Here is a 144,179-nt window from a genome sequence, read left to right as displayed (position 1 = left end):
AACGAAGAAGAAACCCCAAGAAATCACCCTCACTTCTCTTTGTGATTATGTTCTCAGTTGTGATCCAAGAAAATAAACAGTAGAATCCACATTTCATGTGTTATCAACCTGGCAAATTATTCTCTATTTACAAGAGTAAATAAAATAAAACGCCAGATGGGTGGGACAGGATGAGTGATAACATCAAACCTACCCCAATCTCCCCAACACCTCCATTTTTCTACTTCATTCTAGTCAGACTACCAGGAGGAATTAATGTATTTAATGCCTACAGCTCTGAAAGTGATTAGAAACATTCGAATGGTAATTACATTGCTGTCAGCTCCATCTATCCTTTCTGTAGGGTGAATACAAGTTGCCACTTTCCTGAAAGTCCTTGATTGAGAGCAAGGTCTTCAGGGCAACTGTGGGTTGTCCATTTTCAGCCGCGGTAACATTATGAAGTACTACCGGAAATTAGAGAAATCCTGGAATTATTTGCTCTCCCACTTGAGAAGCAGCTGGACGTGAAAGAAGCAGCTCAGCCAAGACAACTGTAAAGTATGAGATGAAAACTAAGCAGTCAACCAAATAATGTCCTTTATTGATCCCCAAGACTAGAAGAAAGTATTCATATAAGCAAGTGGTTGCTGCTCGCAGCCATGCCAAAGGGGAAGAGGATCTGAAGTGATGAGCTCTCAGAAGGGCAAAAATGATACTGATACACAACAGTTATCAGGAAAAAGAAATTCATTTACCTACCTCAATGCAAATGTGAGGAAATGCCGCCTATGGTCAGCAACTCGGGTAACCTACCCTCTGAAGTTTTTCACCAGGGCTCACAACCTACAAATTCATCAGTACTCTAGAAGAGGGCACCCGTGCCTGTTAGGAGAACCAAGGGCGACCGGGCGGAGGTTTGTTGGCCTCATCCTAAAAATGTGGCCAAAAGAGTAGTCGACTAACAAGAACTCCGCCTCTATCCTATTTTGAGACAGCACCGCGAAAGGAATTACCACTCAATATCTCCGTCCCCGAAAAAAGCCTTTAATTCTAAAAACCGTAACCCAGGTCAGTGTGATAAGAAAAAATCAAAATAGGGAGGGGGAGCCCTGACACCCAGACTACTGCAGCATCGCCACCAACTGGGGGCGTGGGGACACTCACCTTGGAATCCGGCAGGCTGAAGACGCTGGGGTCATCGGTGCTCCCCACCATGATCTTATGTTCCTTGCCCGGGGCATGGCCGCTGGCGCCCTCGGCGCGCGCAGCCTTGGCGCCGTGGCGCTCCCCGGCCACCCGGTCGCTGGTGGTGTTTCCCATGGCGGTGCAGCTCGCGTCGGGGGCCACCTGCCGTGGGGAACAACACGGGGCTAGGGACACCCCGGCGGTCACGTCTGGGGAGCCCCTGGCCCCGCCCCTGCGTCTGGGGACCCGGGCAAGGGAATCCCCGCCCCAGGAAAGCCGCGCGCGGGGGGAGCCCTCCCTCCCTGGCCTCCAGGAACGCCCGGAACCTCCAATCCCAGTTGTCTGCTGCTCAAGAAACCCGCTTTCGGAAACTCCCCCGCACGCCCCGCGCTCACTGCCCAGGGGCGCTCCCACCCCAATCACCTCCCGCGATGCTCTGCCTCCTCCCGGGACCAATGGTGCGATGGCTGTTCTGCAGATAAGGCCACCAATAAAGTTATTGAAATTGAAGCCACGCCCCGGGCTAGCGACCCGGGTTTCCTCCTAAAATGGCTACAAGGCCAGAGGCGCGGGGTCGCCCCGCGCGCGTTCCCTGCGGCCGCGCCGCGGCAGCGCCCGGGGCCCGCCGGCCTCTCTAGCCACCGTCGCCTCGATGGTGGGCAGCCGCGCGCAGCCTCCAGCGCCAGGCGGGGGCGCCGGTTCCGCAATCCGCGGCGTGCGGGGCTAGGATTGCTTCGCTGGCAAGACTGCGCCGAGATCGTTGGTTGCTTGAGCCTCAGGGATTGCCATCTGGTGGGGACGGTAACCGAAGGACACGGGGTCCCCTCACGGGCTCTGGTGCTCCGCACCCGGTGGAGCGGCATTGCTTTTTTCCCCGCCCCCTCACCTGGCCTCAGGTTCGCCAAACGTTTTCATTTTGTAGCGTCTTTTCGACAGGCATCCCGGAGAGGTGAGTTCCTATAGGGAATAAGAAAACGGACTTGCAACTGATAGCTAAGGAAGTAGTAGTGGTAATTGCTCGAGGTTAAAACTAAGTGCTGTGGGGAGCAGTCAGCCTGACTGGGTCCCCAGGGAAGAGGGAATAATTAGGAGATAAAAAATTTTTTTAATTTATTTTCATTTATTTATTTTTGGCTGCATTGGGTCTTCGTTGCTGCGCACGGGCTTTCTCTAGTTTCGGTGAGTGGGGGCTACTCTTTGTTGTGGTGCGCGGGCTTATTGCGGTGGCTTCTCTTGCTGCGGAGCATGGGCTCTAGGCGCACAGCCTTCAGTAGTTGTGGCTCTCCGGCTCTAGAGCGCAGGCTTAGTAGTTGTGGTGCACGGGCTTAGTTGCTCCGCGGCATGTGGGATCTTCCCGGACCATGGATCGAACCCATGTCCCCTGCATTGGCAGGCAGATTCTTAACCACTGCGCCACCAGGGAAGTCCCAGGAGATAAATCTTGACAAATTGTTAAAATTAGTATAAGGAGAAGGAGAAAGCTATTCTAGGCTAAGAAACAGCACTTGCAGTGAGCAACCCCAGAAGAAATGAAATTCAAGAAAGAGGGCAACAGAAGCATCAGAAGGAATACTTAGGTAGAAAAGGGCAACGACAGTCTTGTTGGAGCAGATTCAGGTTTCTACTGATAATTAATGGGACTTCTGTGGTATTTACTAATTCTTACTTTGTATTATGATTATATGCATGTGTCATTACCTACTAGAAACCCTTGTCACTCAGCATGTGTTATAGTGACCCGCAGCATTGGCATCACCTGGGAGCTTGTTAGAAATGCTGAGTCTGAGGCCCCATCCTACAGAATCAGATTCTGCATTTTAACAAGATCCCCAAGGGAATGTGTATACACATTAAAGTGTAAGAACCACTGCATTGACAACTGGCAGAGAGCAAATCTAGGTTTGATTCTTCTTCATGTTCTTGCATGCAGCTTGTACAGAGTAAACTTTAAATAAACATTTGCAGAATGAAAGGTACATGAATACTGTTTACTACATTTATAACAGGATAATTGCACTTAGTCTTAAACACAGCCAGTAATGGGGAACCCCAAGTCACACAAGGCCACCCTTTCTGAATGAGCAGCTCTATTTGTTAAAAAGTTCGTTTTATATTAAGTTGAAAACCCATCCGCTTAAGTCCAACAAATACGCTGCTCCCCCTTTTGTTTTTGCTCTGTCCCTAATAAACTCAGTTATTCTGTAGCTCTTAACCAAAGACAGTTTGCAGAAAAAAAGGTACATTTTTTTTACTGCAACCTTTTGCTCACCCCTCCAACATCATTACTGTCTAGTTACCTCCTTCTTGGATAATCTTACCCCCCCTTATTCCCCGAGTTCCTTTCAATCTTTCCACAGGACTCTGAAGCAAGGCCCTTGAAGGACTAATACAATAAACATTAACTTGTGTACTGTTCAGCTTTCTAGCCCCAGGGTGGTTTCTCCATGCCAAGTAATATGTCCCTAGTATGTATTTCCTTACAAGCGTCAAATCAGCATAGGAGAAGCAAATCTGCTTTGGGGATTATTCATGACACTGTTCTGCTCTAATAACATTTATAAATCGGTCAATAGTTAATAATAAAAGTCAACTTTGCATATTGTGTATTTTAGACATAAGACAAAAGTAATTTGACACTGTAGGAAGGATTAATTGCTTCTCCCTAGTCCCATGTTTGTTTGTTTTTTCCTTATACACAGGAAAGACTAGGTAAAGAAACATGATCTCTTAACCAACACCAGTATAATTTCTCTCTTCAGACTTAATGCTGTTGCCCCAGTGTCCTATCCTTCCTTCTAGAGGGAAGGAAAAGAAGAAGGTAATAGGCAAAATAATTGGTGGGGGTTCTCTTGATGTTACTGTATCTCAGATGTCATTGCCACTTGTCTCCTCAGATAAGCCATTCTGCCTGATAAACTGAGGCGAATAATGGAGAGCACGGGAGGCTTCACAACACAGTATACTTTTATGCATGCTGCTAAAGGTGTCCTACTTCCTCTGAGAGGTGAGGATGGGGGAATGGGGGAAGAATATATTGATTTTACAGAACTGGATGACAGGTTAGATTAGGCATCTGGAGCTTTACTTTCCTGTCTGCTCCCCAGTTTGCATCCCCACTTGTGATCAGGAATGAGGGTGACATCTCATCTTGGTGATTTCCATTTCAAAAACAATCTGATCTTTTTTATAAAGTTAAACATACACCTAACATGCAGTTTAGTATCCCACTCTTAGGTATTTATTCAAGTGAAATAAAGACAGGTTCACACAAAAACCTGTACATAAATATTTATTTGTACAAACCATATGTGGCTTCACTCATTTTCACCCCAAAAGGTAAACAACACAAGTGTCTTTTGCCTGGTAAATCTATAAACAAAATGTGGTATAGCCATAAATGGAATACTGCTCAGCAATGAAAAGGATTAAACTCTTGATACACACAACATGGATGAATATCAAATGCATTATGGGAAGTGAAAGAAGCCAGAGTCTATTTACATGACATTCTGGAAAAAGCAAGACTTAGGGTCAGAAAACAGATCAGTGCTTTCCAGGAGTTGAAGGTGGGAAGAGGGGTTGACTAAAAAGGGGCCTGAGGAAATTTGGGGGAGTTATAGAATACTTCTGTATCTTGATTGTAATGGTGTTACGCATCTGTCAAAATTTACAGAACTGTACACTAAAAAGGGTGATTTTATTGTATGAACATTATACCTCAATAAAAAATAAAAACAATTTAATACCATTTAAAATATCAGCTTTAGGAAGAGGAATGATACGAGTTTATACACAAAAGAGACTACTCAACCATTGTGGAAAGTATTTATTTTTAAAAACAAATACCATTGATATTAATTTTTTCCAGCTTTATTGAGGTATAATGATAAAATTATATATGTTTAAAGTATGCAGCATGATGACTTGATGTATGTGAACACTGTGAAATGATTCCCACAATCAAGGTAATTCACATCTATCACTTCACACCTCTGTGTGTTTGTGTGGGAAAATGCTTAAGATTTACTCTCTTAGCAAATTTCAGGTATATAGCACAGTATTATTAACTATAGTCACCATGCTGTGCTTATTCATCTTATAACTTAAAGTTTATACCCTTTGACCAACATCTTCCCATTTCCCCTAACTCCTGACCCCTGGCAACTATCATTCTACCCTCTGTTTCTCTGAGTTCAACTTTTTTTTTAGATTCTAGGTATAAGTGATACAATACAGTATTTGTCTTTCTCTGACTTACTGCACTTAACATAATGCCCTCAAGGCCCATCCATGATGTTGCACATGGCAGGATTTTCTTCTCATGGCTAAATAGTATTCCATTGTGTATGTATATGCTACATTTTCTTTATCCATTCATCTTTAGACAGATACTTAGGTTGTTTCCATATCTTGGCTACTGTGAATAATACTGCAGTGAACATGGGAGTGCAGATATATCTTCATTTCCTTTGGATATATACCCATAAGTGGGATTTCATTTCCTTTGGATGTATACCCAGAAGTGGGATTACTGGATCATATGGTAGTTCTATTTTTTAATTTTTGAGGAATCCCCATACTGTTTTCCACAGTGGCTATACCAGTTTACTTTCCCACAAAAGCATGCAAGGTTTCCCTTTTCTCCAAGTCCTTGCCGACTCTTATCTCTTATCTTTTTGGAAATAACCATTCGAACAGATGAGGTGATGATATCTCATTGTAGTTCTGATTTACATTTCCCTGATGATTAGCAATGTTGAGTGCCTTTTCCTGTACCTGTTGGCCATTTGTATACCTTCTTTGGAGAAATACCTATTCAGGTCTGTGATATCATGGTTTATAATAGGAAACATATATTTGGTCTTTGTCCCTCTTTCTGAAATCCCAAAACCCTTGGCATTTCCTAAGTGATGAGAGCATTAAAGGTGTTTCTTGTTAGGTTAATGAAATGCCTTTTGGACTGAACCTAAGGATGGGGGTTGTTGTCAGGAAAACCAAACACATGATGAGAGGGTTGGAACTTTCAGTCCCACACCCCGACCTCTGGGGAAGGGAGAGGAGCTGGAGGTTGAAACAATTGCCAATGGACAATGATTTAATCAATTATGCCTGTGTACTGAAGCCTCCACAAACCCCCAAAAAGGACAGGAATTTGGAGAGCTTCCCGGTGGGTGAACACATGGAGATTCACGGAGAGTGGCTCGCTTGGAGAGGGCATGGAAACTCTGAGCCCTTTCCCCATACTCTGCCCTCAAGGAGATGGATCATAACTGTCTACCCCTTAAGTATGGGCAGAGCATATTAACTTCCTTCCAAAGAATACAATATAGAAAAGGGGAAAAAAGGATAACTTTACAGTGGAGAAACTTAATAAACACCACCTCAGCCAGCTTAACATCATTAGTGGGAAGTCAGGAGCAGTACCTTTGATATAAGGTGATGAGAATAGCACTTTACCTCTGTAGTTTTCCTCCTGACAGCCCAAACCCCTAGTCTAATCATGAGGAAAAAATATCAGACAATCACAAATTAAGGGATAGTCTACAAAATACTTAACCAGTACTCCTCAAAACTGTCAAGATCATCAAAAACAAGAAAAGTGTAAGAAACTGTCACAGTCTAAAGCAGCCTAATGATAAGGAGTAATGTGATACCCTAAGTGGGAGCCTGTGATAGAAAAAACATTAGGTATAAAGTAAATAAATCAGAATAAAGTATGGAACTTAGTTCTTTTCAAATTGTCACGGTCCTGAAAGAAACAAAACACTGAAGAACTGATGAAGATTAGAGGAGATTAATGATACATGACAACTAAATGCAATATAAGATCCTGGAACAAAAAAGGGAAATTAGTGGGAAAAGTGGTGAAACTTGAATAAGTGATTTAGTTAACAGTTTTATATCAATGTTAATTTTCTTGTTTTGATAATTGTTGTAATGTTATGTGAAGTCTTATCTTTAGGGAACCTGGGTAAAGCTTATACAAGAAGTCTTTGTATTATTTTTGCAACTTTTCTGAAAGAATGAAATCAGTTCAAAATAAAAAGTTTAAAAAATTACTAAAGTAATCCAAATAGCAAAACACATGAGGAAGCCCAGTGACATGATCTTGAGTCAGAAGACTTTTTTTTTTACTTTTTGGCTGCGCTGCGCAGCATGTGGGATCTTAGTTCCCCGACCAGGGATCAAACCCGCATCCCCTGCATTGGAAGCGCAGAGCCTTAACCTCTGGACTGCCAGGGAAGTCCCAGAAGACTCTTCAAATGAGAGCATTTGCACCCAAAGAAAGAGAGAAAAAGAATACTCTGAAGAGAGCTTTAAAATAAGTTTATTTAAAATCCTCAAGGAAGCGAAGATGCTAGTTTGAATACACCCCAGCTCCACACCACTCTCATCCCAGCCCAATTTTCATAACTCAGCATCTGTTGGTTCTGGTAGATAGTAGAGACCTCAGAATCTGTTCAGGTCCTGACAGAAAGAGCAATTACAGGTCTTCCTCACCTTTTGGCTAAATCAGTGGTTCTCAAACTTTACCATGCATCAGGAGGGCTTACTAAAACACAGATGACTGGTGACTGGAACTTCTGATTCAGTAAGTCTGGGATGGGGTTTGAGAATTTCTATCAAGTTCCAGATGATGCTGATGTTTCTGGCTCAAGAACCAAATTTTGAGAAACACTGGGGCAGGCAACAGTCTGCAGAGCAGTATGGGAGATCCCTAATAAAAGGCAGTGTGAGGAAAGAGTTAGCTGACTCTTGGAACCATAATAGTGCTTCCCATATCTCCAAAAATAAAGAATTAAAACCAACCAGAATATGGGGAACAAATCTCCTATACAGAAAAATTCCACATGTATGTATATATTGCCTTCTCAAGGAGGTGGAGCATAACCCCAGGCCTGAGGTTGCTTGTCCTTCGGAAGGCCACCTTGCATCTTTGGCCGATGGCTGGTGTCTGGGAATTTGGATTTTGGGAGGGTTCTTACCACCCTAACTGATAAGAGTGGCTTGCTGTGCCTACACTGTGTAACCGTGTGGTTTATACTGAACACCTGCTCTCCTTCTGGGAGTCTGGAATTTTGATATGTGCTGGCAGAGGGTGCCTCTGTGACTAGCCCTCATTACAGACCTTGGGCACAGAGCGGAAAGATGTGAAAGTCTTCTGATTGCTTCTATTTTCTTAGAGAAAAAAGAAGCAAGGTTTAGTGGTCATGAATTTAAGACGTCAAATGAGCACAGTGATATTTTTGTCTTGCCATATTTAAGTGTTCTAGTGCAGGCACATAACTAAAGGTAATGCTTAGCCAAGCAAGTATGGAGGAAAGGGCTAAGGAATTGAGAGTGCATGGTAGGATATGATTATGATGTTGGACCATGGCTTATAGACCATGTAGGCTAGGAAGTGAAGATGGAGCAGGTTGATGGAGGGCATGAAGTGGAGTCAAAAAAGTGGAGTTAGAGTACTGGAGTGAATGTGCTGAAAAGATAAGAAAAGGTTTTGGACGGTGGTATGCTTGAAATCGAGATCTTGGTGGTAATGACATAGGTAGATTATAAAATCATTGGAATGAGAAGGTCATTGAAGTGAGAGGCCAGGTGGTAAAGGTCTGCCTCAACACTCATACTCATTCTCCCCTCCTCCTTAATAACAGAACCTTGATTTTACCTGGACACATTGCCTCTCTGTATAAAGACATGTTTCCTAGCCTCCCTGGATATATGCTAGATATATGTGACTAAATACTTCCAATGAGATCCAAGTGGAAATGTTATATGGAACTTATAGTAATTTTCCTTAAAAGGGGCGTGGCCTTCTATATTTCTCTTTCCTTCTGTGTAGAATGTCCATATAATGGCTGGAGCTCCAACAGCCGTCTTGGACCATAAGGTAGAAGCCATATGCTGATAATGGAGCAGAAAGAGATGCTGTGGAGCTATTATACCATTTCAGGACTATCTTCCTCCAGACTTTTTCATATGAGAGGGAAATAAACTTTAACCTTGTTTAATCCATTGTTACTTTGGGTTTTTCTATTATATGCAGTTGATTCTAATCCTAACTAATACATTGGATTGGTGAAAGTATTACCTACATAGATGTGAACTACAGAATAATGCTGCACATCCATGTTCATGGTAGCATTATTCACAACAGCCAAAACATGGAAACAACCTAAGTGTCCATCAGTGGAGAAATAGATAAAGAAAATTGTGGTGTATATACACAATGGTATATTATTCAGCAAAGAAATGAAGGAAATCCTGCCTTTGCAACAACATGGATGGACCTTGAAGGCATTATGCTAAGTGAAATAAGTAAGACAGAGAAAGAGAAGTATTGTATGATCTCACTTCTATGTGGAACCTAAAAAACAGAACAAAGCACCTGAACTCATAGATGCCAGAACAGATTGGTGGTTGGCAGAGGTGGGGGGTGGGCAAAATGGGTGAAGGGGGTCAAAAGGTAAATACTTCCAGTTATAAGATAAACAAGTCCTGGGGATATAATGTACAGCATGGTGACTACAGTTAACAATACTGTACTGTATATTTGAAAGTTGCTAAGAGAGTAGATCTTTAAAGTTCTCATCACGAGAAAAAAATTTGTTAACTATTTGTGGCCATAGACATAAACTAGATTTACTTTGGTGATCACTTCATAATATATATAGAAATTATTGTATGGTACACCTGAAATTAATATAATGTTATATGTCAATTATATATCAATAAAAAGTTGAGGTTAAAAAGCTGCTGAAAAAATTAACTACAGGAGTAGTTATATAGAGAGAGAGGTGGAAAGCTTGGTGCTAAAATCTTCACTGAATGAAGAGGAGTAAATGGGAGGTCCGTAAATAATTTCAAACAGGAGAGGTAGTGGGTGCTTTAAAGAAGCTGGGGAACTTGAGAAAGCAGGGAGAAACAGCAGTGAGGACCAAGGCAGCAAGGAGGATCAAGGAAGACACGCACCCCACCTTCGTTCCTGCGCTAAGATATTTCCTTTTTAAATCCTGTGTTTGATTGAAGAAATAAGTTATGGATAGGACATGTCACTTGTGTTTCAAACCAAACAGAATATTAGAGATGACATACTGACTCAGATCAATGATCTATCCCAGAATATTTTCTGGAAGAACATGCTGGCCCCACAGACATTTCAAAATGTTAAGCACCCCATAATCTCCTCAATAACTTTTTAATAAAATAGTGAAGTATTATTCACTATTTTATTTATTCCTTTAAAAACTCATCCATATTTTTATCTCCCATGTTGAACTTAATTAATTAATCATTTAATTAATCATTGATTTACTGAGGTCTTACTGTGTTTCAGGTACTATATTAGGCACTAGGAACATACAGATTAATTACAAAGTATCTTCCTCAAAGGAATTTACTAGTTCAAGGAGGAACTAGGTGACAGAAACAATTGACATTATATAGTGTGACAAATGATAGTCACCACATATAATTGAGCAATATACCAGGTGCAGTGTGAAGCATAAAGATAGGTCACCTATTTCATCCTGGAGATTTCTAGAACAGATAACAGATTACATGAATCTTGAAGGTGAAATAGGTTGGGCAAGTGGAAACATAAGAATGTATGTAGAAACATGGGAAAAAACAGCACTTTGGGAAATTCCAAGTAGGCAGCTTGGAGGATGTTTGTATAGTATTATACATTATATTACTACTGACAAAAGTAACCATGCACAGATCCAGTATTGAGTAAAATTATCTCATTCATGAATGTACTTGTTATTAATATACCATACATTTTGCTAGTGGAGACTATTGGCTTAATGTCCTCAGCTATAAGAACTTATTTAAGTATTTTAAGAAAATGTGTCTTTTGACCTCATATTACCATTTTCTCCTCTCTAGAACTGTAGTCTATACTTATTCAACAAACGAACAAAATTGCTATAGTAAGTAATAGTATGCTTTATTAGAAGAACTTAATTTTTAGAGTAATCAAGGGAAAAGATAGTAATTTAAATGAATGGTACTATCCAATATTCTTCCTCTTCTGAGAAAATTCCACTAGACTATGCCTCTGGGTCAAATCCTGAACCAAAAGAATACATTTCTTTTTTTAAAAAATAATTTTAAAATTTTAGAATAGTTTTAGATTTAAGAAAAACTTGGGAAGGTAGTACAGAGTTCCTGTATATCCCACACACAATTTATTTTATTGTTCACATCTTACGTTACAGTGCTACATTTGTCACAACCAATAAACCAATCAGTACATTGTTATTAACCAGAATCCATACTTTATTAATATTTCTTCAATTTTTACTTAATGTCTTTTTATGTTCCAAGATCCCATCCAAGATACATTGCATTTAACATCAGGTCTTAGGCTCCTCTATACTGTGACAATTTCTCAGACATTCCTTTTTCTTTGATGAGCTTCACAGTTTTGAGATGGTCAGGTATTTTGTAAGATATTCCTGAACGTGGGTTTGTCTGATGTTTTCCTCATGGTTAGACTGGGTCATGGTTTTAGGGAGGAAGACCACAGAGGCAAAGTACCCTTCTCATCACATCATATCAAGAGTACATACTATCCACATGACTTTACTGTTGATGTTAATCTTGATCACCCAGCTGAGGTAGTGTTTGTCAGATTTCTCCACTCTAAAGTTATTTTTCTCCCTTTACTGCTCTTTGGAAGGAAGTCACTCTATACAGCCTACACTTAAGGAATGGGGAGTTATGCTCCAACTCCTGGAGGGCAGAGTATTTATATAAATTGTTTGAAATTCTTCCGTATGGGAGTTTTCTCTATTCTACCCCACTTATTATTCAATCACTTATTTATACCATTATGGACTGATGGGTATTTTTTATACTTTATATTATAAACCAATACTAAGTTATTTATATTGTTCAAATTGTTCCAGCTTTGGCCATTGGGACCACTTTCGGTTGGTTCCTGTGTCCCTGTGACATTCCCCCATCGATTTGCTTTTTGAGCACTTCCTTACTTTCTGGCACTACAAGAAAGCATTTTTCTGTATAATATAATTGGGAAAATGATACAACCTTTTAATATAATTACAATAGTAAGATGTGGTAAATTGATGATTAATACACATTCATCAGTAACTAGGGCTTTGTATCTTGAGTTGTTTTGAGTTCACTTTCCTATTCACATCTTACTTTTACCTTGGTTTAGAATTTAACCAATGATTTTTTTTTTTTTTGGTAACTTTTCATATTATAAGGAAACTGAGAGAGTCAATGAGCATAGAATTACATGCTTTTTATTTAAAGAGGAGACTGGGGTACTTATTGCTGATAACTAGGAATTACATTATCAAAGGACTTTAATTCAACAGACTTACATGCTGAAAGAGGCAAATTTATATGTTGAAAGAAGGAAATGGAAAAGAAGCGGCTTTCAATTTAATTTTGAACTAGAATAGTCTGCAGATTAAAAGATACTAGGTCCATTTTAATAGAGGGTAAATCCCCAGTATCATAAAGATTATGGAAGAAAAAAGACCTTCCAATTCCCAAAAAGCATGTCCACAGGCAAAATTAGGCGAAATAGCAGGGAATTGTACAAATAGTTATATGATTAGGAGGAAGTTGTAGTCTCACGTTTCTGGTTCTCTTACTTACTGTACATTGGGAAAGATAATGATTTCTAATGTTCTTTCAGTTGTTCGAATTTATTCTTGGGTAAGCAATAGGTAGCAGTCCCAAATGTATTACACCACAGCTTATTTTTTAACACACTTGACTGGTACATCCAGTTCCTTTCTTCATGAAATTAGGTGTGCCGGACATCTAACACTTAGTTAACTACTCTGACAGACAAGAACAGAGCAAAACTTCTAGGGATGAGAAAACAGAATCAACAGCAGCACTTGGACATAAACTGGAGTCCTTGGTTTCATTTCATTTGCTTTGTCTTTCATAACTACAGTGTGCGACACAAGAAGAACTATTATAAGCAGAATACCCCTATATTTAGTTGTTATCAATCCTAATTTATTACATAACTGACCTCTTTGAATACTTATTACTTAGACTCTCTGTGTGGGAGGGTGAGGAGGGGAGAAAGTAGGAGTTGGGGGGAGAAAATCCAATCACATTTGTAGGCTACACCACAGCAGTTCATGACTACTTATCATAGTTCCTAAGATAAAGTCTTGTATACTATTACAGGAACTGAGAGATCAAAAAAGACTGGACATCTCATTTAAAATCCCAATTTTTCCAGCCAAGTTGAACCTGCTGGTAGCTGCTAGATTGTTAAAATGATCCATGAGCCTAGGAAGTTGGAGGTCGTTTCTTCATTGAGAAAATAGAGATGTGTTGCTTAGAGGAAAAGAGTGAAAATGACCAGGTATCAGACACACTAGTGAACAGCTAGTGAAACAAAGTGTTTAAGTATCTATATATCTTATCTTAGATATATACAACTGTTATAAGACCATTATTTCTCTTATCTCTGAGGAAAAATACATTTAGTTACAATATTAAAAACAAATTAAAGATTAAAAGTCTAGTAGAAAACCAAATCCTGTCAGAAGCACAGTTACATGGAATCTCCCATTTGTTATGTAGATATTGGCTTATGCTCCCCACCATAATATTTGATAAATGACAGCAAACATTTATTAAGCACCTACCACAAGGGTGGAGTCAAGATGGCGGACTAGGAGGACGTGGAATTCGCATCTCCGCATAACTAGGGCACCCACCAGACACTGGTGGGGGACCACAGACAACTATGGGGAATGGGAGGAACCCCCAGTGATGGGGTAGGATGTGGGGCTTGGGGGGGGGAGTGAGGGAGGAGGAGAAGTGGAGGTGGGACAGGACTGGTGCCCCTGAGGGGCGGCTGGGGGAAGGGAAGGGATCCCATGCCCGAAGGGGGAAATTGGGGGACCATTGGAAGGGCAGAGGATCAAAAGGGAGCATGCCCAAGTTTCCCCTGCCCTCTTGGGCCTCTGGGAGCCTGCTGAGATCCTGGGCCTGATCCTCTGCCCACCGAGGCCCCCTCCAGCCATGCGGGTCCTGAGGGAGTGGGAGGGAGGTAAGGGGGAGCAAAAGTAAAGGCTGGACCTACAGGACCGGCACCTCTGAGGGGTGGCTGGGGGAGGGGAGGAGTTCCTACTCCCAGTGGGACCGACCCACGGTTAGGGGGACGGCAGTTGGGGGGACACCCTAGAGGGTGGCATGGAGGAATGGAAGGGAACGTGGCCAGCGCTTTCCCTGTCCACTTAGGCACCAGGGAGCCTGCTGGGCTCCCAGGCCTAATCCTCTTACTTTGGAGCCTCCTTCCTGCTGTGCAGAGCCCAAGCCCGGCCCCTACACCCCACCCGGGGACCTACCTCTACACTCGGAGACCCCCTCTGAGAGCCCTTCCAACTGCACTGGGCCTAAACCCCACCCACACACCCTCACCCAGGGCCTTACCTCCAAACTCCAGAACTCCACACTCCAGATGCCCCCCTTTGGATGTGCTGCCTCTCCCCTTCTGCGCAGACCCTAAGCAGAGCCCCTGCCCCACGTTTGAATGGAGCCCGCCTAGGCCCCGCCCCCAAGGCCTTTTCCAGCTGCATGGGTCCTGAGCCTAGGCCCTGACCCATGCCCAAAAGTCACCCATCTCTCGCCTAGTTTCCCCCCCCCACCCTAAAGCCCACCACTGCCTAATTTCCACTCGCGCCTAAACTCTGTGCCCCATAGCCAAGGCTTTTTCTTTTTCTTTTCTCTTTTTCCTCTTTTAGATTGAGGTTCTGTTTTACCTTGATTCATTCTTGTTGATTCATGTATACTTTTATTTTTTCTAATAAATCTTTTATTTAGTTTAATTTTATTCTTTATACTTTGTTATTGTTCTGCTCCTTTCGGCTTGTTCCCCCCTTTTTCTTTCCCTTTCTTTTTTCTGTTGTGGTTTTGTTTTATCTTGTTGCAGTTGTTTCAATTATATTTTTATTTTTCCTAATATATTTTTTATCTTTCTAATTTTATTTTGTTTTTTATTCTTTGTTCTTGTACTGCTCCTTTTTTTTTTTGCTGCGCCATGTGGCTTGCGGGATCTTGGTTCCCAGGCCGGAAGTCAGGCCTGACCTCCTGTGGTGGGAGTTCTGTGTCCAAACCACTGGACTAAGAGAGAACCTCAGACCCTAGAGAATATTAATTAGAGTGAGGCCTCCCAGAAGTCCTCACCTCGGAACCAAGACCCGGCTCTATCCACCTGTCCGCAAACTCCAGTGCTGGATGCCTCAGACCAAACAACCAGTAACACAGGAATACAGCTTCACCCATCAAAAAAAAAAAAAAAAAAAAATGTGTTACAGACGAAGGAGCAAGGTGAAAACTTACAAGACCAAATAAATGATGAAATAGGCAACCTCCCTGAAAAAGAATTCAGAGAAATGATAGTAAAGATGATCCAGAATCTCGGAAACAGAATGGAGAAAATACAAGAAACATTTAACAAGTATCTAGAAGAACTAAACAGCAAACAGTGATGAACAACACAGTAACTGAAATTAAAAATCCTCTAGAAGGAATCAGAAGCAGACTAAGTGAGGCAGAAGAATGGATAAGTGAGCTGGAGATAAAATAGTGGAAATAACTGTCAGGGAGCAGAATAAAGAAAAAAGAATGAAAAGAATTGAGCACAGTCCCAGAGACCTCTGGGACAACATTAAACGCACCAATATTCAAATTATAGGGGTCGCAGAAGAAGAGAAAAAGAAAGGGTCTGAGAAAATATTTGAAGAGATCATAGTCGAAAACGTCCCTAATATGGGAAAGGAAATAGTAAATCAAGTCCAGGAAGCACAGAGAGTCCCATACAGGATAAACCCAAAGAGAAACATGCTGAAACACACATTAATCAAACTATCAAAAATTAAATACAAGTAAAAAATTTAAAAGCAGTAAGGGAAAAGCAACAAATGACATACAAGGGAATCCCCACAAGGTTAACAGTTGATCTTTCAGCAGAAACTCTGCAAGCCACAAGGGAGTGGCAGGACATATTTAGAGTGATGAAAGGGGAACACCAACAACCAAGATTACCTGGCAAGGATCTCATTCAGATTTGATGGAGAAATCGAAAGCTTTACAGACAAGCAAAAGCTAAGGGAATTCAGCACCACCAAACCAGCTTTACAACAAAATGCTAAAGGAACTTCTCTAAGTGGGAAACACTAGAGAAGAAAAAGACCCACAAAAACAAACCCAAATCAATTAAGAAAATGGTAATAGGAACATACATATTGATAATAACCTTGAATGTAAATGGATTAAATGCTCCAACCAAAAGACACAGACTGGCTGAATGGATACACAAACAAGACCCTTATATATGCTGTCTACAAGAAACCCACTTCAGACCTAGAGACACATATAGAGTCAAAGTGAGGGGATGGAAAAAGATATTCCACGCCAATGGAAATCACAAGAAAGCTGGATTATAGAGAAATGGAAATAAAAACAAAAACAAATGGGACCTAATGAAACTTAAAAGCTTTTGCACAGCAAAGGAAACCATAAACAAGACCAAAAGACAACCCTCAGAATGGGAGAAAATATTTGCAAATGAAGCAACTGACAAAGGATTAATCTCCAAAATTTACAAGCAGCTCATGCAGCTCAACACAAAAACAAACAACCCAATCCAAAAATGGGCAGAAGACCTAAATAGACATTTCTCCAAAGAAGATATACAGATTGCCAACAAACACATGAAAGAATGCTCAACATCATTAATCATTAGAGAAATGCAAATCAAAACTACAATGAGATATCATCTCACACCAGTCAGAATGGCCATCATCAAAAAATCTAGAAACAATAAATGCTGGAGAGGGTGTGGAGAAAAGGAAACCCTCTTGCACTGTTGGTGGGAATGTAAATTGATACAGCCACTATGGAGAACAGTATGGCGGTTCCTTTAAAAAACTAAAAAGAACTATCATACGACCCAGCAATCCCACTACTGGGCATATACCCTGGGAAAACCATAATTCAAAAAGAGTCATGTACCAAAATGTTCATTGCAGCTCTATTTACAATAGCCAGGACATGGAAGCAGCCTAAGTGTCCATCATCAAATGGATGGATAAAGAAAATGTGGCACATATATACAATGGAATATTACTCAGCCATAAAAAGAAACGAAATTGAGTTATTTGTAGTGAGGTGGATGGAGTTAGAGTCTGTCATACAGGTGAAGTAAGTCAGAAAGAGAAAAACAAATACAGTATGCTAACACATATATATGGAAACTAAGGGGAAAAAAAAAAGGTCATGAAGAACCTAGTGGTAAGACGGGAATAAAGACACAGACCTACTAGAGAATGGACTTGTGGATATGGGGAGGGGGAAGGGTAAGCTGTGACAAAGTGAGAGAATGGCATGGACATATATACACTACCAAATGTAAAATAGCTAGTGGGAAGCAACCGCATAGCACAGGGAGATCAGCTCGGTGCTTTGTGACCACCTAGAGGGGTGGGATAGGGAGGGTGGGAGGGAGGGAGATGCAAGAGGGAAGAGATATGGGAACATATGTATATGTATAACTGATTCACTTTGTTATAAAGCAGAAACTAACACACCATTGTAAAGCAATTATACTCCAATAAAGATGTTAAAAAAAAAAGCTGGATTAGCAATACTCATATCAGATAAAATAGTCTTTAAAATAAAGACTGTTACAAGAGATAAGAAAGGACACTACATAATGATCAAGGGATCAATCCAAGAAGAAAACGTAACAACTATAAATATTTATGCACCCAACATAGGAACACCTCAATACATAAGGGAAATGCTAACAGCCATAAAAGGAGAAATCAACAGTAACACAATAGTAGTGGGGGACTTTAACACCCCACTTACACCAATAGACAGATCATCCAGAGAGTAAATAAATAAGGAAACACAAGCTTTAAAAGACACAATAGACCAGATAGACCTAATTGATATTTTTAGGACATTCCACCTGAAAGCAGAAAAACACACTTTCTTCTGAAGTGCACATGGAACACTCTCCAGAATAGATCACATCCTGGGTCACAAATCAAGCCTTGGAAAATTTATGAAAGCTGAAATTGTATCAAGCATCTTTTCCAACCACAACGCTATGAGATTAGAAATCAATTACAGGAAAAAAACAGTAAAAGACACAAACACATGGAGGCTAAACAGTGTGTTGCTAAATAACCAAGAGATCACTGAAGAAATCAAAGAAGAAATCAAAAAATACCTAGGAACAAATGACAACAAAAACACAATGATCCAAAACCTATGGGACGCAGCTAAAGCAGTTGTAAGAGGGAAGTTTATAGCAATTCAAGCTCACCTCAAGAAACAAGAAAAATGTCAAATAAACAATATAACCTTACACCTAAAGCAACTAGAAAAAGAACAAAGAAAACCCAAAGGTAGTAGAAGGAAAGAAATCATAATCAGAGCAGAAATAAATGAAATAAAAATAAAGAAAATAGCAAAGATCAATAGAACTAAAAGCTGGCTCCTTGAGAAGATAAACAGAATTGATAAACCTTTAGCCAGACTCACCAAGCAAAAAAGGGAGAGGACTCAAATCAATAAAATTAGAAATGAAAAGAAGAGATTACAAATGACATTGCAGAAATACAAAAGATTATAAGAGACTACTACAGCAACCCTATACCAATAAAATGGACAACCTGGAAGAAATGGACAAATTCCTGGAAAAGTACAACTTTCCATGATTGAACCAGGAAGAATTAGAAAATACAAACAGACCAATCACAGGTAATGAAATTGAAACTGTAATTAAAAATCTTCCAACAAACAAAAGTCTAGGACCAGATGGCTTCACAGGCGAATTCTATCAAACATTTAGAGAAGAGTTAACACCTATCCTTCTCAAACTCTTCCAAAAAATTGTGGAGGGAGGAACACTCCCAAACTTGTTTTACGAGGGCCACCATCACCCTGTTACCAAAACCAAACAAAGATATTACAGAAAAAGAAAATTATAGACCAGTATCACTGATGAACATAGATGCAAAAATCCTCAAGAAAATACTAGCAAACAGAATCCAACAACACATTAAAAGAATCATACACCATTATCAAGTGGGAGTTATCCCAGCGATGCAAGGATTCTTCAATATATGCAAAACAATCAATGTGATACACCATATTAACAAATTAAAGAATAAAAATCATATGATCATCTCAATAGATGCAGAAAAAGCTTTGGGCAGAATTCAACACCCATTTATGGTAAAAACTCCAGAAAGTGGGCATAGAGGGAACCTACCTCAACATAATAAAAGCCATATATGACAAACCCACTGCAAACATCATTCTCAATGGTGAAAAACTGAAAGCATTTCCTCTAAGATCAGGAACAAGAGAAGGCTGTCCACTCTTGCCACTATTATTCAACATAGTATTGGAAGTCCTAGCTGCAGCAATCAGAGAAGAAAAAGAAATAAAAGGGATACAAATTGGAAAAGACCTAAAACTGACTTTGCCAATGATATGGTACTATACATAGAAAATGCTAAAGATCCCACCAGAAAACTACCAGAACTAGTCAGTGAATTTGGTAAGGTTGCAGGATACAAAATTAATGCACAGAAATCTCTTGCATTCCTATACAGTAACAACGAAAGATCAGAAAGAGAAATTAAGGAAACAATCCCATTTACCATCACAACAACAACAACAAAAAATACCTAGGAGTAAACCTACCTAAAGAGGCAAAAGACCTGTACTCAGAAAACTATAAAACACTGATGAAAGAAATCAAAGATAACATCAACAGTTGGGCAGGTATACCTTGGTCCTGGATTGGAAGAATCAATACTGTGAAAATGACTATACTACCCAAAGCAATCTACAGATTCAATGCAATCCCGATCAAATTACCAGTGGCATTTTTCACAGAACTAGAACAAGAAATTTTACAATTTGTATGGAAACACAAAAGACCCCAAATAGCCAAAGCAATCTTGAGAAAGAAAAATGGAGCTGGAGGAATTGGGTTCCTTGACTTCAGACTATACTCCAAGGCTACAGTAATCAAGACAGTATGGTACTGGCACAAAAACAGAAATATAGATCAATGGAACAGGATAGAAAGCTCAGAGATAAACCCACGCACATAGGGTCACCTTATCTTTGACAAAGGAGGCAGGAATATACAGTGGAGAAAAGACAGCCTCTTCAATAAGTGGTGCTGGGGAAACTGGACAGCTACATGTGAAAGAATGAAATTAGAACACACCCTAACTACAGACACAAAAATAACCTCAAAATGGATTAAAGACCTAAATGTAAGGCCCAGACACTATCAAACTCTTAGAGGAAAACATAGGCAGAACACTCTATGACATAAATCACAGCAAGATCCTTTTTGACCCACCTCCTAGAATAAGGTAATTAAAAACAGGAATAAACAACTGAGACGTAATGAAACGTAAAAGCTTTTGCACAGCGAAGGAAACCATAAGACGAAAAGACAACCCTCAGAATGGGAGAAAATATTTGCAAATGAAGCAACTGACGAAGGATTAATCTCCAAAATATATAGTCAGCTCATTGCAGCTCAATAACACAAAAACAAACAACCCAATCCAAAAATGGGCAGAAGACCTAAATAGATATTTCTCCAAAGAAGACATACAGATGGCCAAGAGGCACATGAAGAGATGCTCAACTAATTGAGGCACATGAAGTGATGCTCAATAATCACTAATTATTAGAGACATGCAACTCAAAACTACAATGAGGTATTACCTCACACCCATTAGAATGGGCATCATCAGAAAATCTACAAACAATAAATGCTGGAGAGGGTGTGGAGGAAAGGGAGCCCTCTTGCACTGTTGGTGGGAATGTAAATTGATACAGCCACTATGGAGAACAGTATGGAGGTTCCTTAAAAAACTAAAAATAGAACTACCATATGACCCAGCAGTCCCACTACTGGGCATATACCCTGAGAAAACCGTAATTCAAATAGAGTCACGTACCACAATGTTCATTGCAGCACTATTTACAATAGCCAGGACATGGAAGCAACCTAAGTGTCCATCAACAGATGAATGGATAAAGAAGATGTGGCACATATATACAATGGAATATTACTCAGCCATAAAAAGGAACGAAATTGAGTTATTTGTGCTGAGGTGCATGGACCTAGAATCTGTCATACAGAATGAAGTAAGTTAGAAAGAGAAAAACAAATACCGTATGTTAACGCATATATATGGGATTTAAAGAATTGGTACTGATGAACCTAGTGGCAGAGCAGGAATAAAGATGCAGACAGAGAGAACTGACTTGAGGACACCATGGGGAAGGGGAAGCTGGGATGAAGTGAGAGAGTAACATTGACATATATACACTACCAAATGTAAAATGGATGGCTAGTGGGAAGCTGCTGCATAGCATAGGGAGATCAGCTCGGAGCTTTGTGAAGAGGTAGAGGGATGGGATAGGGAAGGTGGGAGCGAGGCTCAAGAGGGAGGGAGTATGGGGATATATGTATACATATAGCTGAATCACTTTGTTGTATAGCAGAAACTAGCACAATATTGTAAAGCATTTATACTCTAATAAAGATGTGAAAAAAAGAAAAGAAAGCACCTACCACATGTCAGGAACTCTGCTAAGGACAAAACAAAGATGACTAAAAGAGTATCTGAGCTCACAGTCCAGGAATGACTGAAAGGAAAAAGTGATGGGTCATAAGAGTAAGGGCGGTAAGTCAGTACAAATGAAAAGGTGGGATTTCACTGTAGGGAAAACAGGAAAAAGGATTAATGCTTTGGAAAGAGAAATAAAAGTAGATTTCTGGGCAATGTGAAGCTGAGAGTTGTTCAATCTTGTCAGGTTCTGAAGGCATCTCCAGATCCAGCTTTCAAAGAAAACTGGGACAATGACAATGGAACAGCTAAAAATAGGTCATAATTATAGCAAAGAAAGCCACAGCCAGCATAAACCTGGCCATTGTTATTGTTGAAGTTGTGGAATTGTTGCTTTCAATTACTCTTGTCATTAGCGGCTTCCTGACACGATCTTCTGTGGTGAGGATAGCTTTTCGAGCTCCATCCCACTTTCCAGGGCCCTGTAGCCGATACTGGATTGGAGTACAGGGTCCCCAAAATATCTGTAATGCCAATTTGGGGTCAGTGAAGGCCAGGGACAGTAGATTGGGCCTGACGCCCACCAGATCAGCAAGCTCATCCATGGTATCTATATAGTCTCCCTGAATGGTATGGCGTTGGCTGTCCACGTACCTGAAGCAGAGAAGACAGAAGGCATGCCTATTAACAATTCAGTCACTCCATCAATTAATCAATGCTTTCTATCTGCTCTTGGCTCAATTTTGGGCTAGGAGCTGTAGAAAGTAGAGAAGAAAGAAAAGACATGTCTCTATTCTTAAGGGCCTCATAATCTACTGAACTAGATAAGATAGATACACATAAAACAGAGAAGAATGTAAGACTTATGGTAAATCACGTGGTTTTAGACTGCTAAATAGAAATGTAGAAGTGGGTAGTTAAAATAGAGCTATGATAAGTCCTTGAAGGATGTGGAAGAAATAGATAAGCTGAGAACAAAGAGGAAAGTATTACAAGTCAATATATATAATGTAGAATATAGTAGAAGTTTGGCAGTGAAAGGAAGGAGGAAAATAGGAGAGCACCTAGAAAGGGTATCAGGGTTAAGTAAAAACTCTTTCTCCTCCTTGCAGAAGGGAGAGTTATGCTGGTATAATCAGTTGAAGAAAACCACATCTTTGGGCATGGGATGATTGTGCCTCTGACTTCTCCACAAAAATCTAGGAACTTCATCAACATCAACTTTGTTCAAATAAAAATCACCAGTGAATAAGCTCAAGTTCTGAAATTCAGATTGCTAAATGTGTCCACCCAAGCACTAAAATACTGGCTGATGGTACCACCTTCCCAGATCCTATAGATTACTCATACTAAGAGCCACTGTGACCTAAGTATGCTGTCACATGACAGCCAGTAAAGTGGCCTCTGCAGATTTGTAAATCTACCTACAGATTTGTTATTTAACCATATGTACCTCTCATTAATTCATCATTGCCCTTCCTCTGGCAGCTCTAATAGCCCTTCATGTAATCCTTGCCAAAATAATATACCAGGTTTTCTCTCCATGTGCTTTTTCCTACTTGAGTTTTCTTTTAGGCCCTAAACGTAGAATTTTCTTAAGCTTTTCTCTCCTTTCCCATCCATATTCAAACCACTTGGTGGTAATTCTCTATTCTATTGTCACAAACTATTATTTCCTTTTCCTTCAAAATATAATCTAAATCCTTAAACGAACACGAGGACAATAAATACAGTACAACATTGCTCTTATTAAGAAGTAAGTTGGGGGACTTCCCTGGTGGTGCAGTGGTTAAGAATCCGCCTGCCAATGCAGGGGTCACGGGTTCGATCCCTGGTCCAGAAAGATCCCACATGCTTTGGAGCAACTAAGCCTGTGTGCCACAACTACTGAGGCCGTGTGCCACAACTCCTAAACCCCACGCACCCTAGAGCCCATGCACCACAGCTACTGAAGCCCACACGCTCTAGGGCCCACATGCTGCAACTACTGAAGCCCACGTGCCTAGAGCCCATGCTCCGCAACAAGAGAAGCCACCACAATGAGAAGCCCATGCACCGCAAAGAAGAGTAGCCCCTTGCTCTCCGCAACTAGAGAAAGCCCACGCACAGGAACGAAGACCCAATGCAGCCAAAAAAAAGAACTAAGTGGGAAAAATTAACCACCTGTCTTCCTGGGAGAACTCTTACCTTTTGCCCATATCCTCTTGAACCTTAGCTATTTCTTTTACCATTTCATTTTGTGAGGGCAATGTCTTTATCCCTAAAGAGAAAAATCAAAATTTTAAGTGTAAAATTACCTCAGTATGAACACTAATCCTATTAACAATTACCATGCTATGGAAAATTCAAAGGAATACAGGCTAGTTGTCTGTAGCAAGGGGGTTACACCTTCACTTGATCACCTTAGCCTACCACCACCAAAATATAATCATATTAACTTCAGTAACTTACTCTTTTCTACTTTGTCTTTGAAAGATATTTCTCCTAATCTGCTTTCCAACCAATACCTGCCTCCTCCCTAACATAGTCTTTCAATTGGGAAATGAAATCTGGACATGAGGAAATGATAAATGGCCTTAAAAATATATGGAAAATGAGGTACAAAGTAAAAGGAGGGGGGAGGATTGGAAACACCTGTACTTGTACTCTTAATAACAAAGAGGCTTTATACCCCAGGGAGAAAGAAGTAAAAGTAAACTCTCAGTCCTATTATATGCCTAAAGTTCCATGGAAGATAAGCCTTACTTTCTAAATTTTTTATTTGGTGAGAGTGAGGGGGAAGGTCAAAGGCAACTCATAATACCCAATCTTAACAAATAAATTTAAGCACTAATGCACAAACAGTTCCAGTAGCAGGAATTTAACACCAAGGACATGGCTAGACAAAGGTAGAATAGTATTTAAGTCGACATAGACAACTCTCAATTTAAATGATTAGCTTTATGCCCAGATTTACAATCACTATGCCATGTAGAAAACTTTAGCCACACCCAACTCTAAAGTGTTACTCCACAAAATTCTGGAACGTGTAATTTTAGAATGGGAATATATCTTACCTAGTAAAATCCTTCTCTGTACAAATACTCTCAAGTGGTTATCTCATTTCTCCTTAAATATCTCTGGTGATGGGGATCTCATCACCTGAGGAGATGATTTAATTGTTTGGCTGCTCTACTTGCTGGAACATTATTCTTTTCATTGACCCCAGAACCTGGCTCCATGGAACTGGCGCCAGTGGACTTAGCTCTGCCTTCTGGAGCCAAGGAGTCTAGTATTAACAAATGACAGCGTTTGAACCACTTGAGAACAACTGTCATAACTTCTTTAAGTCTTCCCATTATCAGCCTTAAAGCCTTAACAGTTCCGCATATAGCAGGTTTCACGTTCTCTGCCCCACTGTTTGCCTTTCTCTGGGCACACTCTAGTAACTATCCTGGTGTGTCCCTCTTAAAACATGAGACTCAAATTCAACACTCAAGAAATAGCCTTCTGTGTTTTGCCATGTGTTCTTTTCATTTTAGCCTTGGGAATTATTATATACATAAGTCAATGAGGAATCACTGAAATGCTTCATTTGAAGTTAATCACAGGTCTTAAGATGCTCATGAAACACAGTTTGAGAGTTGATTTCCAAATTATTTCTCATAGTACAACCGTAATTTTTACTTCTCTTAACTAGAAACATTATGGAGGAGGAGGTCATTTCTTGCCTGTGAGGCAGCCAATTCATCCAAAAAACAAAACAAAACAAAAAACAAAAACCCAACCAAACAAAAAATCACTATAAATTAGATAGGTAGATAGATAGGAATATATAAAGATGTGTACTGTATCCGGTGGTGCAGTTCTTAATTCATGGATACTGTTGTTGCAGTGTTTCCTCATTCAGGCACATGTCATTTTTACCATATGTATCTCCCTCCTTCCTATCTTGCTCCTCCTCTTATATTACCAGTTTACATCAATGGCCATAGCCCCTGAGCAGATTCTTTTCTCTCTTTCATCTCCAACCTACATTCCATCCAAATCCTTTCAAATTCACCAATGAAATTTCATTCAAATATTTCTCCTCGTATTCCTTTACCTTACTTTAAAGCCCTCATTATGTCTTTCTTCGACATTTGTCACAGGCTCGAAACTGACCTATTTCCCATTTCAATTCCTTCTAATACATCTTCTGAATTACAAATCTGATTTGACTCCCCATCTCCCAGTTAATCCTTCAATTGTTCTCTATTGCCTACATTGAATGTAAACTTCTGGCATGGCACCTAAGGATTTTTCTTGGTTTTGCCTCTATAAATATCTCCAGCTTCATTTTCTTTAATTCCTATAATACTTTATTCTCCAGAATTCTGAACTCCTTGTAGTTCTCAGGACTTGGTTTATTTTGTCATTTTCTCTAACTTTGCATAAATATTACTAATTGTTCTCTTCTCTGTTATGTTCAAGATGGCCTTGTCCTTTTAGTAAAATCTTACTTTTTTACAGTGTATTTGCAGTTGTAGGGAGAATTGGGTACTTGTTCCTTCCTGCTCCCATAGCCAGCTCCTCTACATTGTTATTGGACCCTTGTTTAGGATATAGTAAATATCTGCTGAATGAATGAACACATTAAATGTCTGTTTACTTGTCTCCCTTGCTTGACTCTGAGTTCCATAAAGATAGGAATTTTCTATTTGGTCATATTTGCATCTTCAGCACCTAGCAGAGGGTCTGGCATATACTAAGAGGCCAGTAAATGTTAGCTGAAGAATGTTGTTGAAGAACAGTGTGGAACTGAAGTTCAGAGATTTCCTAAGGGTTCCAAGACAACGTTCAAAAGGGGCGAGCCTGAATTATAACTCTGTGGAACTAAGTCTTTCAGTCGGCTCTCGGGCCAATGGCGATTGTATTTATGTAATCCTGACTAGTCCCTGCATGTTTAATCTAAAGATAATGTTACAAGAGAAAGGAGGTGTGGCTGCCATTCTGCTCTTTCAGTCCAGTCCAGCCTTTTACCATGACTGGAAATTGAGAAGGTAGTTCATAAGCTGAGATCCTCAGATAAGAACTTTCTACTGTAGAGTTTAGAAAACCTCCAAAACTAAACTTGCAGTCATTGAATAGAGATGTATTAGCTACCTCCCATGTGCTAGGCACTGGTCTAGACTTGGAAGACAAAGGCAAATAAACATGATTCTTTTATTTAAAGAGCTTTCAATATACTACAAAGAGAGGGAGGAAATAAACAGGCTTTTTCCACACAAATAACGAGTAAAGGGGAGGAATACCAGGCAGAACAGCAGAAGCAAAGGCACAGGGTACAAGAGTATCTACTGTGTTTGCTGCATAGTGGGTAAGTCATTCAGTGCATCTAGAAGACTGTAGGATGGATAGTAAAGACCTGCAAAAGATGGGCCTGAGAAAGCAGCCTGTATCCAATTTGTGGAGGAACTTGAATGCCATCCTATGACATAATGCCTCCTTGTGATCCAGAGAATTGGTATCATTTCATACGGTTTGCAAGGGAAGAAAGTTACTAAATGAAAGTGGAACACTTGCAAGGGCTCTTGAGAGGGCAACAAGCAAGACAAAAGAAAACTAGATTTCTGCCAAGGCAAGCAAGTGGGTTCAGTGTTCTAGAAAAGGGTGGAATATTTTCTTGACAAGATAATAGTAATTCTAGAGAACAAAGGAAGTAGGGAAATGGGGCTTGGTGGGTAAAGGACAGGCCAGGGAAGAGGACAGGCTGAGTTGGGCAGGTGTGAAAGAATGGTCTTAAAATTGGCACAGTGAAGGTAGAATTCTGGGATGAGAAAGGCAAGGATTTGGTAGGCAGACAGTAGAACAAAAAACTCAGGGTTCCTTTTGGAAATTTGATGAAGTTATAGGGATTCTCTGATGATTCCTTCCTTCCAAGTGTTAAGAAGAAAGCTAGAGGGATTAGCACTAACTAAGATTTGCTAGCATAGGAAACTGAGCTTTTTGTGCATTTCCCCTAAGATCCCCTAATCCCACAGTCATAATGTGGAATCTTCCAAATACTCATTTTCCCTAATTCTCTCAATGGTTCACTTGGTCCTGGAAAAGAGTCTCGTTTTTGTTCAAAGTGTACTAATATGCTGTGGCCTATTTTAAAACAACTTTTTCCTCTTACTTTATTGACCCAATTAAAAGATCCACTTTATATGACTGGAATTAAGCCAACTTAACAGGTTACTTGCATTGGATTGCTGGTCCAGTGCTCAAGGGGTACATGATCTACTGGATAGAATTAAAAGGAATTGAAAATGAAAGAATGAAGAATGAAGAATGAAGAAATGAAAGAACTTTGGGAGTTCCCTGGCAGTCCAGTGGTTAAGATTCCATGCCTCCACTGCACGGTGCATGGGTCCGATCCCTGGTTGGGGAACTATGATTCCCACATGCCACACGGCACAGCCAAAAAATTTAAAAAAAAAAAAAAAAAGAAAAGAAATGAAAGAACTTTGGGGAAATTTGGAAAAGTTTTTTATCTATCAACTCTAACATCATTGCTTCTTTTTTTTCTGCTACTATGAGGATCTTCACTAGGGAAGAAGAATCTGTAATTTCAATAAGAACGTTTTAAAAAATTATTTATTTATTTGGCTGCGCTGGGTCTTAGTTGTGGCACGCAAGATCCTCTTTGCAGCATGCATGATCTTTAGTTGAGGCACGTGGGATCTAGTTCCCTGACCAGAGATCAAACCCAGGCCCCCTGCATTGGGGATGCAGAGTCTTAGCCACTAGACCACCAGGGAAGTCCCTCAACAAGAACTTTGAATATTTTTAATTAAACATTAGTAATGGTAGCAAATTTTATTATAGTAACCATAGAATCAAAGAACTTCTTTGTTAGAAGGAACCTTAAAAGTCATCTGATTTCCCCCTATTCTGAGGCTTGAATCTACTTCATATTGGCCTGACCAAAGTTTATTTTTAATGTTAAGCTGATACTGTGCAAACTCTTAGAATTTCACTCCTTGCTTCTGGTTCAACCCTTTGAAGTGATACTAAGCAAATATATAAAACCTTCTGCCATGGGGCATCTATTCAGGTATCTGAAGGGAACTTTCATATCTCCCCTAAATCTTATCCTCTCCAGGCCAAACCTCTCCAGCTCCTTTAGTTGTACTTCAAATGGCACATTTTCAAATCCCTTAACCATTCTTGTCTCTCTCCTTTTAATGTACTCCAGTTTCACTTTTAAAATATCTTTGGGTGTGGTCTCGCCAGTTCAGGGAAGAACAGTTGTAAATTCCAGGACATTATAGTTTTTTAATGATGCCAGATATAGTTAAGTCTTTTGGAAGCCACATCATTCTGCTGATTCATATTGAGCCTACTATCTCAAACCCCAAAGTTTTTCTCATGTTTTCCTAGGCAAAACTTTCTGAAAGAGGGAACATAAAGGGGGGAAAGTAAGACTTTGAGTGGCTGAATCTTCTTCATTCTGGACTAGTCTTTAACCAGCTCTTAATTTTTGTCTGAAATGAAATCACAGCACTTCTATATTTGACTTTCTCTAACTATAATGAAAGAAGATTAAATTCTTTTGCTTCACAAATATGTATCAGTTGTCTAAAATCTAGATGAGTGGATTTTAATCTGGAGTGCACATTGGAATCACCTGGGGAACATTTTCTCAACAATCTTATGTCAGCCCCACCCGAGACTTATTAAATAAACACCACCAGGCAAAGCATGCCTATTTTCAGAAAACTTCCTGTAGATTCTGCTATATGTCTATGGTTATAAATTACTACTTTATATTCCCTCAAAAATTAATTTTTGAGTACTAATTTTGTGCCAGGCACTGTTACAATCATACATACTGTCTCAGCTATTTATAAGCAAGAACATAAACATAATTAAACAAGCCACTAAGTAATTAGGTAGTCATCTTGCATGGTCACTTACCTTTAAATACTTGAGTGACCCAGCGTCCTTGGAGCTCTGAAATGGGCATAATGGCACCCAAGGGCTGGATCAAGCCTATGATTGCAAGAGTTGGCTTTTCTAGGTTAGGAGGGAAGACCTTTTTATACAGAGATATCTTGTTTTTGACTACTTTGACACAATCTTCAACAAAAGGAAAGGCAAAGCTATAGCCTGTAGCAAAGATAACAGCATCAATGTCATCTTCCCTGGAGCCATCCTCAAATATGGCCGCTGTCTCTGTGAATTCCTTCACGTTTGATTTCACCTTCACCAAGCCAGAAATTATGCAATTTGGCAGAAAGTCATTTACCGTTGGATGCTGACTCAGAGCTCTGTGAATGATGATAAAGAAGGAGAAATCAAGAGAGATCATGAGAGGGAACGATCATTACCATGTAAGTAAAATTCTATTTTGATTGAGGTGGTTAATCAATATGCTAGTAGTCTCCCTTTATTCATGAAATTTGGGAAAGGTCTAATGTATACCAGCTTGATAAAGATAAGGGTCTCAGAGTATAAGTTGGACCCTGGATGACATTTAAAGAGAAGATGTTGGAGAAGTGAGGGAAGAATTATTTTATTTGATGAGTACGTGCATGGCTTCTCAAGGACTAATAATGCTCTCAGTGATATGATAAGTCCACAGTCTAGTAGCTTCTATCCATATATCAAGAAATATGCAGAACTGGACTATCAGCATTCTGTTGAGTCTCTTTTCCTCTTCAAAGGCCCAAGAGCTAGGCTTGGACCATCATTTTCCAAAAGGTATAATAAATTACACGTGTATAGTGACTTACAGTTATAAATTGATTTTACATACATTAACGTATTTGAGTCTCACGCAAACCCAATGAAGGAAGCAGGGCAGTTGTCATTATCCAGGTCTTATAGATGAGGAAACTGAGGCCTAAAGAAGTTAAGTGGCTTGTCCAAGGTCACACAGCCTAGGATTTTAGGATTTATATCAAATGGTTTTTTATGAACTCCCTTGAGATACTCTAGGCATGGTAAGTAGTGTTTCCTCGAAATAGCATAGGATAAGGTGCAGAACCTTGGACCTTTCTAAGAGCAGTGTGAATACTTGGATCCTGTGTTAACAGACTCTGAGAATCCTCAGCCCATCATGTTCAGACAGAGCTGGCCTCTTCTTAGGAACAACATATGTTTAAACAGTATTACTTATTTGCTGCATTTAGTAATTCTTTGACGCAAACCTTTAGGTACAGATTCTGTTCTCATTCCAACCTCATCATTTCATCTTTCTCTCCAAACTTACTCCTGTTCACTAACAGTACCACCATCCACATTGTTGCCCAAGCCACAAAACTGTGAGTCTTACATCTGGTCACCAAGGCCACCCTTTCTCCTCTTAACATCCCCAGAATAGTTTTACTTATTCTGTTTCACCTGGGCCATTACAGCTGTCTTTCAGGGCCTCCTGCTCCATCCCCTTTCAATCTATCTTCTACATCATTTTTGGCGTGATGGTTCCAAAATATATTTATTATTATGTCACTCACTTGCTTAAAATCTTTCAATGGCTCTGGGCTGTCTTCATTCTGAACTCTTTATTTAGCAGAGCATACAAACATTTTCATGTATCTGCCCAGTGAGCCAGGAGATGTACTCAGTCACTCTTCCATCTTCGCCTATAGTCCAGCCAAACCAAACTATGTGCAGCCTCAGAGCATAATGTATTTTTTGCTATTCCAAGACCTTGTATTTATAATTAGAATGCTACTTACTTCCCCTATTTGTTTGACTATGTCTTATTATTCCATAAAGCCTCAATTTATTTTGTGATCACCAAAATTATGGATGCTACAGTTTCCATAATTGGGTGAAATAAATGGCTGAAAGGTTGGGGAACACAGTCTCAAAGTATCACCCCACTGGTTAGTTTCAAAGGAAAAAAAATCTTTACAAAAGAGAAACCTGGTAGACCACCTAATCCAAGTGATCAAATTTTACATCATTAATATGCAATAAACTGCTATCATATGGCTCCTGATGTGATCCACCAAGAAGGCACAACATAACCTATGAATATTCACACCAAAATTGTTTAACCTAAATATAATAGAGGAAGAACAACTATGAAAGTCCAAATTTAGAGACTTTCTGCAAAACAAATGTCTTGAATTCTTAAAAAACAAAAATCCATGTCAAGAAAATGGAGATTTATTTCAGATTAAGAGAGATTACAGAGATATGACAACTAAATACAATGGTGTAATACCTTACAGGACTCTGGATTTAAAACTATAAAAGCTACAGGAAATTCCCTGGCATTCCAGTTGTTAGGACTCCAAACTTTAAGCAATGCAGTGTGGCCAAAAAAATAAATAAATAAGCTACAAATATTATTGAAACAATTTGGAAAATGTGAATATGCATTATATTAGATAATGGTATTTTATCAATGTTAAATTTACTAAGTGTGATAATTATGTTTATGTAGAAGGATGCCCTTTTTCTTAGGCAGTATATGCTAAAGAATGTAGGGTAAAGTGTCGTATTGACTGCAGCTTACTCTCAAATGTTTCAGAAAAAATTTATGAATATATGTATGTATATATGGATGCTATATATGTATGGATTTGTCTATCTCCAGAGAGAGGGAGAGGGAAAAAGCAAATATAGTAAACTGTTAATAATAGGTGAATCTAAGTGAAGGGTATATGGGTGATCATTGTACTTACTATTTTATAGCAAGTAAATCTAAACATTAAAAAAATTAAAAGCTGGAGGGGAAAACAGCATTTAAAATCAGCTTCTAGAAATGCTGTCACAGTCTACCTTCTAGGCTGTGTGAGAACTCCCATCCTTCTTACTCTCATAGCACTCCATGCATTTCTTTATCATATTCTATTGTTTGTCTTCTTGTTAGAGTATTAAAGGAAATATCCATTTCTCGAGTCTGTCATTTATTACTTGTGTGATCTTGGGCAAATTAGTTTCTCTAAGTGTCAGTTTTTATATCTGCAAAATGGAGATCAAAATAGTACCAACCTATAGCGCTGTTGTGAGGATTAAATGAGATAATGCGTGTAACTCATTTAAAACCGTGCTTGTCTTATATTAAGTCCTCAAAAAGGTACGGTGTTATTATTAGTATTACTATTACTATTAGGTCTTTAGTCTCAGTATTCTCATGCCAGTATAATGCTTGGCTCATAACAGATGCTCAGTTGTTTGTTGGATGAATGAATGAATGATACATTGCCTGCTACTACCATTTTGTTGTTGCTATTGGGCATCATGTAAAAAGAACTGGTACCTCGGGGAATGATAAAATGGTTAATGCCAAGGAGAATTATAGCCTGAAAATTATAGACCAATAGATCTTGGACTTCTGTGGGGGAAAGGTAGAAATCTAATCTCAGATTCTGTGGATTTGCTTAAAGTACAGATAGAGGTAGCTATACTATTAGCCTATGTGAACAGTCCTTATTCATTGCCTTGGCTGTTACTGCCCACCTCCCAGCCTGGGAACATACCTGTGTTTAGGCTTCAGGCCAAATATTTCATGATCAAACCTTTGGTTCATCTTTTTTTCCAAAAATATATTTGCTAATGATTGACCACAAATCTTCTTCATAAAATATTGAAATCGAGAAGTCAACAACACATCAAAAGGATATCCATAGTCTCCGACACGATTGAAGATCCAAGCCCCTCTTCTGGTGCTGAGGAAAACCTGAGGCATGGGAAAAAAATGTTTGTTTTTGCCATTTCCTGACTCATTTCTCTGAAGGAATGGGAACCCATTTTCTTCAAGATGAATTTCAAACTGATTAGTCTGGCTTTTTATTCCCTGCCAATATATATATTTTAAAATTTCCTGCCATTTTCTTCTCAAACACTAAGCTTACAATTAAACTGGTGTAGTCACTGACCAAGACTATGTCTTGCTCTGAACTACCAGTGCATTTCTGTTTAATGTCATTATGTCTCCCTGAAAAGCCCCCTATCCCCTTCATTCTCCAAAGCCTATTCATTTTTAAGATCCAGATCAAGTCTCCCTCCTCCATGAAGACACTACTGACCGTTCTGGCTGATAATTTTCTCCCCATCTTCTGAACTTCTCTAGCACTTGTCACCTGTCCAACTCATTTAAAATCATGGAACAGTAAAGCTGAAAGCAACTGGACATCATTTGATCTGAAATCTTCTGTCTTTTTTTTTGCCTTTGACATTGTTTGCAGTATTAGAAAAAACTTATCATTTATATTGATATTTAATATTATATATTCTTACCTTTTATCTTTCCAAATGTGTTTTCTCCAAGGTGGGAGGTAGAGCATATACACCCTTTAGTCCCCAGCCTATCATCAGCATCACTTCCTTTTATTGAGAATTGTAACCTGTCAGTCACTGTACTAGGTCCTTTATCTATATTTTTATTTGATCAATACAACAACCTCTTGAGGTAGGTATTGTTATGTCCATTTTATGGATGAGAAGCATGGAGAGGACGAATAACTTGCCTGAGATCATATAGCTACTACATGGTAGAGCTGAATTTCCAACCTAAGTCTAACTGACTCCAAAGCCTGTGCTTAAGTAATGTTTCATCGATTATTTAAGCGAAAAACTGAAGATTGCAAGTAGAACCACAGGGAGCTGGTCCGTCTTTCTGTGTTATCTGCTGGCTAAAGTCCACATTCAGAGCTGATAAAAGTTTGGTATTCAACTACTTGGCAAAAGCATCACTTTCTCTATATTATAAAACTCTCTGGAGATAGTTTCCAGGGTTGTAAGCTATATAAGTACATTGTTTTATGGTCTTTTGTCTAAGCCCTCATGTTAAAAGGTGACCTGTCTACAGAGGGATAATCATGTACTTCATACATATATTCTCACCAATGGTGATCTTAACTGCTATCATAAACAAGCACTTTTACGTGTCACCGTTGAAAGAGCCTGTGTGTAGTCTTAGAAATCAAATGGTTTTGTGTGCAGTATGTATAAATTTTTTAGTATAGGTTACGAGTAATGTAAATGCTCAGAGCTTCAGTTAAAAAGTTCTCTATGTATAAAATAGTGGCAATAATACATAGGTCACAAAGCTTTCTCAGACACAACCACCTTACCTCCACCCGCTCTTGCTGCCTTGTTCTTTGGCAATTTACAATTCCTCAGTGCTTGTAAGGCCCAGCTCCTCTACAACTGACCATTTAACAAGCCAATGGTATTAAAGAAAGCTCATGCCTTCGGTCCTCACCACATACCTTGTACATTCTTTTATCATAGCACCCACATACATTTTTACCCTTTATTGTTTATATACCTATTTCCTAATAAATGCTTGTTGAATTAATTCATGGAGTAATATATGAAATCAGTTTTGTGGGGATAGATGGGGATAGACCTGAGAAGTGTTATTGAATGGAGTTTGTGGGTAAAGTTCATTTCACAAAGTTGTGGCATTAAACTTCTATTTGGGGTGGGATAGGGAGAGCGGGAGGGAGGGAGAAGTAAGAGGGAAGAGATATGGGGATATATGTATATGTATAGCTGGTTCACTTTGTTATACAGCAGAAACTAACACACCATTGTAAAGCAATTATACTCCAATAAAGATGTTAAAAAAGTAAATAAATAAAAATAAAGTAAATGCCAACCCTAAAAAAAAAAATAATAATAATAATTTAAAAACAATTTGTGGAGAAGCACAGCTTAATTAAAGTTACTGAAGAACAGCCAGACATTTACTTATTGCCAACAAAGTTACAATTCAATAAAGATGTGAATAACAAAATATATCAATGATGTCTTTTTCTAGGAATTTATAATTAAGATACTTTTTTCCCAGTTCAAAAGCTATGATACAAAAAACAGAACAAACAAACCAAAAAACCTCAAGGTCATAGAAATTGCTTCAGAGTGAATGTTATTCTGTGTTGCCTAATGGTATGCAAAGGCTGGGGAGAGCTGCTTGCATGTGCTACAATGTGGATGGTTTTCATACTGATACCCATGTTGTCTGTAGAAGGATTAGACTTCTTTTTTCCATTCGGGGAGTGATGAAGAGTGAAGAGGAAAAGTCCCCCACCATCCTATGAGTGAAAAGCTTTCAATGACTGAGTACACTTTCCTTCAGATAAGAGCATAGCACTTCTGCTGGCCAACAGGTGATCCACACTCTGATTGCTGCATTCTAACAAGCTCTCCCAGCAATCACTTGGTCTTCTTCAGAGCCAGAGGCACACTCTGAAGAGACAGCTGAGTGAGATTATGCGCACAGTTTGTGGTCATGACCAAATTCCTTAGTGTGAGGCCAAATGAATGATGAGACTCTAACTTGTAACCTTGGCTCTATCACATCACCAATCATAATGTTGCCAACTGAGGCAATGAAACCAAGCCCTGCATTTGCCATTGGCACTGATGGGCTGTGTGCAGGTATCCATACACTCTGTTGGGTCCACCTGCAGCTTCCTTGGTGAAGCAAAGTAAATAATTTACTAATTCAAACCTGCTTGGCTGTATGGCTAATTTCCACAGCCAGATCGCCTCCAGAATTCCCAATGCCAATTATAATGACTCTCTTTCCAGTGAAACTCTCTGAATTCTTATAATCTCGACTATGGAAGTATTGTCCTTTGAACTTCTCAATTCCTGCAAGAGAAGGGAAAATAATTATTGGGTGATGGTTTATCTGATATCATTTGTTAAATCATTCATTTTTTTGCAGTGTGTAGAGTTTATGCATATATTCTCCATATGTTCTGCTTTTACTCAGGTGCACTCTTACCTTTCTGAATATTTTGCCTGTTTCCTTTTCCCATAGCCTAAGAGTGGAACCTTGTGATTTCCTTATCATAAGTAGTCTGCTTAACTCAGGATCTGTTAGTATTTTGGACCTGTGGACTCACAAATCCAAACTGCTTCAGAAAATCTCCATTTGCTTTTGTCTTTTCATCCTGTTTATTTTTTTTTAATTGAAGTATGGTTGACATAATATTATATCAGTTTTTGATGTACAACATAGTAACTTGATATTTATATAGATTATGCAACATACAAAGTTATTACAATATTACAGTCTTTTGACTATATTCCTTGTGCTGTATATTACAACCCTGTGACTGATTTATTTTATAACTGGTAGCTTGTATCTCTTAATCCCCTTCACCTATTTTGCCCATCCCCCACCCCCTCTTTTCATCATCTGTAAATACCTACTTCCATTCCAATTGGAGTATATATGTTCTTATATACTCTAAACTATACATAGAGTGCTTTTTTCCCCAAAAAATGAAAATCCAGGTCAAAGACTGTAATTAAACTCTTTCTTTAAGCTTTATTTTCTTCCTTAGAAACTCAATATTTCTGTTTGTTTCCTCGATTGCTAAAAAAGCCCTCATTCAGGTTGAAGAAGATGTGGTAAAAATATACAATGGAATATTACTCAGCAATAAAAAAGAGCAAAATAATGTCATTTGCAGCAACATAGATGGACCTAGAGATTGTCATACTGAGTGAAGTAAGTTGGAGAAAGACAAATATATGATATCGCTTATATGTGGAATCTAAAAAAATGGTACAAATGAACTTATTTAAAAAACAGAAATAGGGGCTTCCCTGGTGGCGCAGTGGTTGAGAATCTGCCTGCCAATGCAGGGGACACGGGTTCGAGCCCTGGTCTGGGAAGATCCCACATGCCGTGGAGCAACTAGGCCCGTGAGCCACAATTATTGAGCCTGCACGTCTGGAGCCTGTGCTCCGCAGCAGGAGAGGCTGTGATAGTGAGAGGCCCGTGCACCGCGATGAAGAGTGGCCCCCGCTTGCCACAACTAGAGAAAGCCCTAGCGCAGAAACAAAGACCCAACACAGCCATAAATAAAAAAATAAATAAATAAATAAAAATTAAAAAAAACAAACACAAAAAGAAACAGAAATAGACTCACAGAGGTAGAAAACAAACTTATGGTTACCAGGGGGGAAAGGTGGGGGGGACGCCTAAACTGGTAGACTGGGATTGACATATACACACACTACTATATATAAAATTGATAACTAATAGGTACCTACTGTATAGCACAGGGAACTCTTCTTAGTACTCTGTAGTGAGCTATATGAGAAAAGAATCTAAAAAAGAGTGGACATATGTATATGTATAATGAATTCACTTTGCTGTACAGCAGAAACTAACACAACATTTTTTTTTTTTTATAAATTTATTTATTTTTGGCTGTGTTGGGTCTTCGTTTCTGTGCGAGGGCTTTCTCCAGTTGCGGCTAGCGGGGGCCACTCTTCATCGCGGTGCGCGGGCCTCTCACTGTCGCGGCCTCTCCCCTTGCGGAGCACAGGCTCCAGACGCGCAGGCTCCGTAGTTGTGGCTCACGGGCCTACCCGCTCCGCGGCATGTGGGATCTTCCCGGACCGGGGCACGAACCCGTGTCCCCTGCATTGGCAGGCAGATTCTCAACCACTGCGCCACCAGGGAAGCCCTTACACAACATTTTAAATCAACTGTTCTCCAATAAAAATTTAAAAAGAAAAAAGGCCTCATTCAATCTAATGCGGATCAACTTTTTATCCTTAAAAAAACTAAAATTATTGTAAAACTAAATATAGAACCTTCTAATTTTCCTCTAGTCCCCCAAATTACTGTTATCTCTACATCCTAAATAGCATTAATACAAGTTACCCCAACATCTTTCAGGAGAATATGCATAATTAAGATAAGCCTTATTTCATCCCAAGGTAGGAATCACTCAGACCACAATCCTCCCATTCTTTAGGGATCAGGTCACAGGCATAGTTCAAGTGTCTTCCTTCCTGGTAGGCTACTTACCAGGGAAGGTTTCCAAGGGTAAGTGAGCATTGGTGTGATGGCCAGTGCAAACCATAACTCCATCGAAGACATTCACCTCCTTTTTCCCTTCAGATTCCGTGACCACCTCCCATTGGCCTGAAGTGGAGAAATCAGGCTGCTTCTTCACACTGCACACGGTGGTCTGAAAAGAAAAGGGATAGCCACAGGAGACTATAACCACAGCCTATATAGTGGACATCTTCCCTGACAGGACTCTCCTTGCAGAGGGTTACACAAAGGGCTGTTACCACATAACAGGCCTCATGCAGGGATATTTGATTTTCATACTCCACAAATCAGAACTTTTTTGTTTGGGGCTGTGGTCAGAGTGAGAAAACTTCCATGAGGCAAGCTAAATAAAACATAGAGTTGGCAGGCTAATGTTGCACTCTCCTCTGCTTCTAGAAAAGTGCAAATTACTAGTTCTCTTGGACCATACCCTAAGGCAATGTGATACTTGAATGAAGTTTGGGCTTCTCTTGTGCTTCTGAGACACTCCATGCACTAAATGCCTATTCCTCCGCATATCCCCAGACATCCTGAGACTCTCTGATGCCTTCTTACCTCAAGTCCTATTCTCACTGTCTGGCCTTAAACTTGTGACTGAGCTAGAGGGCTCCCTTTCCTAATAGAGTAGAAAAACATCTCAGTGGCTCATATTTTATGTAAATGAACCTCTCTTTGACTCCCATAAATGCCCATTTTACAAGTAACTATAAAGAAAGGAGGTGTGAGGTGGGATAGTCAGTGGCACAATTTTTAGCTTTAAAAAATAATAATAAATATGGGTTACTCTACCCAGCTTAAGGAAACATTAAAAATGTGTTCCTGTGCTTCTAGGGTTTATGACCATAATGTCTTGGTTGACTAGTAGAGATACCCCTCTTGTATACCTGAGACATCCTATACTATTTATAGTTCCTCTCTATCATGTTCTTATTTTTACACAAGCTGGTGCTTCTGCCTGGATCATCCTTTTACTCTTTCTTCATTTGGAGATACTCACCCTTCAACATTTAGCTTGGTATTATCTCCTCTAAGAAAAATTCCCAGGTGCCTGATGCCTCATGCCCTGATGGGCTGTGTCCCTCCTCTGAGCTGCAATGTATAGATTTCAGTGGCATTTATCACTCTGTAGCTCTTTATTTTTATAATTATGTTTACAATGAAATTTCTTTTCATTATTCTATCTCCTTAACTAGACTGTGAAATCACTGTTTTTTTTTTTTGTTTTTGTGTCTTCAGTGCTTAGTATGGTAACAAACCTGTTCAATAAGTGTTTAAGGAAGTGAAGAGAAGGACCACTAGGCTGTAAATGACTGACTTCGGAAGTCGTCACTGGATATTGCCATTTTAATTTTGTTGTTAAAGAGAAAGAGTCATGATTTAGTAGAATGATCAGAAGGTAGAAGATTTCAGCTTTTTGCCAGCTGTTAGAAATATCAATTATTTTATGGTCGTGGTTTAGAATGATAGAAATAACGCGGAAGACTTTATAGCAGGAAGGAATCACTGACATGATCTAGTACAATCATCTTGTTTTACAAATAAACTTAAGACACATCAACATTGAGGAACTTACTTGTCTGAAGTCACAAGTTGATTAGTGGTAGAGCAAAGACTAGAATTCAAGTTTTTGTTTCCCAGTTCAATGTTCCTCCCTCTACACCAGCGTTAACTTATTTGTTCCCTCATAACTTTTCAATATCTACTTTACTGGGTTGTTGTGATCACATAAATAATGCACTGGAAAGTACTTCAGAAAGTATAAAAGGGCTAAGCAGCAAGTTGTGGAACAAGTTGTGGAACCAGAAGGTTTTAAAGTTCCCATACCTGTCAGTCCCCTTCATTGTTTTATTGTAATCAAATGATATAGAATGAAGGCAATGAAATGAAGGTGGCTTCCTGGATCTGCAGTCAAAATATAGAAGAGGGACCTTTCCATGAATATTTTCAGACACAGAGAAGACATAGAGTAGAATCTGTCTGGATAGGATAGATACATGAGCATATCAAACCAATCTATACATAAGCACTGGTAAATGAGAACAGTTATTCATTTACCTGAAACTCTGAACACAGAGATACCCACGAAATTCCCTACCTTAAATCGAATGTACTTTAGAAGGTCAAATTCTTTGGCATACATCCTGAAATACTCCAGGACCTGGGAGTTGTGCATGAAGTTAGGATAGTGATCTGGGATGGGATAGTCACTGAAGCACATCATCTCCTTAGAAGTGTTGATGATCAGTGACTTGTAAATACTGGCCCTTCCTTCTTCAGGTTCTTCCTGTAGTAAATAAAAAGCATTCATAGCAACTTGAGAATTAAGGTCATGGTTTATAAACAGCCAACAAACATTTGAAAATGTTTTCTGAAAGAAATGCCAATTAAAGAAAAGTCCCCTCCCCACAACCCTTCACATCTCCCAGTATTTGTGCCCTCGTGCAGTCTCTTCCCCTTGAATCTAAGTTGTCTTTATGACTTGCTTTTGACCAACAGCATGCAGTTGGAATGATACTGAATGGCTTCCAAGACTAAGTGATAGGTAGTCTTGCAGCTTCTATCTGGGTTTCTTAGAAAGCTTGCTCTGGTGGAAGTCAGCAGCCACGTAAGAAGTCCAGCTACCCTGAGACCACCATCCTGTGAGGAAGCCCAAGCTAGCCACATGAAGAGCATGTTTGGGATAGAGAGATGTGCAGCCAGCCCCCAGAAGTTCTAGTTACCCCAGCTGATGTTCTAAATATGTGAGCAGAGAGGTCACAGCACACGTCCAGTCCCAGCTGTCACCTGAGTGCCATGACATAAGACTCCAAGTGAGAACTGCCCATCTGGGTAATAGTCTTTTAAATAGTATATATATTTCAAAGCCTAGGGAAGTTTCAAGAGTTTCATACACTTGCCACATTGTTCTCCAGGAAACACTGTACTAACATATTCTGTCCACTATGTGTTCCCATTTTACCTCATTTTTACTAAATTAAAAGACAATTACTCAGTGTTAGCAAAAATGAGGTGAAATGAGATCTTAGTACAATGTTTTCTGGGCAGCAATGTGACAAGAATATGAAACCCTTGCAACTCAGCCTTTTAAAGAAAGATTCAGCATTGTAGACAAAGATTTATGTTAAAGGATGTTAATGATAGCATTATTTATAACATAAAAATGAAATAAGCTAAATGCCTGCAATATTGTGATTTATAGGAAATATATATTTGGTCATCCAGATGGTCAAAATATATTTCTCATATATATTTGGTCTTTCTCCACAGTTCCTAGCCCAGAGCTTCCAAAACTCTTCTAATTTCCTAAGTGTTGAGAGTGATAAAAAGTGCCCTTTGTTATGTTAATATGCTGACTTTTAGAAAGCAACTAAGGATGGGGGATGGTTGCCAATGGAGCAAACCCTGTGATTAGAGGGTTGTAACTTTCAGTTGCCTATCCCCTGATCTCTGGGGAGGGGACGGGCCTGGAAGTTGAATCAATAGCCAATGCCCAATGATTTAATCAATCATGCCTATGTCATGAAGCCTCTATAATAACCTAAAAGAATGGGGTTCAGGGAGCTTCCAGGTTGGTGAATCGAAGAGATTAGGGGAGAGCGGTGTGCCTGGAGAAGGCATGGAAGCTCAGTGTGCTTTCCCCTGTGTATCTCTTCCATTTGGTTGTTTCTGAGTTATATTCTTTTATAACAAACCGGTAACCTAGTGAGTAAATGGGTTTCCTGTGTTCTGTGAGCTGCCCTAGCAAATTAATCAAACCCAAGGGGTGGGGGTGTGGGGTTGTGGGAATTTCTGATTTATAGTCAGTTGGTCAGAAGTATAGGTAACAAACAACCTGGACTTGAGACTGGCATCTGAAGTCCAAATCCAAGGAAGGGGTCGTTGGAACCTCCAATTTGTAGCTGGTTGGTCAGAAGCCCAGGTAATAACTTGGGCTTATGACTGGTGTCTGAAGTGGGGTCGAGGGGGCAGTCTTGTAGGACTGAGCCCTCAATCTGTGGAATATGACGCTGTCTCTGGTTAGATAGGCATCAGAATTGAGTTGAATTCTTGGACATCCTGCTAGTGTTGAGAATTGTTTGCTGGTGTCTGGGGACCACCCCCTGCCCACGCACACACACACACACACACATCGGAATTGGTCTCAGAACCATTTAATGCCCAACAAAATTCACTGTAATTTTGAGACCCACTGCTCCAGATCCTTGCTACCTAAAGTAGGATCTGTGGCCTAGCAGCAGGGGCATCACTTGGAAGATTGTTAGAAATGCAGAATCTTAGGCCCCACCCCAGACCTACTGAATAGGAATCTGCCTTTTAACAAAATCCTCAGAGTGTTTCAGATGCATCTGAAAGCTGAGAAGCATTGATCTAGCTGATATCAAACCCCAGTTCACTGTTCTTCCCCCATCAAGTTTAACTTCTTTGCTTCCTCAAAAACTTCTAATAAGTACCTCATGGGGTTGTTGTAGTGATCACATAGAATAAAGCAGTATCTACCCAGATTGTGATATTAGCCTGTCACTGAGATATCACAAACCATGACTTTTCAACTGTATTAGACTTTTAAAAAATTGTTTTGATTATGGAAAATTACCTTAACCAATTTGGACCCCCTCTTCTCCTTTTATTCCAGAAATAGATATTTGGATGCTGGGTATTATTGAACATTAAATGGCCACAAAGGAGAGTGTTCACTGGCTTTGCCCACATTAGAGATGATTAGAGATCCTCCCATATTTAGAGAAGAATTTTTCAATTTCAGAATCATGAATTGATCATTCCCATTTCTCTGCCCCATCCTTCAAGATCTCATTCCCTTTGGCTGCTAATGACGTTTTTACAAGTCTCTTCTAATCTACCCTACCTATTTCAACCAAAAGGTTCTTTCTAGGGTATGGTTGTATCTCTGTCCTAATTAAAATTTTGGATACTGCCCCATTTTCTCTAGTGTATATTTTTCACCTTAGGATTCAAAGACCTCCATAATGTCTTATAGTCTATTCCTTATCTCCCCAACTAGATTGTAAGCCCCTTTACTTGTATTCGTGATCTTTCCTACAGCATATAAAATTATAAATAGCACTTAGTAGATATTTAATAGATGTATGTTGAATTATATTGAGAAAGGTACATATAGAAACAGGAAGTAAATTTACATAATGCATAACAAACTAATGAAATACATCAAAATTCATTTAAAAACGGTTGAATAAGATATTTTAATCTTATTCACAAAAATTTGTTGTAAGGAAAATTGCAAAATAATATAAAATCAAATGCATAGAGATATTCATTTTATAGTATTTAAGATACCTATTAATTAGAAATCACTTAAAATGCCCCCCTCCCCCAATAGGAAAAGGGTTTAGTAAATTATGGTATCTCAATATGATTCAGAATTTACCTTCCACACCACTCCTTAAGTATCCTGCTAAATTCAAAGCAGATCCTGTCACCCCACTGCTTAATGGGCTCTACTGATTCCATTTGGAAAAGCAAATTTCTTATTTTGAAACTCAGCATATTTCACAATCTATCCCAATCTACCTTTTTATCTTCATTTAGTGCTCTCCTCAGTTAACTTCAAGCTTCTGAGTCATTAAATTGTTGTTGAAACATTCCAGACTTCTTTCACAACTTTAAACTTTTGTAACACTACAGTACTGCTTCTTCATTTGGAAAATTCCTATCTATCATTCAAGAGTTACATCAAATGTCACTTCTTTGGATAAGTATTTCTTGTTCTCTCCACTGAGTTAAATGCCCCATTCAACCTCCAAGCTGCCAAAACTCTCCGCTCATATTGCCATCAAGGCGACTTAGAACACACGATATTCTGCATTTGTTTCTATGACTGTGAGGTACCCAAAAGTAGGATATGTGTCTTATTTTTTGTATCTCTATCATCAGAACAGTACCTCATATATAGTGGATGCATAATAAATGCTTTGAAATGAATTAATGAGTGAATTATAGAGATTGAATTTGGAGATACTTAAAACTATGATTTTGAAATCTCTGTAGAAACATTGAAAATGGCCTATGATATAACTTTAAGTGGAAAAAGTAATATTACAAAATTCAGGTCACATTCTAATCACCAAGTATATAATATTATGTATGCCTAGGGCAACTGTATACCTATGTGTACCCATATTTATATAATTACACATTGTATAATCTCTCCCCTGTTATACGAGTATATTTTATTTATTTTAAATCAATAAAACTTGAAAGTAGGAAAAACAAATTGATTTATTAAGGAGGTATGATTTTTTCTTTTATTTTTGTAGAAATGTTGTTTATACTACACCTTCATGTTAAAAACCTTCAGCAAACTAGGAATAGAGGGAAACATCTTCAATTTGATAAAGAACATCTACAAAATACCTGCAGCTAACAGCATACTTAATAGTGAGAAAATGGACAGTTTCCCCATAAAATTGAGAACAAGTTAAGGATAGCCTCTCTTACACTTCTATTCAACACTGTACTAGAAATCCTAACTAATGTAATAAGATAAGAAATGTAAATAAAAGTATACAGATTGGGAAGGAATAAATAAAATGATTTTTATCCGCAGATGATATGACTGTCTATGTAGAAAATTGCAAAGAAGTAAAAAAAAAAAATTCCTGGAACTAATAAGCAATTTTAGCAGGGTTGCAAGATACAAGGTTAATATTACCTTATATTATCGATTACCTTCCTATATACCAGAAATGAAAAATTGAACTTTGAAATTTAAAAAAAAATACTATTTATAATAACACCACCCAAATTAAATGCTTAGGTAAAAATCTAACAAAATATGTGTGAGACTTATATGCAGATACCATAAAACACAGAAGAAGAAAATCAAAGATATAAATAAATGGAAAGATATGCTGTGCTCATAGATTGGAAGACTCTCGTTAAGAGTATCGTATCGTTAAGATGTCAGTTTTCCCAACTTGATTCGTAGATTCAACGCAATCCCAATCAACATCCCAGCTAGCTATTTTGTAGATATTGACAAACTAATTCTAAAATTTATGTGGAAAAAAAAGAGGCTTAGAATAGCCAACTTTGACCTTAAGTGTGGACTGTGCATAGTGACTTTCTTCCAAAGAGTATAGTATGACAAGGGAGAAATAAAAGAGCAACTTTACAGTGGCAACCCCTGATAAACACCATCTCAAGTCAGGTTGGCAAGGTTAACGTCAATCAATTGTGATAAGTTTGATAGTATGTACCATTGATATGATGTGATAAGAATAGCACTTTACCTCTAAGGTCTTCCTCCCCAAAATTCATAACTCCAGTCTAACCATGATGAAAACATCAGGCAAATCCCAGTTGAGGGACATTCTATAAAATACCTAACCAGTAATCCTCAAAACTGTCAGGGTCATCAAAAACGAGGAAAGTCTGAGAAATTGTCACAGCCAAGAGGAGCCTAAGGAGACATGACAACTACGTGTAATGTGGTGTCCTGGATGGGAACAACTGGAACAGGAAAAGGCCATTAGGAAAGAAACCTAAGTAAATCTGAATAAAGCATGGACTTCAATTAATAATAATGTATCAATACTGGTTCATTAATCAGGACAAATGTGTCATACTAATGTAAGATGTTAATAATATCTGGGCATGGGGTATATGGGAACTCTGTACTATCTTCCTAATAATTCTGTAAATCTAACACAGTTCTAAAATTCAAAGTTTATTTAAACATGTTGTTTGTACATAGCACGTTTTTTTAAAAAAATTAAATTAATGAGTGGTAGGGTCCTTTTGGAACCAAGATGTTTGAGGGGGCAGGGGTAGACACATTCCTAACTATTAAATTTGACTTCATTCACTCATTCAGTAGATATTTCTGAAGTCCCTCTGTAATAAAAACACTATGTTAATGCTAAAAAATACATGTCTGTCCCTGTTTTCCAAGGGTTCAAAGTTTAGTACAAGGAGTAGAGCCATGCTTTCCACAGCAGGTGTATTGGCGTCACTGAGCTAAATGAATCACAGATCTTACCCCGTGACAATAATCATATATTTGTATTCTTTTTCAAGTAACTAAGACAACGAAGTGTTATTGTGTGTCAACTAAAACCTTCAAGCCCTTCTAAACACCTGATTGGATCCTAGGTGAGGTTCATCAGTGTCAACTCTCTGCTTTATAAAAGAGAGTGAGGGCAGAGCAGTACTGGGTCCGTGAGTGGAAAAAGAAGCTTCTGCTCCTGCACTTTAGTATTTCCTACCATCCGCGAATAATCTGCCCTCTAGAGATGTATCTTGATTGTATTTCCTGCCTAAGCACATGACTCGCATTGAGTAGGAAGTTCATATGAGAAAAGAGAGAACCGGGGACGTAGGGTGGTGTAATTGGAACTGAAGAGATTGGAGGCAATAGTAAGGGCAGAAGAAAGGAGAAAAATGACCCCCCTTCAGTGGGAGGAGTGAGAACAGTGTGGAGCTTCTGTTCCTTTGACAGACTCTCAGAATCCCGTGGGACAGAAGCTGTCTTAGGACTGTTGTTCTCAGGGTTGTCTTCACACTGGACTCATCTGGGGAACTCTAAAATACTAATGACTGGTCCTTACTCCCAGAGACCCTGTTTTAATTGCTTCTTGTCTAATGTGTAGACAAGGTTGAGATCTGCTGGTAAGAGGTCGTGTGCTGGCCCCGGAAAGCTCAGGGCACCAGAGTTTATCCCATCCACCTCAGAAATCCTTTCTCCATACATCCTTAGCTAAACTGCAGAATGCCTGAGGGCAGTGGCAGGAGGTTACATAACTGTATCTCCACACCCTCTAACATAGTCTGAGCTTCAGAAATGTTTGTTCAATGAACTGTTATCGATTTTGTTTTAAAGATGCAATGTCATCCTCATTAATCAGCGGGGAAAGCTGGGGTAAAAGCTGAAGGGCAAAGGTTTCCATGTTGGCTGCACATTAGAAATAACTAGTGGAGAGCTTTATTGGCACCCAGGCCAATAAAACTAGAGTCTGGATGGACTGATATCATTATTTGTTAAAGTTTGTTAAAGTTCCCCAGGTGATTGTTCAGTGGTGCAGCCAAAGCTGACAGCCACTGCTCTACAGTTACCCTCTTTTAAGTATTTTTGTATCCATTCAGTTGTCTTTTTTTTGGGGGGGGGGTTGATATTTAAGAATTAAAAACACCTATTCATCTAAGGGTGTTTATTACTTAATTTCATACTTTAAATTAAAATGTATTAAATATGCCTCATTTTACATTATATTGTATCCATGTGGTATCTTTGTATCACATATACACTTTAGAACCTCACTACGTGAACTGTAGTTATCAGATCAGCAGCATCAACATCACCTGGGGCTTTACCTGAAATATAGAATCTTGCACCAGCCCAGATTAATGAATCGGAATGTACACCTCAGCAAAAGCTCCAGTGATTCATGTGCACATTAAAGTTGGAGAAGCACTGCTTTGGTATACTTTAAGGATTTTTAAAATTCAGATTGACTAAAGAATATTAAAAATTATTTTCCAGCATTACATACTTCTTAAAACCTCAGCATTTCATAAGGGATTTATCATTTTAAGCTATTTTGTTCATAAAGTAATATTGTAGTATGAAAATTAAAGTGATATGTCTCACATTACTACTGACTTTTCACCATCAGTCTGGTCTAACATTAATGAGGAGATCAAGAAGAAAGAAATTTATACTGAGTCCCTGAGACCTGTTAAAAGAAAGAGAAAATGGAAGCCTTGAGTTCCCAGTAGCTTACTGGACACCCAGTAGCAATGGTGGAATTCCAGATTGCTTGGGATGATCCTATATATGAAACCCCCAATGAATTACAGAAAATTTAGGGGCTGTAGGATGGGGGAGAGGAAGACTCCCAATAACAAGCAAGGAGGTCATAGAAAAGCAGATCTCAGAAGCAATTCTTGAGGAAATCAGCATCAGCATGTAAAACATGTTTAATCTGCAATTAACGGATGTTTATAATACCTCAGGCTCCACAACTGTGTAACTGTGGAACATGTGAGATGAAGGTCTCTATTTCCACAAGCATTCTAAGCAGCCACCCAAGATATTTTGCTTCTCTAGGATTCATTTATAAAATGTAAATATATTTGCTGCCTAATATATGCCAGGCATCCCCCGTGGCTCTAGAAATATAGTGGTGTTTGTGTGTGTGTGTGTGTATAATATGTGAAATATATGTATGTTATATGTAATATATAGACACAGATGTGGTCTGTCTTAACAGAAGTCAGAATGTTATAATGAAATATAGCTCATTTATTTTCAAGGAAGCAGTTTATAAGGTGTTGAAATTTTGCCAAGAGTATAATCAGGAAAAACTCCAAATTGGGTCTTTAACAGAGAAGAAGTTTAAACCACTTTGGAAATAAAACCTGATAATCAGGTAGGATGGTGGACCCTTCACTAATTTCATGCCTGGTCAGTAGTTGCCAGACCTGGCTAGGATGCTTACCAGACACCAAATCTGTGGGCCACACTCTAGGCCTACTGAATAATAACTGATGTTTAGCAATTATTGTGCCACTGTTATTAGTCATGACATAATTATTCATTCACTTAATCCCCACAATAACTCTATGAAGTGGGTACCAGTTTTTAAGATGACAACACAGAGGTACAGAGAGGTTTAATGGTTTTCCCCAATGTCACAGTAGGATTTGAACCCAGACGTGCTCTTAACCTCTACACTATGTTGTGGCTGGATTTCAAAAGTAAAATTATCTATTGATTACAAAATATTTATTAACAGTCTTTTCAGCCCATGCCCAAGACTGATTATGACAGAGGCATGGGTGGTGTGCTAAGGGGTATCCACCCTAGATCCGAATAAGGACGATTGTCAAATAGAGTTAGTCCCCAAGGCAGAGCCAAGATGCAAAACAACTGTACTGCTGTTCTACTAAGGAATGCTATGAACGAATGAAACCACTTTTAAATAGCTGGCCAACACCATGTTCGTTTTGTGAAATATGAAACAAATCTGGACACCTTAATACCATTCACTGGCTTAAAAAGTGAGTTGAAAAGCAAACCCAATGGATGTTGCTTTGGAGATCAGTTAAGGAGGGTGATATTCTTTGACATATATTAAGCTTAACTATCATTTAAGTAAGAAGATACCTTAACTGTTAGTAACAAGTTGCAGGGCTGGGTGTGCATATTAAAGCAACTCAACTTTAAAACTGAGTCTGTGCAAGGACAAGAAAACCCAGTTGCAGGTGCCCTCTTCCCTTCCCTGAAGACAGGACTACTGCTTTGATTTCTCAAGTGAAGGAAAAGTGCAAAGCAAGGAAGGCAGCCAGATTTTATATCCTATTCAAGCACTAGAATCATCAGGGAATTGTTTAAAGTAAAGAAGGAAGGAAGCAACAAAGGAAGGAAGGTAAGAAAGAAAAGAAAAAAAAACAGTAAGGTTAGAAGAGATTGAAAAGGGGGATTCCTGGAAGGAGTTGTAAGCAGTATTCTAGATCACTTCCCGATGAAAGCAGACCAAGAGCAACCACTTTACATGTCTGCCATTCTGCTACACCCCCCCACCAAGATTGTTACCCTTTTCTGGATAGCAGCAAAACTCATTACAGACAGTGCCCAACTTGTGATTTTTTGACTTTACAATGGTTCAAAAGTGATACACATTCAATAGAAACCACACTTCGAATTTTGAATTTTGATCTTTTCCCCAGTTAGCGATATTTTGTATCATACTCTGGTGATGCTGGGCAGTGGCAGCTTCCAGTCAGCTGGAAGGATCAGGGTGGTAAACAACTGATAGACTTACAACCATTCTGTACCCAAACAACCATTCTGTTTTTCATGTTCAATACAGCATTCAATAAATTACATGAGCTATTCAACACTTTATTATAAAATAGGCTTTGTGTGAGATGATTTTGCCTGACTGTAGGCTAACGTAAGTGTTTTGAGCACGTTTAAGGTAGGCTAGGCTCAGCTATGGTGTTAGGTAGGTTAGGTGTATTAAATACATTTGTAACAGGATATTTTCAATTTACGATGGACTTATCAAGATGTAACCTCATTGTAAATCAAGGAAGATCTGTAAATGAAAATGATCTCTGTGCCATTTTCACAGACATCAGTAAAGGAAAAAACGAGTGATACCTGCATCCCATTTTGCTGCCAGCGTAGGGAAAGAGGAACCTGCATAGAACCTGAGGTGATGGCTGCTGAGAGGAAGTCAGCAGGTTGAAGTCTGGCAGGTTTAATCACTGTGAAGCCCGTCATACTTCCTGACACGAGGTAAAATATCTTATGCACCTAGTTACGGCGAGAGTTCCAAGTATTAAGGAACCAGGAGATTTACCTGAAACCTCCACAGCCCTCCAATGTCATCAGTCCCTTCAAAGCAGACGGGCTCCAAGCCTTCTTCCAGGCAGCACTTGATAGACGTGAGCCCACTCACTCCTCCCCCAATCACAGCAATTCTTTTCTTGGTCATGGTCTCCAGAGATCTTCACCAGGCTGGGTCAGTGTAACCTGTCCTAAAGAAAGGATGACAAAAGACAGAAAGCACACATCAGTTAACACCTTTCAAAGAAGAGCTTGAATGTGGCATTTAGATAAATGCTGCAACAGCAGGTGCCTTTGGGGAAGCCAGATTCCAGTGTCCTCGTGGACCACCGGGAACTACTACACCTTGGGTGGGTGAGCCCTGTGCCTGGAAGACCCAGAGCTGAGACCCAGAGCTGAGAGCTCTGCTGCGGTACCCGACCTCGCTGCCTTTGCCCCAACACTGGCAGATCCTTCAGCTGCGATCTGGAGGGCACTGCACTTTCAGCTCTTTGCAAAGAAATGTAAAGCAACAAAGTACAAACAGCAGCAATAGCCAATGTGGAGGGGCTGTTCAGCTCCACCTCCTTTCAGCCAACACACCGCCCACTCAGCAGCACCCATTACCCCCACAGGGGATAAAACGTGGGCCAAACCTGCTCTGGGCAGAAAAAATTAACCCTATGACCTCTCTGTTTTTCACCTGCAGTGGCCCGCACTCTCAGCTACTCTCAGGGGAGACCCTTGGGGTCGGAATCTCCATCACCCGCCCTTCCCATTCACTTTTAACTTCCTGGTGTTGTCTTATAGTGACAAACTCCTACTGGTGAAGGGAAACTGTCACCAACAACCCCGAAGCAAGTCTTGCTCCAAAAGCTTAAGTGGAGAACATCTATCTTTCAGGAGATCTGTTAAAACACATCCCGGCCCCTCATGCACCTCTCCAACCCAACCCCCAACCCCACAAATCGGATCTTTGGTTCTGTGCTACGGGAAGAAATTTACTTTAAAATACCCATGCACTGAGCTGGGTGCTGGGGTACAGTGAGGAGTGAGTGGATTAAGTTTCCTACTTAGAGGAGCTTATAGTTTAGTAGAGAAGACTGATACACAAACAGATAATTTCAAAAAAATAAAAATACTGTGAAAAAGAACTTTCCTCACGCAGCTACCTGTGTGATTACAAACACAAAATATCCACTTTTAAAATGTAACAATTTTTTCAAATTATTCGGAAAAGACCAATGTAATGGATATAGGATTTCATACAGTGGGTCAGAATCAGGGCTTGTTCAACCCAGGAGTCTATTTTGACAGGTGTAAGGGGTTCTGGGAGAGCTGGGTTGTGACCGATGCCATGCATCTTTGTGCAACTTATCCTACTCCCTGAGTCAACCTTGCTGAAGATGATTTGATGCCAATAATTCCAGCACTGGGTTTTGACTTACTAACCTGGTTTTGACTTAGTGACCTCACTCCGAAAGTATCCTTCCCAGACCAATGGGTTATTTCTCAAGGGTTTACCTTATATGGTGCAAAAGATACAATGGGAATGGATCGTATCTTTTGGGAATGCACACATGTAATCCTCTCGGCAACCCCATGAAGAAAGTACTATAAAGTACTTTCAAGTACTATCAAGTAAGAAAAAGTACTTGTACTTTCAAGTAAGTACTATCAAGTTCTTACTTACTTGCAAGTAAGTGAAAAGGCAGGTAGGTACACCTGGCAGTCTGGCTTCAGGCCTGGGCTTCAATCACTATATATACTCTCCTTTATGAGAATATTTTTACGTCTTATTTAGCCACAAGTCCTTTGTCCATTTCTCATCTCTCTGTTGCATTCCTTTTCTTTGCCTAACTCCTGCCTTTACAGTTTACACTTTAGTTGAACTGCTTTTAGCTGTTGCCTTATTTCAACTACTTTAAAGTATGTTTAAAAATAGATCTTTGGTTTTGGAAATCATTTGGCTCCATCAGGAAGACTCCTGCTCAAAATATGGTCTGAATTATATGAACACACACACACATAAACACAGACACACAGTGGGGAACACAGGACATCAACATAGCCTAATGGGAGAATAAAGGGAAAGAAGCTTAAGGATGGAGTTATATATATTTCTCAGTAATTAAAAAAAGTGTTTTTGTTTTTCGATGTGGTTCTGTCTTTTTGATATGGTTCTTATTTATCAAAATGTCATTAATCTCTCAATAGTCATCTCAAGACGAGCTAATCAAAAAGTTCGTATTTTTCTTTAAAAAAAGCTACTATTTACTTTTGTTCTGGATTCTCTTCTCACTTTGCTCCAGAAATCCCTTATTTAACTAGTGTCCTCACCATCAAATACCATGAAAGAGAATGTCTTTTGTCACCAAATATCTTTTCTGCTGTCTAAGTCTACTTTCTCCTAGAAAGAAAAAGCAGGGTTTTTTGGTTTTTTTCCAGTTACCTCTCGTCTTATCCCTCCCCAAGATTTATGGCAGCGGAAGGGCCACCGAATACTAAAGAACAAGAAGTTCTCATATAACCATCCTGTTTCTGTTAGACCATGGTTTATTGGGTGTTGGAGAAGCAAGTGACTTCCTTTGAGTTAATGAGTTGCTGGACCACAAAAAGCCAATCTGAGTCTGAGGGCGATGATTGCAAGTCACCCAGAGATCCCAGAATTTGAGCTGGATGTAGCACCTGGATGGAATTTGCAGTTGTCTCCCTTGGGGTGGGGATGAGTATAACAGGAGAAGGATGAACACAGAATTCTAGTGGCTAGAGGGGTGTCAGACACTGCTAACTCTTCATTAAAATCTGTTTTCCTCCTATTACAGCATTATAGGACTGTAGCTGGCATGGGGCTGCCCAAATAGCAACAGTATTTCCCAGTTTCCCTTGCAGCTGCACGTGGCCATATGACTAAGCTCTCACTAAGTTCTGCCTAACACATTTAAAAAGCAATGGTTTTCCCTGGACTTCTGCTCACTCTTCTTTCCTGTAGCCTAGAATAATGACAACCAGAGAGATGTTTGGGAACTATGAATTGAAGTAGGGCCACCATCAGATTGGGGTCGTAAATGACTGGATCTTCTAATCTGGATCTATTAATCTTGGACTCTTACATGAGAGATAAGTAAACTGCTATTTTGTTTGTGCTATCGAGTTTTAAATTTTGCTTTTTACAGCAGTTTAGACAACCCTAATTAATATTAGTATCAATATTCTTTGGACCTGTAACTTTTTAAAGACTGATAGCTTTCATAAAAGTTTTCAGTTATAGGGCTTCCCTGGTGGCGCAGTGGTTAAGAATCCACCTGCCCGTGCAGGGGACACGGGTTCGAGCCTTGGTCCGGGAAGATCCCACATGCCGCGGAGCAACTAAGCCCGTGCGCCACAACTACTTAGCTTGCGCTCTAGAGCCCTCAATCCACAACTACTGAGCCCACGTGCCACAACTACTGAAGCCCACGCACCTAGAGCCCGTGCTCCACAACAAGAGAAGCCACCGCAATGAGAAGCCCGCGCACCGCAACAAAGAGTAGCCCCCACTCGCCGCAACTAGAGAAAGCCCACGTGCAGTAACAAAGACCCAATGCAGCCAAAAATAAATAAATTAATAAAAAAGGTTTTCAGTTATAAATGTGAACTTATACTATAATAATACTTTTAAAAATAAAATTCTGAAAAGAGTGTTTTAATGCAGCCGTTTTACATATTGGAATTTTAACTTATAAATGAATTACTTGGATAATTTTAATGTATTAGAGATGCCTAGTTATAGGAAAACTGATGAATACTTTTATAAACTGAATATTAATCTCTCCCTACTGAATCAGTTTTACAATTTCAGAACAATACAAGAATTACTTTTAAAACTTAATATTTTAAAATGTAATTTTAATGCTCTACTACTTTAATTGTGTTTTGTAATTAATTACTTTTAAACTTGGCAAATATGTTTTATGTTGTTTTTAAATTACTTGTAAAATGTTTTAAACCTTGACTCAAATTTTCTCTATTTAGGCTAACTGCAAATTTGCAAGTGAGTATATACAGGCTCAACTTTGACTAAAGTTTTTCTACAGACAAAAGGCAGGCAGAGGACATGGTGGGTGGGGGGAGGACCATAGGGTCCTGCTCCATTTCAGCTGTGCTTCCTGTGTATCCAGTGCTGCATGTCATGCTCTAACACACAAACACAAGTAATGGAAGAGCCTGCCCTTCGTGATTTTCAAAGATGATTGGAAGTACAGAATATAAACCCATTAAAAAAGATTTAGATACTTAAAAATACCATAAAAAACAAGAGGAAAATCTCCAATGAAGAAATGACTGGGTTCTAAAAAGTTAATCAATTTTAACAATTTTAATCAATTGTTGAAAATCAGAATACATTTTCCCATAGAAACAATGTCATTTTCCATGGTTAAGGCACTGGAAATGTTGTAAAAACCAATTGAAGCACAAAAGAATATCAGTTAAAATTCTGGATCAGTAGGAATGGAAGTCTTGTGGTAATGGCTCATTCACATTGAGAAGAACAACACTCATATCTGATGAGTCTCTGGGGGCTCTTGTCCTCCCATTCGCTCCTCAGGCACAGGGTCCTTCTTGTGGCCTGCACATCAGAGACGGTTGAGACTTGTCCTAGGGTGGGGACAGTGGAGATCATGAGAAGGAGATGATTCTAGGTATGGTTCAGAGGCAGAATGACTGTAATGATGGATGTGGAGCAGAGGTGTCATACAGAGAGTTTTCTTGTGCACTTTCCCAGCCAATATCCACCTCCAGAGGTAAGCATTGTTTCCTTTTGTTTTTGTTTTTTATTACTGAGGTATAACTGACATGCAACATATTAGTTTCAGGTGTACAGCACTTGTGCATCTGAATGATATTTGTATATTGTGAAATGATAACCAAAATAAGTCTAGTTAACATCTGATGCTTTTATTTGTTCTCAAACTTCATGTAAATAGAATTATATAGTATGTACTCTCTGTGCTTGGAATCGTTACACAATGTAGTGTTTTTAAGATTTATCCAGGTAGTTGCATGTATCAGTAGGTTGCTCTTTTTATTTGTATGAATATATAATTTGTTTATCCATTCTCCTATTGATGAATATTTGGATTATTTCCACTTTTTGGTGTAATGAAGAAGGTGTTTTATTCTTTAACAAGTCTTTTTTGTGGACGTCTGCTCTCATTTTTCTTGTGTGCCTAAGAGTGCAATTGCTGGGTCATAGGGTAGGTTTATGTTTAACTTTAGTTGAAACTGGCAAAAAGTTTTCAAAAGAGGTGCCATTTTATACACTCACCTGAAATATATAAAAGTTCCAGTAGCTTCATAGCCTCTCAACACTTGGTACTGTTAGTCATTCTTGTGGGTGTGTGGTATTATCTCATGGTGTTTTTGATTTGAATTTCCCTGATGACTTATGATGTTGAACCTCTTTCCATTTAATTTCTTGGCCATTTGTACATCTTCTTTGCAAAGTGTTTGTGAAAACATTTTGCCTGTTTTTTAAAAGCTGAGTGGTCTTATTATTGAGTTGTAAGAGTTCGTTGTACAAGCCGGTTACAAATTCTTTGTAGATATATTTATTTCAAAATATTTATTTATTTTTCTATTTTTGGCTGTTTTGGGTCTTCACTGCTGTGCGCGGGCTTTCTCTATTTGTGGCGAGTGGGGGTTACTCTTCGTTGCGGTGAGCAGGCTTCTCATTGAGGTGGCTTCTCTTGCTGTGGAGCACAGGCTCTAGGCGCATGGGCTTCAGTAGTTGTGGCATGCAGGCTCAGTGGTTCTGGCTTGCGGGCTCTAGAGCGCAGGCTCAGTAGTTGTGGCACACAGGCTTAGTTGCTCTGTGACATGTGGGATCTTCCCGGACCAGGGCACGAACCTGTGTCCCCTGCACTGGCAGACGGATTCTTAACCACTGTGCCACCAGGGAAGTCCCTCACTTTCTTAATTGTGTTTTTTGATGAGCAGAAGTTTTAAATTTGGATGAAATCTACTTTATCATTTTTTCCTTTACGGTTAGTACTTTTTGCTCTTATTTAAGAAATCTTTTCCTACTCCAAGCTCATATAGTCTCCTGTGTTTCGAGCTAGATTTATATTTTAGATTTCACATTTAGATCTGCAATCCATTTTTTAAAAAATTTATTTTCTTTACTTTTTGGCAGTCGGGTCTTAGTTGCGGCATGCGGGATCTTCACTGAGGCATGCAGGCTTCTCTCTAGTTGTGGCGTGTGGGTTTCTCTCTAGTTGTGGCGTGTGGGTTTTCTCTCTCTAGTTGTGCTTAAGCTCCAGGGCGCGTGGGCTCTGTAGTGTACGGCACGCAGGCTCTCTCCTTGAGGCGCGAGCTCAGTAGTTGTGGCACTCGGGCTTAGTTGCCCCGTGATCTTAGTTCCCTGACCAGGGATCAAACCTGCGTCCACAGTATTGTTGTGGCGTGCGGGCTTCTCTTTAGTTGTGGCATGTGGGTTTTCTGTCTCTAGTTGTGGCGCTTGGGCTCCAGGGCATGTGGGCTCTGTAGTCTGCAGCACGCGGGCTCTCTCATTGAGGCCCACAAGCGCAGTAGTTGTGGCACTGGAACGTAGTTGCTCCACGGCATGTGGGATCTTAGTTCCCTGACCAGGGATCAAACCCGAATCCCCTGCACTGGAAGGCAGATTCTTTACCACTGGACCACCAGGGAAGTCCCCTGCAATCCATTTGAAATTAATTTTTGTGAGTGGTATGAGTGTAAGAGTCGAGGTTTATTTTTTTCTATATGGATGCTGTATTCTTCCAACACCATTTATTCTAAGACCTTTCTTTCCCTTCGAATTGCATTGGTGTCTTTTTCATTGGTCAAGTAACAATATATGTGTGAGCTTATATCTGGACTCTATTCTGTTCCATTGATCTATTTGTTTATCCTTATGCCTATACCATACTGTATTAATTACTTGCCTTGATAGTAAAATTTGAAAATTGGTAGCATAAATCCTCCATCTTTATTTTAAAGATGATTTTGACTTTCTAGGTTTTTTTGCAATTGCATTTAAATTTTAAAATTAGCCTATCAATTTCTACCAAAAAAGCCTGCTGGCATTCTGATTAGGATCACATTGAATGTATAGACCAACTGGGGAGAAGTGACATCGTAACAATTAAACCTTACTCCATGAAATAGGCTATTTCTTCTTTTATTAGGTCTTCTTTGATTTCTCCTTGTTTTATGATTTTCACTGTAGAATCTTCTGCATTTTATTTAGTCCTGTATACCTTATTATTTTTTAAATCCTATTGTAAATGGTATTATTTTTACATTTTCATATTTCAATTGTTTGCTGCAAGTATAAAGAAATATAGCTGATATTTGTATATTGACTTTATATCACATGGCCTTGCTAAATTCACTTATTACTTCTAGTAGTTTGTAGATTCCTTGGATATTCTATGTACACAATCATGTCATTTATGAATAAAGATAATTTTACTATTTCCTTTGCAACAAAAATTTTTATTTTCTCTCCTTATTGCACTGGCAGGAACTCCAATACAGTGTTGAATATAAGTGGTGATAACAGACATCCTTATCTTGTAAGGGCGAAGTATTCACTATTTCACCATTAAGTATGATATTATTTGTATGTTTTAGGTAAATAATCTTATCAAATTGAGGAAGTTTCTCTCTATTCTTAGTCAACTAATAGCTTTTATTATGAATGGGTTCTGAATTTTATAAAATGCTTTTTCTGTATCTTTTAAGATGATGACATTGTTAAAAAATATTGAATGACTTTTTAAGTGTTAAGCCAGCTATGTCTTTCTGGAATAAACTCACAAGACCATGATGTGTATGGTTCTTACATGATACTGTATCTGATTTGTTAGTATTTCATTTGGATTTTTTTTCCACATGTATTCTTAAGGGATATTACTCTGTAATTTTTTTTTCTTGTAATGTCCTTGATAGATTTTGGTATCAAGGTTATGCTGGCCTCTCTGAAAGATTTTGTGTAGAATTGTTCATCTTTTTCCTTAAAAGTTTGGTAGCATTTATCAGGGTAGCCATCTGGATCTGGTGTTTTTGTTGTTGGAATGTTATAAATTATGGACTTAATTTCATTAAAAGATACAGGATTATTCAAGATTTCTGTGAGTTGTGTTTTTCTAAAAAGTTGCCCATTTCATCTAGATTGTCAACTTTATTGACATAACATTGTTCATGAACCCTCATATTATTTTTTTAATGTATGTGGCATCTATAGTGATGTTGCCTCTGTCATTCTTGATATTAGGTACACCTGTTTTCTCTCTTACTCTTTTCCTTGATCAATTCTGTCAATTTTATTAATCTTTTCAGAGAACCATCTTTTGGCTTCATTGACTTTCTCAGTTTTTCAAATTTTTATTTTAATTATTTATATTTGGCTGCATTGGGTCTTCGTTGCTGTGTGTGGGCTTTCTCTAGTTGCGGTAAGCGGGGGCTACCCTTTGTTGCAGTGCGCATGATTCTCATTGCGGTGGCTTTTCGTGTTGCAGAGCACAGGCTCTAGGCACGAGGGCTGCAGTAGTTGTGGCTCGCGGGCTCTAGAGCACAGGCTCAATAGTTGTGGCGCACGGGTTTAGTTGCTTTGCGGCATGTGGGATCTTTCCAGACCAGGGATCGAACCCGTTTCCCCTGCATTGACAGGAAGATTCTTAACCACTGCGCCACCAGCGAATTCCCTGACTTTCTCTGTTTTATATCTCTTTTCTATTTCATTAATCTCTGATTTTCTTTCTTTCTTTCTACCTTCTCTTTTTTGTACCTTGTTGAGATAGATACTTAATTCATCAAATTTCCATCTAAGAACTACTCTAGCTGTGTCTCACAAATTTTGATATGTTGTATTTTCATTACTGTTACTTTCAAAATGTTTTCTAATTTCTATCGTAATTTCGTCTTTGATGAATCAGTTACTTAGAAGTAAGTTACTTAATTTCCAGATGATTTGGGATTTTCTAGATATGTAACCAAACAGGATCCTATGGGTCCTTCCCCTGAACAGACCTCTTCCCTATATCCTCTGCTTTAGCTCCTCTGAAGTATTGTACTTAGATGATTGTATCTGACACACAGTTCCTGAGTTGTTTTATAGATGCTAAAACCCGCACCAAATGGGATAAATTAACTACTTGATGACTGTGGGCATGTAGCCCGCAGACCTACTGGAGCCTGAGGATTGATAATGTTAACCCCTGTGACACCTCCCTGTTAACCTCACCATCAACCAATCAGAGAATTCGGCAGGAGCTCATCACATACACTGGGATGCCCCTCCGTCAACTTGCCTTTAAAAATGCCTTGCTGAAACCCATTGGGGAGTTCAGGCTTTTTGAGCACTAGTTGTCCCAGGTTCCTTGTATGGCGCCTTACAATAAATGCTGCACTTTCCCTCACCACAACCCACCAGGCGAGTGGACCCACGTTTTGGTTTGGTAACAGATATCTTATTGTTATTGATTTCTGGTTTAATTTTTCTGTGGTAAAGAACATATTTTGTATAATTTTAATCCTTTGAAATTGATTACTAGTTTTATGGCTCAGCATATGATATATTTTGTTCATTGTTCCATAAGCACTTGAAAAGATGGAGCAACCTACAGCTGTTGAGTACAGTTTTCTACAAGTGTCAGTTAAGTTGCTTAGTATTGTTGCTCAAATGTTCTATATCCTTACTAATATTTTGCCTGCTTGTCTATTGATTACTGACGAGATATGTTAAAATCTCCAACTTTAATTCTATATTTGTCTTTCCCATACAGTTCTGTCAATTTTTTGCTTCATAAATTTTGAAGTTATATTATTAGGTGCATATACATTTAGGATTATGTATTTCTCCTATGGAATTGATCTTCTAATTATTATGAATTTCCGTTTTTTCTCTGTTACTTCTTCCTTAACATCTACTTTGACCATTAATAATATAGCCGTATCAGTTTTCATATGGTTACTGTTTTCACGGAGTATCTCTTCCCATGTTTTATTTCCAATTACTTATATTTAAATCAATTATGTTTAAGGTGTATCTCTTGTAGTCAGGATATTGTTGGTTCTTTTTTAAAATATAGTCTGACAGTCTTTTTCTTTTAAAGAGTGATTAGTCCCTTTAAATTTTTTGTGATTACTGATATGGTTAGCTTTAAGTATATCATATTTGTGTTTTTAATTTGTTCCCTCTGTCACTTATTTCTTTGTTCCTCTTTTCCAGCTTTCTTTCAGGTTAGTCGAGTATGTTTTAGTTCTCCATTTTTCCTCTTTTATTGTCTTTTTACATACAGTTCTTATATATCTAGTAGTTACCCTAATGATTACAATATACATCTTTAATTTATTACTATCTTGAATTGGTACTTAATTGCTTCACAAACAACATAAGAGCCTTACAACCATATAATTATAATTTTATTTATCTTTCCTGAATTTTGTGTTATCATTGTCACATATGTTACTTCAACATGTTATGAACCCCATAATACATTGACAGTATTACTGTTTTAAACAGCAAATAGTCTTTTAAAAAGAGTATGAAGTGAAAATTTTTAAATTTTAAATTTCTACCATTTATACCATATCAAGATATCAAATTCCTGGGAATAAACCTAACCAAAGATATACAAGTCCTCTATGCAGAAAGTGGGAAAGAATATTGGAAGACATTAAAGAGAACTAAATTAATGGAGTGAGATACCATGTTTATGCGTTATGAGTCAATATTGCAAGGATGTCAGGTCACTGCAATTTAGTCTTCACATTCAATGCAATGCCAATCAGAATCCCAATATGTAGTGTGTGTACACGTGTGTCTGTGTGTGTGTAGGTGATTTTAAAATCTTAGCCAAGGCACCTGAAAAAGAACAAGGCTCACCGAAGAAGATATACAGATGGCAAATTCTAAGACTCACGATTGAAAAGCATATGAAAAGATGTTCCACATCATATGTCATCAGGCAAATGCAAATTAAAGTGACAGTGAGATAACACTACACACCTATGAGAATGGCCAAAAACCAAGAACACTGATGACACCAAATGCTGGCAAGGTTATGGTGCAACAGATACTCTTTCACTGCTGGCAGGAATGCAAAATGGTACAGCCACTTTGAAGGTTTCTTACAAACTTTACATACATCCAGCCATCAGCAATCGTGAGTCTTGGTATTTCCCAAGGGAGTTGAAACCTATGTCCATATGTAAACCTGCACTCAGATTTCCACGCCCCACCACACAGCTTAATTGAGGTATAATTGACAAATAAAATTATATATATTTAAAGTGTACACCACAATGATTTGCTACATTTTTACATTGTGAAATGATTACCACAATCAAGTTAATTAACACAGCCATCACCTAACATAGTTATCTTTTGTGTGTGTGTGGTGAGAAAGCTTAACATTTACTTCCTTAGCAAATTTCAAGTATCCAATACAGAATTATTAACTATAGTCACCATGCTGTACATTAGATCCTCAGAACTTATTCATCTTATAACTGAAATTTTATACCCTTTGACCAACATCTCCTCAATTCCCCTACCTTCTAGCCCTTGGTAACCACCAATCTACTCTGTTTTCATGAGTTCAACTTCTTTTTTTTTTTTCAGATTCCACATATAATAATTCCACATCCTACTATTTGTGATAGCATACAGTACTTATCTTTCCCTTCTGGTTTATTTCACCTAGCATAATGCCTTCTAGGTTCACCTATGTTGTCACAAATGACAGGATTCCCTTTTTATGGCTGAATAATATTCTATTGTATGTATATATAACATAGTTTCTTTATCCATTCATTTTTTGGTGGACACTTAGGCTGTTTATCTTGACTATCGTGAATAATGCTGTAATGAATATGGAAGTGCACATATCTCTTCCAGATACTGATTTTGCTTCCTTCAGATACATACCCAGAAGTGGGATTTCTGGATCTTATCATAGTTCTATTTTTAATTTCTTGAGGAACCTCCATACTGTTTTCCACAATAGCGGTATGAAATTACATTTCCACCAACAGTGTACAAGAGTTCCCTTTTTGCCACATTCTTGCCAACATTTCATTTGTTGTTTCTTACATATATTTCTTTGGTAATAGCCATTCTAACAGGTATGAGGTGATAGCTCATCGTAGTTTTGATTTGCATTTCCCTGATAATTATTGACGTTGAGCACCTTTTTATCTATCTGTTGGCCATTTGTATATTTTCTTCAGAAAGATATCTATTCACATCCTTTGTCCATTTTTTAATCAGATTATTTGTTTTCTTCCTATTGAGTTACATGAGTTTCTTACATATTTTAGATATCAACCCCTTATCAGATATATGATTTGCAAATATTTTCTCCCATTCTGTAGGTTGTCTTCTCATTTCCTTGATTGTTTCCTTTGCTGTACAGAAGCTTTTTGGTTTGATGTAGTCCCAGTTGTTTATTTTTGCTTTTGTTGCTTGCGATTTTGGATGATCTAAAAAAATCATTGCCAACACCAATGTCAAGGAGCTTTTCCCTATGTTTTTTTCAAAGAGTTTTATCATTTCTGGTCTTACATTTCAGTCTTGAATCCATTTCAAGTTAGTTTTGTGAGTGGTATAAGATAGGGGTCTAATTTCATTCTTTTGCAATGTGGATATCTAGTTTTCCCAACACCATTTATTGAAGATACTATCCTTTTCCCATTTTATATTCTTGGCACCCATGTCAAAGATTAGTTAACTGTATATGTATGCATTTATTTCTGGGCTGTCCACTCTCTTCCATTGGTCTATGCATCTGTTTTTTATGCTTGTATCATACTGCTTTGATTACTATAGGTTTTTAATGTAGTTTGAAATCAGGACGTGTAATGCCTCCAGCTTTGTTCTTTTTTCTCAAGGTTGTTTTGGCTATGTGTAGTCTTTTGTTGATACAGATGTTTATAGCAGCTTTATTTGCTTGTTTTTCGTTTTAAAATTATTTATTTATTTATTTTGGCTGCGCTGAGTCTTCGTTGCAGCACGTGGGCTCTTTGTTGCGGCGTGTGGGCTTCTCTAGTTACGGCGCCCAGGCTCTAGAGTGCGCAGGCTCAGTAGTTGTGGTGCATGGGCTTAGTTGCAGTATGTGGGATCTTAGTTCCCTGACCAAGGATCGAACCGTGGCCCCCTGCATTGGGAGCATGGAGTCTTAACCACTGGACCTCCAGGGAAGTCTCTATAGCAGCTTTATTTGTAATTGCCAAAACTTGGAAGCAACTTGGATGTCTTTCAGTAGGCAAATGGATAAATAAACTGTGGTACATCTGGACAGCAGAATATTATTCAGTGTTAACAAGAAATGAACTACCAAACCATAAAAAGACATGGAGGAAACTTAAATGCATGTTACTAAGTGAAAGAAACTAAAATGAAAAGGCTACTGTGATGGTTAATTTTAAGTGTCAACTTGACTGGGCTAAGGTATGCCCAGATAGCTGGTAAAACATTATTTCTGAGTGTGTCTGTGAGGGTGTTTCTAGACGAGATTAGCATTTGAATTGGCAGACTGAGTAAAGAAGATCACTCTTTACCCATGTGGGTGGGCATTATCCAATCCATTAACGTCCTGAATAAAACCAAAAGGTGAGGGAAGGACAAATTTGCTCTCTACTTGAGCTAGGACATCCATCTTCTCTTGCCCTCACACATGGTCGCTCCTGGTTCTTGGGCTTTTGGACTGGACTATGACTTAAACCATTGGCTTCCTTGGCTCTCAGGCTTTCATATTGGGGTTGGAACTACACCACTGGCTTTCCTGTGCTCCAGCTTGCATATGGAAGATCATGAGATTTCTCAGATTCCATAATTAGTGAACAAATCCCCCATAATAAGTCTCTTACTATCTATCAATCTATCTATGTGTATATATATCCTATTAGTTCTGTTTCTCTGGAGAACCCTGACTAATACAGCTACAAAGTATATGATTCTGATTATATAACATTCTGGGAAAGGCAAAACTATGAAGACAGTAAAATGATCACCGGTCGCCAGGGGCTTGAGGGGAGGGAGGGATGAATCGGTGAAGCACAGAGGATTTTTAGTGCAGTGAAAATACTCTGTATGATAATATAATGGTGGATTTATGTTATTATATTATATTTGTTCAAGCCCATAGAATATACAACACCAAGAGTGAGCCCTAATGTAAACTATGGACTTTGGGTGATAATGATGTGTCAGTGTAGGTTCTTTGATTGTAACAAATGTAACACTCTGGTGGGGGATGCTGATGATGTGGTAGGTATGCCTGTGTGGGGCTGGGAGTATATGGGAAGTCTCTGTACCTCCTATCAATTTAACTTTGAAGCTAAAACTGCTCTAAAATTAAAAAAATCTAAAAAAATGGAATCAAAAATATTTTCTTCAATAATTCTCTTTGTTAAAAAAAACAAGGTGGAAGACTTGCTGTACTAAGCTACAGTTGTGTTGTGTTGGTGTAAGAATAGTCAAGTAGATGAATAGGGCACCATAGAGAATCCAGAAACTGGTTCATGCACACAAAGACATTTGATTTATGATGAAGTTGTCACTGCAAAGCACTTGGAAAAATAGCTTATCAATAAATGGTGCTGGGCAGAAAAAACCCCACAAAGCTTGATTCTTACTTAATATTCTACAAAATACTAATTCCAATTTATAGACATAAATGTACTAGAAATCCTAGATGGTATAATAAGAAAAAGAACTGGGACTTCCCTGGTGGTCCAGTGCTTGTGGCTCTGCGCTCCCAATGCAGGGGGCCCGGGTTCAATCCCTGGTCAGGGTACTGGATCCTGTGTGCCTCAACTAAAGATCACGCATGTGGCAACAAAGATCCCGCATGCCGCAACTGAAGATACCTCATGCCGCAACTGAAGATCCCTCATGCGGCAACAAGGATCCCTTGTGCCACGGCTGAGACCCGGAACAGCCAAATAAATAAATAGATAGATAGATAAATAAATAAATAAATATTTTTAAAAAAGAAAAAGAAATGAGAGGTATTTAAACTGGAAAGGAAGAAATGTCCCTACTTGCAGAGAACACATTTGTCCATGTAGAGGATTCCAAGGAATCTACACAAAAAGCTACTAGAACTTACAAGTGATTAGCAAGGTCACAGTATAAAAAAGGTCAACATACAAAAATCAACTTGCATTTCTATATATTTGTAATAAACAATTGGAATCCAAAAGTTAAAAACGGTACCAATAGCTCTTCATAAATGAAACACTAGGTATAATTATAGTAGGACATGCAGGATCTTTATTTTGAAAATCAAAAAATGTTGATGAAATAAAGCAGAGAAGACCTAAATGAATGGTGAGACATACCCTTTTCATTGATTGAAAAATTCAATATAGTTAAGATGTCAATTCTCCCTAAGATGATATAAAGATTTAATGTAATCCCTATTAAAATCCCAGCAGAATTCTTTGCAAATATAGAAAAGGTAATTCTAAAGTTCATATGGAAATGTGAAGAAACTGCAGTATCTAAAACAATTTTGAAAAACAAGAATACAGTTGGAAGACACATTACACATTAAGATATATCATAAAGCTACAGTAAAGAAGACAGTGGTATTGGTGAAAGGATAGACACATAGATCAGTGGAACAGAATAGACTCCAGAAATAAACCTTCACAAATTCAGCCTATTGATTTTTAATGATGATACAGAGGCAATTCAATGGAGAAAGGACAGTCTTTTGCACAAATGATCCTGGAAAAATTAGACATCCATATGCAAAAAAAAAGTGAACCTTGACCTGTATCTCACACCACATAGAAAATGAATTTAAAATGGATAATAGACCTAAGTGTAAGATGTAAAACTATAAAACTCTTGGAAGAAATTATAGTAGAAAATTTTCATGACTTTGGGTGGGGCAAAAATTTCTTAATACAAAACCAAAAGCATAATCCATAGAAGAACAAATTTATAAATTAGACTTTGTTGAAACTTAAAACTTTTTCTCCTCAAAAGACATTAAGAGAATGGAAAGATAAGCCATGGGCTGGGAGAAAAGTTTACTAATCATACATCTGACAAAGAACGTTTACCTAGAATATATAAAGAACTCTTAAAACTTGAAAAAAAATACAATTTAAAAAAAGTGGGCAAAAGATTTGAACAGACACTTCACCAGAGGAGGTATATGGATGGCAAAAAACACATGATGAACCCATTAGTCATTACGGAAATGAAAATGAAAACCAAATGGGAAACTCTTGCACACCTATTAGAATGGCTAAAATAAAAAATAATGATAATACCTAGTGCTGGTAAGGATCTATAGCAACTGGAACTCTCCTACATTGCTTGTAAGAATGCAAAATGGAATAATCATCCTGGAAAACATGTTGATAGTTTCTAATAAAGTTAATCAAATACCTATGTGACCCAGCAATCCTACTTCTATGTATTTAGTCTAGAGAAATGAAAACACATGTCCACACAAAAACTTGTACATAAAGGTTCATAGCAATACTATTCATAACTGTCAAAAACTGAAAACAACCCAAAATCGCCTTTGACAGATGAATAGATAAACAACTGTGGTGTATTCATACAGTAGAGTGCTACTCATCAGTAAAAAGGAATAAGCTATTAATACACAAACAACATGGATGAATCTGAAATGCATTATGCTGAGTGGAAGAAGCCAGTCTCAAAATGTAACATAATGTATATTTCCATTTATATGGCATTCGGGAAAAGGTAAAACTGTAGTAATGGCAAACAGATCAATGGTTTCTGAGGATTAGGGGTGGGTTGAGAGACTGATTAAGGAGTGTTAGAATTGTTCTTTTTCTTGCTTGTGGTGGTGGTTATAAGGATCTTTGCATTATTAAAACTCATAAAGCAGTAAACCAAAAAAAAAAAAAAAGTGAATTTGCTGTGTGTAAACTTTAAAATAATTAATAGATAAATAAGTTGAGATATATTAGTGAAACGGAGCAGAACCCTTTGGTCCTTGCCCCACCACCTGTCCTCAGCCTGCCTTTTGTCTGTGGATAATCTTTAGCCAAAGAATAGGTTTGATCAGAGAAGTGAGGAAATGCAGAAACACAGGAAAACAGTCAAAGGAGACCAAATAATAATAGTTTAATCATTAAGCACAGTCAAGGACCTTTAGTTCCTCCTTAAGGGCTATAGATAATATTCTGAGCCATGTCCTGTGAGCTGTTTTGCATATACTGAAGCCCCCCACCAGATGGAGGAGGATGACTACATGATGACCAAATTGAAGCCATGACATAAGCTGCCACAGTTCCGAGAAGTGGCCTCAAAGAAATGGGAACAAACCCTGGAACTGAAGATTAACTGTACTTAAAACAACCAGGATGATGACGATCAGACCACCATATTACTGGTTTCAAGATGACTGTTAGAGCTGACTGTGCTGTTCTGCTCCCTCCCTCTGCCTATACAGCCCTGAAACTCCTCTTTAAAAGCCCCTTCCCCTGAGCAGCAGTTGGGAGTTGGTTCTCAGACAGGAGTCCACCCTCTCCCCCAGTTTCCAGCCTCGGAAATAAAGCAACCTTTCCTTCCTGCCAACACTTGTCTCTCGAGAATTGGCTTTCGAGCAGTGAGTAGTCGGACGTGGTTTCGGTAACATGAGAGGTTGTACTCATCATCTTGGGTCAAACTGAAAGTCCACATAGCCTACAATTTTATGGCTGGTAGTGCAATAAAATAAGATAGTTGCTATTTATCCTCCCTGGCCCCATATATGCCAGTATATTTTAATGGTTATCTGTCGTTCTGTTAGGCATTACTGACTCATTCTTATTCTGAAAACACATTTATTTACCTTTTAAGCCATTTACTAAAGGTCACAGTAACATGCAGTAACATTTTTTATAAGTGAAAATTAAAAAAATCTAGAAGAATCAACTGAATAACTATTTGTACTAAAAAGACAGTTCAATAAAGGGGCAGAATATAAGATCAACATACACAAATTGATGTTTTTTCCTATATATCAATTTAAAAAGTAAGAGAATAAAAGATCCCATTAACAATAGCAGGAAAGGGGGCTTCCCTTGTGGCACAGTGGTTAAGAATCCGCCTGCCAATGCAGGGGACACGGGTTCAAGCCCTGGTCCAGGAAGATCCCACATGCTGCGGAGCAACTAAGCCTGTGTGCCACAACTACTGAGCCTGCGCTCTAGACCCTTCGAGCCACAACTACTGAGCCCGCATGCCACAACTACTGAAGCCCATGTGCCTAGAGCCCATACTCTGCAACAAGGGAAGCCACCACAATGAGAAGCCCGCGCACTGCAATGAAGAGTAGCCCCCGCTCTAGAGAAAGCCGCAACTAGAGAAAGCCTGCGCGCAGCAATGAAGACCCAACACAGCCAGAAAAAAAAAAAAAAAAAAGAGTCCCTGGAATTCCCTGGTGGTCCAGTGGTTAGGACTCCACACTCTCACTGCTGAGGGCCTGGGCTTGATCCCTGGCTGGGGAACTAAAATCCCACAAGCCATGCAGTGCAGCCAAAAAAGAAAAAAAAATGAGTCCCTATCTTTGCAGGTGCAATAGGAAAAGTAGCAGCTCAAATAAAAATTATAAAAACAAACAAACAAACAAAAACACCAGAAAAACAATAGCATGAAAAACTAAATATTTCCTAAGAATAAACAAAAAAGCAATATGCAAGACCTATTTGAAGAAAACAATAAAACCTGACTAAAAGACATAAAATATGACTTGAATAAATATCTTGTTCCCTGATAGGGAATCTTAGTATTGTACAAATTATTAAGTTTGCCAGTCTCCCAACATTAATTGGTAATGTCAAGGCAATCCAATCAAAATTTCAGTTGAATTTTTATGGACCTTGATGAGTTGATTCTCAAATTTATATTGAATACTGGAAAAGAAAATGTGTGAAAAAAAATTAAAAGAAAGACAAAAATTGAAAAGAAATATTTAAAAACAAAGTAGCAGTATAGTGATTGAAACAGTGTGGTATAGTTGTGTAAAAAGATAGCCTTGTGTACATAAAGGAATTTAGTCTGTAATAAAGATGCTACTTTTAATCATTGTAAAAAAGGATGAATTATCAATAAATAATGTTTGTTATCTATTTGGGGCAAAAGGTAAAGTTAAGTCCTGACTCTGCATTGTATCAAATTCCAGAGATAGATATAAAAAACAAAACTAGAGAACTACTAGGAGAAAATATAAGAAAATATTTGTATAATCTGGGAGAAAAGGAAGGCATTTATAATAAGTAAGAGTCTAAAATCCAAGAACAGTGAAGGAGAAGTCTTACACATGCAAATTCAAAACTTCTGTATATAAATAATAATAAATAAGGAATTCAACAAAAGATTAAAATTCAAAATGTATGAAGAGCTTCACACAACTATTAAAAAAAGACAAGTAAGACAATAGAAAAATAAGCAAATGATATGAACAGTCCATTCAAATAGAAGGAACTAAAAACGGCCAATTAGTTTATAAAATGATCTTCAATCAGACGTGTAACCAAAGAAATTTTAGGTAATATTATATCTGTTTTCCTCATCAGATTGGAAAACAAAACAAAAAGATTGGTCATATTCAGAACTGGAGAAGTGATGGAAGTGGGCATGCTCATCTACTGTGGGTGGAAGATAAACTGATTAAGCCTTCATGTGGAACAAGTTTGTCAAAACTATGAGTTCCTTTTACCACCAATTCCCTTTCAGGATTTCCTGCAGAAGTAGTTACATGTGTATACACAAAGATGTTTATTGTAGCATTGTTTGGGGTATAGCTTAGGTGCTGGAGCCGGACTATGTGGACTCTACCACTAACTACTTTTCTGACCTCAGGCAACTTAATATCTTTGTGGCTCAGCTTTCTCATCTGTAAAGTGAGGAATAGAATATTACCTACCCTGTGTCATTGTTGTGAGGAACAGAGAAAATAATATACATGTAAAGTGCTCAGCACGTGGCCTGGCACATCGAGTTCAAGTATCAGGTGGCATTGATAGTGAAAAATTTGAAATAACTTCATAAATGTTCATCAGGATGGTCAAGGACTCTATTATGGGACACCATACAGTAGACTAATACAGCGGTCCCCAACCTTTTTGGCACCAGGGACTGGTTTCATGGAAGACAGTTTTTCCACGGATTGAGGGGATAGTTCAAGTGATAATGGGAGCTATGGGGAGCGATCGGCAGAGGCAGATGAAGCTTTGCTCTCTCGCCGCCTCTCACCTCCTGCTGTGCAGCCGGGTTCCTAACAGGCCATGGACCGCTACCAGTCAGTGGCTGGGGGGTTGGGGACCCCTGGACTAATATATACATATATTTTTTTAAAGTATATTTTTAAGAATTTATTTTGAATGAGACGAATTTATTGTACTGACATGGAAAGATTAGCAAAGATTTTAACCAGCACAGCCCCTGTTTGGTTTCTATAGCTCTCATGGCAAAGGGTAGGAACAATCTAAGCAAGCACATTTAAAGCTTTAGCTCACATAGAGTACATCACATCCACTTGCATTCCATTGACCAAAGCAAATCATACGGACCCTGCCTATTGGGCGGCATTGAAGTCTATTAGCTAAGGGCTGGATGTACAATCATCTTATAGGGGAGAAAGTGAATAGTTGGGAACAGTAATACCATCTATCAAAGCTGGGTATCCACGACCCCACGACCCCACCATTGACTAGACATCCCACACTCTATGTGTGAGTGTGTGTTTTTATTTACCTTCAGAATCCATATCTATGGGCCACACATATGAGAAAAACACTATGGAACATTTGCCTGTGGATTCCCCGAGCAAATGAGGTTACAATGGGACCTCAACAATGAGAGATAAATCCTGATTTCTTGTGTCTCCACTGGTAAGATGTAGTAGATACTTAGGTGATCACTAGGCTCATTCCCAACTTAACTTTTTTGTGCCTTCACAATATCCTGGACATTCAAATTTGTGTTTAGTTCCTTGCAAAAAATTATTTCATTTAATTTTAACAACACCGTTATAGGGTAGCTATTTTATCCTCAGTATAAATTATTGTGTATCATAGGCATTCCAGAAGCACTCTCTTATTGTTAAAACTCTTTGATTATGAGTATTAATTGTGCATGCCAATTTTGAGCAGTTTGGGGGGATGGTGTTGGGAGAATTCCCTGGCATCAGTGTTATAACAGTGTCTCAGGAATACATGTCTGCAGCAGGTGTGCTCATTTTTCAAACCTAAGACCGAGCTTTGTGGGGTTAGGGCATGAGTTGGCTTTGGGCTCTTGTCAACCACAGCAGAAGGGGGTTCTTAAGATTGTAGCCTCTTTCATCCTAGTGCAGTGATTTTCTATCCTAGGACACTGACATAATCCTAACCTGAGCCCAAAGGTCTAAGTCCATGTACTCAAGAAGAAGTCTGTACAAATTTTCACCCATGGTCACAACTTTTACTCAAGCTCCATATCTGACTCACTAGATGCTGCCAGCTAGTGTCCTGCTGTGACCCAACAGAGCAGGGACATAACGGACAGCAAACACAACTTGTTCACTAACCTGTGCTCGATCATGCATGTTTTGGTAGGGTTGGCATATGCCAAAGCCCATCACTGACATGATTAGGATACCATTAATCTTATCAGGTTGCTGTTGGCAGAGGGTGTACCATCTCTGTGGTGTAATCAAAGAATTAATATGAACACCATGCTTATATAACCTGAGCAATGAATGAAACAGGACTTGGGGTTATACTTTATTCTGGAAGTTAACACTGACTCACTAGAAAACATTGGACAAGTTGCCTAAACTCACTGCACCTTCGTTTACCCATTTGTGAAATATCCTCTCTGTACCTCAAGGTTATAACAATCATAGGTCCTGGATTTTAGAATTGTTCTACAGATACCTCATTCAAACATTCAGCAATACTTATTATGTCAGGCACTCTTCTAGGTACCGTTGAATTTTCAACATATCTAAAAGTGAAATCATTAACTTCTCTTCCTCAAACCAGCTTTTATCTCCTATATTCTCTGTCTCAGTGGTGGCGTCAACATCCATCCAGTTGCCTGAGGCAGAAACCCCTGGGCGTCAGTCTCAGTGCTTCTCTTTCCCCCAGCCCTACATCGGTCCTCTCAAGTGTACCCTCACCAATTAAAAGAATCTATTACTCCCTTGCTAACCCTGCCTCAGTGTTTTCACCCTTGTGGTCTCTCTGCCTTGAACACGCTCCTTCCTGATTTCACATAGCTGGCTTCTCATCATTCAGGTCTTAGCTCAAATGTCATTTTGTTAGTGACATGTTCTTCAACCCATCCAATACAGAGCTGCTCCCCAGTCCTGCTCTTAATCTATTACCCCTTTTTTTTTTACCATCTTATTAGCACTAATACTACCTGATAACTCACTTGTACACCACCTCCCCACCGACACCACCATTTTGTCTGTCTCCAACACAGGATCTAAGCTCTGTAAGTGCAGGGACATTTTCTGACTTGTTCACCTCCATTCCAGACACTGGGGGTGTGGCTAGCATAACCACTATTTATTGTATTCATCTGGAAAAATCCAACCTGGTAAAATCCAGTTCTCTAACTATTCCTCACTTGCACCCAGCATACACTATGCGGACTGGTCTCGCGACCATAAACCTCAAGTGTCCCTTGCTGCTGTTTGGCATTTTTCTCCAGTCAATTCACTCTCCCACTTCCCCAGACAATTATTTCACACCTTTCCCTCCTGAAACCTCTAACCCCACTCCCCCTCCTCAAGCTCATCTGATGACTTTGTTTCTTACTTCACATAAACAACAAAAACAGAAGAGATCTTCCACGTGCTCTCCCCACCACTTCTGTACATACACTGTGCCTCTGTGTGTTCCAATGCGTGGACTCTCCATGCTCCTTTCTGGACCAACCCCTCCACTCGTGCATTGGGTCCCACCTCCTCTCACTCAAGGACATCACTCCTGCAGCATCAGTTTTTCTCTCGATTGTTTTTCCCTGAGCTTTCAATATGCTCTAATGTCACCCACCTGCAAAACAACCCTCCCCTTGACCCTATTTCCCCTTTCAGTTATTGCTCCCAGTTTTCTGCTCCCTTTTACAGCAAAACTCTTTGAAAGAGGCGTGAGACCTTTTGTCTCTCATTTCTGCTCTCTTCTATGGACTTTTCATACAGCATTCAGGGTAAACTTATAGGCGTCATCTCAACTAGCTGACTTGGAGTCTCTCAGTTACCTTTATACAGTTACCTAGCTGTGCTTTAGATGCCAGACTAAATATACCAACAGAACACTTAGCTTATAGCTAGTATCCTATCTCTGGTATTATACAAAAACAAATGTACTTTAAGTTAAAAATAATGAACACCCTTTTGTTTGAGCTGCAGGTGGTTGATATTGCTGCTTTAGTGGATAAGTCTACCCACAGAGCCTAGAGGGGAAGAAATAAGTCAAACACAGAGGCCAGGATGCAAACGCCACTCAGGAGCAGCCACATAGGACAGAAGCCCCTCCAGAGAAGCCAGCAAAGGGCACAAGTCTATGTTAAGGTTTTGAGAAAATACCCAGGTAGGAAATCAGTGTAGCCCCATTAAGTGACTTTCTCTTTCACCTTAACGTTGATCACTACCTGATTTTATTTGCTTATTACTTGTCTCCTCCTTTTGAAATATAAGCTTAAACTATAAACTTAATATAAGCATAATTTACTTAAATGTTCTACAGATGAGATCAGTGGCCTCTATCTCCAGTGCCAAAAGAGTGCTTGGCACATAGTAGATGTTCAATCAGTATTTACAGAATGACTCAAGACACAAAGCTAGCTTCACAAACAGTGCTTTGTTTGAGTTTTTATGAATAAACCAACCTGAAGACATCTCCTTTGTAGCTAAGTTCCCCCCTTTATTTAAAGGGGGTGAAGACGTGGGGAGTGCAACTTTAATCTGTGTTTACTGAAGGTGGAAGCACCAAGATTAACCTAAATGGGAATTCGGTATTCTTATGACATTACCCAGAGAATAACATGGCTCCTGTTCCAGCTTTGTCAATTACCATTCCAAGTCACAGTTTCTTCAACTGTGATGTAGGAACAATTATGGTACCTATTTATAGGGTTATCGGGAGGATTAAATGAGACAGCAACTCTAACGCATCAATAAATGCAGGTATTTTGTTGTTATAATATTTGTATTAGCGGTACACGACTAATCATAAATCACTACATCTTAAATCCACTTAAAGTTTATGTTGAGTCACGGTGACTCACAATCTAACACATCGCTTCAATTTGCTCCCCATAATTCACTTAAGAAACCCATTGTGGCAACGACATCTTTCATGATTTTAATTTTCTACCATTCAGAAGTTCCAGCCTACAGACAACAGGGAGTAAGTAAGACGATTTCAGGGCCCAAGCCAATTTATTACTCGTGTAAACTGAACTTTACAATCTTGCTGTGAATTGCTGAGGGGCAGAGACGATGTCTTATTGAATGCTATAACCCCAGAGCCCAGCAGAGCACCTGGCACATGACAGTCAATGTTGATTAAATAATAAGTGAGTGACGAGCGTTTCAGGTCATCAGTCGCTTAGAGAGGGCATAAGCACAGCCAGAGGCACAGGTGTGAGAATCGAGCGGCCCCACGCGCACGCGGCTGCAAGCGCTCCTCAACAGCGGGTAGGACACCTTCCGGCACTCTCCGCGCCCAGACCTCAGCGCAGGACGCGCCCTCTGGCGGCGGCGGCTCCCGGGGGTTTGGCCGCGAACGTCGGGAAGGAAGCGCGCGGGGCGACGCAGGGCGACGCAGGGCGACGCAGGGCGGAGCCTCGCCGTGGCTGGATGGAGCGTGAGGGTGCTGCGACCCGCGAGGGCGACATGCCCGGCTTTCTACAGACTCTTCAGAGCGAGAGCCGAGTCGAGGCGGCGCGGGCGCGGGTGCAGGAGCAGGACCTGCGGCAGTGGGGCCTGACAGGTCAGTGGCCGCGGGGGAACTTCCGGCTACGCCGCCCGACTCTTCGGGACTCTCCTCTGCCGGCCCGGGACCCGGCGCCGGGAACGGTCCGGCGGCGCCGCGGGTGGACCGTCTTGTGGGTTTTTAACCTGCGGACAACAGGGCCTTCCCTTCCCGCCCCTGCGGTGGGGCTGGGCGGAGAGGAACCCCGCCTGGGGCCAGGTAGCCGTTACCCCGCCTGCGCGGCGCGCGGGGCCCGCGGACGGGGGAGGAATGTGTTTCCCGGCCGGGAAGCGAGGCCCGCCCGCGGCCCCCGCCACCCGGCACGGTGGCCCTGGGGAGGGGGAACTTGGTGAGGCCCCTGTCCGGAAGGTAGGACCGTCCGCTCTGAAGAAGCGGAGGGCATCCTGGCGCCCCAAGGGTGTGGGCTTAAAATTTCTGTTCCGGTGGGTTTGGAGGCCTGGCTTGGGGGGTTTAACTAGTTGCTTGTGTGAAACTATCAGAACTTTTCTCCAGGCTTCACTTTTCTTCGTTTACCGTGCGCGCGCAGTTCTTTGATAATACTCCACTGGTTAATTCTCCCTCGACGCTATAATTTGAAATATGCAGCTAAGCAAAGTTCATAAACTCATTACTGCATGTAGCTATTTTATTTATAGTAGCCTTTCCCTAGAAACTTCGAAGCGCGAAACTTGCATCCCCCTGAGGTCTGCAGGCAGGGGGGCAGACCGCATCTCTGGATGAAGGTCATAGGACGGAGAGACCCAGGTCCTATTTCCCGACCTGCTCTTGACTCACCACCTAACCTCTCTCATACTCGTTTTATTTATGAAATGGGGAACGCAGTGCTGTGCCTTAACTGTCTTAATCTCGGATCAATAATAATGATATAGTCGTTAACTCATTATTTATTGCTACTGAGAGCCACATGCTGCAAGATGTTAGGTGCAGAGATGAGGATACAAATGTGGGCCCTGCTCTCCTAGAGTTTCTAGACTGGAGTCTGTGAGTGATTTCAAAAATATAAGCAAGTATTTATTGAACTCATACTGTGTGCCAAATACGAAGGAAGTGTGAGGTTTTGTTATGAATGAAACAAAAGGGGCAGTTCTATGTCCAACTTAGAAGAGGGATGGGAAGAGATAAATGGATAGGATACAGACGTGGAAGAGAAAGACCTCTCCCTTCTCGAGGCTCTGAGTCTATGAAAATGGTATCTCTGTGTCTGTAAGGAGTAGGTATCCAACTTAAATGTGAATTTACAGACTGATGCTTTTAAGTTTGGTATAAAGTTTATATGTTTATAGAGCCAAAGTTTATACGTGATTATTTGTGTGTTTGCCTATTTCCTTACATGTGTTTTTGGGTATGATACTATGTGTGAGAGAAGGCTAGTTCTAATGTGCACATTGGTACTGGACTGTCAGTAATACACTTGGAGAAATATACACATGGACCAGTGTTGTTACTATAGTGAAATTGAGAAGATAGATAAGAGGTTGCAAGTTTGCCTGGGTGAATTAGAGTGAGTGAATGAAGAAGTACATAGACAAATGTGGAAGCTTGGTGGTGGGCATGGGTAAGTGGATAGTGGGGGGAAAGAAAAAATTAGGTATACTCAGAGGAATAACCATTTAATCTTATAACTTGAAATTTCTATTTCTATTTGCTAGAATAAATTAATATTCTTAGAAACTATTCTTTGTGAGTTGGTAAACATGGTTACTGATTCTTTTTCCTTCTGATTGACAGAAGTAGTACGTGTTCTCTGTAAATCATTTAGGGTAATATTTTATGCATAAAGAAAAAACAGTAATATACATAATCCTATTACTGTTAACATCTTATTATCTATCCTGCCAGTCCTTGATCTGTGCATGCATATGTGTGTATGTAATTTCTTTTTTTCTTTCTTTTCCAGGGTGGAGCAGGGACTGAGGGAGAAGTGCAAAAATGGGGTTTCATGTACATACTTTTTGGAAACCATAATTATTTTCCTTATTATCATTTAGTCTTCTTCAATATCATATTTACTAGGTACAGGCTATTTCAGTGTATGAATGTGCTGTAATTTAGCCAGCCACTCTATTTAGGTATTTAGGTTCTCTTTTCGCTGTTTTAAATAGTACTAAAAAATATCCTTGGAACCAAATACTTATTATTGCTATGAATTTTTTTTTAATTGGGGTTTTCCAATGTTGTGTTAGTTTCTACTGTACAGTGAAGTGGAGTTCCCTGTGCTATACAGCAGGTTCTCATTAGTTATCTATTTTATATATATCAGTGTATATATGTTAATCCCAACCTCCCAATTCATCTAACCCCCCATTTCCCCCCTTGGTGTCCATACGTTTGTTCCCTACATCTGTGTCTCTATTTCTGCCTTGCAAACCGGTTCATCTGTACCATTTTTCTAGATTCCACAAGTACGCATTAATGTACGCTATTTGTTTTTCTCTTTTTTACTTCACTCTGTATGACAGTGTCTGGGTCCATCCACATCTCTACAAATGAACCAATTTCGTTCCTTTTTATGACTAAATAATATTCCATTGTGTATATGTACCACATCTCTGTACGTTCGTCTGTCGATGGACATTTAGGTTGCTTCCATGACTTGTAAATAGTGCTGCAGTGAACATTGGGGTGCATGTGTCTTTTTGAATTATCGTTTTCTCAGGGTATATGCCCAGTAATGGGATTGCTGGGTCATATGATAATTCTGTTGTTAGTTTTTTAAGGAACCTCCATACTGTTCTCCATAGTGGCTGTATCAATTTACATTCCCACCAACAGTGCAAGAGGGTTCCCTTTTCTCCACACCCTCTCCAGCATTTATTGTTTGTAGATTTTCTGATGATGCCCATTCTAACCAGTGTAAGGTGATGCCTCATTGTAGTTTTGATTTGCCTTTCTCTAATAATTAGTGATTTTGAGCATGTTTTCATGTACCTCTTGGCCATCTGTGTGTCTTCTTTGCAGAAATGTCTATTCAGGTCTTCGGCTCATTTTTTCATTGTGTTATTTGTTTTTTTGATATTGAGCTGCATGAGCTGCTTGTATATTTTGGAGATGAATACTTTGTTGATTCATTTGCAAATGTTTTCTCCCATTCTGAGGGTTATCATTTTTCGTTTATGGTTTCCTTTGCTATACAAAAGCTTTTAAGTTTCATTAGGTCCCATTTGTTTATTTTTGTTTTTATTTCCATTACTCTAGTAGGTGGGTCAAAAAAGATCTTGCTGTGATTCATGTCCAAGAGTGTTCTTCCTATGTTTTCCTTTAAGAGTTTTGTAGTGTCCGGTCTTACATTTAGGTCTTTAATCCATTTGGAGTTTATTTTATTTTATTCATTCATTCATTCGTGGCTGTGCTGGGTCTCCGTTGCTGCGCACGGGCTTTCTCTAGTTGCGGCGAGCAGGGGCCTTGTTGCAATGCGCAGGTTTCTCATTGCAGTGGCTTCTCTTGTTGCAGAGCACAGGCTCTAGGCGCACAGGCTTCAGTAGTTGTGGCATGCGGACTCAGTAGTGGTGGCTCACAGGCTTTAGAGCGCAGGCTCAGTAGTTGTGGTGCACGGGCTTAGCTGCTCTGTGGCATGTGGGATTTTCCCAGACCAGGGCTCGAACCTGTGTCCCCTGCATTGGCAGGTGGATTCTTGACCACTGCGCCACCAGGGAAGTCCCACACTGAGTCTTAGTTGTGGCAGGTGGGCTCCTTAGTTGTGGCTTGTAGGCTCCTTCATTGTGGCAGCCAGGCTCTTTAGTTGCGGCATGCATGTGGGATCTAGTGCACTGACCAGGGATTGAACCTGGGCCCCCTGCAGTGTGAGCGCGGGGGCTTATCCACTGTGCCACCAGGGAAGTCCCTCAAATTTATTTCTTCCCCAACCCCCAAGCATGCCTTACTGCCTCCTAGAGGTTAGAAAGAAAAAGACTACATTTCCGAGACTTGCCTGGAGTTCTGTTGTGCTTCTGACTTGACTTCCACCTAGCAGATGACTGTGGAAGATTTGGAAGAGGAAAGTGAGGGAGAAAGGCTGCAGTCCCTGAGGGATTTAAATTTTCTACATTTCTCTTGGCCATGTCTCTTAACCTCAGCGGGGTTGGGTAGGGTACTGAGCATCCACTTTACTGGCATGGATTGCAGCTGAGGCAATAGGGTCTTGGAACTGACAGTTGGGGTAATAGCCTCCTGGTTTTTCCCATCTAGGTAACTTATGTCATTTTTCTCTGGCTGCTTTCAAGATATTTTCTTTGTCTTTAGTTTTTAGAAAGTTAATTATGATGTGTCTTGGTATATATTTCTTTGGATTTATTCTTTTATTATGTTTGAAGTTCATTCACCTTGAATCTGTAGGTCTTTTGCCAAATGTGGGAAGTTTTCACCCATTTTTGTGAGTACTCTTTTTTAGCCCTGTCCTGTTTCTCATCTCTTTCTAGGATGCCAATGAATGAATGTAGTTCTTTTGTTAGAGACTTGCAGTTCCCTGAAGCTCTGTTCATTTGTTTTCAGTCTGTTTTCTCTCCATTGTTCAGGTTGAGTAATTGCTATGGTTCTGTCTTACAGTTCACTGATTCTTTCTTTTCTCCATTCTGCTATCAAGTACATCCTCTGAGCTTTTTAATTTGGTTATTGTATTTTTCAATATCTTCTTTTTCTTTGCTGAGACTTTCTATTTCTTTACTGAGGCTTTCTATTTTTTCAGTTGTTTTAAGCATGTTCATGGTTGCTTGTTGAAGCATTTTTATCATTGCTGCTTCAAAATAAGTGTAACATCTGTGTCATATGGGTTGGCATCTGTGGATTATCTTTTTTCATTCAGTTTGAAACCTTCCTGGTTCTTGGTATAATGTATGATCTTTTTTATTGAAACCCGGAAATTTTTGGCTTATGTTTTGAGACTCAGGATCTTCTTTAAACCTTCTGTTCAATTGTCTGTTTCATGCTGCTCTGGCAGGGGAAGGGGGGTTGCTGCTTTGTTACTACCAGGTGGAAATAGAAGTCAGGCTCCCCCTATGAGCTTCTCTTGATACCTGGGGATAGGGAGGGGGTTCCTCCTTACTTCTGGGTGAGAATGAGAGTACTGGCTCCCAACTTGGTCCCCACTGACACTGGTAGGGGTGGTCTCATTACCTCTAGGCAGTGATAAAAATCCTGAGTCTCCACTGGGCCTCCTTTGACACCATTTCTAGGGGTAGTTGGGGAGGGAGCTCATATGATCTAGTAGGGGTAGAAGTCCAGGCTCACTATGTGGTCTCCATTGACCTGCATGGGAGGGAGAAGTGGAGTGGGGATGGCCTCATTATTGGTGAGTGGGGATGAAAATCCTGGTTCCCTCCCTAGCCCTCTCTGGTACCTTCCTGCTGGGGATGTTGGGGAACTTCATTACAGCCTCTTGAGGGTGGAGGTCTAGGCTCCCACTTGGCCTTTGCTGATGTGGTGGGGCCACGTTTTTTTCCCTGTGGTGTTTGGCTTAACTGGAGTGGTTATTGTCTGAAAGTTTACATTTTCTGTCTCTCTAGGCTGTCCCTTTTCCTTTGGCTAGTGGGAGTAGGCTTTGTGGGCTTTTTTTTTTTCTTTCTATGTCCATTGGCATTTCTAGGTGGCCAATTTCTTCACCTCTACATCTGGGATACATGAGGCAAAAAGAAACGCAGGGAACTTATCACTGTGTTGTTTGCTGGGTCCCGAGGTTACTAACCAGTCTGCCTTCTTCGCCCCACCTTTTCAGAGTCGTCTTACTATGTTCATTTTCTTTGTAATATTCAGGATTTTTAGTTGTATTAGCAAGAGGAATGGGGAAAAGAACATCTCCATCTTCCCAAAAGCAGAAGTCTCCAGATTTCACATTTTAATCTTCTTTGATTTTCTGAATTTTCTAAGGTACAATATGCGGATAATACCTAGTGCATGGGATCATTATCAGCATTAAATTGGGTAACTTACGTACAGTGTTTACTACTCTCCGTGGTATTTAGTAAGTGCTTAATAAAAATAATTTGTTAATCTTTTTAATGTTCTACAATTATATATTATTTAGTTTCTTTTTAAATGTCACGAGTTCAAACCAGAGTTTTACTTTTGTTAATGGTTTTTCTATAAAGTATGTTTGGGGTCTTCTGTCTCCCAAAGATATGGCTGTTCTCTGAAATTGGATTTTTTTTTCAAGAGAGAGAGAGAAAAGAGAGGTGGCAGAAGCTCTGTGTGGATTTCAGACATTTTCTGTTGTCCCTGTGCACTGTTAAAACACCTTCTGTGTAACATTGTTTCCATTCTTAACAGCACTGCTTGTTGGTTGAAGCATGATTTAATCTCCTCCTGTCTTGATTTTTTTCCTTTAGCACCTGAGGGCAAATTTACATCGTTGCAATTAAGCAAGCAGACACATGTACAGTCCATGTGTTGTTTGCTGTTATATTGCATCAGTCAAGCCTCATTTCCTAGAATGGACACTGGCATGAGACTCAGGCAGTTTAGAGGCCAAATCCCAGGCTGACTTTCTCAACTGTCAAGTGGATCCTGTAACACTGACAGGCTGTTTCAGGGCTTTGATTATAGTGGTGATTAAGTCTGCTCAAAAAGTAGTTCGGAAGTCAGCAAATATTTGCATATCTGTAACTTCTCAGCAAAGGATATGGCCAGTAAGGTTTGGGGTATGGGAATTTAGGCTGTGTTCTTTAGTCGAAGTCTTAAGCATAGCCTGTGTGTATGCTTAAATGTCTGCTCTTTGGACTTGCTGCTTTTTTTATTTCTAGGGATCCATCTACGCCCTTATCAGCTGGAGGGAGTCAACTGGCTAGCCCAACGCTTCCATTGTCAGAATGGCTGCATACTGGGAGATGAGATGGGCTTGGGTAAGACCTGCCAGGTATGTTACTGTGGAGTGAGTACTGTTCACCTCTACTGAAGTACCTCTACACGACTCATTACTATCTTTAGCTGCCAGCTGTTGGTATGTATTTTTATACTAAGAGGTAAAATGCCTGAACCTTTGTTAAGAGGTCATGACCTTGGACTTGACTTTTCTCTTCATGGGGATGGTTTTGAACTGTGTCACTACCTTTATTTTATCTATCCCTTGACATATAGAATTACAATTAATGGGCAGGGTTTTTCTCTATATAAAGCAAATATACCTGTCCCAGGAATCAAATTGACTCTGCCCTCCTTAGTAATATTTTATCTAGTTAAGATAACTGGATCATTTCTAATATTAGTCTCCCTTCCTCAGTGGGTGGTGGGGCTAATTCCCATTTCTCTGCCATGCTAGAGAAGTACAGAGGAAATACTCTATGTTTTCCAAAATGCCTTGGTCATCTAATTGTGGGATATAGTCTGGGCACCTGGAGAATTAGATGTGACTTCCTTGGGCATTGATTAGCAGGTTGCATGTTGAGATTGATGCTTCCAGTAGGATGATCACCAATACAGCTCATGTTGAGAGATGTCAGTGGTAGGCTTGGATTGATGAAAAGTCCAGACACAGATACTCCTTGGGTTCATCACACAAGGTTTATTCATCTGTAAGGTACCAAAGAAAGTCAGTGCAGTCAGGATACACAGCAGAGGCAACTTGAGCAGAAACCATGGAACTGTAGGTTTCTTGATTCCAAAAAGGTTTCATCAGTGAACCCACAGAGTGAGTAAAGTTCTCATTAGTCCTTTTAGAAGCTTAACCTGCCCCCTCTAACCTCACATCCATAAACATCAAGCTGGAGCAGTTCTGCTCAGAGTCTAGGCTGACCATGTGTGGGAGACGCCTTAATCTAATCCAGGTGTACCTCATTAATCTTGGGGTTATTCAGGATACAGTATGACCTCCGAGCATGGTTGCCCCAGGTACCTCATTTATTTCCCTCAGGTTTCTCAGGCAATAATTCTGGTTCTAGTATATTCCTGAACTGAGAGCTATGGAACTAAGGTAAGTTTCCCAGTGTTTCTGGGAGGGAGGCTAATGGACTCTTGTACTCAGGTACAGAGCCCTCCTTGCAGTCTCCTGTGCCATGGACATTGGAATCGCCCAGACTTCATTCAGAGCCAGCAAATTCCACTTGTCCTTTGCCTTTTCCAGGGTGTTCATATAGCTCTACTTTAAGTGCCCTAAAAATCACGCCTCCAAATTCGTCTTATTAAAATTTTGTTTAGAATTTTTGCATCTGTGTAATTTTGCATTGAGTAATGTCTTTGTATGGTTTTGGTATTGGGGCAAATCTAGCTTCATAAAGTGAGTTGAGAAGTATCCCTTCCTTTTCAGATTTATGTAAGAGTTTGTGTAGAGTTGTTACTGTTTCTTCCTTAAATGTTTGGAAGAATCCACTAGTGAATCCAAATTTGTTTTGTAGATAGCTGGTTTAAGATAATAAAAGATAAATTTTCTCTAAATAGCGTCTTCAGCACAAACTAAACAGAATGGTTTTAATTCAGTAAATACTTACTGGGTGGTTGTCTGGGCACAATCTGGGCTGGGAAGCCATGGGTAGTTAAAAAAGAAAAACATTTCCATTATGAAATTAATGTATTATCAGTTAAAACCCATAACCATAGCACTCTAGCCATAATCATGAATAGCAATATGTGTTTTACATGGTTAAAATTATAGTGCACATATAGTTTGCATTTTATTAATCTAATAGTCACTGTTATTTTCCATTTTATATTCTTTATATTTTATACTCTTCACAGTGATTATTTTCTGTTGGCTGCATAATAGTCCATCAAGAGAATTGATCATAATTTACTTGAATGTTCTACAGATGAGGAATGGAGAGTTACCCTCTTTTGTGATATTTAAAGTAACTTCTATGTGAACATCTTTGTGCTTGTATAGCTTTCTTAGGATTTTGGATTATATCCTTAGGATAGATTTTTCTAAGAAACAGTTCAGCCATTGGGGATGGTGGGCCCTCAAACTTTTTGTTTTATAAAAGAGTGCTATTTTCTCTACATATCACAGCAAGCTTTTAAAGAAAATTTTCTGGTCAAAAGTGTGTATAGCCATATCCTAAAATAGGCTATTGGGCTTTACAGAGATTTTCAGTTTAGACCCTGACCTGAGTTTATGAGGCTATATTATTGTTTGTTTTCCTCACTGGAATGTGTGCCCCAGGAGAACTAGGAGTTTTGTTTGTTTTGTTCACTATTATATACCAGAGCTCAGAATAGTGCCTAGTAAATAGAAGGTGCACCGTCAATGCACATGGAGGGAGGAAGGAAAACATCGTCTCTTAGGAGATCCTGGCCAACAGCAAGAGGCCACCACATGGTTGGGCCTCTTTGCAGCCAAGTCTTGATACTTCTTACCTTATGTTTTTAGAGCATTCCTGACCTTGTGCATCATTTGCATTGTTTTCATTGATTTCTATTGTCTTTCCTGATGTTTTCCTTTGTATAAAAGGTTCAGTTACATAAATTTTGAGTACCATTGCTTGTTGACTATTGATGTAATTGAGTACCATAAATTTCTTTGGCAGTCATATTGAGGCTTACCTGCTTTCACTCTAGGAATGGGTGACTCTCCTAATGTGTGGAGGATTGTACATTATTTTTGTTTTTTGTAAAGCAAGTCTTCTACAACAATTTGTGTTTGTGTTTTATTATTTTTGATGCGATTGTAAGTGTTCTCTACAAGGTTGTGGGAACTTTATCGTTGTTTCTCATGTGGAAATGTGGTCAAAACCGCCTTCCTTTTCTGTGTTCCAGACTATTGCTCTCTTCATTTACTTGGCAGGAAGATTAAGCGATGAAGGACCATTTCTGATTCTTTGTCCCTTGTCTGTTTTGAGCAACTGGAAAGAAGAGATGGAGAGGTACAAGAGTAGATGTTGCTGAAATTTTATTTTTCACATTAAGGTTTTGTTTTCTAGGTGCTATGTGAAATATGATAAAACAACATATTGTCCTAAGCAGTGAGTTTATTTCTTCCAGAAAACTCTGACATGAGGCAGTGTAGATAGAGACTGAGGATCTGATGGGGGAGGGTCCAATGGATGTTATTGTTACCTTTTGTCAATTTGAAGGTCAGTACTCATTTTTAGTAAATTTTGCTGAACTAAGGAAGAAACCATCTTTTTCATAGTGATATAGTGACACTTCATAGGAAATAATGAATGGAAAAATAGTTTTCTTTTTACAGTTAACACAAGGCCCTTTTAGATGTTTATCTGACACGTCTCCCTCTTCACACGGGGACTTACCCTTAGGTTTACCCATTACTGTAGGTAAGATTTCAGGGTCCCAGGACTCATTCTGACTACAGGGCATCCTGGGGTCTGCACATCTGCAATCCTTCCATGAAAAGTAATTTTCCAGACATGCACCCCTTTTCCATGGCTCTATGTTTGTGTTCATCTACCTCTTTTCTTGGATTCAGATTTGCTCCAGGTCTTTCCTGTGTAACATATTCAGGTGACAAGGAGGAGAGAGCCCACCAACAGCAAGACCTAAGGCAGGAGTCACGTTTTCATGTGCTGCTAACTACCTATGAGGTATCTGTTTGTTTTTCTATAGCCAGAACTCTTAACCTGGGACCTTAGAAGTTGTAGAATCTACTGGAATTTAATTTTTTTTTTGAGGGTTCATATTCTGAGAAGAAGGTCTACTTTTATTAGATTCTCACAGAGAGGCTGTGAACAAAGGAAGCGAAAGACCATTGTGCTCCAAGTTAGTTAGCTATCCCTCCTTCTCTGTCCTGGTGGATCAAGGGGGAAGGCTTCCCAGGTAGGTACTACTTGAGCTGCCTCTTGGCCGATGAGTAGAAGGAGGCAGGCAGACAGGGGAAAGGGTTTTTCGGGCTGAGGCATCGTCTCTTGTTACTGGAGGGTGGGAAAGGAGGACACTGAATTCCAGACACTTAGTTCCAGTACCTGTTTAAGTCCTTGTTCTTCAAGCTAAGGCTGTCCAGGTCACTGTAAGCAAGACCTTCCACTCATTCATGCCTCCCTTTGTTTGTCTGTAAGATGGTGCTACTTAGAAGTTATGCTCAGAATTTCTTACGTAGTGAATGAATAAGACTTGGCTAAATCCTGTAGTTTAGGAGAGTTAATAAAAAGTTAGCTTATTAATATCAGAGTTATATCAATATCAGCCTTTGTAATGTGTCTTCCTTAATTTTTCAGGTTTGCTTGAAAGATGCATCGTTTCTAAAGTCGTGAGTATGTTGCACTACTTCAGAAATTGTCTTAAATGTATCATGAAAGTCATGTCTTTACTTCACATTTTAGCACTTTGTGTTTTTTCCTGATGTGTCATCCATGAGTCTTATCTGGTGTGCGGCGTGGCAGGAGTCTTACAGTCTAATCCCCTACTCATTAGGTGTAAATCTGTGGGTTCATTACTTAACCTCTGTGAACCTCAGCTTCTTCATCTGTAAAATGGGGATAATGAAATTTTTACCTTGGATGTTTGTTGTGAGGATTAAATAAGATAAGGTATACATGGTGGGTGGTTAATAGATACTAGATTCTTTACATCACAACTTGCATAGACGCCTTTCAGGACTGCAGTGTGGAGATTTTACTACAACACAGTAGGTGAATTATTTGAGCCTTTTCCTGGAAGTATCCTAAAAGAGCAGTGCGTGCTATAAAATTAGCTTTTTATTTATTTATTTATTTTTTACATCTTTATTGGAGTAAAACTGCTTTACAATGGTGTGTTAGTTTCTGCTTTATAACAAAGTGAATCAGTTATACATATACATATGTTCCCATATCTCTTCCTTCTTGCGTCTGCCTCCCTCCCACCCTCCCTATCCCACCCCTCTAGGTAGTCACAAAGCACCGAGCTGATCTCCCTGTGCTATGCGGCTGCTTCCCACTAGCTGTCTATTTTACGTTTGGTAGTGTATATATGTCCATGCCACTCTCTCACTTTGTCCCAGCTTACCCTTCTCCCTCCCCATATCCTCAAGTCCATTCTCTAGTAGGTCTGTGTCTTTATTCCCGTCTTGCCCCTAGGTTCTTCAGAAAGGGATTTTTAAGTATACTTCTTTCCAGTGAATTGGCTTTCAGGCCTCTCCTCAGCTCGTGAAGTGCAGGAAACGTAGATGTAACTCTTAGTACTACCTGGCAATAGGGACGAGGTGTTGCAGTATGTGGTTAAGACAACAGTCACCATGTAAATCAAACAAGAGCTAGTTTTAGGTGAATAAGAAGTTATGTTGACAGAGTTTCATTCTCCATAGCGTGTGTAGTTATGACATGGTTAGGTGGGGTTTGCATCTTTAATATTTGGAGACTTTTCAAAGTGCTTTATCAATATTTTCAATGTTATTTCCTATCCAGGTTCTTCTGAGTTGGATTTTTATTTTCATCTTATTTTGAAACACTAAAGGCTCAGTCATAGATTTCATGACTTCCATCTAGTGTTTTGTTTCACTTAAGTTTCATTTAAGTAAGCATATTACCTTACTTTTCTTAGGAAAAGTATATGCGTTCCCTCTCACTTCTTTTTTATTATTAATATCCAACTTAATATTTATTGAAGATGTGTCCCCTGGAAAGACACTGTTCTGGGAGTTATCAGCAATACCAGGAAAGTAAAGCATAGAGTGACACTAAGAGGACATAAACTCCAGTAGAGGGGTAAGAAGGGTAGAGATATCCATGATACAAGGCAATATATCGGAAGTCTCAAAAGACAAGAAGATTGGGAGATAGATGTTACTGGGTACTTTACATAAATTATCCTATTTAATCTTCATGAAAACCCTAAGGTGGGTATTATCATCCATTTTATAGATGAGAAAGGTAAGAGATTAGGTGACCCATCCCAGGGCACATTGCTAGTAAATGGCAAAGCAGACATCCAAACCCACCACTCAGTGCTGGGGAGCTTCTTTATAAGAGAGCTTTACAAAGTATCTAGGTGCACTGGAGTTGCACATTTTCAGCAGAAATACAGTCTTTCTATATTAGATCATCTGCCTTCAGTCCATTCCAGGTGAATTTAAGAACCTAAATAATAAAGAGACATCTATAATGTTTACTTAGTATGAACTCTAAGAACACGGATTTAGTCTTTTTTTTTTTTTAATAGATCTTTATTGGAGTGTAGTTGTTTCACAATACTGTGTTAGTTTCTGTTGTACACCAAAGTGAATCAGCCATATGCATATACATGTCCCCATATCCCCTCCCTCTTGAGCCTCTCTCCCACCCTCCCTATCCCACCCCTCTAGGTCATCTCAAAGCACCAAGCTGATCTCCCTGTGCTATGCTGCTGCTTCCCACTAGCTAGCTATTTTACATTCAGTAGTGTATATTATGTCGATGCTACTCTCACTTCGCCCCAGCTTCCCCTTCCCACCCCGTGTCCTCAAGTCCATTCTCTATGTCTGCCTCTTTATCCCTGCCCTGCAACTAGGTTCCTGTATTTGGCAAAGTTATACTTTGTATTACTGTACTGCACACTCTGAGAACAGCCAGGGAGTGTAATGTAATCTTTGCCCTAAAGAGGCTTATCATATAAAGGAGGCAAGCATATACAGTGGAGAAAAGACAGCCTCTTCAATAAGTGGTGCTGAGAAAACTGGACAGGTACATGTAAAAGTATGAAATTAGAACACTCCCTAACACCATACACAAAAATAAACTCAAAATGGATTAAATACCTAAATGTAAGGCCAGACACTATCAAACTCTTAGAGGAAAACATAGGCAGAACACTCTATGACATAAATCACAGCAAGATCCTTTTTGACCCACCTCCTAGAGAAATGGAAATAAAAACAAAATTAAACAAATGGGACCTAATGAAACTTAAAAGCTTTTGCACAGCAAAGGAAACCATAAACAAGACCAAAAGACAACCCTCAGAATGGGAGAAAATATTTGCAAATGAAGCAACTGACAGAGGATTAATCTCCAAGATTTACAAGCAGCTCATGCCACTCAATAACAAAAAAACAAACAACCCAATCCAAAAATGGGCAGAAAACCTAAATAGACATTTCTCCAAAGAAGATATACAGATTGCCAACAAACACATGAAAGAATGCTCAACATCATTAATCATTAGAGAAATGCAAATCAAAACTACAATGAGATATCATCTCACACCAGTCAGAATGGCCATCATCAAAAAATCTAGAAACAATAAATGCTGGAGAGGGTGTGGAGAAAAGGGAACACTCTTGCACTGTTGGTGGGAATGTAAATTGATACAGCCACTATGGAAAACAGTATGGAGGTTCCTTAAACTAAAAATAGAACCACCATACGACCCAGCAATCCCACTACTGGGCATATACCCTGAGAAAACCATAATTCAAAAAGAGTCATGTACCAAAATGTTCATTGCAGCTCTATTTACAATAGCCAGGACATGGAAGCAACCTAAGTGTCCATCATCAGATGAATGGATAAAGAAGATGTGGCACATATATACAATGGAATATTACTCAGCCATAAAAAGAAACGAAATTGAGTTATTTGTAGTGAGGTGGATGGAGTTAGAGTCTGTCATACAGGTGAAGTAAGTCAGAAAGAGAAAAACAAATACAGTATGTTAACACATATATATGGAATCTAAGGAAAAAAAAAAAAAGGTCATGAAGAACCTAGTGGCAAGATGGGAATAAAGACACAGACCTACTAGAGAATGGACTTGAGGATATGGGCGGGGGGGAAGGGTAAGATGTGACAAAGAGAGAGAGTGACATGGACATATATACACTACCAAACGTAAAATAGCTAGCTAGTGGGAAGCAACCACATAGCACAGGGAGATCAGCTCTGTGCTTTGTGATCACCTAGAGGTGTGGGGTGGGGAGGGCGGGAAGGAGGGAGATGCAAGAGGGAAGAGATATGGGAACATATGTATATGTAAAACTGATTCACTTTGTTATAAAGCAGAAACTAACACACCATTGTAAAGCAGTTATACTCCAATAAAGATTAAAAAAAAAAAAAAAAGCTTATAGAGAGCTGAGACTGTGCATGTAACAGTATGAAAAATCAGAAAATTTTTTGACAGCAGACTTACAAAATCTTTGGATCAAGGGGACTAGAAGTTACTTTGTCCCACTTTCTGTTAAGTGCTGGAATTCCCTCTGCCTCATCCTCTCCAGGAAACATCTCTTGGCGTGTCCTTTGATGAGTGACTTGACCTCCTTCTTTCACTGAGCCCAGATCCACCTCCCTGAAGTCTGTTTCATTGAATACACTTTTTATTGGATGCTTGCGGTGTGTAAAAACCTGAATATCTAGTTCTTAATACCTTAATAATACCATAATAATCTTAATAGATTAATACCTAATCTATTTTGAATGGTAATTCAAACAGGAGCCAGGCACTGTACTGCAGCCACTTTCACACCTTATCTCATGACCAGTGTCCAACATCAGCTGCATTCTTATTCTTTATTATCCTTCATTGCAGCCCCTGGTCCTGCTACCCAGCAGGAATGATCCCAATTCCTGCTGGAATTTTACCCGTTTTTTGGATTTTCTTTGTGGCCTCAGAGGAAGAAGGCTTCTTCCTCTAAGGCCAACCTCTGCTCAAGATCTTCCTCTAATATTTGAGGGATTTTTATTTCCATACCTACTGTCTTCCCAATATTCTGCTTTACTTGTATATACATTTAGTTTTTTAAGTATAAAAATAATGTAATGGGAGTACAGAATGTTTACAAATGAAATAAAAAGTTAAAAACCTTATAACTTCCACTTTATTATCTTTTGCATGGTTTTCACATTTGTGAAAAAGATATATAATACCTTTTTTAGTTATATAGGCCTTTATATTATAACATAATCATATTTATCATTTAAAATGCTATATTTTGTCACCCATTATTGGACCTATTATTATTATTTTCAGTTTTTTGCTGTTTTAAATAATGGAGCTTGGAACATATTCATACATACATAGTTTTCCATATTTTGAATTTTTTTGGTGGGAAAACAGCTTCCCAGGAGTATATGCAGAGGATGTGCTTTTATGACTACAACCTCTTGAGAGTTTGTGGTCGTAACTATTATGCTGCAGAAGTGCTCTGGCACAGCTACCAACGACTGCCACGTTAACAGAGCCAATGATGTATCCTACTGTCTGTAACATTTGATCCTGTTCACCACGTCCCCATCTTAAAATCATACTTTTTAAGCTACTGTGACACCACTGTCTCTTGGTTTTTTCTTCTGGGTCTGAATCTCAGTTCTGCCTCATACTAGCTTTATGACCTTGACCAAGTCATCTACCTTTCTGAGCTTTAGTCTGTGTTGGTAAAATGGGTACAATAATGTCTGCTCACTTTATATTTTTGATTTAAATAACATACCTCAAGCCCCAAGCTGAGTGTCTGGCACATAGTAGGTGGTCATAAGCGTTTTCTTTTGCTTTATGTCTCCAACTCCTTTCTTTCTGCCTTCAATGCATAGATCTTTCCCATAAATTTCCTTAATTTTACTACCTTATCCAGATTGTCTTATGTACATGGTTAGCTCTCAGATAAGAAGGCAATTTGGGTGTGTTTCTAATAGAATGGGCTTGCTATTAGTCTTCCCAGCAAGAGTCATGGTTTTGTAGTAAGACTTTTGGTTGTGAGATATATGTTTGAGTTACATAAAACTGAAAGCTTGGATTTTTCCCTCACAGCTTCCCTTGGAGTGTTCTTGTTGTGGATGAAGCTCACAGGTTGAAAAACCAAAGCTCCTTGCTGCATAAGACACTTTCAGAGGTAAACTCCCAGGATACTCTTAGCTTTTATATAACTCCCTTTTAAAAAATATTAGTTTAGTCCTGTATAGAGCCAGTTCAGTTGAAATATTTTTTTTCAGTGAGATTTCTGCAGGGCTCAGTGAACATTTATGGTGACAGAAGTAGTATTTAATATGGCTTAACTTCTTCCTCTTGTCTTTTGCACAAGAGGTGATATTTACTAAAATCTGGTTATCAAATGAATAAGACTCTACCCCAGGAAAATACATTGTATTTTTGGAAATGTTTCAACTGTCTTTTTGATCTTCTTCAAAGAGGCAATTTCTTTAAAAATAATCTTACTGTAGTTTTTCTGTGTGCAGTAACAAACATATCTGACATAGTGTACCCCTCCCGCATTAACCTGTTTAAAAAATTTGACAGTTCACGGAGTCGTGAAGAGACTGATTTCACACCGTTGAATAGTCCCTCCAGTCTCTCCTGTCTTTGTCATACTTTTGAGTATGACACCCTTGATCTTATTCCATTCTCTTAATCTCTGGCATCATTCCGGCAAAGTAGATGAGAAATGTCATTGTAGCCCTAGATATGCCCTCTTTTCTGAGGAGCCAGTGGAACAGCTTGTGAGTATGAAGTGCACTTCTCCTTGTTGACCTAGTAAAGGCTTGTTTGTTCATGAGACCCCCACGTGTGAATGTCTGGGACCATCACTGAATTTTGGTCCCTATCCTAAAATAGATCAATTAATAAATTTAGAGGTCTTTTGGAGGAAAGTCTTAGATTTTAATTCTATATTTATTGGCTAAAAGTTGCAGTTTTTAGTGTTAATGCAGATATGACCACTGTCTATTATTAGCACAATCTCAAAGATTGCTGTCCCTTAGTGGGGGCCCCTCTGCTCTGTAGTGTCCTTTACGTTCTTTTTAGGGACTCGTAACAGTATCTCTTTCCCAAGAGGTGGTCATATCCTGGCGCCTAACCTTATAAGAGACTGCTTCATAAACTACCATGCCAGTTTACTGATTTACAATGGGAGAAGAGAAGCGGGTGTAGTAAAAGAACCCTGAGCTTGGAGTGGGGGAAGCTCAAGTCTGTTGCCGGCTCCAGAGCCTTTTCTTCTTACTCGTAAGGAAACTAAGGCTCAGAGGGGCTAAGTGAGGAAATTGTTCTGCATCATTTAAGTATTCCTTTTTAGGTGAGGTTTGAATTGCAGACAACTAGTTGGTCAGAAAAAAACACTCACTTTAATAATTTTTACTTCTTTTCTTTTCCGTTATGGTTTATTACAGGATATTGAATAGAGTTCCCTGTTTTATGCAGTAGGAACTTGTTTATCGATTCTATGTGTAATAGTTTGTATCTGCTAATCCCAAACTCCCAATCTATCCCTCCCCCACCCTCCCTTCCCCTTGGCAACCACAAGTCTGCTCTCTATATCTGAATACTCACATTTATTGATTGGTGGGGAGAAGGGTACTGCCTTTTCCTCCTTCCTAATGTTTTGAGCTTGTTTGTAAAAGTTGGAAGCAACCTAAATGTGAATATAAGGAATTGGTTATACAATTTATGCTATACCCATACAGTACACTTACAAAGTAAGGCTGCCATGAAAAATTATGCAAAAGAATATTTAATAATGTAGAAAATATTTGCAAAATATTTTATACAAAAATGTTTACAAAATATTGTACACAAACAGATTGTCTCCGGACTTTTTTTTTTTTTTTTTTAATTTTATTTATTTATTTGTATTTGGCTGCGTTGGGTCTTCGTTGCTGCACGTGGGCTTTCTCTAGTTGCTGCGAAGGGGGGGGGTTACTCTTTGTTGCATTGCACGGGCTTCTCATTGCAGTGGCTTCTCTTGTTGCAGAGCAAGGGCTCTAGGCGTGTGGGCTTCAGTAGTTGTGGCACGCGGGCTCAGTAGTTGTGGCTTGCAGTCTCTAGAGCACAGGCTCAGTAGTTGTGGCTCACGGGCTTAGTTGCTCCGAGGCATGTGGGGTCTTCCTGGACCAGGGCTTGAACCCATGTCCCCTGCATTGGCAGGCAGATTCTTAACCACTGCGCCACTAGGGAAGCCCCATCTCTGGACTTTATTTTTTTCCCTGAGTATAAGTTTTGATGCCAAAATGGACACTGCTTTGAATAAAAATGTTAACTCATGTGATAGTGTAAGTTGATTTTAGTGACTGACAACCTTGATTATCTTCGTTGACCTCATTATTTTGGTCACTTTAGTTCTTTGCTTGGTGAGCACATATTTTAAAAATGTGATTTGGTTATTGGAAACCTTTATTGTTGAACTACTATGAAAACACTGTCCTACAAGCAGAGCAGTCATGAATGGGCATTGATTAGACAATTTAAAAAGAAACGAAAAAAGGGAGAGTGCCCCCCCCAAAAAGAAGATTTTGAAATCAATTTTAATTGATTGTGTCGTTTCATTTATCACCTTTTCTTATTTCAAAAGCATTGTCTCCTTTTTTTAATTTAATTTAATTTTTTTTATTTTTGGCCGCACTGTGTGGCTTGTGGGATCTTAGTTCCCTGACCAGGGATTGAACCTGCGCCCTCGGCAGTGAAAGCACGGAGTCCTAACCACTGGACCACCAGGGAATTCCCAAAAGCAGTATCTTCTTATGACCCCCTCCCAAATCAAAATATAGAAACACAAGAAGAAAAGTAAAAGCTACCAAAAATCCTACTCCACTGCATATGTTAACATTTGGTGTATATGCTGCCACATTCTTTGCAGTGCTGTGTATACCCAAACATAAATATGCATATATATTATTTAAAAAATAAAAATATATTACTTTAAATATCAAAGTGCAGTGTATATGTGTATCTATATAGATACATACACTCATACATAATGTATTTTGATGTTTAACATATATACACAGGATATGGCTTTCTCTTTGTGCTGTATTATTTAACTCAAGTGGTCTAAGTTCTTGTTAATGTTAGGTCAGAAGTTGTCCTTTGCTTTACCTAATATCTGTTGTTATTGTTTTTCCTAACCTTTTACTTCATTAGTCTGTTATTCTTGGTGTTCTCATCTTTTGCTCAAAATTTAAAGAGTTTGTTTCCATTTTGGACTCTATATGGTCCAGAAATGTCCAGAAGTCTTGATACCTTGCATTGGCTGCACCTGTGAAGTTTTACAAAAGGACGTTCTTTTAAAAGAGATCTTCTTGCTTCTTGCTTGTAGTGGTGGGTCCTGCTGCTATTGCTTTGGGCTTCTCAAGCTGCTTGGGTATATGCTGTGTGCTTGAATTCCCACATAGATTGAATAACAGTACCCATATTCAATACACATGCAGTACTTTAGCGTTCACAATGTGATTTTACTTACCTTATAATGGTATCTCCTTCACAGGATTATTACCCCTTCTTATAGTCGAAACTGAAGAGGTATTATTTCCTACGTCAAACAGTTATATACATTTTGAACCTGAGTCTTCTGACTTCATGTCCCTTTAGTCATTTCATTAAATCATGCCTCTCTTTGTAAAGGCTGTGATGGGTAACTCAGTCTTGCTTTCCAGGGTTATGGATTTTTCACTTTATTTATTTATATATTTGAGTTTTCAGTCGTCTTCAATCTCTTGTTGACCGGAACTCCCATCCAGAACAGCCTTCGAGAGCTCTACTCTCTCCTCAGTTTTGTGGAGCCTGATCTCTTTTCCAAGGAGCAGGTGGAAGATTTCATTCAACGTTACCAGGATATTGAGAAAGAGTCTGAGTCAGGTAAGTTCCCTTCTTACAAATCATGCCCAAGAGGTCTGGCCCAGAGACTTCCCTAGTGCATAAGGGTTATAGATAGAAGAGAAAGAGAATCGATAACAAGAGGACACCTTCCGCACAAAGATAAGGTGATGTCAGAGCCCTCCTGCTGTTCCCAGCTCCTGCTGTTCATGACTCTCTTACTCGTTTGTTACATGATTCTATAGTCGTGCTTATTTGGGTCATTTTCAGAAGAAATAATATCTGCTGATTTGCAGACCTTTTTTTCCAACCTGTAATTTCTATAAGGACATTGTTAACTTCTCGTGCTACTCGCTGAGGCAGAAAAGTATGCGGGTGCTATAGTCTGAAACTGTCATTCAGCGTTCCACAGCACTGGTGTTTCTTTTAACACTGCAGCAAAACCAGAAGTCTGGGATGGATGGTGGTGGAAGTACAGGGGGAAGCCTTCCTTGTTTGTACAGTCACCATTCGTAGTCTTCTTCCTCTTACACCTTTGCCCCCTTGCCTCATAGGATTGTCTGTCTATCACTGTGTTATTATCCCAGGATGATTATTCAAAGCAAGTGGTAGGCATGCCAACTAGTGGGTATGTATGTACTAGGTGAGTGTGAGTTGGAAAGGCTCCTCACAGCAGAGATCCCCATACCACAGGCTGAAATTTACCTGGGGAACCTGCTCTGATTGTTCCCATGTTTAGGGTTGCTAGATAAAAATATGATACCCAGTCAAATATTACACAGGACATACTGATATTAAAAAAAATTATTTGTTTATCAAATTCAGATTTAACTGGGCACTTGTATTTTTATTTGCCATATCTGGCAATCCTACATGCAGTGTAATTCCAATTTAGGCTAGTTTTCGAAGTTCACGACAGCTGGGGAAGGAACAAGTCTTTGACTTTGAAGTCAAAGAACTAAGTTTGAGTGCTAGCAACATTAGAGCCAGCTATGTGACTTTGGATAAGGGGTTTAATTCCTCTGAGCTTCACTTAACTTAGTCATACAAATAGAGACAATATTACCTATTGCCCTACATTTCTGAGCTGTTATGCTGATCAAATGCAAAAGTATCCTGGAAACAGACTAGCTCTATGCAGGTGAGATTATTAGTAAGAATCAGAAGGAGTTGGAAAGAAGAACCCAATGAAGGAAGAAATACTATGAAAAATTACCGTGCTGGCCTAGAACCCAGAATTGGCATGAAAATGAGAAACAAAAATAAACCGTTGTATGTTCTCTAGTAATTCATTGCCTTGGTCTTGCTTTTGTCCCACACTACTCGTGTGTGTATGTGTGTTTTTCCCTCATACAGCAAGTGAACTATACAAACTCTTGCAGCCATTTCTGCTGAGGCGAGTGAAAGCTGAGGTAGCCACAGAGCTTCCCAAGAAGACGGAAGTAGTGATATACCATGGCATGTCAGCACTGCAGAAAAAATACTACAAGGCCATTTTGATGAAAGACCTAGGTAATCAGAGGGCACTTGTCCATTTAGAAACTAAATGAGGATGTGATTTGCATGCAAGGGAATATTTTATAATCACACTCACTTTGTATAGCAAGAATATGGGATGGAATTTTGTATTCTGAGTAATATTCGGGTCAGCTGCAGAGTATCTTTAGTATAACTCAGACTTTATTGGTTGTTGCATTTGTGAAATTTCCTCCCCATCCCCCTGCTCCTGGTTTTCCTTATTGCCTTTAGTTAAGCAAACTCTTCTAGGTGTCCCAGTCACGCCTTTCATTTTCCTATCCTGACACATATTTAACACATCGCAAAACGTTTCGGTTAAATCATATTGGGTTGGCCAAAAAGTTCGTTTGGGTTTTTCTGTAAGACGTTACCCGAATGAACTTTTTGGCCAACCCAATACTATCTGGAAGGAATCGGGACTGGGAAGGGAGAGATAGGAATAGACAGATCTCTCAATTTGCACTTTTTTGTCCCTTGGCTCCAGAATAGCAGTTGAAGAAGGAAATTTAGAATTCTGCAAAAGAGTAACAAAGTACCCCCTGAGTTTGTTTTATAGTTAGGCTTCTTTCTTGAAACAAGGTGATGGTTAAGAAAACGTTATATCGATGTGCTATTAATTCTTAATGCAATTCAGTGAAATTTGGGAAGTTAATATAGGTTTGAAAGATATATTATTGAAATGAGTAAGGTTATGTATGGAAACTTACAGGGTTTTTTCTGTTGTTGTCCAGTAGTCCATCTCTCTCTCTCTTTTTTAAATTTCAGACGCGTTTGAAAATGAGATGGCAAAGAAAGTTAAACTTCAGAATGTCTTGTCCCAGCTTCGAAAGTGTGTGGATCACCCATATTTATTTGATGGTGAGGGAGTGCACTTTTTTCTCACATTACTTTTTTTTTTTTTTTTTGAGCATAACACCCATTTTATTTTAGTTTATTATTTTTTAATTTTTTTTAAACATCTTAATTGGAGTATAATTGCTTTACAATGGTGTGTTAGTTTCTGCTTTATAACGAAGTGAATCAGTTATACATATACATATGTTCCCATATCTCTTCCCTCTTGCATCTCCCTCCCTCCCACCCTCCCTATCCCACCCCTCTAGGTGGTCACAAAGCACAGAGCTGGTCTCCCTGTGCTATGCGGTTGCTTCCCACTAGCTATCTATTTTACGTTTGGTAGTGTATATATGTCCATGCCACTCTCTCACTTTGTCACATCTTACCCTTCCCCCCCCATATCCTCAAGTCCATTCTCTAGTAGGTCTGTGTCTTTATTCCCGTCTTGCCACTAGGTTCTTCATGACCTTTTTTTTTTCCCCTTAGATTCCATATATATGTGTTAGCATACTGTATTTGTTTTTCTCTTTCTGACTTACTTCACTCTGTATGACAGACTCTAACTCCATCCACCTCACTACAAATAACTCCATTTCGTTTCTTTTTGTGGCTGAGTAATATTCCATTGTATATATGTGCCACATCTTCTTTATCCATTCATCCGATGATGGACATTTAGCTTGCTTCCGTGTCCTGGCTATTGTAAATAGAGCTGCAATGAACATTTTGGTACATGACTCTTTTTGAATTATGGTTTTCTCAGGGTATATGCCCAGTAGTGGGATTGCTGGGTCGTATGGTAGTTCTATTTTTAGTTTTTTAAGGAACCTCCATACTGTTCTCCATAGTGGTTGTATCAATTTACATTCCCACCAGCAGTGCAAGAGTGTTCCCTTTTCTCCACACCCTCTCCAGCATTTATTGTTTCTAGATTTTTTGATGATGGCCATTCTGAGCGGTTCACATTACGTTTTGTTGTCATTTCTGTGGCCAACTTCACAGCAAAATTCTTCAAAAGATTTGCCTATACTTACTGTCTATTTTCCCCCATTTTCTCATGTTAATTTTTTATGTTGATGTTATCTAATGTATTGTTCATATTCAGATTTCTTCAGTTGTCTCCTAAACATCCCTTATGACTTTTTTCTTTTTTCTTTTCTTTTCTTTTTTTAAAGTAATTTTATTTTTATTTTAGATACAATGGGAAAACACAGGAGAATTTTAATCAGAGGAGTGACATTATCTGATTTACATGTTTTTATTGTTTTGAGCTACGGACACTTAAAAAAGAAACAACAGCAAAAACGAAACAAACAATCCAACCCCCAAAACAGCAGGTGCAGAAAGGATAACATATCCATCCCCCCATCCCCTCCCTCCATGAAGACCTCCTCCCTTTGCTGGGAGGAGAGTGACATGGTTATACTCAAGGGCAGAAATTGGAGAATGAGAGAATTCTGTACAAATAGGCCTTGTTAAACACAATTCCCATTCTCCTTAGCCTTTCCCACATAGTGTGGTTCCTTTTTCACAATTGCCTCTCTTTGTTCAGCACAATAGAAAAGCATTTAAATTTTGCCACTTTTCTGGGTCTTTCTTCATTTCCTTAGGAGAGCGCCCTGTGTCATGTAAAAACTTATGGGAAGTAATGTGTATGCTTCTCTCCTGTGAATCTGTCTCGTGTCTGTCTTTTTTTAAAATTCAAGATCTAGTCATAGATATCCTGCATTGCATTTGTCATTTTTAAAAATTTAATTCACTTATATTGGTAGCCTTTGGGACAATTCCAGGCTTTTTGTGGCTGTGAGGGCTCTCTTTACTCTCCTATAATCTAGAAATGTTCCTCAGCTTTTTTTTTTTTTTTTTTTTTGGTCTTTCATGAAATTGACAGTTTTGAAGAATCAAGACAGGTTGTTTTATGGGATGTCTCATAATCTGAATTTATCTGATCATTTTTTTTTTTTAACATCTTTATTGGAGTATAATTGCTTTACAATGTTGTGTTAGTTTCTGCTCTATAACAGAGTGAATCATTATCTGATCATTTCTATATGATTGAATGCCCCTTGGTCTTGAACCCACTTGTTGAGCCTTTTATCACTACCATTCCTAGTTCACCAGTGGTCTCCGAGTGGCTCAACCAATAGTTGTCAGTTCACATTTTAATTAACCTCTCAAAACCTTGACGTAGTTGATTGCGTCTTGAGACCTTTATCCTTTGGCTTCTGGGACAATACTTTCTCTCGCTTTTCCACCTGCCTAATGTCTGCTCCTTCTCAGCCTCCTATGCTGCTTCCCTTTCATCTTATGGATGTCTAAATTTCCCTCTTAAGTGCTACTTTAGTTGCATTCTATACATTTTGATATGTAGTGTTTTCATTTTCATTCAAAATTTTTTTTTTTTTTAATTCACTCTGATTGGTAGCCTTTGGGACCATTCCAGACTTTCTGTGGCTGTGAGGGCTCTGTTATTGATAGGATCAGTGTGGAGGGTTTGCCAAGTCATCTTAAGGAAGTCCTTGCCAAGTAGCAGTATGAATTGTTTTAAAATGTCACAGAATCTTAATTAGGTGCATATCAGAGCTTTTTCTTTTTTTAAGAGATGGGGCATTGGGAACATGTAGATTTTGAAGGAAGCCCTCCAGGTTATTCTACTATCCCCACCTTGAGAATGACTCATTTATACATCTGAGCCTATTTCTTGATTTGTTTTCTAGAGTGAGAGCCTGAAGATTTCAATTTTGGGTCTCTTTGGTCTTTAGCATCTCCCTGTGCCTCAGCTTCCTAAAGAGTGGGTTTCTTCCTTGGGTAAACATTTCTTAGGCATATTGGGTGTGCCAGGCTCTGTGACTGATGTTAGGCAGTGCTGAGATCATCATGTAAAAAATAATTATGAAACGCCTCAAAGAGATATGAGACTTGGGCCCTTTATCAGTTAGAAGGAGCTTGGCCTCTCTGTAGCCTCGGCTATCGGCTTTTCTGTTCAGTCTGCCCTGACGGGGGACACATTTACAGGGAGTGGGTTCTTTCTTTTCCAGGTGTGGAACCAGAGCCTTTTGAAATTGGAGATCACCTGATTGAGGCCAGTGGGAAACTTCACCTGCTGGATAAGCTGCTGGCATTCCTGTATTCCAGGTAGGTGGTAGGTTCATATTTTCTGCTCTGAGCTGGTGACTGTTAAAACCAGAATAAGGAGCAGCTCACTGGTTTCTTGAGACTAATCCCAGTTCTCCTTTTTTCGAGACCCTGATTCAGGTTCCATCTTCTCTGCAACTACAACCCCCCCCCCATTCCATTCCATCCCATACCATCCCCTCCATAATCATCCTTTCCTTTCCTGATTTCATACAGCACTTAGGATCCTAATCCAGTGCTTGGCAATGTGCTGCCTTAATCTGCTGTCTGGTTAATTGCTGTATATTAACCATCTCACTCCAGCTATATTGTTTAGTTCCACAAGGACAGAGATAACATCAAGCATTTCTTGTTTCATTTCCTGCTGGTACCTTGCATTGAATTGGCACATAATAAGTGCTTAGTAAATATTTACTTTTGTTAACTTGTGGGGCTTGGTTTGAACCCAGGGAGAACTTGGGGACTCTTTCCCTGAGACATGAGTCGGACATCGGATGACCGAGTCACTTCTGGAGCCTCCAGAGGTTCTGCTAAGTGTTCAGTGGCCTGGTGTCCAGCCTGTATCTGATCTTCCTGATCCCCAGAGGGACAGAGGAGTCTAGAAAAATCCTAGTTTCCCAAGGATTTCAAAGTTATCCCTTAGGGACAACTGACCCAAGTAGGCCTGAACCAACCTAAAACCTCAGATTTGGCAAAACTGTCCAGCATTAGGAATGTGCAAGTCAAATAACTGCATGTCTTACTATATTTTATTGGCTATGATGTATCTCCTCTAAGTGTCTTAGTGTTGGAGAAGGACCCATAAGTATCTTCTCGCCAACCTTTTCCTTTCACAGATGATGAAACAGGCCCAGAGAAGTTGTGTGGCTTGTCTGAGGCCACCACAGCTTGCAAATGACAGAGATGGGATTAGAACTGAGGTCCTCGATTTTAAGTTCAGTGCGTTTTCTACCAATCTGGGGCTAGAGTCTTGAAGGAGTTGTTCATAATTGTTCATCTACACCCATTGCAAAATCAGATTAAATTAGTTTTCCTAATGAGAATGTTGTTTTGACAGTGCTGTGCTTCTTTGTTTACACAAACTTTTTTTTCTTTTTTCTTTTTCATTAGTTATCTACTTTATACATAGTATCAATAGTGTATATATGTCAATCCCAATCTTCCAATTCATCCCACCCCTCCCTTTCCCCCCTTGGTGTCCATATGTTTGTTCTCTACGTCTGTGTCTCTATTTCTGCTTTGCCAATAAGATCATCTATACCATTTTTCTAGATTCCACATGTATGTGTTAATATATGATACTTGTTTTTCTCTTTTTGACTTACTTCACTCTGTATGACGGTCAAATAATGGCTGATAGCATGGGGCTCTAAGCTTGACTTTGTTTTTTGTTTGTTTTGGTCGCACTGCGCAGCTTGTGGGATCTTAGTTCCTCAACCAGGGATTGAACCCTGGCCCCCAGCAGTGAAAGCACAGAGTCCTAACCATTGGACCGCCAGGGAATTTCCTTGAATTTGTTCTTGACTTAATCCATTTTACCTCCTCCTTTCCTCTCTCCTCTCCCTACATAAATTTTCTCATGTGTCACATGGGATATGAGATGCCACCTGCCCCTTGCTTCTCTAAAGTGATGCTTCTCAGAATTTTTAACCAATAATGCTATACATTGAAAGGATAGTAACTTTCACCCCCAAGTAGAGAATAGCTATAGATTGCCAACCACAAGCTCTTTAAGGTTATCAGTTTTTGTTTTGTTTTTTGTACATTTGAATTTTGCATTTTTCTCTTCACAAATCTTTGTTATTTTGCTGTTAAAATAAATGTGTATATTTCTTTCCATTTAGTATTTGACATCCTAGAAAGAGGTGTCTTGGTTATCCAGTCTTCCTACACCCTCTGGTGCATTGACACATGCTCCTGGGAATATCCCCACTCTAGTTTGAGAACTGCTCTAAGGATACAGCTACATGTGCAGTTATATCCTTACATAACGCATTTTGCATTACTGAAGAAGTCTCTGTAAATGATTATGACATTTATATTTCTGCTTCAGTATTTCATTTCTTTATAAACTTGTATTCTTCGGTAAGTGTCACCTGAGTGAAACCCACCTTAAATACTATCAGAGTTGGCAGTTTTCCTTTTCTTTTTCTTGCCAGGGGCCATCGAGTTTTACTTTTCTCCCAAATGACCCAGATGTTGGATATTCTCCAAGACTACATGGATTATAGAGGTGACATCCCTTGACCACTACATTGCTCAAGACTTTTAGACTTTTAACAGTCCAGATAGGCCCCTGAAGAGTTACCTGGGGTGTGGGGCTGTTACAGAGGAAAGCAGTGTAAGAACATTATTCAGAACCAAAGGAAGATTGCTTACAGTAGGGGCATGCCTGTATATGAGAAGGGACAAATTAGCATTTGGTTTTGAGCTGACAGTGTTTAATTCCACAGAGAATACTTGGAAATGGTTAATGTTTCTCTGTTTTCTCCCTCTGTGTGAAGGCTACAGCTATGAGCGTGTGGATGGCTCCGTGAGAGGAGAAGAGAGACACCTGGCCATCAAGAACTTTGGACAGCAGCCCATCTTTATTTTTCTCCTGAGTACCAGGGCAGGTAGGCCACATAGACACTGACAAAAGCAGACAAATAAGGGGTGACATGGTACATTTACATCCTAACCATTAGTATGTTTTTCCTTAATTCTCTGAAAGGTGAGGTTATTACTGAGGAGTGTGAAAAACAGGGAATTGAGGCAGATGACATAAGTTTATCAAGGTGCTGGACTTCTAGCATGGTGTTCTTTTCTATCCAACTGATCTAAGCTTTCATCTCATCAAAGAAGTAAGGCTGAAACCTGGGGTCGTTGGAAAGTAATTCTAATCTGTTTTGACTATTGACCTGGGATCATCCTGAAAGATTTCTATGATTTTTCTGCAAAATTTTAGTCACATTTGATAGAGACAGCTTACCTTCCCAGCCATGAAATGAGATAGCAACCTGTCTACTAGTTGTCCTTCCTACAAGTAGCTCTGCAATAGTGTTGTAAAAGCTTAATAAAAATCCAGTATTAAAAAATGTGATTATAATGAAATTGCCAGCTTGTTAGAATTATTTATAACATTGCCTATATAAACTTGTTACAAATATTATACATGACATTTATAGTGTTTTACCAGTTACAGAATGTTTTCATTTCTTTAAATAATATGACATCAGCTCTTGGAGATGAAATTATTCTCATGTCATGGAACAAGCAGACCTTAAGTTAGTTTTAAACTCATAGAATCTTAAGTTTCATTATTTTATTTTTTGTAGACCTAAATCTTGATGGACTAGATGCAGGAGCTCTGAAGGGATATATGGCCTCTATTAATAAAGAGAGATCAATATCTTTATGAGAAGAGAGTTCAGGCTTACTTAGTAAGCATTTATTAAGCACCTAGTACTATAGGGTATAAAAAAGAAGTGTTAGATACACTCGTTGACCGCAGGGAGATTGTTCCGCCTGTGTACGTCTCACCTCTGTATTGTGAAGATCTGGTCAGATTCATTTGACCCCACTCGCTTCCAAGATCATCGACTGCACCCTGGATCTCAGCCATTTGTTCCTGTCATTAGTTGTCTCAGGGGTAGACTTAGGAGAGACCGAAAGGATCAGGGCAGACATCATCACTGTTGGGAAAACAGCCCTATTTATGCTTTACTGATTTCATCATCTTCATATTCAGAGAGCAGCATTGTTTGAAACATCTAAAATTAGGAAGAAAGAGATCTCTGCTTTTCAGCTAATCTCCTTGGAGTACTCAGAATTAGTTGAAACACAGTGATCTTTTAGAAGCCAAAGCAGTTCTGGACATGAGTCTTTTCCAAACACTGCCCTGTTTGCTCTCGCTTTTTAGCTGTAGATTTGCATCATTATTATTTATTCAGCAGTTTCCCTCCAACTTTCAAATATTTCTGATTGAGTCATATCGCCACCAGGTGGCAGTGATAGCTCATGAATATGTCCCAAAGAAGTCTGGCTACAACTTATTTATAAAATATCACCCCTTCATGAAGAAGGGTTGAACTTAGACGACATTAACCCAAGAAGAAGAAGAAAATTTTTAGGGAGCACACTTTAATGAAAGAAGTGCCTGGGAGGTATTATGGAATAGTGGGTAAAAAGCATAGGCTCTGGAGCCAGACCATGTGGCACTGAATCTGGTACTTTCTCTTTCCAGCTGTGCAACTTCCAGTAAATCCCTTAACCTCTCTGTGCTTCCATTTCAACATCTATAAAATGAGCATAATAACAGTAACTGCTCATAGGATTGTTGCGAGGATTAAAGGAGTTAATATATGTAAAGTGCTTATTAAAACAGTGCCTGGCAAGGAGTAAAGCACAGCACCAGGGTAGCCATCATTATTACTAAGTATAATTTAGCATCTCTCAGTAATCAGTCTTTATTATCTCTTTATTCCAACTTTAATTTTATATGAAGGCTTTAATTAGAATATTCCTGCCTGGCTTGTCTTGAGATCCAGCTTAGAGACAGTAGGCTGTCTCAAAAGTTAGTCCTTAATTTTGACTCTTGGAACAAGCCGTTTCAGGCTTGCTTGTTTCAGCAACGAGCTGCAACGACCCTGCAAAGAGGGAGTCGGTTTTGTACTTGTTTCCACGTTAATCAAAGAGAAGGCTGTAATTTGCCTTCATGGTTCTCTTAATTAATTCCTGTAGTCCAAGGAGCCTCCCCAGCCCTTTTCTTACAGCGCTGAAGAAAGACCAGAAAGTTGTCCCAGGGAGTGTTCTTGCCCTTCGGTTGGTTTTGTTACCTTGCCTTTGATTAATGTGGAAACACATACAGAAGAGACTTACTGAAGTTTTCTCCAGTCAGAGGGAGGTAGCTTCCCCACTCCTCTTGGGAGTGTAATAAATGGCATCCCCTCTTCTCATTAACTTGTATCGGGGGTCTTACTGCTTAGTTGTACCTTGCAGTGGATGTTAAGAGCTCTTCTCTTAATGTTGCCCACAGCAGACCTCACTCATATTTAAAACTGGATCTGAAAGAGCATGTGGCCTTTTCTGTAGACGATTCTAAACAAATTGCAATGAAGATTTTTAAACAGAAGAGATTTAAGATGGCTTCAGGGCATGAACTTCAGTACCCACTTTTGCTCCTTACCCCTGCTGCCCTCATTCTGTTACTTTCAGTCGTTAAACTTTCCCAAGTCAGGCGATAGGAGCCCAGGTAGGACTTTTAACCACTACAAGGCTCTGTCTGGAGTTGGGGATGGGGGTGTCAGTTTGAAGGATGAAGCCAGTTGTTTTGGCTGCTCTCGATTTATCAATCTGGCCACTGTAGCCTTGCGTCTTTATTGTCTGGTCCCTAGCCCATGTGCTGCTGATAACATTCTTTTTTGCATTGTTTTCAGGTGGAGTTGGCATGAACTTAACGGCGGCAGATACCGTTATTTTTGTTGACAGTGATTTCAATCCTCAGAATGACTTGCAAGCAGCTGCCAGGGCTCACCGAATTGGCCAGAACAAGTGAGAGATTTAAGCATAGCACGGCTCCACTTCCTTGGCTCCTGAGCAGTTCTGGGTTGGGGAGGAAGGTGAAGAGTGTGGGCCGGTGACAGTCCTAGACTGGAGGGCGAGAGACCGCTAGGCTTTAGCCCAGCTCTGTTGCTCACTCACGAGTAGTACTGGGATGGGCATGTTATTATTCCAGACTTGCTTTGTTAAAAAGAGCAAAGTCAAATTGTGAAAGGACTGGAAGGAAGCTTTAGAAGTTATTTATCTCATCCTTCCTGAGTTAAGGTCTAATTCAGTTAAAAAATGAAGTTATGGCAGTATGGAGCTAAGCTAAAAAGATAAGTCTTACTCTTTGGCCTGAGGATGATTTAGATCTCCCAGAAGTTTTCCTCCACCACAGATAAGGAACCCCAGTTATGGGCATCTCATTATCCCTCCCTTGACTTTTTTGGAAAGGTTCAGTGAGAATTAGAGACCGGATCTGCCTAACAAATGCTCAGGTTCACATACAACCACTTCCCTTTAGTTGTACCCTGAACATGGCATTTTGGGTTTGTTTTCTTTTAGGTGTATTGACCTTGCATGCTTGTGCCCTTCTTTGCAGACCCTTCTATGTTAGCGCATTGCTTTCCTTTGACTTCTGTACAGGTCCGTTAAAGTCATTCGGCTGATTGGCCGAGACACTGTGGAAGAAATAGTCTGTAGGAAAGCAGCCTCCAAGCTGCAGCTCACCAACACGATCACAGAAGGGGGCCATTTTACTCTGGGAGCCCAGAAACCTGCTGCGGATGCTGACCTCCAGGTAAAACATATTCTTCACTTTAGAATATGTCGTGGTTTTAGCCAGTGCTCCTGTGGATGAGAAAGTAAATGAATTAACCACCCACTCTCCCCAACCACACATTTGTTCTCTGGCCAAATTCCTACCGGCTATCGTATCTACTGCGTGCAAGCTGCTGTGGGAGCTAAAATGAATCTGATATGTAAAGGCAGAAAAATACAGAATGAGGATGGGCTTTGGATCCCTCTGCTGGGATTCAAATCCAAGCCTTGCCACTTACTGGCTGAGTGGCTTTGAGCAGATCTCTTAACCTTTGTTTTTCTAAAAGTGAGGATACCACAAGTTACCTCAGGAGACCTTAAGAGAATTAGATAAAATAAACAACTCAGCATAATAAATAATGATTAATCTCATACCTCCATCTTAACCCCAGACCCTTTGATCAGTGCTCTACATCACCTTCTTCATACTCAGAGGAAGGTGGACAAGATCAGGAATTCAAAATTATGCCATAGGAAAAATAGACGAAAGAACCAGAGTTAATTGCTTGAAGAAGGGGACGCAGGATAGGAAGCAGGTGCTGGCTTGGAAGACTTTAGAGAAAGCTGTCTTCTGGAAGAGGGCTTAGAGATATTCCGTAGCAGCCCTTGGGTTAAAATTAGAACCCATATTACGATATATCCCAGGTTCTCCCATTTTGACCCAGGGATGAGGGGCTGGAAGCGGAGAGACCAACTCCTAGGATACTGGAAAGATCCAGGTGTGAAGTGAGTAATAGACCTCTGATGGGGCAGTAGCAGTGGGAGGGTCTGGAGTGAGCAACATTACAAAAGAAGAAATGACAGGAGTCGGCTGCTTAGAGGTGGGAAACTAGGGAGACGGAAAATTCAAAGATGTCTGTAAGCCTGGATGATGAGGAGGATAGAAATTAGGAAGATAGAAGGTAGGCAGAGTTTTAGGAAGGGAAGATAATTTATGCTTTAGTCAACAGAGTTTGCAGTAAAAAATAAAATATAAACAAAACTATTATTAGGGGAAAACGCAGAGACAAAAATTTCATTTGCAAAAGTTTGTAAGAGAGTAGGCTTTAAAGGGACTAGTTTATCAAACAGAAAATATCAATACAACAAGTATTTAAAGGAAAAAAAAGTTAAACACTATTATAAGCAGAATTACCCAGTTTACAGTTAGTCTGTAAACATTAATGTTAAAAAATGTTAAAAAAACATTTTCTCACATGGCTATCATATCCACAAAGACCAGTGCATATCGTTACACATCAGCTTTGCAAAAGACAGGGCTCACATTGGTTTTGTTAGTGAGTCAGTAACTTACAGGAAAGGCTCAAGGTTTCTTTTATTTTAGGTCTAGAACTAGAAAGTATCCCTGGGTTTTATGCATTTACTTGTTTGATTTTTGTTTGTCTCAAGGTGCAAAGTGTGTTTTTTTTCTTTCTCTGTTCTTCCTTTGGTTCCCAATTGATGTGTGCACGCTTATCCATGCTGGTGGCGGGGCCGGCTGTACGTATTTTTTTCACATTATCCAAAAGGCAATTACAAATGTAAGATGAAAGCTTGAGAGAGAGGTAGGGGCAGACTGCAGAGACTCTTAAATATAGTTCTCCATGCACGAGTTCTCCCATAGAAACTTGAGAGTGACAAGTTCAGCATTGGGTCTGGTGGTGGGAATAGATGGCGGAGCCTTGGAGTGCCCACATTCTGGGTGTGGGAGGAGGAGGGGTTGTCAGTGAGAAGTTTGAACTCTCTCCCAGTGCGGGAGGAGCTCAGGGGATTCAGTTGGGGTGTCCCTGTGATGCAGGCTGCTGGACATGTCCATGTGATTGAGTAGACATGCCTCTGTGCCGTGGGCCAAATACTAGTGGGAACATAGACCCCTGGCTGTTTGAGAGGGGCTCTCTCGGAATCTTGCCCAGCTCGTGGTTATCGGAAGGTTACGTTCTGGTTTAATGTCTGATTTCTCTCTTCCCTACCAAGACTCTGCAAGTTATCTCTTTGGTTGCCAAAAGCAAAGGTAACAACCCAATGCCCTTGTCTCAGAAGAAAGCAGGGTTTGTTTGTAAAATAAAAAGAATCCAATACTAAAAGATGTAACTGTTGTTTAGTAAATTTAAGAAGTATAGGATCCTGAAGTCCTCAAGGAAGGAAGAAGGTTTGTTATCCTGCAGGAGGAACATAACAGAAACAGAGAGAGGCAGATGCAGATGTAGTGAACATTTATTGAACGCTTAACTGTGTGCTAAGTATCATATGAAGTGCTTCTTTCCAATTGTTTCCGTGAATATGAATAACGAGAATGAGGTAGGCACTCTCTTTATTCCTATTTTAAATAATTTGCCCTAGGACATTCATTTATTAGGACGCCAATCCAAGTACTTTCTAACTTCCAAGCACATGCCCTTGCCGTTAATTACTGTAATATATTGCTTCTCTAAAAACACATGTAGTCCCTTGGTGACTGAGACACATCACAAGGGAAAGCATAAATATAAGGTAGACTGAAGGGAGTGTCCCAGGACAGACCAGTCTTTTTCATAAATAGTTGGCTTTCTTCTATTTTTGGTGTCAGTCGCCTTGCTATATATATCCAGGTTAAAGATCAGTGTATCCAGGTTTGTTTGATGCTTAGGTGAGCTGTCTAAATTTTTTTCAAGCTGATACAGAATACATTAAGATTTCCAAGTTACTCACAAAATACACCATCTGGAGATAACTGACCCAGTCCAAAGGGACAAGGTGCAAATGAGCCAAGATGTGACTGCGGCTTGGTTCAGAGTCTCAGAGTTAGTTATCACTTAGGGAAGTACAGAGTTGGAAGTAGGAAGCTAAAGCCAGGAAAGCTAAAGCCTGTGAAAAAGACTCCATAAGAAGTGCTAAGATAATGCAGGAAATGGCTGTTATTCAAAAAAAAAAAAAAATTGGAGGCTCAGATTTTTTGTTTATTGAGAATTGTCGAAGTCAGCATCTCTGACTATCATTTATCACTCTCTGCTTACCCATCATCCAACTACAGAAGAGCCCCATTGGTGTCATCTGTCATGGGGAGAGAAGGAAGGCTGACCATCAGGGAAGGCATGCGCCTGGTGTCGTTAAGCCACTTTGCAAATCACTGATATCCAATGTTTGTTTTCATGAGGGCCAACTGGACTTTTTGTTTTCTTCATTCAAGTTGAGTGAGATACTCAAATTCGGTTTGGATAAACTGCTGTCCTCTGAGGGGAGCACCATGGATGAAATAGACCTGGAGTCTATCCTGGGAGAAACAAAAGATGGCCAGTGGATCTCTGGTGCCCTGCCGACAGCAGAAGAAAGAAGCAGAGAACAAGAGGAAGGAAGTAAGTGGGGGGTGAGAGCAGAGCCAATGGCACGGTGCCCCCAGGCTAGAACATGAGTGAGATGGGTCCCCAGGGAAAGTCCTGGATACTGCTCCTGGGACATCCTTTTCCTGCCCAGCCCTGTTCTCATCCTGGGCACACTGTTTAAGACTTAACATGGTTCAAGAACTCTTCCTAGGCTGATTGGAAATTGTCTGGCTGTTCCCTTGTATCTGAACTTTGAACCAAATTGATGATACTAATGCTTATGGTAGTATCAATCTCAAGGATTTTAATTTGTGTTTTTTCCTCCCTGATTGCAAGCATCTTCTCCTTTGTTTATTAGTAAATCCTTCTGTCCTTAGTATGGTGCTGCACATAGTGATCCCTTTTCTGAATAGTAGAATGAGTTATTTTTTAAGTTATAGTTAACACCAGTTGAGCATTAAGTGTGAACTTATGTGCCTTATACCTATTTTTCATTTCACTGCTCTGTGAAGTGAGGTACCGTTAACTTTAATTTTTCTAGTGAAGCAATATATATGATCATGAGATGATCTTGTCTTTTTTTTTTCTGATTTGGGTCAACATTTGTCTTTTGTCCATTTCTATTTCTATAGTATTTTAATTTCTGATTTGAAATTTTTTTTTTCACATAGCAGCTTTGTAAGGATGTTCCCTGTTGTCTTAGGGTTATTTTGAAATGACTTTATTTTCCCGTACCAGTGGCAACAGAGATTCAGTGTGGACTGGGGTGAGAGGTCTGATAGTCTTCCTAGGCTTCTTAATTCAAGAGTACCTTATTCCATTCATACAGAGAAGGGCAGTTTCTTTACCCGACACTGCTTCCTTTTATTGGGTGGAGAGTGGTCTGGCATGACTTCTGGTTTTGTGATTCTCTTTTGTTTCTGTAGGACCCTGAATTTCCATCACTTGCTTCCTTCTTTCCCTTTGCCACCGAACTGTCAAAGCACGTCTTCCCCTTCTAAGTTGTCTCTTTCCCCCAGAAGCAGTGCCTTCCCAAATTGTAAGCTGCAACTACTTTCTAGTTCCTTCCTTTCAATTCCTTAGTAGCCGCTGCTCTGATCTGCCAGGTCTCAGACCTTTCCTCATTATTTTCCCATTTGGGGTGTGTCCTCCTCGTGTGGGATAAATTTGGTCTGTGTCTGACGTTGCTAGAACCCTGCTGCCTCTTTTCTAGGCGGTCTCTGCCTGACTCTCTACTCTAGTGTGGGCTTGGGAGCCAACTCAGCTGATTTGAGATGTTCCTTTCTCTACCTACGTGCGAATTGAAGTTTGTAGTACTCTCTGCCTCCTAGTTTTGTAGTAGGCGTGGGTTCAGGGTGGTTTTGTTATCCCTGTTGTTCTGTATGGTTTTTATAGGATGTTTGGGGAGATTGGAATGTCAGCAGCTGGCGTGATTCTACAAGACACTGCTCTTTGACTTTCCTCGTAGTTTAGCTTTTAAATTTTTTAATATTAGCATCCCATTTTTATGCTTCAAGAACTCTTTCTTATTCTCTGCTTGCTGTTGTTTTAAATCTGTCTTGTTCTCATTCCAGGGATATAACATCCTCTCTGAGGACATTTATTGTAGCTTTTAAAAAGTATTCCACAGAGAATATTTATTGTAGCTTTTAACAAAGTATTCCTCCACTCCCTGTGTTGTCTCTCTTTTCTCTGATTGCTTCTCCTTCTTTTTAAAAAGTTTGTCTTGTCCTTGTTGGTAGTTTTCCTGAAATACCTGGTGTGCTCTGGCTGTCTGTTCACATGTGCTGGTGAAATGCCAAAGCTGATGGGCAGCTCTGGCCTGAGCAGGTATATGGACTCCCGGGGCTTATTCCAGCATCACTGGTTGGTGAGCTGGCTTTCACATTGAAGGAGACCTTCCCAGACGTCTGTATTTGAAGTCTTTTCTCTGGGCAACTCCATTTCTCCAGAGACGAATCCTTTAATATCTTTCTTGGAAGAGGTGGGTAAGGGACGGAATAACCTGTTTGCTCAGATTGAGGAGACAACCTGAGTAAAGGGGTTCAGGGCACTCCTGTATTTGGTGTGCAGATTTTCTCTCAGTTCCCCCACCCTGCAGTTCCTCATCCATGGTAAGTTCTAAGCTTTTGGGGGATTGAAAAGGCCTGTGTGCTTATAATCACCCCTTGATTAGGCACCTGTGTTTTGCTTCCACTGTTCTTTTCACTCTGTTATCATCCCTCTAGCCACTTCTATTTTCTAAAGAGTTATTGACCTTTTCATCCACTGTCGTCTCATATATCTTTTTAAAATCCCTTTACTGCCATGTAGTTATTTTAGGTGGGAGAAGAAATAGATGTATGTGGTCCTATTTTTAAGTTGCATTTTGATTACATTAAGTACTGAAGCTTGCACCCATTTCTGCACTCATCTAGATTAATTTCAGCCTATTTTCCTAACGTTTAGTAGAACAAAATAAAATTTCACTGTTTTCCAGAAAGATAATTACAATTTTTTTGGCAGTTGGACTGAGAAATATATTTTTTTTCAGGCAGTCCAGCTGCCAGAAAAGATTTCCCAGTTGTATTAAAATTTGGAATTTTGTCTTTGATCAGTGAGTATAGAGTTCACTCTGTGGTAGATGGTTCCATTGGCAGGCTATAGATAAGTGTCTAAGCCTGTGGTCTCCAAACTTCTCTGGGCTGCAGACTGAAGACAGATAGCATGGTTAAAAGAATACAAATAAATATGAAAGACTAGTGATTACAGCATCCCCTGTCAAAATTAAATAGAAAACAGGGTGGCTTTATCTTGAATGCCAGGCTTTTTTTTTTTTTAAATCACGTTCGTAAGTTGAGAATTGCATGAAGATACATATGTTGATATTTTACACTTCTCGGCTCTTTATTTTTTTTTTCCACTTGTTGATAGAGCACCTCATTGAAAGCCCCCTGCTGATTTAATTAGCAAATGCCAATTAGAATTACAGCTGGTTGGATTTGGGTAGAAGTGTGAAGCAGTTGATCTCTTGAGAATGAAAATGTTTTGCTTTCCTGCTCTCTGGGGAAAGCATACTTACAGCTGATTTTATAATGCTGTGAAAATACATTTTTGGTAACATGTGCTATTAAATATGTTTCACTTTAGAATCATTGTCTCACCTCTCTCTGGTTGCTAGTCTTGGCTTGTTATGATTTCTCTTTATCATGTGATTCATGATCTTGGCACATCACCCAACCTCTTTGAGCCTTTGTGTCCTCATCTGTAAAACGGTGCTATTAGTATCTGCTTTACTCTTTTACACAGTTGCAAAACACATAGCATAAAATGCTATTCAAGTTTACACTGTCACCATTATTGTTGTTACTGTAATTGTTATTTGCTGGCCTGTTACCTTTCCATCCTTCTATAGAGAACAGTAATGTACTGAAAAGAGCACACTGGCCTTAGAGTCAGAAAATCCTGCCTTCTTCACTTATTAGCAATGAGAACTGGGGAGTCTCTTGATCACTGTCTGAGCCTCAGTTTTCCCTTTCTTAAGTGGGGTTAGTTATATCAGAACTGTGGTGAGGCTCATGAAGGTGCTTCATGAGATCTACAAAGAATATTGTAAATCTAAGGGATAGTTTTTGTGCTTCTTTATTCCCTCCTAGATTTTCTATTTGTTCCTTTTAATATTACAGCAAAGGGGGGAAAAAGTTGAGTGTTAAAGGTGTGTTTGGAATTTTAAAAATATGCTCTTGGTTACCTTTATTAGATAATCTTAATGTCAGTGAGATTTATGCTGGGGAGTAGTGTGGAATGAACGAGTGATGAGTGTTCCAGAACTCAGCAGGGTGGAGGCATCCAGCAGAGACTCACAGACCATCTAGAGATGGACCAAAAGGGCTTTAGCCGTGCTCTCTCCTTTGAAAAGTAAATACACTAGATCCCCATGTGGATCCCAAACCCATCAGCATTAGTGAGATCAGAAATCTAGTACCTTCATCACAAGCTAGTCTTAGCCCGTTTAGAATACAGGGTGCTCTTTTGTTCGCCCTGGTTATTGCTTTGACTAGAATCAATCTATTTTTCTTTAGTATCTAACATTTCTCTCTGTGTTTTATGTTTTTAGAAAACCACATGTACTTATTTGAAGGTAAAGATTATTCTAAGGAGCCTAGTAAAGAAGACAGAAAATCATTTGAGCAACTGGTGAATCTTGAGAAAACCCTTTTGGAGAAGACTAGTCAAGAGGGCCGGTTACTCCGAAATAAAGGCAGTGTAAGAACTATTAATTTATGTAAGGATAAATTCTTTCAAACGTTCATCCTAAGAGAACAAAAAATGATGCTGGGAGTGATTGGTTAAGAAATAAGTGTGTAAGTGTTTGTTGAAATACAAGTATCATTGACTGTACCCTAGTATAAAAGCTGTGTAAGAGGTTGGCATAAAAATAATAGCAAGGAGGGTATATTTTACCATTTAATGCAGGTGTTAGCAGCCTTGTCTATCTAAGCCACCCCTGAAGGGATCACTGTATTACACCAAAATACCATACCCTGCTGCTGACAATCATGACCCTATGTCATTAAGAGAGGATGGCAATCATAAATGATGTATGTAATGTCCACAGTATTTGGCACTTAATCTGTGCTCATTAAATGCTAGTTATCGTTAAGATAATCATGATGTTGAAATACTCTGTTTAAGACAGAATGATGTAATACATTGAGGAAGATTTCCATTAAAAATGGTTAAACCTAAAATAGCATCTTGCAGGGTATGCCTTCAATTTTTTAAAAAAGTTATTTTCTGAAGTACCTTATTCCTAATGAAATTAATCAAAATGATGTATTGCTATACTAACCATGGCAGTGCTTTGGTTGAGTTTAGAGCACAGTATCCTGGTTACCATGCCTACAAGATGTATTAATTGAAGTGTCTTGCTACCACTTCCCACCACCCAAGGTGGCGTGGAGAGGCAATGTCTTGTGAAATATTAAGCACGTTGCCTCTGTTCAGAGTGTGTTTTAGGGATGAATGAAACTCGTGAAGGAACAGGTAGCCCCCAACTTTCTTGGTTATGGAGCTTGTTCTTCCTACAGGTTCTCATCCCAGGCCTTGTGGAGGGGTCTACCAAAAGGAAGCGGATTCTGAGCCCAGAAGAGCTGGAGGACAGGAGGAAGAAAAGACAAGAAGCAGCAGCCAAGAGAAAGAAACTATTAGAGGAGAAGAAGAGGAAAAAGGAAGAAGCAGAACATAAGAAAAAGTACGTATGTGTTATTCGATTGTATTATTACTAAAGCTGAGGGTCCCAGTTGGTAAAGGAATCACTATTGCATAGTGAGTCCACAGTTGACCATCACTTTACAATTGCAGAAAATGTCTGTAAAGCTGGTAGTTCCTACTGGTAATAGAATACATTTTTAAAGATTAAACTTTAACCTTAACAGTTAGTCTACTTAAGAGAACAGCCCTGAGTGCCTAAGGCAGAGAAGATGCATTCAGTTGAAGCTAGAAAATTTTAGGATTTTATTTCAGCTGCCTAATGAGAGTAGTTTACTTGAACATTCCCTTTTAGTCACATGTTCTTAAAAACAGTGACATCCGGTGGCTGCTCATTTTTGAAGTGTAGTCAGGAGGCAGTTAGGCTAATCAGTAAGGCTTCTTGTTTATTTACAAATAGGCAGAAAACAGGGTGAGTTTTTCTAATTGCATCTCCACTTGCCACTTACTGTTTGTGAATAGCAGGACAAGATGTGCCCCAAGGGAAATTGTGATAAGCCCAGTTAATTTCCTTTCCTCTCTGGCCTGTTGAAGGATGGCCTGGTGGGAGTCCAACGATTACCAGTCCTTCTGCCTGCCTTCCAAGGAGAGCGAACCAGAGGACCTGGAGGACTGGGAAGATGAGCGCTCTGCCCAACTGGATTATCAGGACCCAGACTCGACCTCCATCAAGTATGTAAGCGGTGATGTCACCCACCCACAGGCTGGGGCGGAGGATGCTGTCATCGTGCACTGCGTAGGTAGGTAGAAGTGGTGGGGACTGAGTCTTTATGGTACCAAGGTCTGGGGAAGATGAGGCAGAACCCTGATTTAGGGGTGATTAATGGCCCCAGTGTAGTCTTGTGTGGTCAAAAAGAGTGAATTTTAGAACCAGGAGACTGGGATTTGACTCCTGTCCCTCTTGTTTATCTGGTTGAGCAGCCCAGCCTCTCTGGGCCTCAACTTCCTTATCTGTATAATGGTATAAGATCTGCCCTGTTCTCTGCACAAGGTTTTTAAGAGAGTACAAGGAGGTAACATCTATAAGACAAAGGAATCCTTTCAAAACTCCAAGCATGTTCTTCCCTCATGACCTTTGTACTTTTTACTTCCTCTGTGTGGAGCCCTCTTTCTCCACTTCGCCACATCAAGCATTGTTCAAATGTCTGCATCTCAGAGAGGTCTCTCTTGATTGCCCAGACCCCATCCTCACCCCTCTATTCTTCTCAATCCACTTTTTTACCTTATTTTACTTGATGATACATCACCACCTGACATATTGCCTATGTATTTGCTTATTTGTTTCACTGAACTAGAAAATAGCTTCATGGGAGTAGGGATTTTTTTTTTGTCCACTGCTGTAACCCTAGTGCCTAAAACAGTTCTTGATATGTAATACTAACAAATATTTATAGTATGATTGAAAGAATGAATGACTGTAAATACCAGGTACTAACTAGCTGTGTTAGTACCAGCTTGAATAAGTCATTTAACCTTTCCACTTTCTTACCTGTAAAATGGGAGTTGTGTGCTGTTGTATTACGTCTGCTCTGCATCTTTCCTCAGCCATCTCCCAGGAATTACAGAAGTACTGCAGAGATTCTGCTCTTTCAGAACACTAATTTTTTTGATGCTTTTCTGTTATGATGGCCAAGTATATTCCAGAAAACCTAAACATATTTGAGAAGTCCAGTGTATAATATGTGCAGGAGATTAGTTTCTTCTGCTCTTTGAAAAATCATTCTTCTACAAGTCTCTTCGGTGTACCTTTGTTTTTTTAAATTGTGGACTGGATTTTGCCTCCTATAGAAGAAAATTTTCTCTTTCTTCTATCAGATGACTCTGGCCGCTGGGGCAGAGGTGGTTTATTCACAGCTCTGGAAAAAAGATCTGCTGGGCCAAGAAAAATATATGAGCTGGCTGGGAAAATGAAAGGTAAGAAACAAAGCAGAGAGAAGGGTTAGGGATGGGAGAAGAGGGGAGAGGACACTCAGGACAAGTATTAGGTGTGTTAAAAAGCACTAGATGAGGAGTCGGGAAGAGCTGGTTGGAGTCCGAATTCTGTCATCAGTTAGCTAGTTGATATGTGACTTTGAGGCAATCCCTTCCCCTCCCTGTATCTGTTTTCTCATTTGTAATTTGTGAATAATACTTATTCCACCCACCGCATGGGACTATAATGAGGATAATGAATGAATGTGCAAGTACTTTGATAAATGTCAATCCCTGCATGCATGTTAAAGTGTTGGCTTGAAGATCATTTCATTGTTTACCCAATTCACTCCATCTTCTTGAGGGAATATCTCCTGAAAATGTCAGACTCCTGTGGGAGAGAACTGAGACATACCATTGAAGTGCTAACAAGACCTGGGTGCTGAAGGGAAGGAGGTTGTATTATGAAGTAACACTCCCTGGAGGCAGAAGTATAGAGCTGTGCGGGGCAGGGGAACTTGGAAGCTGAACGGTATTCCCCCTTGGCATAGGGAGGGGCCAGGGCACCTCCTGTTATGTGTGGAGATCACAAAGTGGCAAGAGGAGTAAAGTGATTATTGTGATTAGCCTCTCAAGTTCCGTAGGAAATAAAGGATCTTGCCCAATAGAGGAGGGCTCTTCACATTTCTTAGAGATTGGTTTTTTCCTAATTCTTCTGCTCACTTCTCCAGGGTAGAAGGTGATGTAAGGACTTAGAGTGAATACTCTTTCTACTAAAACAGATTACATATTACAGGGTTTAATATGTGTGAAATAATTAACCCAGATCTAGATATTGATTGGGCAGCTGGAAAAGGAGAGAATTCAGGAGGAGGTCGGAGTTAAAGATGCAGGCTGAGAAGTTCCCATTTGGATGAGGAACGGGAGGGCAGACAATAGAGCATGGAAAACACCTCCGTTTAGGAGCAGAGGCAAGAAGGGGAGAAAGAAGGAATTGTCAGAAAAATAAGAGAACCTTGAGAATGTAGTGTTTTGAGGTACAAGGGAGGAGAGATGTCAAGAAGTGGTCTGTAGTGCCAGACACTGAAGTGAGGATGAGCATTGGGAAAAGGCCATTGGATTTGCCCCAAGGGCAGTCACATGACCTTGGAGCACTTGGAAGAGAGTGTGAAGAGTAAAACCTGGTTGCACAATGTTAAGGCATAAGTGGTCAGTAAGGAAACAGAGATGGGAGTGGGCACTGTTTTCTGAAGAAGGATTGAAATAAGGTAGAGCAGGGTAGATGAAAAGTGGGCTTGAATTATCAGGGAGGGCTTCATGGAAAGTGGTGAAAGTTCTCTTAGGCCTGGAAGGGTGGGTTGGGTTGAATTTAAATAGGTGGACAGAAAGGGCAGGAGAGTCCATAACCATGTCCCATTCTTTTTGGTATCCCTGTAACTCCACCGTTCCCAGTATGGGGTATTGAATGATCCCTGCAGCTACACAGCGAATGTTTTTGGGGAATGTTGTGTAGGTCAGACAGGCTGGAATAGAGGGTTTAGGCTGAGGAATAGAGGAGAGTTAGATTTTAAAGAAGAGAGATTTGGGCCACATTATAGAAGACCGTACATGACTTGTCCAGGGAGATGCCGTTCTAGGCAGGACCTTATCCAATGGCTAGTGGCTAGATATGGGAGATTTGAGTAGAAGAATGGCATAGCAGAGCAAATATTTTAGAATGACTTGAACAATTGGGGTATGCAGGATGGATTGAGAGGACAAAAGGTTCAAACTGGAGTAGGCCAAAAAAAAAAAAATTGGGAGTATGCAAAGCCATAGAATTAAATTAGCACGTTTCTCTAGAGAATTTGATTTGCTTTGGATGAGGTAGGAAAATATACAAATACAAATATGTAAGTATGGTAGAATACAATATTTGAATAGTTTAAGACAAACATAAGACTCTTGTAAAGGAATTTTACGTTCATAGTGCCCCACCCCCTCCCAGCCCGGATGCCTCTGGGTTTTGCATTCACTCTCCAATGCCTACAGGAGTACTTTGTAGGCAGCGTTTGAGAGGCATTGAATTAGGAGATCATAAAAATTCAGGAGTGAAGGGGGTGACATGGTTGCATAAGACATTCCTTCTTTAATCTCCCTTTTTAACCAATGGTTTAGACATCTATACATGAACAAAGGTGCTTTGGTGGGTCTTTTGGGAGACCCAAGAGGAGACTCACCCACCACTGCAACTGGTAAGAGACAGACAAACCTCCATACAGGCAAGGAACCAATGGAGCCAGCAAAACTGCCTAGACCCCTCTCACTGCTGTAGGGCAAAAATCAGGTGAGTGCTGCCCTGGGCAGGTACTCACACACAGAACTTGCAGAAGTCCAGCCTTCCTGAAGGGAGACTCTGGCACACCATTGGAGAAAAAGAAAAATATGAGTTTGCTTGCAGCAGAGGTGGTAAGAGAAACTTTCCCAGCATCAACCCTCCCCCCAAGGAAACACTTCAAGGGGCTGATTTTTCTGGCAGAGGCACCCAGCTACCCTCGTCAGGTGGAACACAGCTGGAAAAACCTGTTTCTCTCCGCTGGCATCTGGAGTTCTAAGGTGGGAGCTCCACAACTGTGGGAAGGAAGGATATTGGGAAAGAGGCAGATAAGAATTTCAAATGGTGTCAAAGACATGTGCTCAGTAGGAAGTTCACTCAGGGACCCCTGGGGGTACCACCCTGGGGATCTCCCTACCAGGTGTGTGGGCACTCCCAATGCACCAAGTGTTAAACCCACACCTCCCCCAAACTCTGCTGCTGGCTCCCTGTGCTTGCTCTGCAGTGTGTCCATGAGAGCGAGCTCTGCTAGACCAGGAGCCCACTCAAAACAGGTCCTGTCGATGGGCAAGGAAGAAACCACAAACTAGAGTTATAGCGCCACCTTCTGGGGAAAAAAGGTGTGCAGCCAACCTGGTGAATTGTAGGAATCAGAGAAGACACAAAAGCTTAAAAATTTGGCCACAAGACAGAGCAAGAAGAGTGGAGCACAAACACATAGGAAAAACTGAGATAATACCAAAACCATAGAACAGAATACCCCATCTGCTGAAGGTAATGAGCACAGAGTTTAGGACGTATCTGCTACTTCAGATTCAAAAGCACCAGCATGTACCAGGAATATGAAAAATCAAGGAAATACGGCATCACAAAAAGAAAATGACAGTTCTCCAGCAACCATGCTCAAAGGCACAGAATATTATGATCTAACTCAAAGAATTCAGAATAGCAGTTATAAAGAAACTCAATGAATTTTACAAGAAGACTCAGGCAACTCAGTAAAATTAGGAATAAAATATGTTAACATAATGACTTCCTTTCAAAGAGATTGAAATTTTAAAAAACCAAACAAATTGTAGAGCTGAATAAGTCAGTGGATGAGATGAAGAATGCAATAGAGGGCAGCTATAGCAGGGGAGACCATATGGAAGAAAGAATAAGTGACTTCAGGAGATAGGAATTTTGAAATAACACAGAAGAGATGAAAGAACAGAAATTTTAAAAGAACGAAGCAAGCCTATGTGAGTTATGAGATTGAAACAAGAAAACACAAATATCAAAATAATTGGGCTTCTAGAAGGAGAAGGGGACAAAGAGTTTATTTTAAGAAATAATAGCTGAGAACTTTCCAAACCTGGGGAAAGATTTGGACATACATGTCCATGAAGCTAATAGATCACCCTGTAATCTCAATGCAAGAAGACCTTCTCCAAGACACATTATAATGAAACTGTCAAAAATCAATGATAAAGAATCTTAAAAGAAACCAGGGAAAAGAAGAATGTAACCTACAAAGGAACCCCTATTAGGCTATCAGCAGATTTCCTAGCAGAAACTACAGGTCGTGAGAGTGGAATGACATATTCAAAGTGTTGAAAGATCAAAATTTCCAGCCAAGAATACTTTACCAGCAAAGTTATCTATTGGGTATGAAGGAGAAATAAAGGCTTTCCTAGGCAAACAAAAGCTGAGGGAATTCACCACCACTAGACCTGCTTTGCAAGAAATGCTGAAAGGAGTTCTTCAAGCCAAAATGAAAAGACACTAATCAGTGACATGAACACATATGAAAGTACACAACACACTGGTAAAGGTAAAATATATAGAGTCAGATTTAGAAAACTAACTCAGTGTTCGGATGGTGTGTTAACCACTCAACTCTAATGTAAAGGTTAAAGGAGAAGAGTAGTAAAAATAACTATAGCTACTATAAATTGCTAATGAATAATATAAAAACATAAAAAGAGGTAAATTGTGACATGTATAATATAAAAGGGAGGAGTAAAAGGGTGGAGCTTTTATAGGCAATTGAACACTGTTCTGTCTATGTTTCATGTAAGTGCCATAGTAACCACAAAGCAAAAACCTAGAGCAGATCCACAAAACACAGAGAAAGGGGAACCAGAGTATACCACCACAAAAAATAACCAATTTACAAAGGCAGGCAGAAAACAGAGGGAAAGAGAAACAATGGAAATACAAAACCACTGGAAAGCACAAGATGACATTAGGAAGTCCTTACATATAATTACTCTAAATGTAAATGGATTGGGGACTTCCCTGGTGGCGCAGTGGTTAAGAATCCGCCTGCCAATGCAGGGGACACGGGTTCGAGCCGTGGTCCGGGAAGATCCCACATGCTGCGGAGCAACTAAGCCCCTGTGCCACAACTACTGAGCCCGTGTGCCTAGAGCCCGTGCTTCACAACAAGAGAAGCCACCTAAATGAGAAGCCCATGCACCACAGTGAAGAGTAGCCCCCACTCGCCACAACTAGAGAAAGCCCACGTGCAGCAATGAAGGCCCAGCACAGCCATAAATAAATAAATAAAATCCAAATGGATTGAATTCATCAATCAAAAGGCACAGAGTGGCTAGATGGATAAAAATAACAAGACCCAACTGTATACTGCCTATAAGAGACCCACTTGGGCCTTAAAGACACATGTAGACTCAAAGTGAAGAGATGGAAAAATATATTCCATGCAAGTGGAAACTAAAAGAAAGTGGAAGTAGCTATATTTATATCAGACAAAATAGACTCTAAGCCAAAAATGGTAATAAGAAACAAAGGGGTCGTTATATAATGATATAGGGATCAATTCATCAAGAAGATATAACAGTTGTAAACATATATGCATGTAACATCTGTGTACCTAAATACATTAAGCAAATATTAATAGATATGAAGGGAGAAATAGACAACAATACAATAATAATAGGGGACTTCAATACTCCACTCTCAGTGATACGTAAATCATCCAGACAAAATCAACAAGGAAATGATGGGCTTGAACCAAACATTTGACCAAGTGGACCTAACAGGCATCTATAGAACATTCCATCCAACAGCAGCAGAATACACATTCTTCTTAAGTGCATGTGGAACATTTTCAAGGAGAGATCATATGATGATAGAGCAAAAAACAAGTCTTAGCAAAATAAGACAATTGAAATCATACCAAGTATCTTTTCTGTTCACAATGGTATGAAACTAGAAATAAAACGAGGAAAGCTGGAAAATCTACAAGTGTGTGGAAACTAAACAACACACTCTTGAACAACCAATGGGTCAAAGAAGAAACCAACAGGGAAATCAAAGAATATTTCAAAAAAATGAAAATGGAAACACAACATACCAAAACCTATGGGGTGCTGCAAAAACAGTTCTGAGAGGGAAGCTTATAGTAATAAATGCAAATATTGAGAAATTAGAAAGATCGCAAATAGTCAACCTAACTTTACCCCTCAAGGAATTAGAAAAGAGGAGTAAATTAAGCCCAAAGTTAGCAGAATAAAGGACGTAAAATTCAGAGCAGAAATAAATGAAATAGAGACCAGAAAAACAAAAGGTCAATGAAACTAAGAGCTAGTTTTTCAGAAAGAGAAACAAAATTGATAAACCTTTAGCAAGACTAAGAAAAAGAGAGAAGACTCAAATAAAACCAGAAAAGAAATTATAACTGACCCTACAGAAATACATAGAATCATAGGAGACTACTATGAATAATTGTACACCAACAAATTAGATAACCTAGAAGAAATGGATAAGTTCATAGAACCTACAACCTACCAAGACTGAGCCAGTAAGAACTAGAAAGTCTGAACAAATCAATGATGAGTAAAGAGATTGACTCAGTAATTAAAAACCTCCCAACACAGGAAACTCCAGGACCAGATGGCTTCACTGGCAAATTCTACCAAACATTCAAAGGAGAATTAACATCAGTCCTTCTCAAACTCTTCCAAAAAATTGAAGAGGAGGGAACACTTCCAAACTCATCCTAATGAGGCCAGTATTACCAATATCAAAGCCAGATAAGGACACTACAAGAAAACAAAACTATAGACCAATATCTCTGGTAAACATTGATGCAAAAATTCTCAATGAAATATTAGCAAACCTAATTCAGGAACTCATTAAAAGGATTACATACCATGACCAAGCAGGAATTTTCCCTGGGATATAGAGATGGTTCAGCATACACAAATCAATAAATGTTATGCACCACATTAATAGAATGAAAGATAAAAGTGATCATCTCAATAGATGCAGAGAAATCATTTGACAAAATACAACATCCTTTCGTGATAACATACCCTCTGCAGGTTGGGTATAGAAGGAACATACCTCGGTATAATATAAAAGGCCGTATACAGCAAACCCACAGCTAACATCATATTCCACAAGAATTGAAAGCTTTTCTTCTAGTATCAGGAACAAGACAGGGGTGCCACTCTTACCCATATCTGAGTCGATTTGGAAAAGGCAAGACATAAGGAGGATTCAGAATAGTCCTTCCTCAGGGATCTCATTCTGTAGTGAACTTTGTGTTCTTTCTGTTGCTCCCTTTTGTTTTACCTCAGATTTGAGTTTGGGAGGTGTCCTTTTATTTCCTATTGATGATAAAGAGTCAAGAAACGAAGGGCAAGATTTGGTAAGTAAAAAACCACATCAGTTTATCAGAGCTGAACTTTGACTCCCGTCACCTCCCCTTGAAACTACTCCTGCTCCCACCCAGTTAATGATCGTTCCTCCTAGTTGGCCTTGATTGTGGCCCAGCACCGTGATCGCGCCAATGTCCTGTCTGGCATTAAGATGGCAGCCCTAGACGAGGGCCTGAAGAAGATATTTTTAGCAGCAAAGAAAAAGAAAGGTAAGCTCTTCCACTTGTGCTCAGGGATAGATGAATTTCTGTTCCCAAGCATATGATGTGATTTTTAAAGGGAGGTAAGAAATGTCAAGACCCCATTCAACATACATGGTAAAGGTAAGCCCCAGTATGAGAGATCACAGAAGTAACAACCTCCCCATCTTGTATTTGCAAAGCCCTTTTCCTTTCTACATCACTTTTGTATCCATTATCTCTGTGGACCGCCTGCATCCACTTGGGTATTTGTATCATTTTACAGATGAGGAAGCAAAGGACCAGAGATGAAGTAAACTGGTCATAATGCAGTTGTGAAATGCCTCTTGGAGAGTCCCAGTCCGCATTAGCAGACAGTTCTCTGCCAAAAACCCGAGTTCAATTTTGTTTCTAAGCCCAGTGTGTCTCAGAGTTTCTTGAACTGATTGACTTTTTTTTTAATAAATTTATTTTATTTTATTATTTTTGGCTGCATTGGGTCTTCATTGCTGCGCACGGGCTTTCTCTAGTTGCAGCGAGCGGGGGCTACGCCTTCGTTGCGGTGCGCGGGCTTCTCATTGCGGCGGCTTCTCTTGTTGCGGAGCACAGGCTCTAGGCATGGGGGCTCAGTAGTTGTGGCTCGAGGGCTCTAGAACGCAGGCTCAGTAGTTGTGGCACACAGGCTTAGTTGCTCCGCACCATGTGGGATCTTCCCGAACCAGGTATCAAACCCACGTCCCCTGCACTGGCAGGCAGATTCTTAACCACTGCGCCACCAGGGAAGTCCCCTTGACTTGTTAAAGAATCTTTGCTTATTTTAATTACATCTTGATCATTGATCGTATTTTATTTCCATAGTACCTACTTATTTCCAGAGCCTGTAGGTCCTTGTGTTCAATAGAATTAATTTAATTTTCCCCTATTACAACCCCTCCCCAGAATATTTTTGACATTATAATCATATGCTTTGAGTGGGACACACCAAGATTATATACATTTTGTTCATTGGAAACCACGAAGTGACTCAGAATATGTTATTATCTCCTATGTATATTTTATACACATTAATCAATTTGATAAATGAAGACATCACGATCTTTTTTTTTTTTTTTTTTTAACAGCAAGTGTCCATCTTCCACGCATTGGACATGCCACGAAAGGTTTTAACTGGTATGGTACTGAGCGACTTATTCGGAAACACTTGGCCTCAAGAGGCATCCCAACTTACATGTATCCTTTTGTTATCCTGATGGTGTGCACTTCCAGCTCAAAAGGGGAAAATGTCTTGCATTTTTCTGGTGTCATTATTTAATCCAAGGCCAAGTCTTCTTCTGCCATGTTTTTCAGTCTACCCCTCTTCAATGAGAAAAAACTAAGAAGCATTTTCTAACCTGTATATATCCAAGGAGGTAAATATACCCAAGCATTTCTGGGTGCCAACAGCTAAATTAAAAGATACATGAAGAGGGGAATTAATTGAAGAATTGCCATTTGCTAACATACTGAATCTTTTTCACATCAATTCTCTGGAGATCCTTCAGGCCCATAGACCAAGGCCTGATTCTAAGAACTTCACTCTGTTCACTAAAATAAACAAACAAGCAAACAAACAAGTGAACTGTTTTATTTCTGAACCCATTCAATGTATTCTTAAGGAGCAGTGTGAAATTCATTTTGACCATGAGGATATAATCTAGTTTTGCTGGACTAGTATTTTCTTCTAATGACCTGCTTGCTGTATAAGTTAGCATTGTTTGAACTGTACTGAGTCCAGAATTACTAGAAGAAGCTGAATTGGCCCCCAAGTGCTATAATTATACAGAAACTTCATCTTTTTACTTAGATACTTACTAAAATTAATTCACTCAGTGGTGGTTTATTTAAACCACTGTAAAAACTTAGCAGAGAAGTTATGTTTTATACACTTGCACAATTCAAGCAGTATCAGAAGAGTTTTAGTATATCAGATAATTCTACAGTAATAAGTACTAACAATATTGGAAAGATTTATGATATGGTAAAAAGAAACTAAGGCATGCTACTTCTGGAGTGGTTATTTCAATAATTACTAAAGAACTAGTGGTTTTGGTAAAGTTGATTTTAGTAGGTTTAGTAAAGTTGATTTTAAAAACTTTTAAAGTTTTTTAAAGTGATGAAATATATATTCCCTGACCATCCTTATCAGCTACTACTTTCCTAGAAGCAAGGCTGCCATCCTTCATCCACAGGCCTCATCTTCCTCCTTAGGACAGCTGGTGCCTTAACAATCGGCTCAGCATCAGATCCAGCCTTCAGCAGCCAGCTAAGATGTTTGCTCAAAGCTACTGTAATAGAATATTTCAAAAAGGAATCAGGATCTGGTGGGCCTCTGAGCTACTCTGTTTTCTGAATTCTAATTTTGTTCTCCTGGATGTGCTACTGATGTGGTACGTGTAATACAGGGATGCACAAGATATTTGGGAAAATCCTTTGGCAGCTCGCCAGGGCCCCAGTTTGCACAGCTATTTGCATAATAATAAATACATTTTCTATCTCTAATGGTTTCTTTGCTTTCTTTCCCCTCAATCTAGTTTTCGTCCCCTCCATCAGACTGATTTCTTTATAGTGAGAAAGGTGAATGGATTAAGGAGAAAGGAGAGGTAATAGGAGAACAGGGTGGCTCTAGGGGAAGGACGCACCTTCAGCCAATTCGTGCTTTGGAAAGATAGATAGGTCTCCGAGGGGAAAGGCTGAGAAATGAGATTCCTGATCCAGACATGTGGAGCCCCTCCTGCCCTTCTCTTCACCCTGCTCAGCATTCAGAGCTAGAAGAACACACGTCGGCCCAGAGGCCTATCAAATGTGACTTCAGAGAAACCAGAGGATCACTCCCCCTCCCACCGAATCAGTTCAGCTTCAAGAAATAAGGGAATTGTGGAAATGGCACAAAGCTGACAGCGAATGTCAGACTGGGGAGGGCAGGGGGCAGAGATCCACAGGAGAAGGAGTCTTAGGAGGAGACACCCATGTAAGCTATGGCTTTTCACACTTTGTACATGAAGTCTCAGTCTTGGCTGACTATCCTCAGCCAGCCTGATTGCTGCTGCTTTGAGGCCATAAGTCTCAGAGCTGGGACCATGACCTTCTACGGAGAGTAGTGCTGTTGGCACCTGGGTTGTACTGTTCTATTTGACTCCCTCTCGGCTCCTTCACCCTTCAACAATTTAGCATCTGTTTTGAAGACCTATTAGACCCTAAATTCACGATTCCTTAATTTGTTTTTCCTAAAATTTCTTACTTTCATTTTTATTGCCTCCTATCTATTACTCTTAACCACCAGCCCTTGACACATGGGTGATTATAATAATTTTAACCTCTTGACTGGCATCTTAAGTCTTAGAAGCAGAATTGGAACTCCAAAAAGGGAGAATGTAGAGAAATCTAAGCTAATGCATAAGTAAGCTGCCGGGCCTTCAAAAGCAGCCAGAGTCCAAACAGGTGAGGTATAAGCAGATGCAAAGAAAACTTGATTGTCCAAAAGCTGTATACCCTCCTGAAAAGCTGTACTTCCTTTGGATATCAGAGTGCATAGGGCTAGCTGTAGATGTTTCTGAACATCTGAGAGGGGCATCAGAGCAGGGAACTCACCCCCAAAGGGAGTATAACAGACATTTTTAGGGGCACAGATATTTTTTTTGAAAAGAAAGGGGCTTCTTTTCACCCTATACTGTCCCACTTGCTCCAACCGTATGGGCCTTTTCTCTGGATGAAGGCCCTGGGCCATGGCTGTCTGCCCCCTAGTAAACTGGGCAAAACAACACGGAAAGAGATCAGAAAACTCATGTAGCACTTTCTCCCTTAAACATGAGGTCACCTGTTAGTGGCAGCCACCTGCTTTCCTTTCTGACTTCTCCTAGCTCATCAGTCAAAAATGCTGCTCTGCTTTATCTCCATATGTCTTTCCTGTCTCATAACCCCTTCACTCTTCCCATCAAAGGGTGTCACTGTCTGGGAAGGAAGAATGAGAATGCTACCTACTTTGTTTATTCCAAGGGTTCTGTCCCATTCCTTGCACAGCATCTTTGATGCCATCTGACCCTCCCCTCTGAGGAGGCCAAGATAGGGCCAAGAGGACAATATAAGATTTTTTTCACGGATGAGCTTTTGTGGAGAAGTTTGTACCATAAACATCAATTTTAAAAAGCCCTGCTTATTGAGATAGTGAGGAACTTAAACTTGAAATTTTCTTTATGTACAATCTTACATATTTTCTTGATTTTTAATAAACTTTCCTTCACTTTGTAACATGCCTGTTGTTTAATTTTTTGTCCCATCAATCTAAACTACATTCTAAGTTAATTAATCCTCTTCAAGTATAGCTTGAATCACCCATTTTAGAGACCCGAACCATCTCTAGGCCAATGTGTTTTCTTTTGCTGTCTACTAAGTGAAGAATAAACTCACTCGAGCATTACTTATCTTCCACCATAATTTAACCTTATTTCCCAAAGACATCCTACAGTTTCTTGCTTGGGCCTTTGCTCATTCTGGTCCCTCCCTGGACACCCTGCACCCTCTAAATCCCCACTTGTATCTCCAACCCGCTATTGTCCCCTATCAAATCTGATTCTTTAGGAATCCAGAAAAATCTAACCTCTCTGTGGTTGAACTACAAATGATAATTGGGTTTATGGCACTTAATTTGTTGACATATTATACTCATTGGTATATTTATTTAATTACTGTCTAAATACTAAGGCCTTTGAGAAAGGTGATTTCTCATTTATTTTCCCTATCACACAAATCAATTAATAGGTACTCAAATATTGAATTGAAAATGGTATGTGGATAACTGGCTAGCAAGTTGGGAAAAGTATTAGACTTCCTGAATATATCATAAACGCCAGATGGCTTAAGTACTTAAATGTAAAACTTGAGAATATACAAACTTGTCATTTTTATGGTGTCTGACTAGCAACTGGCCTTTGAAGCTTCTCCCAACTTCTCACTCAAATACCAGTGGCATTAAGGTGAAGACTCACAACCACACTGAAAATAAGACAACCAACCAACTAAATGCCAGAACATGAGAGGAAATGACACTAGTTATAAGACAAAGTTGAACTGAGATTTCATTTTAGGAAGCAAAGATTGCTTAAAAACCTAGGACCTTCACCAGCCAGAAAATGAACAACGATCCTTCTATCCTTTCCTTCCCTTATGTTAACAAAAAGGTCAGCTGCCCCCTTCCCCCATGTCTGCTGTGAACTCTGTCCCCTCCAGCCTTCTCAAGAATGTTATTCTACCAATTACTTTCTCTTATATATTCAGTTTGTTCTTTAAATTAGAATCTTTCCATTGACTTATAAACAAGGTCAAGTCACTCTCATTAAAAAGAACTCCCTAGGGACTTCCCTGGTGGTCCGGTGGTTAAGAATCCGTTTTGCAATGCAGGGAACGCTGGTTCAATCCCTGGTTGGGGAACTAAGACCCCACATGCCACAGGGCAACTAAGCTCACGGGCCGCAACAACAGATCCCATGCACTCTGGAGCCCGCGCGCCACAGCTAGAGAGAAGTCTGCCCGCCACACCTAGAGAGAAGCCCGCACACCGCAACAAAAGATCCCATGTGCCACAACTTAGACCTGACGCAGCCAAAAATTGTTTTACATAATAAAAAAAAATTTTTTTAAAGAACTCCCTAAATCCTCATTCCCTCCCCCGTCACAGCCCAACCTCCAAAGAGTTGTCCCATCTACAACTGCTTTTGTTTCTTCACCTCCCACTGACTCTAACCCACACCATTCTGACTTTCTGCGCTTTCACTCCACCAAGAGAGTCTGTGTTAAGAATACCAATGACCTCCAAGTCGCTAAATCCAAAGAACATTTTTCAGTTCTCATCTTGACCTCTGAGCAGAGTTCAACACTGTCCACTGCTTCCCTCTTTTTGAAACTATTGCCTTGGCTTCTGCGACAAGATACTCTTCTGTGACACAATAATCCAGGAACTTATCTTTTATCATCTTTGCACAGTTTTCCCCCATGGTCTTCTTTTTACCTAGTGTATTAGTTTGTTAAGGCTGCCATAACAAAATACCACAGACTGGGTGAAAACAAGAAATGTATTTTCTCACAGTTCAGGAAGCTTGAAGTCCAAAATCAAGATGTCAGAAGGGTTGGCTTTTTCTGAGACCCCTCCCCTTGGCTTGCAGATGGCCACCCTCTTGTTGTATCCTCACAAGTTGTTTCCTCTGTGCGTGCATACCCTGGTATCTGTATTTCCAAATTTCCTCTTCTTACAAGGACACCAGTCAGATTGAATTAGGCCCCATCCTAATGGCCTGACTTTAACTTAATGCCTCTCTAAAGGCACTATCTACAAATACAGTCACATTCAGAGGTACTGGGGATTAAGGCTTCAACACATGAATTTTGGAAGACACAATTCAGCCCCAAACACCCAGCCATTAAATGTTGGAGTTCCTCACCATAAAAGACCCTGAATTGTCAAAACAATCCTGAAGAAAAAGAACAAAGCAGGAGGCATAACCCTCCAAGACTTCACACAATACTACAAACTGACAGTAATCAAAACAGTATGGTTTGGGCACAGAAACGGACATATGGATCAATGGAACAGAATAGAGAGCCCAGAAATAAACCCACACACCTATGGACAATTAATCTTTGACAAAGGAGGCAAGAATATACAATGGCAAAAAGACAGTCTCTTCAGCAAATAGTGTTGGGAAAGTTGGACAGCCACATGTAAATCAATGAAGTTAGAACACTCCCTCTCACCATACACAAAAATAAACTCAAAATGACTTAAAGACATAAATATAAGACATGACATCATAAAACTCCTAGAAGAGAACATAGGCAAAACATTCTCTGACGTAAATTGTACCAATATTTTCTTAGCTCAGTCTCCCAAGGCAATAGAAATAAAAACAAAAATAAACAAATGGGGGCTTCCCTGGTGGCGCAGTGGTTAAGAGTCCGCCTGCCAATGCAGGGGACATGGGTTCAAGCCCTGGTCCGGGAAGATCCCACATGCCGCGAAGCAACTAAGCCCGTGTGCCACAACTACTGAGCCTGCGCTCTAGAGCCCATGAGCCACAACTACTGAGCCCACGTGCCACAGCTACTGAGCCCGTGAGCCACAACTAGTGAAGCTCACGCACCTAGAGCCTGTGCTCCACAACAAGAGAAGCCACCACAATGAGAAGCCCCCGCACTGCAATGAAGAGTAGCCCCCACTCGCCGCAACTAGAGAAAGCCCGTGCGCAGCAATGAAGACCCAATGTAACCAAAAATAAATAAATTTATATTTTAAAAAAAAAATAAATAAATAAACAAATGGGACCTAATCAAACTTACGAGCCTTTGCACAGCAAAGGAAACCATAATCAAAACAAAAAGCAAACTACAGAATGGGAGAAAATATTCGCAAATGATACAACTGACAAGGGCTTAATCTCCAAAATATACTAACAGTTCATACAACTCAACAACAACAAAAAACCAAAAAACCCAATCGAAAAATGGGCAGAAGACCTAAAAAGACATTTCTCCAAAGAAGAAATACAGACGGCCAATAGGCACATGAAAAGATGCTCAACATCACTAATTATCAGAGAAATACAAATCAAAACTAAAATGAGGTACCACCTCACACTGGTCAGAATGACCATCATTAAAAAGTCTACAAATAACAAATGCTGGAGACAGTGTGGAGAAAAGGGAACACTCCTACACTTTTGGTGGGAATGAAAATTGGTGCCGCCTCTATGGAAAACAGTATGGAGGTTCCTCAGAAAACTAAAAATAGAATTACCATATGATCCAGCAATCCGACTCCTGGGCATATACCCAGACAAAACTATCATTTAAAAAGACACATGCACCACTATGTTCATAGGAGCACTATTCACAATAACCAAGACATGGAAACAACCTAAATGTCTATCAACAGATAATGGATAAAGAAGATGTGGTACATATATACAATGGATTACTACTCAGCCATAAAAAGAACAAAATAATGCCAATTGGAGCAAGATGGATACAAATAGAGATTATCATAATAAGTGAAGTAAGTCAGAGAAAGACAAATACCATGTGATATCACTTGGTATTTGTTTTTATTTTTGGCTGTGTTGGGTCTTCGTTGCTGTGTGCGGGCTTTCTCTAGTTGCGGTGAGTGGGGGCTGCTCTTCATTGCAGTGTGTGGGCTTCTCATTGTTGTGGCTTCTCTTGTTGCAGAGCTCAGGCTCTAGGCACGTGGGCTTCAGTAGTGTGGCACGCGGGCTCTAGAGCACAGGCTCAGTAGTTGTGGTGCATGGGCTTAGTTGCTCCGCAAATGTGGGATCTTCCCAGGCCAGGGATTGAACCCGTGTCCCCTGCATTGGCAGGCGGATTCTTAACCACTGCACCACCAGGGAAGCCCCAAAAAGGTCCTATTGTATAGCACAGGGAACTATATTCAATAGCCTGTAATAAACCATAATGGAAAAGAAAAAAAATAAAATTTAAAAAATTACACTTAATAAAAAATAATAATAAAATGAGAGATTAACAACTTGAGATTGATAGTGTTCATAGAGTACTAAATAGAATGGATAAGAAGAACCCATACCTTAAAAGAGAAGAACCTGTACACCTAGGCACATTATTGTATAATTTCCAAAAGTCTCAGAAGGTTTGTCACAGAAAGACCCATTTTAAATATACTTTTGGAGGAATTATTCAAATAAGAGGAATAAAACCAGCAGATGCTCCCTGGACAACATACTACCTCGCTAACTTATCTTACTCCCTCATCATGCTTGAGGAACTTAGTATATCTGTCGATCTTTTATTATTCATATACATTTGAATGACTTTTTGGCTAAATCTGAAATTTGTTTCAAAGGTCTTTTCTTCAATATTTAAAAAATAGTACCACATTGTCTTCTTGCATATGCTGTTGCAGTTGAGAAGCAGAGGGTACGGCAGGGATAAAACCAAGAAGTGGTCTCCCTTTTTTAGAGGGAACATATAAATACCAATTTAACAATCCAAAACAAACAAACAAAGAAATCAGGTAAGGAGGAAGAAAACTAACAGAGATTGATACAAAATATAACACAGTAGAAGCAAATCAGTATGTAATTAATTAGTAAGTGTAAATGGACTACATTGCCAGTTAAAAGACTAAGCTTATCATATTGCATAAAGCAAAACAAAAGAAGCAAACAAAACAAAATAAAATATGTAGAGTTACATACTCAAGACACCAAATCTGACTGTATCATTCCCTGCTTAAAATTTTCAGTAACTCTCATCACTGATAGGGTTCACAGCATCACCTCGATTCACTCTGACTTAGAGTCAGTCAACCAACCTCTCTAGCCTTATTTTCTTTCAGCTACCTTTTTTCATTTGTTCCAATAACACCAAACACTCCTAGCTCACTGCATTCACCATTTGTTTCAGGATTCTGTGTCTTTATTTATACTGTTTTCTCTTGACACACCTAACCCCTTCTTAAGAGTATTAATTCATGCAAAAGGACTTACTTTAGTTATCATTGCTTCTGGGAACTGTCCCCTAACCTACAAGAATATTCCAAATACCTTTCTTTTATGTTTCCCAAGGCACCTTGTACATTCCCCCAATCACTCTTCTTACCTTAAAAGATCAGGAGTAACAAATAGCAGAATTAGACCCAATAGGCCTCATATTGGAATTATCAGATGTAAAATATTAAAAGTATATATACAACATTTGTAGAAATAAGATTGAACTGAAAATATGAACAAAAATGAGAGATTATAGTAAATGACCAGGCAGACTAGACAAACAGCCAAATAAACTTGTAGGAATGAGATATAAAATCATTGAAATTAACTCAGTGGATGGGTAGGCAGAATAATGGTCCCCCAAAGATGTCCGTGTCCTAATCCCTGGAGCCTATGAATATGTTATGTTACATGAAAACAGGAATTAAGGTTGCAGATGGAATTAAATTTGCTAATCAGATTTCCTTAATGTAAAGAGACTAATACTAGATTATCTAAGTGGGCCCAATATAATCACTTGGGTACTTAAAAATGGAAGAGGGAGGCAAAACAGTCAGTGTCAGAGTGATGGATGTGATTTTCAAACTGGAGGAAGCAAACCATCAGCCAAGAAATGTGAACAATTTCTAGAAGCTGAAAAGGGTGAAGAAGCAGATTCTTCTCTAGAGCCTCCAGAAAGGAATACAACCTTTGACTTTAGCCTGGAGACCCATTTAGAAATTCTGAACTATAGAACTATAAGTTCATAAATTTCTATTGTTTTAAACGTTGTTTAAATTTGTGGCAATTTGTGGCAATTTTTTACGGCCGCAGTAGGAAACTACAATGGGTTAATCAGATTAGACACAATAAAAAGAGAATTGGTGGAATGGAACATAGGTCTAAGAATGTAGTAAAGAGGGACAAAGAAGGAAAATGTGAAATGAGAATAGGGATAATGGGTGAGATGTAATAATCAATTTGCTGAAAATTCAATGGCTGAAATATTCTAAAATTTATGAAATATATTAATACTTAAGTTGCATGAAGCAATGATTCCCAAACAGGGAATGAATAAATAAAAAGAAATCCCCATGTAAACATATCATAGTAAAACTTCAAGGCACCAAAGACTAAGAGAAGATCTTAAAATAGACATAGAGAAAAAAACAAAACAAAACAAAAACAACCAACCAAACAGATAACCTTCATGGAATAAAATTTATACTATGAACAAATTTCTCAACAGCAAATGGAAGGTTAAAAATAGTAGATTAATATCTTCAAATTGCTGAAAGGAAATAACCTAGAATTGTTTACTTGGTTAAAATATCATTTAAGAATTAAAGCAAAATAGATATTTTCAGGCAAATGAATATTGCAACACCAGGCCCCAAATACTTTACAGAAAAGTTCTACTAAATAACCCAGAAGGTCATTCCCTTTTTGTATATACTCCCTTTTGTATAGAGGATAGATAAAGAGGTGGTATCCCTGATTCATTTCATGGGGCTAGTATAACCTTAATAAAACAAAGCCAATACAAGCAAGGAAAATGATAGGCTATTCTTACTTACGAACATAAGTACAAAAATTCTAAATAACATAAAAACAAATCAAATCTAGCAACGTGTATGAACTAATTTGGTTAAACTGACTTTGTATTTAACAGATTAGTATTAAAAAATCTATTCACATAACTTAGCAAGTAAAAGAACTTAAGACTTATCTGCCAATTGAGTGCATTGTCCTACATATTTTAAAATGATTTTTTCCTCAACCTTTTACAATTATCTTGTCCAAATGTAATTTGACATCAATTTTTTGGTGACTCATCTTTAGTGAATCTTTCCAAAGACACCAAATTTTTCTACACATTTTATCAGTTTATCTGACATTTCTGGCATATAACAGGTGGGAGCAAAGGTGCTGATTCTCAGCTAATATTCAATGTACAAGAGCACTACTGATTAACACTGAAAAACTTCCACACCAGTTAGTAAAGAGAAACTCTCTACTTACTTAGATTATAAGTTGGAAAGGGACATCAGCATATGGCAGCATAAGATATTCCTCCTTTTTAATCCCCCTCGTTAATCAACAAATTGGACATCCATAATGAACAAGGTCACCTCTATGAGGGTTTCCAGATTTTGTACCTTTCCCCAAGGGATCCAAGGGGAATCTTGCCCACCAGTTCAGCCAGTAGCAGACAGACATACCTCCATACAAACTGTGGAACCAGCAGAGCCAGTGAGACTTCCTGGACGCCTCTTGCTACTGTTGAGCAAGAATTAGGTGAGTGCTGAAGTGGCCAGATACTCATCCACGAGAGAGAACTTGCAGAGTCCAGCCCTCCTGAAGGGAAAATACAATACACCACTGGGGAAAAAGGAATAAAATACAATTGGCCTTTGAACAACGTGAGGGTTAGGGGCACCCACCCTCTGTGCAGTTGAAAACCCGTGTAGAACTTATAGTTAGCCCTCCATACACTTGTGGTTCCTCTGTATCTGCAGTTCCACATCCATGGATTCAACAGATCTCAGATCATGTAGTACTGTTGTATCTACTATTTTAAAAATCCACATATAAGTAAGTGGACCCACATAGTTGAAACTCGTGTTTGAGTCAACTGTGTATGAATGTGGTCACAAGGGAAGCAGGAAGAGAAACTTTCCCAGTGCTACCCACCCCCCCAGGAAGGCCCTGACTGGGGCTGATTTATCAGGCAGAGGGGACACCTCTCGATTACCTGGGTCTTGTGGAAGTGGGTCTTAAATTCAGGGGTCCCATAGAACTGTAACAAATGGAGAAAGAGTTCTTAACCAGCTGCCAGTAAGATGAACCCACAGCCTTCTTGTGAAAGGAGCCAATTATCTTATCTTCACAGCTGTGGCCTTAGGGGTAATCTTCTAATTAAACACATTAGTGGAAAGAAGGAACTAAAGACTGGAGTGGAAATAGATAAAATAGAGACTAAAAAGAAAATAAAAAAGATGAATGAAACTAAGAGCATTCTTAAAAAAAAAAAAAAAAAAAAAACCCAAAACCAAAGAAACAAACCTTTAGTTAGATACACCAAGAAAGAGAACTCAAGTGAAATTACAAAGAAAGAAGATATATTACAACTGATAATCCCATAAATACAAAGGATAAGAGAATACTATGAAAAATATATATCAAAAAATTGGACAACTCAGAAAAAATGGTAAATTCCTAGAAGTGTATAACTTACCAAGACTGAATCATGAGGAAACAGAAAATCTGAACAGACCAATTGTTAGTAAGAAGATTAAACAGTAATTAAAAACCTCCTAACAAAGAAAAGTCCAGGACCTGATAGCTTCACTGGCAAATTCTACCAAACATATAAAGAAGAATTAACATCAATCCTTCTCAAACTCTTCCAAAAATAGAAGATGAGGGAACACTTTCAAACTCATTTTATGAGGCCAGTACTATCTTGATACAAAAACCAGACAAGGACACCACAAGGAAAGAAAATTACAGGTCAATATCCCTGATTAACATAGATGCAAAAATCCTCAACAAAATATTAGCAAAACAAATTCAAAAATACATTAAAAGAATCTTACACAATGATGAAGTGAGATTTATTCCAGAGAATGCAAGAACAATTGAATGGTAGATGTTGAATCAATGCAATACACCATATTAACAAAATGAAGGGTAAAAACTGTATGAGCATCTCAATAGATGCAGAAAAAGCATTTGCCAAAATTCAAATCTATTCATGATAAAAACTCTCAGGGACTTCCCTGGCGGTCCAGTGGTTAAGACTTCACCTTCCAATGCAGGGGGTGCAGGTTCGATCCCTGGTTGGGGAGCTAAGATCCCACATGCCTCAGGGCCAAAAAACCAAAACGTAAAACAGAAGCAATACTGTAACAAATTCAATAAAGACTTAAAAAAAAAAAAACAACTCTCAACAAAGTGGGTATGGGGGAACATACTTCAGCAGAAAAAGTCACATATCTCGTAGTTTTGATTTGCATTTCTCCAATAATTATTTAATAATTATTTCTCTAATTATTAGAGAAATGCAAATCAAAACTACAGTGAGATATCACCTCACACCAGTCAAAATGGCTATCATCAAAAAATCCACAAACAGTAAATGCTACATTCTTACCTCCTACACTGGTAAGAATGTAAATTGGTACAGCCACTATAGAGAACAGTATGGAGGTTCCTTAAAAAACTAAAAATAGAACTATGATATGATCCTGCAATCCTGCTCCTGGGCATATATCTGGAGAAAAACATGGTCTGAAAGGATACATGCACACCAATGTTCATTGCAGCACTGTTTACAATAGCCAAGACATGGAAGCAACCTAAATGTCCATCGACAGAGGAATGGATAAAGAAGATGTGGTACATATATACAATGGAATATTACTCAGCCATTGAATAGAATGAAATAATGCCATTTGCAGCAACATGGATGGACCTAGAGACTGTCATACTGAGTGAAGTAAGCCAGACAGAGAAAGAAATGTCATATGATATCGCTTATATGTGGAATCTAAAAAGAAATGATACAAATGAACTTATTTACAAAACAGAAACAGACTCACAGACTTAGAGAAGGAACTTATGGTTACCAGGGGGAAGGGTGGGGGAAAGGGATAGTTAGAGAGTTTGGGATTGACATGTACACACTGCTATATTTTAAATGGACCTACTGTATAGCATAAGGAACTCTGCTTAATATTATGTAACAACCTAAATGGGAAAAGAGTTTGAAAAAGAATATATACATGTATATGTATAACTGAATCACTTTGCTGTACACCTGAAACTAACACAACATTGTTAATCAACTATACTCCAATATAAAATTAAAAGTTAAAAAAAAAGCCACACATGATAAGCCCACAGCTAACATCAATTTCAATGTTTAAAAGCTGAAAGCTTTTCCACTAAGATAAGGAGCTGGACAAGGATGCCCAATTTGCCACTTTTATTCAACATAGTATTGGAAGTCCTTGCCAGAGTATGTAAGCAAGAAAAAGAAATAAAAGCCATCCAAATTGGAAAGGAAAAAGTAAAACTGTCTCTATTTGCAGATGACATGATCTTATATACAGAAAAACTGTCTCTATTTGCAGATGACATGATCTTATATACAGAAAAACTGTCTCTATTTGCAGATGACATGATCTTATATACAGAAAAACTGTCTCTATTTGCAGATGACATGATCTTATATACAGAAAACCCTAAAGACTCCACCAAAACACAAAACTAATAAAAAAATTCAGTAAAGTTGCAGGATACAAAATCAATATACAAAAATCTATTGCATTTCTATACACTGATAAACGCTCAGAAAGAGAAATAAAGAAAACACACCCATTTACAATTGCATCAAAAAGAGTAAAATACCTGGGAATAAATTTAACCAAGGAGGTGAAAGACCTGTACACTGAAAACTATAAGACACTGATGAAAGAAATTGAAGAAGACACAAATAAATGGGAAGATATTCTGTGCTCATGGGTTGGAAAATTTAACATTATTACAATGATTATATAGCCCAAAGCAATTTACAGTTTTGATGCAATCTGTGTGAAAATTCCAATGACATTTTTTCACAGAAATAGAAAAATAATCCTTAAATTTGCATGGAACCACAAATAACTAAATAAGTGAATAACTAAAGCAATCTTAAGAAGAACAAAGCTGGAAGCATCACACTTCCTGATTTCAAACTATATTACAAATCTATAGTAATCAAAAGAGTATGATATTGACATGAAAACAGATGCATAGGACGATGGAACAGAATAGAGACTGTTGGCACCAAAAACAAAGGCAACAAAAGCAAAAGTAAATAAGTGGGACTACATCAAACTAAAAAGCTTCTGTACAGGAAATCATCAACAAAATGATAAAGGAACCTAGAGAGTAGGGGAAAGTTTTTGCAAATCATATATCTGATGAGGGGTTAATATCAAAAAAAATTTTAAAAATTCATACAACTCAATACAAAAAACCACAAACAATACAATTAAAAAGTAGGCAGTGAAACTGAATAGACAGTTTTCCAAAGAATACATACAAATGGCTAAGTGGTTGATGCAAAAGTGATCAACATCACTAATCATCAGGGAAACACAAATCAAAACTACAGTGAGATATCACCTACATCTGTTAGAATGGCTACCATCAAGAAGACAAGAGATAACAAGTGTTGGAGAGTGTGGAGAACAGGGAATCCTTGTGCACTGTTGGTGGGAATGTAAACTGGTACAGCTACTGTGGAAAACAATATGGATGTTCCTCAAAAAATTAAAAATAAAATTACCATATGGCCTAGCGATCCATTTCTGGTTATATTTTTAAATACAAAATATCAAAGAGGAAAATAGGGAATCTTGACACTTGCAACAACATGGATGGACTGTGAGGGCATTATGGTAAGTGAAATAAGCCTGACAGAGAAAAACTAATACTGCATGTATTACTTATATGTGGAATCTTAAAAGAAAAAAACCCTCAAATTCAGAGAGTAGAAAAATGGATGCCAGGGATGGAGGCTGGGAGAAATAGGGAGAGGTTGGTAAATGGGTACAAATTTTCAGCTACAAGATGAATAAGGTCTGAAGATCTAATGTAAACATGGTGACTATAGTTGATAACACTGTATTATATAATCAAAATTTGCTAAGAGAGTAGAACTTAAATGTTCTCACCAAAAGGAAAAAAAAGATAAATATGTGAGGTATTGGTTGTGTTAATTAACTAGTTGGAGGGAATCCTTTCATAATGTATGCATATATCAAATCACCACAATATACACTTAAAATATCTTACAGTTTTATATATCAATTATACCTCAATAAAGCCAAAATTTAAAAGAAAAAAAAGGATAAACGTTATTCACCTGGAATAAGATTAAATATATTAGCTGTCTCAATAGACGGGTGATGGGGAGTTAAATAGAATATACGATTTATTTTTATAGTCCTATATAGAGATACGTAAATGTAAAAAGAAAAAAATCCCTGACAAAAAAATAGAACCAAAAGTAGATGGTAAATGTAGTAGGTTAAATTACTGGTGTCAATGCTTACCCTTCACAGTATCCACATCCTCACCCCTGGACTTTGGGTTGGCTATATTACCTGCTTCGATAAATGGAATGTGGGTAGAGGTGACAGTCTGCCATTCTGAGCCTCAGTCTTGAGACCTCAATTCTTTCTAGTTGCCCTCTTTCCCTGTGCTATCACCCTGTGATATCACCCTGTGATCTTCCAATGAGTAGCTGTAATCCTGTTAGCCTATACCTTAGTGGAACACATATGAAGCAAAGCTATACCTGGCTGACCTGCAGAACTTAGTGAGAAGCAGGGCTCCCTCAGCTAAAGCAGAGGACTTGCAGATCCATGAGTGAAATAAATGCTTATTGCTGTAGACCACTTAGAGTGTGTGGTTATTTGTTATACATCAAAAATTAAATAATACAGGACTTCCCTGGTGGCACAGTGGTTAAGAATCCACCTGCCACTGGACACGGGTTCAATCCCTGGTTTGGGAAGATCCCACATGCCGTAGAGCAACTAAGCCTGTGTGGCACAACTACTGAGCCTACACTCTAGAGCCCCACAAGCCACAACTACTGAGCCCGTGCACCACAACTACTGAAGCCCATGTGCCTAGAGCCCGTGCTCCGCAACAAGAGAAGCCACCACAATGAGAAGCCTGCGCACCACAATGAAGAGTAGACCCCGCTCGCTGCAACTAGAGAAAGCCTGCACACAACAACGAAGACCCAACACAACGAAAATAAATAAATAAATAAAATTAATTTTAAAAAATTAACTAATACAAACAATGAGAAAACAGCCATTTCATTTTAACAATTGAGATAGTAGGTATGATGAAAATGAAATATCTAGCTCGCTCATAAATTTGATCCCAGAATCATAATATGGTTTGTACATACTTGGAAATAAGTCAACTAACATTTGGGTTGTCACCCAGCAAGAATTGCACAGGTGCTGAACAACACTGTATTAAATGGCAAACTACTTCCCTTATTATAATAAAATAATAATATATGGAAAATACGTGCCAAAGAAATACTAACAGCAAGAATCAGGATTGGCAAATGTTAATTTTAAACAAAATAGAATTCAAGAGAAAGCATCAAAGAAAATTACCTCACAGTGATAAAAGGTATAAGACAAATATAACTGTCATTAACTGTTTTGTACTTACACTACAGTTTTAAATTGTTTCTCTTGCTATATCTATCTAGATATATATCATAGTTTTATATGTCAATTATGCTTCATTAATGCCAAACTTTAAAAAAAAAGAGAAACTTAAGTCACATGAAATAAGATTCACTATACCAAATTACATATATATGGCATAAATTGAGGTAATTTTCTCTGTATTAACATATCAAAAGGGGAAAAAAGCAAAAGATTATCACCATAGATGCCACAAAAGTCTTTAACAAACTTCACTAATCATTTTGATTTTTTAAAATACTCAAATTAGGAATTGATGGATACAGCCTAAACATGATAAAATATATACATCTTACTCCTACAGCCAATATTTTACTAAATGGGAAAACACTAAAGCCATTTCTACTAAGGTCAAGAACCAAGAAAGATACCTATTATCTCCTCTACTATTTAACATTGTCCTGGAGGTTTTAGCCAATGTAACTAGAAAGAGAAAACAGTTAGAGACATAAGAATTGGAAAGATGATGTTAGACTATGTTAAAAGGTGATATGAGAGTTTAACAAAATAATCAATTATAAACTCAGGCAATTAAAAAGTAAAAACCCTCAGTAAAGTAGCAATATATAAAATTTTAACATACAAATTCAATAGTCTTCATATATACAAATGATATATGATTAGAAATCATCAAGGAAGAAGAACACATTTAAAATTCTAACAAAAAATACCTATACACTGGAAAGTATAAAACATTGATAAAGGAAAGTGAATATCAC

At 39.3% G+C, this 144,179-nt stretch overlaps 3 protein-coding genes across 8 annotated transcripts in view; 1 reads left to right on the top strand and 2 right to left on the bottom strand.

The window, feature by feature from the left end:
* The window catches only part of PRKAB2 (protein kinase AMP-activated non-catalytic subunit beta 2), a 16,897-nt gene extending 15,190 nt beyond the window's left edge, over nt 1-1,707 (bottom strand). For 2 of the 4 annotated variants that reach the window (XR_009700361.1, XR_009700360.1), the window contains exon 1: nt 1,147-1,485. Coding sequence is in view for 2 of the 4 variants with exons in the window: in XM_061183598.1 (XP_061039581.1) it covers nt 1,147-1,302 (156 nt within the window). In the remaining 2 variants the exon portion in view is untranslated. The other 2 variants (XM_061183598.1, XM_061183599.1) reach the window with 2 other exon arrangements.
* Nucleotides 1,708-11,605: 9,898 nt separating this feature from the next.
* On the bottom strand, nt 11,606-51,071 carry FMO5 (flavin containing dimethylaniline monoxygenase 5). Of its 3 annotated transcripts, none has more exons than XM_061186084.1 (8): nt 50,925-51,071; nt 40,676-40,864; nt 38,551-38,713; nt 36,226-36,368; nt 33,245-33,444; nt 29,724-30,076; nt 23,988-24,060; nt 11,606-11,666 (listed from the first exon to the last, which is right to left on the bottom strand). In XM_061186084.1, exons 1-8 carry the CDS (start codon nt 51,057-51,059, stop codon nt 11,606-11,608), a joined length of 1,317 nt encoding a protein of 438 aa, XP_061042067.1. In that variant the 5' UTR covers nt 51,060-51,071. The 3 variants fall into 3 exon arrangements, with proteins under 3 accessions (XP_061042067.1, XP_061042066.1, XP_061042069.1); XM_061186083.1 differs by lacking the exon at nt 11,606-11,666 and adding an exon at nt 22,109-22,454; XM_061186086.1 differs by lacking the exons at nt 11,606-11,666; nt 29,724-30,076 and having other exon boundaries at nt 24,033-24,060.
* Nucleotides 51,072-75,714: 24,643 nt separating this feature from the next.
* CHD1L (chromodomain helicase DNA binding protein 1 like) lies at nt 75,715-128,180 on the top strand. The gene is made up of 23 exons (XM_061186082.1): nt 75,715-75,865; nt 82,600-82,712; nt 85,544-85,650; nt 86,214-86,328; nt 86,959-86,990; nt 92,441-92,522; nt 96,091-96,253; nt 97,568-97,723; nt 98,495-98,587; nt 101,605-101,701; nt 103,861-103,934; nt 104,206-104,316; nt 107,119-107,233; nt 107,870-108,023; nt 111,189-111,354; nt 115,418-115,566; nt 116,391-116,554; nt 117,106-117,311; nt 118,387-118,485; nt 125,383-125,453; nt 125,558-125,672; nt 126,764-126,872; nt 127,828-128,180. The coding sequence occupies exons 1-23, from the start codon at nt 75,733-75,735 to the stop codon at nt 127,904-127,906; spliced, it is 2,703 nt and encodes a 900-aa protein (XP_061042065.1). The 5' UTR covers nt 75,715-75,732; the 3' UTR covers nt 127,907-128,180.
* Nucleotides 128,181-144,179: the final 15,999 nt, after the last annotated feature.

The sequence above is a fragment of the Eubalaena glacialis genome, chromosome 3, assembly GCF_028564815.1.
Source record: "Eubalaena glacialis isolate mEubGla1 chromosome 3, mEubGla1.1.hap2.+ XY, whole genome shotgun sequence".
NCBI lineage: Eukaryota > Metazoa > Chordata > Mammalia > Artiodactyla > Balaenidae > Eubalaena > Eubalaena glacialis.
This window is presented reverse-complemented; position numbering and strand designations above follow the sequence as displayed.

Coding starts and splice junctions, on each gene's coding strand:
- CHD1L (XM_061186082.1), top strand. CDS start 75,733: ATGGAGCGTGAGGGTGCTGCGACCCGCGAGGGCGACATGCCCGGCTTT. Junction 98,588..101,604: donor TCACCCATATTTATTTGATG/GTGAGGGAGTGC, acceptor TTTCTTTTCCAG/GTGTGGAACCAGAGCCTTTT. Junction 117,312..118,386: donor TGTCATCGTGCACTGCGTAG/GTAGGTAGAAGT, acceptor TTCTTCTATCAG/ATGACTCTGGCCGCTGGGGC.
- FMO5 (XM_061186083.1), bottom strand. CDS start 51,059: ATGACCAAGAAAAGAATTGCTGTGATTGGGGGAGGAGTGAGTGGGCTC. Junction 38,714..40,675: donor TAAAGTACATTCGATTTAAG/GTAGGGAATTTC, acceptor TTTTCTTTTCAG/ACCACCGTGTGCAGTGTGAA. Junction 22,455..23,987: donor CAAGAGGATATGGGCAAAAG/GTAAGAGTTCTC, acceptor TCTCTGCTTCAG/GTACGTGGACAGCCAACGCC.